The 127,169-nt window shown below is 36.7% G+C and overlaps 3 protein-coding genes, 1 long non-coding RNA gene, 1 other non-coding gene and 3 pseudogenes across 8 annotated transcripts; all 8 read left to right on the forward strand.

Annotated features, from left to right (window-relative positions):
* The first annotated feature begins 14,144 nt into the window (after positions 1 to 14,144).
* On the forward strand, positions 14,145 to 18,290 carry LOC104117911 (protein BASIC PENTACYSTEINE4-like). 3 transcript variants are annotated; one of them, XM_009629045.4, is made up of 4 exons: positions 14,145 to 14,294; positions 16,674 to 16,845; positions 17,064 to 17,364; positions 17,461 to 18,290. In XM_009629045.4, exons 2-4 carry the CDS (start codon positions 16,777 to 16,779, stop codon positions 17,913 to 17,915), a joined length of 825 nt encoding a protein of 274 aa, XP_009627340.1. In that variant the 5' UTR covers positions 14,145 to 14,294; positions 16,674 to 16,776; the 3' UTR covers positions 17,916 to 18,290. The 3 variants fall into 3 exon arrangements, with proteins under 3 accessions (XP_009627340.1, XP_009627338.1, XP_009627339.1); XM_009629043.4 differs by having other exon boundaries at positions 17,064 to 18,290; XM_009629044.4 differs by lacking the exon at positions 14,145 to 14,294 and adding an exon at positions 14,336 to 14,757 and having other exon boundaries at positions 17,064 to 18,290.
* Positions 18,291 to 29,694: 11,404 nt separating this feature from the next.
* On the forward strand, positions 29,695 to 33,492 carry LOC104117910 (bZIP transcription factor 29). Of its 2 annotated transcripts, none has more exons than XM_009629042.4 (5): positions 29,695 to 29,883; positions 30,099 to 31,486; positions 31,583 to 31,715; positions 31,795 to 31,879; positions 32,904 to 33,492. In XM_009629042.4, exons 2-5 carry the CDS (start codon positions 30,192 to 30,194, stop codon positions 33,149 to 33,151), a joined length of 1,761 nt encoding a protein of 586 aa, XP_009627337.1. In that variant the 5' UTR covers positions 29,695 to 29,883; positions 30,099 to 30,191; the 3' UTR covers positions 33,152 to 33,492. The 2 variants fall into 2 exon arrangements, with proteins under 2 accessions (XP_009627337.1, XP_009627336.1); XM_009629041.4 differs by having other exon boundaries at positions 29,745 to 29,883; positions 30,086 to 31,486.
* A 2,206-nt stretch (positions 33,493 to 35,698) lies between these two features.
* Positions 35,699 to 35,782, forward strand: TRNAL-CAA (transfer RNA leucine (anticodon CAA)). The gene has a single exon. It is a non-coding gene; the product is annotated as a tRNA-Leu (tRNA).
* Positions 35,783 to 58,070: 22,288 nt separating this feature from the next.
* On the forward strand, positions 58,071 to 59,567 carry LOC108948810 (uncharacterized). The gene is made up of 2 exons (XR_011415712.1): positions 58,071 to 58,324; positions 59,295 to 59,567. It is a non-coding gene; the product is annotated as an uncharacterized lncRNA (long non-coding RNA).
* Positions 59,568 to 68,429: 8,862 nt separating this feature from the next.
* On the forward strand, positions 68,430 to 88,467 carry LOC138906991 ((R)-linalool synthase TPS5, chloroplastic-like). Its single transcript, XM_070196788.1, has 6 exons — positions 68,430 to 68,585; positions 70,397 to 70,446; positions 70,591 to 70,727; positions 83,366 to 83,585; positions 87,846 to 88,044; positions 88,159 to 88,467. Exons 1-6 carry the CDS (start codon positions 68,430 to 68,432, stop codon positions 88,465 to 88,467), a joined length of 1,071 nt encoding a protein of 356 aa, XP_070052889.1.
* A 1,510-nt stretch (positions 88,468 to 89,977) lies between these two features.
* On the forward strand, positions 89,978 to 95,081 carry LOC138906992 ((R)-linalool synthase TPS5, chloroplastic-like; annotated as a pseudogene).
* A 1,510-nt stretch (positions 95,082 to 96,591) lies between these two features.
* LOC138906993 ((R)-linalool synthase TPS5, chloroplastic-like) lies at positions 96,592 to 106,693 on the forward strand (annotated as a pseudogene).
* An 8,756-nt stretch (positions 106,694 to 115,449) lies between these two features.
* LOC104104658 ((R)-linalool synthase TPS5, chloroplastic-like) lies at positions 115,450 to 117,179 on the forward strand (annotated as a pseudogene).
* Positions 117,180 to 127,169: the final 9,990 nt, after the last annotated feature.

Raw genomic sequence — 127,169 nt, forward strand, 5'->3', positions numbered from 1 at the left:
TTAAAGAATCACTATTTTTGGAGAATATACACCGTCAATTCCATTTCTCTTCTCTGATTTGGCAATCAAAACAGTGTCACCTAACTAATTATTCTTGAAACAATGGCTTTGAGTTTTCCTTTGAGTGGTTGAATTCTCAGCAGAAGTTAGGCATATGTTAGGCAATAGGCAATTAGGCATAGCATAATCTCGGGAGATTTGAAAGATTTTGGTATAATATCGAAATCGTACCAAACCAAATAAGAAAATATCGAACCGTACCGAACTACTTTGGTACGGTATTTGGTATGCACAATTAATATACCGAATACCGAAATACCAAACCACAATTATTAAATATCGTACCGAAATATCGAACGCCCACACCTACTTGCCACGGAAGACCCGCGTGGAATTTAATTTTGCTTCTTAAAAATCCCAAATCTAATTTAAAAAGCCACATGAATTTATAAAAAAATACCCCCACCCCTCTTGTAATGAACCCCACTATCTTCACTGTTATGTCAAAAAAAAACCAAAATTCTCTAGATTTTCGCCATTATTTTTTCATTTTAGCCATTATCACACATCAAATGGAATCTTCTCGAATCGACGATGAAGACGGCGAACTTTTAGCTTCTACTTCCAATACCTCTGCATACGGACGAAATCGAGCTCGTGGTGTATCCTAGCCTCCGACATGGTAAGTCAGGCTCGAAACATGACAATAAAGGACTCAAGATCGACTCCAACTCCCACCGGGCTAGAACCCAGAGACAGGACACCTGCGTTCGAGAATATCGAGGTCATGATCCCGGAATCGATCATAACCTAAAGCGACTTTGAATAAACATTGTCAGCATAGCCAACTAAAGACCAAAATATCTGTAACCGGCCGGATATTACGGCGGGAATCTCGGCACGTACCGATAAAGAACCGTCAATCAGTAAATCAAAAGATTTTTTTACCTTTTATAGAATTGTACCTAAAGTAGGACTCCTCTACTATATAAAGGGGGTCTGGTAATTCATAAATGACATTGTAACACGTATTCCAAGGCAATATATCATTATTTTTTCTGTTATTAGTTCTTCTGCTTTTGTTCGTCAGTGCTTGTTGTTACGAGCCCAAATCGAGGGCAAATATTTCACTAAGGCTTAAATCGTCTTCCTCGTGTGGTTTGAGCTTACTTCATCTTTATTTATTTAATTGGACTTTATTTACTGCTTTGTGTCAAATAAATCCGTGTATCCTTAAAACCACTTACAAATTTAATTGTTATCCGATTTTGAGGGTAAACTACCTCCACTGTTATAGTGACAAATTCACTTTCAAATCCGATTCTGATTCCGACGACGACGAAAATGTCAATACACTCGGTGGTTCCGACAGGAAATTTAGCTTAGACGAGACGGAGCGAACTCCAAAATTATTCGACCGGTTCTACGGCACTTCATCTTCCAATGACGAAGAGTTCAGCTCCAGTTCAGGTCAAAACAGCGTCGTTCGTAAATGACTTGGTTATATGATTCAATTCCTCGACCGTAAGGAGGGGCGGCCGAAAGGTAAAGCTACTAAAGCCATTGCCTTAGGCCCCCAAAATTAAAGGGCCCAATTATATTACTAGGAGTATACTATATTATTAAGCATAATATATACCTAATTTGATATGATGATTATTAATAAGATATTTCATGTTTTAACAACTTATTTATTTATTTGTGGCTATAAAGATGAGTTATAAAATAAGAATAATTTTTTTCTCTTAGAAGTTAGCGTATTTTGTCTTCCTCTTCGGTTTTAATTTTTCCTCCTCTAAGTTCATTCATTTCTTTTATATTTTTGATTATTTTATTTTCTGACTAATTTTGTGTGTTTCATTATTATATGAATTTTACCAAGTCTCGTAATATAGCTTGGCTTTAGGCCACTAAATCTATTGAGCCGCCTCTGACCGTAAGCTTTCTTCGAAAATAGTTGCTGCTTCTTACAATAATACTAACGGCAAGAGCCAGTCGCAAGGTTTACCTGAGTTTGTAGGTAAAGGTGGCAATACTGGCTATGGGCTGGGTCGGAGTGTGGAGTTCGGGGTGGGCCAGGGGGTGCGGTAGGGAAATAAGAGGGGTGAGGGTATTTTTTTAAATTAGATTTGGGATTTTTAAGAAGCAAAATTAAATTTCACGTGGCTTCATGGGTCTTCCGTTAGTGGAGGAGGACATATATGAGTCCATTTGTAGACGGCAAAGGCAGACAAGGGACCAACTTTTAACGGAGGGCTAGCATATCCTATTTCATATAATCGAGGGGCATTTTAGGACCTCTTCTGTTTTTAGTTTCCTTGTTCTTCCCTCCTCTTACCTTTCATGGTTACCTAATAATACCTAGTCATCTTTTGTTGATTGCTAGTATTACTTGTACTTAGGCACGCTAAGAACAATATATGCCAAATTAACAGAGAAATAGTATTTATAACAGGGAAATTACATGTAATTACAATTCACACGCATACATTGCAACTAAGTGACCTATATTTAAATTTCAAAGCTGTAGCCCAAAAATAATAGGTTAAGATTCAACATTCAACTCCAAATAGGTTCTCGAAATTACTATTCATTTTTTTTTTTAAATGTTGAAGCTTTTGGTCTAATTTTCGAATCAATAATTGTGATTCGGATATTAGTCCATCAAACCAAATATATTTGGATAGTGAAAAATTAAATTTTTAAGATAATCTACCATTGTTGAACACGCTTAAATAAGTGAGTTTAAATTTCGAATATGTTTTTGTTAGAAATTTGAAGTGGATGTTACTTAGACTTGTCATAAATATATAAAGAGATTGTATACAAAATTTAAAATTATTTAATAAAAATTTAGACTGGTCCACCATTGTTGAACAAGCTTAAATAAGTTTATTTAAATTTCGAATGTGTTTTTGTGAGAATTTTGGAGTGAGTGCCCGTTGGACTTGTTGGAAATAATATAAGGAATCAGATTGTATACAAAATTTGAAGTCATTTAATACAAAATTTGAAGTCATTTAATGGAGATTTGGAATGGTTTTGAACAAACATTGCAACTGAAAATCGTGGAAGAAGTTCATCTACATACGTTTGTATAAAGGTGTATAATAGTATATAAGAAGTATTTAATCACCCATATACACTATTATACAATATTATATATTATTATACAAAAATTGATTTCATCTTCTTCCCTGCGTCTTTTCTGAAATTTAACTCAAATCAACTCCAAAACACTTCAAATTTTAATTTTGAACTCCTCTTGATATTTTCAATTAATTAGAACAACACCCAATCGAGACAACTAACAAACTCAAAAAATCTTATTTTTGAAAGTGAATATTTGAATGGCCTTCACCGGTGTACTTCTATTCTTCAATTTTCTTACATCCACGTGCATACATTGCAACTAGGTGATACAATTATAATTTGCCAAAATATAATAAGCCAAGGTTTTAAACAAATTACTTTTTTTCACACAATCAACCATTATTTTCACACAAAGGTAGCAGAAAATGCAAAGCAGAAGCTCCAAATAACTAAATCGGATAGCTTCCCATAATTTCTTTTCAAATCATGTACACATTGGGCTAAGCCGGGTAAAGATTTGAAATATGGTCCAATTTGCGTTATTTGGTCAAGTAATTCTAAGTGTAATTGTTCCGCTTGCGTTATTTATTTGTTTTTAGTTCCTCTTCTATTGGCCAAGTACTATATTAGAGCTAGTTTAACTTAGCTAAACGAAAAGTAATTAATAAGCATTAAGTATTGACAAAATTATTTGACAAAGTGTACTACTAATATTTATCCTTAAACATCTTAACTATTAACAATCAATTCATTCATTTTTTGGTAAATTAAAGGTAAACTCATTTGGTGAATTGTCCAAACGTCCTTCACAGAGATGAAGGTTTGTTTTCTCATATCCTCTACCCCATTCTCCTCGTACCATTTCCTTATGTGTAATTAAAAGAAATTGAACAAAAACGAGTGAAGTAATAGCCCTATGTTATAAATAGTATTTTATCTATGGTGAATGTCTATATTTTAGAGAGATTTTATGATTGTTACTTGGTGGCTAAGTCACTTTTTTTCTATAAATAGAGGGGTTCTATTTCATTGTAATTCATCCCAAATCAATAAGAATTCCCTCTCCCTACTTTTCTCTGCAATACTCTTCTTCTTCTTTTATTATTTAATAACACGTTATCAGCACGAGACTCTAACCAATTGAGTAGAGACTAAAATGATGAATCATTGGGTTTTGGATTTTGAAGCTAAGTCGTTGGATCGAGAGACTAATTAACAGTTTAGATGTATTTGACTCATCATGTCGTGGAAATTCATTCCGCATGGAAATTAATTTGGTGTAATGAGTTGCATTCTGTGATGATAGCAACGAATTGACAAATCAAGATTTTTCAAATTCGACGGATGAGATATGTTTGATCAGTTGCTTTTGTGCTAATTGCACTAAGTTTGAAAACAAGATTAAATTCTGGATTTAAGGTAAGTATTTTACTTTATTTTTCTCTTTTAAATTTTTAAAATTTTATAATTTGATTTTTAATACAAGTAAAGACAATAAATTTTGATTATAACTCTATTGGAGTTTATAAAAAATTATAACCACCCGAAGTGATAAAATTTCTATGCCATGATCAAATCATATATGATTATGAGCACAAGAAGTGGAAACTTGTCACATTAAATTTGCTTCATTCTCATTCCCTTAAGAGAATATGATAGCAGTATGTGATAAGTTTGAAAGAAAATAAAATTATTTCCATAAAAATATCAATGGATGTGGACGTGGCAATAGACGAAATTATAATCGCCATCATTGTGATAACGAGAATATTAAGAATTCTCAAAATAACCATTCACTCTGTGAAAGTAATATTTGTCATCGATTTGACATGAGATTTTGTAAAGCACATATAGATAATTATGGTTCATTCATGATGTGAATGTGACAACATCTGATTTATGAATACATATTCATTATTAGAAGAATATGAATGTACTAGTGGTAGTGGATATACCACACTAATCTCTAGAAAGAGGTTTGAGATGAACTAAGAAAATAGTTTCATTATTATGGCATGAATGGTCATTGGTCACGTACCTATTGTAGAGCCAAAATATTTTAGCAATATGATTATTAAAAGACAACAATAATGCAAGAAACATATCTTGCATATAATTTTGACCATGACCATAATGGTATAACTTTCTCCTTAAAAGTTTATTCACCATATAAATGTTGATGAATACGTGGTAGTACATAATTAATTGAGAGTTTTGGAAGAGCTAATTATACTATTTTGTATCGTAGTATGTCACGACCCAAAATCTAACCATGGTCGTGATGGCGCCTATCGTGTTACAAAGCAAGCCTATTTCCCAAATATTACTATTAAATCGATTATAAGAATTTAATAAAACAATACCAACATTTAAATTTCTCATAAACTAAATCAATTCTAAATATAATATAGAAAATACGAAAACGAGCCCCCAAATAACGGGGTGTCACTAAGTCATGAGTGTCTAAAACTATAAACTAAGATATATAAACTGTCTAACTGTCCAAAAGAAGAAATGACAAATGAAGTAACAAGGTCCTGCGGACGCTAGCAGCTACCTTGCAATCTTCACATATAGCCGGCCTGAACTCAATGATCGCCGTCTTCTAACTCACCTGGATCTGCACATAAAGTGCAGAGTGTAGTATGAGTACAACCGACTCAGTAGTAACAGAAATAACTAAGGAACTGAGCAGTAGTAACGAGCTAAGCAGAATAATCCAATTATTATTTCCACAATTAAGTACAAACATGAGTAGACAGGTAATTTCATAAATCAATAAGACTACAAGGAAAATTAACAGGTAAATGCAGCAACAACAAAAGTAAATGCAACCTCACAGCAATGTCACTCTATCACTCAGAACTCGCACTCAGCACTCAACGCTCAACACTCTGCGCTCACTAGGGTGTGTACAGACTCCGGAAGGGCTCCCAAAACCCAAGCGCTAAGCACGGACAACTCACGTGCCATCATATCAATACCTGGATCCGTACGGACAACTCATGCGCTACGCGGACAACTCACGCGCTATGGTATCAATACCTGGACCCGCACAGTCAACTCACGCGCTACGCGGACAACTCATGCGCTATGGTATTAATATCCTCACAACCATGCCCTCGGCCTCACTCGGTCATGTACCTCACTAGCCTCACCATCATCGACAATTAAGGGAACACACCCCACATCAAGTATCACGACATATTAGCAAATAATAGAGACTGAGGTAAATATGTACAATAATTTCTATGACTGAGTACAAATAATGTGAGTATGAATAAAGCCTAAGCACGATCTCTAACATGAAGGCAGACAAATTCAACAACAAGTAACTATGTAAACACAGATGATGGCCATGAGGCCTCACGGGACAGACTAAGTCTCAATCTTTTGAGGTATACACCCACACGCCCGTCACCTAGCGTGGGTATCACCTCCAAACAGTCACACGATATCAAATTCTCCGGGTTTATACCCTCAAAGCCAGAGTTAAAACTGTTACTTACCTTAACAGTGTAAAATCCTACTCCGGGATACCCTCGTCTCTGGACCCGGTCTCCAAAAGCTCCAAATCTAACCATAATCAAATTAATACCATCAACATAGGCTAACGAAACGAATTCCACAATAAAAACTATAAAATATGCCAAAAATCCGAAACAGGCCAAAACCCGACCCCCGGGCCCACGTCTCTAAATTGAAATGACAGAATAATAAACCTCGTCCTCTCCCGAGTCTAAACATATATAATTCATCAAAATCGAACTCCGTTTGATCCCTCAAATCCTCACTTAAACTCTCCAAAACTCAAACTCCAACTCCCTTAATTTTCACTTTGAAATTATCAATCAAATCCCAAAATGAAGATGGATTCATGAAATATAACCAAAATTGAGTAGAGAACACTTACCCCAATCCTTATGGTAAAAATTGCCCCCAAAATCGCCCAAATCCGAGCTCCCCAACTCAAAATATGACCGAATGAACAAACCCTCATTTTATATATTTTTCGGCCAGCTATTCTGCCTCGTTTCTCACGCCAAACGATCCTGAAACTCGCTTTTTATGCTTCCAATGGATTCCTTGTGAAATATTTAGTCAAGTTAGGCTTTTGAATCACTCAATTTGACATTATAATGAAGGAGATATGTGGGTTTTAATATTTGCAAATAGTGCAAATTTTTAAATACATCGTCAGTGACAATTACGTAATTAATCTGAAAAATCTGGTAACCTAATTCTTAGTAAAATGACCATAAAATCCTCATACGATATCCAAATTTGATGATTCTTTTTGCTACGGGTCCGTAATTATGATACGGATCTAATGCTTCAATTAAAAAAGAAATCGGAGCTCATTTGTTCAATATGATATCATTTATGCTTGAAGAAACGGCGTCGAAACATAAGAAAAACGACGCAACACAACCCAAACCTATCTGAAACTCAGCCGAGGCCCTCGGGACCTCAACCAATAATTCCAACAAGTCGTATATCACTACCCGAACTTAGTCGAACCTTCGGAACACCCAAAACAACACCAAAACACCAAATCAACCTCTGATTCAAGTCTAAGAACTTCTAAACTTCCAACTTTCGCCAATTCAAACCTAATTCTACCACGGACCTCCAAATTATATTCCAGACACATTCCTAATTCTAAAATTACCCAACGAAGCTAATCGAATCATAAAAATTCACATCCAAATTCGTTTACTCATAAGTCAACTTCCGGTTGACTTTTATAACTTAACTTTCTAATTAAGAGACTAAGTGTTCATTTCACTCTCGGAACGACTGGCCGAGTCATTACATCCTCCCCCTCTTAAACAAACGTTCGTCCTCGAACGTGCCAAGAGTTGTTCTCAAAACCATCAAGAACTCTCTCTGAACCCCAATGGCACAAAACTAATCCATCAGGACTGAATCCTTCTAACTCAACCAAGCTACGCAGACCACCAAAAACCCAAGGACATTACCACAAAACACCTGCAGAACTCATTACCTCATACACACCTAAAGAACTAATTATACCCATTACCATGCCGATCTAACCTACTACCAAGATGTCCTATCTATCCGAGTTCCTTCTGAATTACCTTGAAATTGATACTTTGCCCCGCCATAACACCATAATCCTCAACCCAGACTCACCACACGAGACCCAAGCATAAAACCACACCGCCTTAAGGCTCATAAGCCGCTGAATACTCTCTTAAATATCCCCAAAAGTACCACAAGCACGCGCTCACACAATCAACACCTCAGTGCTCAAGCTATAGTAAAAACCCGACCTCATGTCCTCCAGACTGGCCCGACATCAACACACAGAAATCACATCTCGCACCTCATCCAGGGAACCACAAGTCGTCGATGCACAACTGATACCGAGCGCCCATGTGCGCATACGAATGCGTGGAAGGAATTCAAAGAGTTATACTTCAAGCTGAATCAATACCGCACGAAAAGAATTCAAGAATGTGAAATTTTCCTAAAGGTTCTGCAGCCTCTCGAAGATAAGTACAGACGTCTCCGTACTGATCCGCAAGACTCTACTAAACCCGCTAATGACTCGTGAGACCTATGTAACCTAGGCTCTAATACTAACTTGTCACGACCCAAAATCTAACCATGGTCGTATTACAAAGCAAGCCTATTTCCCTAAATATTACTACTAAATCGATTATAAGAATTTAATAAAATAATACAAACATTTAAATTTCTCATAAACTAAATCAAATCTAAATATAATATAGAAAATATGAAAACGAGCCCCAAACATCGGGGTGTCACTAAGTCATGAGCGTCTAAAACTATAAACTAAGATATATAAACTGTCTAACTGTCCAAAAAAAGAAATGACAAAAGGAGTAACAAGGTCCTACGAATGCTAGCAGCTACCTTGCAATCTCCATAGATAGCCGGCCTGAACTCAATGATCGCCACCTTCTAACTCACCTGGATCTGCATATAAAGTGCAGGGTATAGTATGAGTACATCTGACTCATTAGTAACAGAAATAACTAAGGAACTGAGGAGTAGTAACGAGCTAAGCAGAATAATCCAATTATTATTTACACAATTAAGTACAAACATGAATAAACAGGTAATTTCATAAATCAGTAAGACTATAAGGAAAATTAACAGGTAAATGCAGCAACAGCAAAACAAAATGCAACCTCACAGCAATGTCACTCCATCACTCAGCACTCGCACTCAGCACTCAACGCTCAACACTCAACACTCTGCGCTCACTAGGGGTGTGTACAGACTCTGGAGGGGCTCCCAAAGCCCAAGCTCTAAGCATGGATAACTCACGTGCCATCATATCAATACCTGGATCTGCACGGTCAACTCATGTGCTACGCGGACAACTCATGCGCTATGGTATCAATACCTGGACCTGTATGGTCAATTCACGTGCTACGCGGACAACTCACACGCTATGGTATTAATATCCTCATAACCAGGCCCTCGGCCTCACTCAATCATGTACCTCACTAGCCTCACCATCATCAACAAATAAGGAAATACATCCCATATCAAGTATCACAACATATTAGCAAATAATAGAGACTGAGGTAAACATGTACAATAATTTCTATGACTGAGTACAAATAATGTGAGCATGAATAAAGCCTAAGCATGCTCTCTAACATGAAGGCAGATAAGTTCAACAACAAGTAACTACGTAAACACATACGCCCGTTACCTAGCGTGGGTATCACCTCCAAACAGTCACACGATATCAAATTCTCCGGGTTTATACCCTCAAAGCCAGAGTTAAAACTGTTACTTACCTTAACAACGTAAAATCCTACTCCGGGATGCCCTCGTCTCTGGACCCGGTCTCCAAAAGCTCCAAATCTAACCATAATCAAATTAATACCATCAACATAGGCTAACGAAACGAATTCCACAATAAAAACTACAAAATATGCCAAAAATCCGAAACCGGCCAAAACCCGGCCCCCGGGCCCACGTCTCTAAATCAGTCAAAAATGATAGAATAATAAACCTCGTCCTATCCCGAGTCTAACCATATATAATTCATCAAAATCGGACTCCGCTTGGTCCCTCAAATCCTCACTTAAACTCTCCAAGACTCAAACCCTAACTCCCTCAATTTCACTTTGAAATCATCAATCAAATCCCAAAAACGAAGATGGATTCATAAAATATAACCAAAACTGAGTAGAGAACACTTACCCCAATCCTTGTGGTGAAAATCGCCCCTAAAATCGCCCAAATTCGAACTCCCCAACTCAAAATATGACCGAATGAACAAACCCTCGTTTTATATATTTTTCTGCCAACTATTCTGCCTCGTTTCTCATGCCAAACGATCCTGAAACTCGTTTTTTATGTCTCCAATGGATTCCTTGTGAAATATCTAGTCAAGTTAGGCTTTTGAATCACTCAATTTGACCTTATAATGAAGGAGATATGTAGGTTTTAATATTTACAAATAGTGCAGATTTTTAAATACACCGTCAGTGGCAATTTCGTAATTAATCTGAAAAATCTGGCAACCTAATTCTTAGTAAAATGACCATAAAATCCTCATACGATGTCCAAATTCGACGATTCTTTTTTACTACGGGTCCATAATTACGATACGGACCTAATGCTTCAATCAAAAAAGAAATCAGAGCTCATTTGTTCAATATGATATCATTTATGCTTGAAGAAACTGCGTCGAAACATAAGAAAAACGAGCGCAACACAACCCAAACCTATCCGAAACTCAGCCGAGGCCCTCGGGACCTCAACCAATAATTCCAACAAGTTATATATCACTACTCGAACTTAGTCGAACCTTCGGAACACCCAAAACAATACCAAAACACCAAATCAACTTCAGATTCAAACCTAAGAACTTCTAAACTTCCAACTTTCGTCAATTCAAGCCTAATTCTACCACGGACCTCCAAATTATATTCCGAACACACTCCTAAGTCTAAAATAACCCAACGAAACTAATCGAATCATAAAAATCCGCATCCGAATTCGTTTACTCATAAGTCAACTTACGGTTGACTTTTCTAACTTAACTTTCTAACTAAGAGACTAAGTGTTCATTTCACTCCAAAACTACTCCGGACCCAAACCTACCAACTTGATACAACTCAACACCGCTGAACAACACATAAAGAAGCAAGAATGGGGAAACAAGGCTATAACTCTCGGAACGAATGGTCGGGTCGTTACATTGTAAGTCTCAAAGAAACTTATTGAGTTTCTAAAGTATTCGCGAAAGCGGATGGTTATATTGAGACTATAAATAATAAAGATTTAATATCTTTATATTACTACAACTGTAGTGGGATAATATGTATATATGAATACTACCCGCTTTATTGCCTGATTTGTATTACACAAATAAACAATATGGCGAAATTACATGACATAGTAAACTAGATGTTTATTGATATAAAACTCATGTCACAGTAAACTGGAAGTTTAATTAACAATTGTGCATATCATGATGTAAACCTGAAGTTTACTAATACAGACAATTTTATCAAGCATGACCTATTGAGCAATCTTGATTTAGATGTGCAAAATAAATGAGAATTAACATGGGTAAGTGTTGAAGAAGTTTCTTTATGAATTCTCTTGTTTTGCTTGCTCTCGCGGTTATTATACCAACTAAAATTAGGATTGAATCCCTTGAATTTTTGAATTTATCAAAGGTGAATATGGGCCCATTCACCTGCCATGTATACCACATAAGATGCATGTATGAGATGGTTACATGTGCGATTATTATAAACCTGCAATCTGGTGTTTGCGAGGTAACTACTCAATAATTTAATTTAGAGCATAATTTTCAGATTTCAAGACAGTTCATCTTGATAAGTTGGTTTACATCACAGTTGGTTTAGCAAAATGATTTACTGAGTGCCTCCACTTAATAGCTAAACTGTTGTTTATGAGAACAAATTATCTATATCAGTTGATATACGTTATATACGAAAGTATATTACATTCTTCTCTCACAAGTGGTTCAGGCTCATGAACCAAATAGTTCCATCTTATTATTATTGATGTGCGGTGTATCTTTTGATTAAAACCACAACGCACAAAGGTGAATCCAAAGTTGTGGAAGCAAGTTAGTTTCTCTATCATGAGGGGGAGACAAGATAAATAATTGAGAAAAAAGTTACGTGGAATGAATTATCATTTGTACATCTAGATCCTCGAATAAGATAATATGAATTTGAAGATCATAAAAAGATAATTTATATGTAATATATTGCAAAGCATGCCAGGCGCATTTGCTGACCCCCAAAAAGTAACTATATTCTCACTACAAATGCTCCTATTAGAATAAGTCCTAAAAGGACAAAGACTATGGTACGCTTAAAGCGTATAGACAAATTTATTTCAAGTAAAATTCTTGATAAAGAAGATGAGCAAATGATCAAAATGATCATAATAAAGTGGCAAGTGATTTAGAAGATCACATGACATAACATTTCATAAAATTCAGGAGAGGTTTAGGTACCTGAAAATATGAATGAAGAGATATCTATGTCATGTCTTTATGAAGAAAAAAAAAGATTGTTGGAACCAATATAAAATGTTCGTCGATTACGTCTATGATAACGTTAAATATACATGAGGATCTTAAGTCTGAAAAATAATTCGAGTAGAATTAGTTTCATATGAAGGACACATAGTTTTGGACATGTAGTTCAAACACTTGAAAGTATACAGTCAACAGAGTGTGCAATCACTTTTATCTATCTTATATGTCTAGCATGACATGAAAACTTGATATGCATCTAGAACTCTATTTATATGGCTTATATGACAATATGTGAAAGATTTAAATCGCTTAAAGCATATACAATTCTTGGTCCTGAAGTATCACATCCTAAGTGCAATTTGTGCACAAATGTATATTGCTATAACTATAAGCATGATAATGTGATAGCGAATTTTTTTGCCACTATGGAGATATTAAAAAAGTCATTCCATGACATTATATGAAGATATTATATATCTATCAAGAATGATGATTTCAAGGTGCAATATATTCATTCAAGTTAATATGGCTGATTTGTTTATCAAATCTCTACCATTGATCTTTTGAAGATGGTGCACAAGATTGGAATGCGAAGCTCAAGGATGTAAATTGATAATCTCATCAGGGGAGTTAATACGCGTTGTACTCTTTTTTCCTTATAAGGTTTTATCCCACTGGGTTTTCCTTACAAGGTTTTTAACAAGGCAACCAAAAGACATATTGTTGGATATATGTACTCTTTTTCCTTCACTAAAATCTTTCCCCATTGAGTCTTATTTTAGTTAAGGTTTTAACGAGTCACATTATCTATTGAATAGACATTCAAGGGGGGAGGGGGTGTTATAAATAATATTTTATTTATGGTGAATGTCTATATTTTAGAGAAATTTTAGGGTTTTAAGTCACTTTTCTCCTATAAATAGAGGGGTTCTATTTCATTGTAATTCATCCCAACTCAATAAGAATTCTATCTTCCTACTTTTCTCTGCAATACTCTTTTTTCTTTTATTATTTCATAACACCCTCAAAGTTGATGATTTTAAATTTTTGTATATGCGGAATAACTTAAAGTTTAACGAGTGTTGTTCCTCGCTTGACTTACGGACAATACTTTTAACCTTTGACCTTAAAATTTAGCCGACCGGACAAACGACCGTCAAAAGTTAAAGACTTCCACAAAAAGTGTTATATTTCTTTATTTTTTCGAATAAAGACATTTTAATTAGGCCCACATTTAATAGTTGGCTCATGTCTGGTGCAAAAACAATTCAGTTGGCTTTGGAACCAACTTCAAAAGATCATACAATACTACTTTGTTTTACATAATAAACGTATTGATTTTTAGAAAATAAAGTGTTTTTTATTTTGGAATAAAACCCTATAAAATTACTATTGTTTCTCTATGTTACACGACAAATCTATTGAGAAGTTATATTTTTTAAATAAATAAAAAAGAAAAAATAGAGGACAATGGCATTTGATCTGAAAACATGTTTATCTTTCAAAAACTAAACCAATTTTTTTTTTAAATAAAAAAAAATGTAACTAAGTTATATTTAGAAAAAAGAATTAAACCCACTAGTTCCACTCCAGGTGTTGAGAAAAGGGTTTTCACTCACCGGCGATGCGCTATTGTTCATAAATTCTCTCGCCGATTCCCCCTGTAAGTTTCTTTCTACAATCTTCATCTTTCTCGCCTCATTTTCTGCATTCAGTTTCTCACTCTAATTAACTCCCTCTCTCTTTCATCACAGCATATTACTAGTTTTTTTTAATAACTGCGTCTGTTTGTTTTTCTGCGTGCGTGAAAGTTGAAACCCTAGTTTATCTGTTTTGCTCATATTTTGCCTCCCTATGCTCTCTCAATTGTCAGTTCATAGGTTTTTAATCTACAACACAGAGAAGGAAAAATATATTACCTTTCGTGTTTTGGTGTGCTGGGAAATTAATGGTATAGTGATCTTTGTTTAAGAAGGGTTTTATTTCATTATTTGTGCTGCACATTGATGTGCTAGAGAAGTATTTTAATTGGTTTTAGTTAGATGAATTCTCGCTAACTCATTGTGAATTACTAAATTGTGCACTGGAATTTATGGATTTCCTAGAGGCAAGGGGAAAAAAGACAGGTATTTTTTTGAGAAGAAAAAGTTGGATTTACTTCTCCTTTTTCTTATAGTTTGCTTGTTATGTAGTTCTGTGTTTTCATTGTGTTCCTTCTTCCTATTAAGTATGTATTCACGTACTTCCCCTAAACAGTATTTGACCTGAAAAAGAAAAAACAAATTGAATGTTATTTGAGATCGACGAATATTCTACTAGTACTATTGACAACTTGAGACGTGTGACTAGGAGGGAACTTCAGGCAGTTCTTTGCTGTTTTCTTAATATTAAACAGTTTAGATTTCTGTATCAATTTGAGCAGGAAAAGCAAGTCGGCTAAGAGCTAGAAAAGTTAAACAATGAAACATGATCCATTTTTTCTTAACTGACAAGGTATCTCCCGTGTCCAAAGGGTGTTGACAACCAACTAAGCATAGGATTGCAAGATTTCATATTTGAGGACTGTTTCATGTTGCTTCATCTCCTGGTCCTTCTTTTAGCCTACCGCCTATCGGTACTGAAGAAGGCAAAAGAAGAAAGCAAAAAAGTCGAGTTGTGAGCGTAGGTTGTGATGTATGGGTTAGGTGTACCGGAGAAGGGTAGAGGGACAGGCCTATGTATGCTAGATAGATACATACAGAGTTTCTTGTATACATACATGTCATGGCTTTCATATGTTTTCCTGTCATTGTCTCTGCTAGCACAAGCAACTTCGATTCATTGTCAACTCTAGTTCAGCAATTAGACGTTTATATTGGCAGCAACTAAGTTGGCAATAAAACATGAACCAACTGGCCAGGCAGAAGTACTTATGCAAATCAACATTTACAAATCTAAGCATTTCTTTAACATAGCCCTGTGGGCTTGAGTTTAGCAATAACATGTTCCAGAGAGATAGGGGAGAGAGACGGTGTAGATTTGCTGTATTTATGTTTCTGTTTATTTTCATGGACATATTGTCATATTGATATCATGACCAACATTATGTGCTCCATGTGATGTAAGGTTATGAAGATTTTATTTGAACAGATGATGAATATCATAAATGACTGCTCAATGACAACATGTTCCTGTTACTGTAAAGTGATCTCTCTTCATTTGTGCAATTTCGGAGAACAGAAATTTTTCTTTTTTTCCAGCAAGTCTTCTTCTTCTATATACCTTTCCTCCTGCATTATCGTGGAGGAGGAAAAACCTGGTAAATTGAGATACTTAGCAGGATAAGCCTATCACTTTGGCTTGGCATTATGATGTATGGAAAGATGCTTCTTTCTCAAGCACTAGAAGACAGCCCTTTCTCATGTCTACTTCTTAGATACACCTTCCCCTGCTATATTGTCAAATTATCTGTCTCAAAGGGAAGTAAGAGCTTTATTCACAAGTTGCTAAACCATTGTATGACCTCCTAGGCACCCTATTACAGTTGAGATTTTTGCTTCAAGAAGGTGGAACTACTCTGCTAGTTGCTGTTTTGGGGGATATTTGTCCAAATACCTGACATCCTATTAGTTGTCCCGTCTTTGCTATCTGGCGATGTTATAAAAGCATCATTAGCATGTAATTCATTAAGATTACTGGACATTTGACCTACTATTTTCTTGGAGGCGGGTCGTACCTTGAGGTTTGAGCACCGCTTGAGGTTCCTCTGTGTTTGGGGATAATTTGTTTTCAAAAGGCTTGATGCACTATTTATTTGGCCGTTGTTGCTACTGGATCGTATCCTTAACATCTCTCTCTCTGGCTCTATTACGTAGCCATAACTCCTCTTTAAAGAACATGACATTTGTGCTCTGTGTTATGCACTTATGCCATTTTTTTTTGTATATTTGGACAATTAATTGGAACTCTTATCTGCTTACTAATGGCTGATTTATTTTATCTTACCTGCATTGCAGTAGCTAGTCTGGACTTCTTATTTCCTTCCCTCTATTATTTACTGCAGGATGAGTGTTGAGTGAAGAGCCAGACAGCCAATTGATATTTGATCCAGAAAATACTGTATAGAGGGAGATACAAATCTGCTCCTCATCAAGCACGCATATAAGATGGACGATGGGGGTCGACGAGAAAGTAGGAGACACAGAATGGATTGCTCCAAAGGAGGTCATGCGCCGGTAAGAGAAGTGTTTTATTATGAAAGGAATCACAAGCTAGTTGGGAATTTACTCAATTAATCACAAAAATTTACTGACTAAAATGAATCGTCCAATAACAAGGATGCATTATCATAGTACCGAGCAGAATCTTGGAACTAATCTATTTTATTCTGTTCCGAATATCTCGACATATGATCAGTAGTAATGTAGTTCCACTACCATTACTTTCACTGCAGTGGAACGTGGTACCTCCTTACCAGATGAAGGACCAAGAGGCTTTCATCATGAATACGAAAATCAGAATGCTCTGCGCTGAACGAGACGCTGCTGTTGAAGAACGGGATAGAGCAGTGATTGAAAAGAATACAGTATTAGCAGAGCGAGATTTGGCAATCCAGCAGCGAGATACAGCAATTGCTGAGCGAGATACTGCCATAAAAGAAAGGGACAATGCAATTGCTGCCCTCCTCTTTCAGGAAAGTACCATGAATGGAACATTGGGTTGTAGGACACGTGGAACAAAGCGCCCTAATCAAAGTAAAAATCATTGCGACAATAGCACTGATTCTATTTGTATCAATAGGGATGTGCCCTTAACTGATGCTTTTCCTATATCTGCCATTTCATCTGAAGTTGCCAAGGCACTCCAAGTAAAACGAACAAAGGGAAACAAAGGCATGTCAAGGAAGACAAAGAAAGTGAATGAAGATTTGAATCGACATCTTACAACGGATGGATCTAAAGCTGAATGGGATGCTCAGGATCTTGGGTCAATAAACCAGATCAAGTTTGACGAATCTTCCATGCCAATACCTGTTTGCACGTGTACCGGAATACCAAGGCAGTGTTACAAATGGGGAAGTGGGGGCTGGCAGTCATCTTGCTGCACTACATATCTGTCAGAGTATCCACTACCGCAATTGCCAAACAAACGCCATGCCCGTATTGGTGGTAGGAAAATGAGTGGAAGCGTATTTAGCAGATTGCTTACAAGGCTTGCAGCAGTTGGCCATGATCTGTCTTTGCCCATTGATCTCAAGACTTATTGGGCCAAACATGGTACGAATCGCTACATTACCATCAAGTGATACATAAATGTTTGGTTGGGCGAGGAGTTGCCTTTTGTGGGGGGTACATATTAGGTCTGGACACTAAAGATGCTTGATTGGTATCGGAAGAAGGGAAAAAAAGCTTGACTATTATCAAAAGCCCTTTTGAGATGTTCTCGATGACCTTGTGCTGTGATAAAATACCATGCAATTTACTTTTGGATCAGTGATTAGCAGCACTATGTTTGGTATTTTGTTGGCAATCTAAGTTTTGCACTTAACCTTGTACAAAGGTGTTTCTAGGAATGGCAGATCTACTATTTTGAGCTTCCCTTTATCATAACCAATAAGGAGGCTTCTACATTGTTTCATGTTTATCATCTTAAATCGAAGCTTAGCGAGTTAGCGTGTTCATTAACTTATTGCAGCTTCTATTTCTCTACTCTAATCCAAGTACTTGCTAGTGTCACTGAAATTTCTCTTTGTAGCAACCTTGTCTTGCTGATTTTGTTTTTTCATCTTGAAAAAGATTGCTTACTAAGACAGATTAAGCTGTCGTGTTTCTTGCTAAGAAACGATTAATCTCTTAAAGACAACGTAGGAGGTCACTAATGAACTTGGTTTTATAACACAAAGGAGTCCGGGCATGATCCTGTGTAGATGATGCCCCATCTCACGAAACAGTCTTTTTGGCAAGGAGCTTTGGATGGGCCCAAGTAAGTGCTGGCAAAAACAGCCCAAACTCATATAACCCGCTCAACCCGTCCAATGTTTAACGGGTTGGGTATGAAACATTTTTCCTGGTGGGCTGATTTGGGCATAGCCCATCCTGTCCCATGACAAAAGTTAGCCCAAAGTCATCCCATGAGACAACTAAATAGCACAGGCTAGTCAGTTTTCGGACTGGTAATTGAAAAATAGTCAGCGTTTGCAAAGTCATTGAAAAATAACCACTATTTTGCTGCAACACGGAAAGTTTCAGTATAATATACCGGAGATTGGTGCACATGTGTATGAACTTCCAGCATATTATGTTGGAACTCTAGCACACGGAAAGTTCCAGCATAATATACTGGAGATTAGAGCACCTGTGTATAAACTTCAAGCATATTATGATGAACCAGTATATTATGCTGGAACTCCACTATATTATGATGGAAGTTCACATGTAAAAAACTTGAACTCTGGTATATTATGCTGGAATATTTTTCGGATTTGAACAGTGTTTTCGTTCAGATTTATCTTTATATGAAAAATGGCTAAATTTTGATTATTTTTAAAACTGTGACTATTTTTCAATTATCACTTGTTAATCCGGCTATTTTTGAATTTCACTTGAGAAAACCCAAACTCAACCCGTCGCCACTCAAACTTTATCAGTGATGGCTTACCCATTTCCTATTTGAAACAATCTATAGTACACGAAATATAGGTTGACCTTTTAGTATTTTAGATTTTCAGTCATAAATTAGCGATGCTCTCATTTGAATTTCGTTCAACTGATTCTGCTCATATTTATTTAGCAATAAATGCTATTTATTCTTTGTAGTTTCTGTTCTCACTCTTTCTTTATCTTATTTTCCTCTTAGTTTGTGGGGTCTATAAATCACCCTTACTTCATAAAATAAGATATGGATAGTTGTGATAAGACCTTCAATTAGTTTTATATTTTCAGATTTTTTAGCAAAGGTAGTTGTGAAATAAAATCTTTAATTAATTTAATAATTGTGGTGAAATATTATTTGTATTTAAATATTCACTTAATATGCATAATTAATTTACATAGAACTCGATAAGCTGTTTTTTTTAGAATACAAAACTTATAAACTTAAAATTCTAGTTCCATCTTTGATGATACGTTCAATATTTTAAGAGAATTTAATTTTTTACAGCAAAAAAAATTATATTTAACTTGTTATGACAATTTGTACAAATTAGGAATATTGTTTTTGGGTTGTTTGTTTATCTTCACACCAGTTATCATTTCTCAAAATTTATTATGAAAAGAGTAAAATAAGAGAGGTAATTATAATACGTGGAATTAGAACTTGTTTGCATAAATTTGTTAATTTTTTATAATATGCATGAAAACTTGTTTGTGAGTATTTGGTTGAAATGTTAATTGATATCTCCAAAAAGAAAGAAGAAGAGTTTTTTACATTGTTGGTCTCTTATAAAATAGTATTCAAATTAATACCACAATTTTTGGTTTATTATAATAACAACACATTTTATAACAAACGTAGCATATTTTAACTGTTAATTCCTTAACTCTTTCCCATAATTAGGGGTACCTTTAGATTCTTATTACGTATCTTATTTATCTTTCTCTCTCATCCATAAATCATATTTCTCTTTCCTATTCAAAATCCTAGGAAAAAATTCCAGCGCTTTTTCTATCTTATTTAATGATCTGGTAAAAAAATCTCAGCTTCTCCTATTTTCTTTCTCTCTCATAAAACTAATTAAAAAAATAAAAAAGTAACCCTTTCTAATTTCTAAATAGACCAGAAATATTTTCTAAATAAAATACGAAGATAAACATATAAGCATATACATTATACAATTATTATACATGTTATATAATTAAACATTTTCTAACTAAATTTACAATGTACTAGAATTATTTCATAAATATTTAACGTGTGTGTACATATATATATATATATATATATATATATATATATATATAATCTTACACATTTTGTTTACCTATTCTGTAAATATACTAGGATTTTTTTTTAAATAATGTGGATAAATATGCACATATACAATGTATAACCACATATTTTTTAAATTAAATTTTATGTTCTGTTACATTTGAATATAACAGTTGCAGATTCATGGTATCTTTCAAGAATAAGTTTAAAAATTTATGTTATAATTTAGTATAAATTTTTCATAATAAATTTAAAAATACTTTAAGCCATGATTTTCTCTTCCTTTTCACTATTTTCTCTCCCTTCCATAAAATTAACCCCTAAAGAAATGAAAGGCTTTATCGAAAGTGAAGCATTCATGAATCATTTCTATACTTTATATATAATAGTAATATTATATTGTAATATTTTACACAACTATAATGTGCCCTGAATATATAATATTTATGCAATAAATATATGGTATATTTTATATTATAAAATTTAATATCCCAAAAATACGTCGTGTATATTTATCATATTGAAAAAAATATTTATATTATAGAATATATATCCGAATAAATTTATTTTAATTTATAATTAATAATATACTTATTAAGTAATTTTTAATGTATTATATATATATATATATATATATATATATATATATATATATATATATATATATATATATATATATATATATATATATATATATATATATATATATATATATATATATATATATATATATATCCTTCATGTATGAGGCCAGTATTTTTGCTTTGCTCACAGTCTATTTCTTCATCTGAAACTGTCTAGTTATTTGTCTGAACGGACTCAAATCTTCTATAATATTAGCCTCATTTTGCTTATTATAATCATCAATCTTCTTTTGGATATTATCCAATATTTCTTGACTATATAATTTTCCTTGTTGATCTTTTTGGAGTAATTTACTCCAGAATTTGGTATGCAAGATTTTGTTTATATATATATATATATAGTCATTTGTATGAGGAACTCGAGAGTCGAGGTGGGGATAAGAGGTTTTTCAGGTTAGCCAAGGCGCGAGAAAGGAAGGCGCGTGACTTGGACCAAGTAAAGTGCATCAACGACGGAGAAGGTAAAGTTTTGTTAGATGAGGGGCTTATCCGTCAGAGATGGCAGACTTACTTCCATAGTCTCTTGAACGAGGAGGGGGACAAGAGGATTGTACTGGGTGATTTAGAACTATACAGGAGTCGTTGTGACTTTGGGTATTGTAGGCGTATTAGAGTTGATGAAGTTGAGGGGGCTATGCGTAAGTTGAGCAGGGGCAAAGCGACCGGGCCGGATGAAATTCCGATGGAGCTTTGGAAGAGTGCGGGTAAGGCAGGTTTGGAGTGGCTCATCGGGATATTTAATGTCATTTTAAGAACGAAGAAGATGCCCGAAGAGTGGAGGTGGAGCACGATGGTTCCTGTATACAAGAACAAGGGTGATATCCAAAATTTCAATAACTATCGGGGTACCAAGCTGCTTAGCCATACTATGAAAGTTTGGGAGAGAGTGGTAGAGCTAAGGATGAGGAGGAGTGTGTCTATTTTCGAGAATCAGTTTTGGTTTATGCGAGAGCGTTCGACTACAGAAGCCATCCACCTTGTTAGGAGATTGATGCAGCATTATAGAGAGAGAAAGAAGGACTTGCATATGGTGTTCATCGACTTAGAAAAGGCGTACGATAAAGTTCCGAGGGAGGTTTTGTGTAGATGTTTGTAAGCTAGAGGTGTTCCTATTGCCTACGTTAGGTTGATTAAGGACATGTATGATGGAGTAAAGACCCGAATGAGAATGGTGGGTGGGGACTCAGACCATTTTTCGGTTATGATGGGGTTGCATCAGGGGTCGGCACTCAGCCTTTTTTTGTTTGCTCTGGTGATGGATGTACTGGCGCGCCACATCTAAGGGGAGGTATCGTGGTGCATTTTATTTGTAGATGATATTGTATTGATTGACGAGACGCGAGACAGTGTGAACGCGTAATTAGAGGTTTGGAGGCAGACCTTGGAATCTAAAGATTTCAAGTGAGCAGGACCAAGACAAAATACTTGGAGTGTAAGTTCAGTGGTGAGACTCAAGGAGGGGAAGGAGAGGTGAGGCTGGACTCGCAGGTCATCCATAGGAGAGGGAGTTTTAAGTACTTTAGGTCTATTATTCAGGGGGATAGGGAGATTGATGAAGATGTCACACATCGTATTGGGGCGGGATGGATGAAATTGAGACTCGCTTCCGGTATTTTGTGTGACAAGAAGGTACCACCGAAACTTAAAGTTAAGTTCTACAGAGTGGTGGTCAGACCAACGATGTTATATGGGAATGAGTGTTGGCCAGTCAAGATCGCTCATGTCCGAAAGATGAAGGTAGCACAGATGAGGATGTTGAGATGGATGTGTGGGCACACCAGGTTAGATAGGATCAGAAATGAGGTTATTCGCGATAAAGTAGTTGTGGCCCTTATTGAGGAAGCGGGAAGCGCGACTTAGGTGGTTTGGTCATGTGAGGAGGAAGAGCACAGATACCCCGGTAAGGAGGTGTGAGAGGTTGACACTGGAGGGCCTACGGAGAGGTAGAGGTAGGCCAAAGAAGAGATGGGGAGAGGTGATTAGTCAAGACATGTCGCAACTTAAGCTGACCGAGGACACGACCCTTGATAGGAAGGTGTGAAAGTCGAGGATTAGGGTAGTAGAGTAGGTAGTCTAGAGTGTTCATAACAATAGTATGAGCATGCAGTCTCACTTTCTGTTGGTAGTAGGTTTCTGTTATTTTCTTTTATTGTTAACCACCTTACTATCTTGTTGTTTTATCCTGCTTTTATATGACTTTTTGGTACTGTCCCTTCTTGTATTTATTTCATTAATATGGTTCTTATACTTTCCGGAGCCGAGGGTCTATTGAAAATAATCTCTCTATCCTCACAAAGTAGGGCCTGCGTACACACTACCCTCCCCAGACCCCACGGTGTGGGATAATATTAGGTATGTTGTTGTTGTTGTTGTATATATATATATATATATATATATATATATATATATATATATATATATATATCATAAATATCACTTATTCATCGAAGCATACACTATTATACAAACATTCACATTTTACCAATAAAATATGGTTATACCACCAAATAATATGTTATCATAATTGAAAGAGCCAACAAAATCATAATTAACGACAAATTCCATTTTTAGAAGAGAGATAGAAGATAACAATCATTTGTTGGTTTTATTTTTAAGGAAATGAACATTGTGGATGCGTGATTTTAGGGACATCGTTTAAAATTTTCTGCTAAGAATATAATTATTTAGTTGCCTTGTCTGTAAAATATCTATTACTGCTAAGTTTGTGGAAAATTTTCTTAAATTTTGTCTATATATGTTTTTTGCTCAAAGAAGAAAAGTTGGGTCAAGTTGGGCTATGACCCCTTTTTAACCCATCTTGACCCAGTCCATCTTAACTCATGTAACATTTGGGCACGGTTGGGTATTGACCCATTTAGCGATTCCGCCCATCTTAATCCGCCCAGCTTCAACCCAAACCGCCTATTTACCACCCCTGAGTGTTTTAAATAAATCTACTAAAGTAGAAGTTTCGTAGAAGCTGAGTATAACATAGATGATTGTGAGTCAATTTACTGGTAAATATCACTTATAGCTTATTTGGCCAAGCTTTTAAAATCAATTTTTTTGAGAAATACTATTTCTCAAAAGCAATTTAGGTGAGAAGAAGTTTGTGTTTGACTAATTAATTTGAAAAGTACTTTTTAACAACAATTAGTATTTGGCCAAACTTTTAAAAAGTGTCTCTAAGTGTAATTTTCTTAAAAGTGTTTTTTAGAAAAATACTTTTGAGAAGAAGCTACTTTTTCTGCTTTTGAAAAACTGTTTATACTTTTACTCCTAGACGCTTTTTTTTCCCCTGAAAGTTTGGCCAAACACTTGACTCCGGTGGAAAAAAGTACATTTTGTTTTAAAAAAAATATATTTTTGGTATTGGATAAGCTTGGCCAATAAGAATCTATACTATATTAAAATCATGAATGCCTTAGCGAAATGTCGTTCGTCTTTTTTACCATTTTAGAATATAGTTCACACTAAACAAAATAGTCATTTGATTATTCTCCTAGCTAATATTTAAGAGTTTGAAATTGAATCAAATTTTATTTATTTAACCTTTCCTTATTTGAATTAAGTGAGAATATTATATTTAGAACTTTAAAATCATTAATATTTTACCTTATATAAATCCTAGAATTAAAGTAATAAAACTGGAATCTTTATGCCTATAATTGTCTCTAATTAAACGTTATTAAGCTCAAAAGAGATTGTTTAATTCTGTTAAATTTTAGGTGAGCAATTATCATGTAAACAAAATAAAATAAAGAAAAGACTAAAGAAAGAAGAAACATTTTGCTTGGTCGTTTATCCCAATTCGTAATTAAATTGTAAGTGCTCTAAGTAGTCTATGTGAGATTGGTCTACTGACTATTAATTTTATTCCTCGATTAATAATTTGCTTAGATATAAATATTATTGTATATTTTAAAACATAATTAAATATATAATTACAAAAATATTTAATAATAGCAAAGAAAAAGAGAAAAAAAAGTTATTGACAAAAGTTATTTACTTTAAACAAACATAAAGTACAAAAATTCGAATATTTATCATTTAAAAATAATTTTTTGTGTGGATAAAAGCTGTTATAAGTAAATATTTAATATATGGTTTTAAATATTTTTAAAGAATAATTAATTATTTAAATTAACTAATTATCAAAATAATCCAATTTTATTCTTCCCAAATTCATCATATAGGTAAAATAATTTTTCAAGTTTACACAATCCTAGAAGATAAAAATTATTTATCATAAAAAGATATTGGCGATAAAAGAAATCAGAAAATAAAATAAATTTAGTTATAGTTCTAAGAATTAAATTGGTTAAAATGCAAACTTAAAGAAATGAGGAATATTATAAGATATGTATAATTATAAAATAATGTACAATTAATTAAACTTCATCATCTTTGCATAGTTAGAAGATACTAAATTCAACTATTGTGTCAATGTGATAATCAATATTTACTTTCATTATTTATACAAATATTGTAGTTTATTTTAACGTCAATGTATATAGTTTTAATTGAATGACGCTACACACACGTGCCACGCACGTATACTAAAATTAGTATTAGTAAAAAAGGTCTATTAAAGGCAAATAGGGGACGGGTTGAGACTTGCATCTATGCTTTTCAACTCCAGAAGCTAGAAGCAAACACAATATTGTCCCCACGAAAGTATCAATTTCAATGAGAGATTTTATCCAACAATTATGCACAAAAAAGTTAGGTCTCCAAACTAACCAATCTTTCAGCATTTTCACGTATTTTCACGTTTTGGTCATGAACAGGAAATCCTTAGATATTGGTCAAATTAGGCCAAACATTTTCTACTTTCTATCAAAATCTCAGGAATTTCTGGAATTCATAGCCGGTAATGTTGACTAATGTTCCTCTCTCTATTTGGAATTTGTGCAAGGAAAAAAAGTGGGATCGAAGTTAGGGTGGTCGAAAATTAGGGTTGAAGGTTAGTAGATCGTCGAGTTTAGGACTTCGTATATGCTATGTTTGTTTTGGTTGTTTGTTTTTTTATTTTACATAGCAGAACTACTGAACTAGTATTATTATTTCTGGGCTGAAGGTTTATCGGGAATAACTTCTCTGCCTTCTTAAAAGTATGGGTAAAGACTGCGTACACTCTACCCTCTCCATACCCCACTTGTGATAATGCACTGGGTATGTTGTTGTTGTTGTTACACTAGTATTATCATTTTAGTGTTTTCTTATTCATGGTGTCCAGTAGTTTGCTTGGTTATATTAATGCTTTATTTTTTGTTATTAATGTTCTTATTTTCAGTATTTCCGACATGACCTTCTTATTACTGTTCTCCTGTTCAAATCCGTTGAAAATTATTTTCTTGAGCCGAGGGTCTTTCGGAAATAACATATCTATCTCCACAAGATAGAGTAAGATCTGCATATAATTTACCCTCCCCAAACCCCACAATGTGAGATTACACTGGGTATATTGTTATTGTTATTGTAAAAAAAAGTGGGATCGAATGTATGTACTTTTTATTTTATTTTATGTTTGTACTTTTTTCAAAAAGTTCTCCAATTTAGTTCTTAGAATGCAATTTTTCTTAGAAGAGCAGTGCATTAGGGTGGTTTTGCACACATATTGTTGAGAATCTTAAAAAGAAAAACCTTATGCAACATATATAATGATCAGTTGAAGTTCAAGGATTGTGATCTAGTGATGGGTACAAACTTTGGAGATCGGCGTTTAAATTCTAATAAAAAAGAAATACTAGACGATTTCTTTTTATCTGTTTAATCTCAGTAGGAGGCTTAAAATCCTTAAGATTATAATTGTACTAATCTAACTCTACATATGAGTTGTGGGTTACTTTGCAACCACTACTTCAAATTCTGAATCTATTTTTATTTAAAGGAGCTAATAAGAAAAATGAAATGGGTGTCAGTCAAAAGACTACATAATTTCTTACCAAACTAGAAAATTTCCTATCCATCAAATTATGAGTTGCATGAGATGTTGACATGAAAATCTAACACCATGTAAGTTGGTCCAGGATTGTTCATCCTATTGCCGACATGCATAGGCGGATCCAGTGCATTAGTTACGGGTTCTTGTCTAGATCTTATGTTTGTACAGAAAAATTTATTAAATGTATAAGAATATTGAACTTGGAACCCAGTCTGTTAATCCAGTTATTATTATATATTGACTTGAGATTTCTATAGAAACCCATAAACTTAAAATCTTAGATCCGCACAACACCTACATTTCTTCATGTTAACATGACATCAATTTCTGTTACAATACATACCTATTCATATAATTCATATTTTCCACACTATTTGTTTCTTAGTGTCATGCTCCTAATACAAGTTTGTTGATAAAGAATGAAGTCGACACTGATCAAAGGCGAATTCAGAATTATTAACTTGATTGGTTTCTATCAAATCGACGTAGAATCATATCCATTAACTTATATGTGGCCAATTTCAATTTTTTTTATTAAGTTCGATCAAATCGACTTAGAATCTTGATAGATGGATCAATCATCCAGAGAGCAAAGCTAAACGTTTGTGTCACTTAACATTTATCTAATCAAAATCATTATTGAACGAACCGAGACGGGTCCAATTCAACTAACATTAAGGAAAGAAAGCCTTAAATATGTGTTTAGTGCAGATTAAATTGTTAAACTGTCAATAATTTAAGCTATCGTTGGACATATATATATATATTTTCCTTTTCACAGAAAAAAAATTGACATTATTGTTTGTTAATGGAATTTGATAATTTTTTGACAAAAAAATTTGAAGAAAAAATTTCAAGTTCCAAAAAACTGGTTTGGGCCTGTTTTTAAAAGTAAATACGTGCCCAAATTCAACTTTCAAAAAAATTATATTTAATATAATTTTAATTTTTTTGTTTAAGCTTTAACTAAAATTATGTTCAACCGCTAGGTAAGTTATTTTTAGTTTAGACGGAATTCTAAAAATGGCTTTAGAATTCCAGATTAAAGGAAAGGAAAAGTCAAATCTTGCCGAAACTATGTGGCCCATCTCAACCTTTTTATAAATTTCTATATTATTCAATAGATCTAAGATTTAAACACGTGTGTATCCCACACAAGTGGGCCCATCAGTCCCCCAATATCAATGGTCAAAGTCAACTAAATGCCGTCACGATAATGCGTGCCAATAATTTAGGTATGATCACTCCTTTGTTGTTTATTTCGTTTTGCATGGACACATCAATAAGAATGGGTGAATCGCTAACTCTGGAATATTCCTATACACAACAATTATTTTACTGTTTGATTAATTAGTTTCTTGTTAGAATTATTATTTAGTATAATTATATTTTTGAACTCTGATTGACTCGACTTAATAATAATTCAGGTGAGACTAGTGGATAGTTAACACAAGTCTTTATGAGTTCGACACTCGATTTATTACTTTATTACTTGTATGATCACGTATACTTACATGTCGGTTTGAGAGTTAGTTTTTATCACTATTCATTTGAAGAAAACAATGAGAGGTTTCATCGTCACACATTAATTTATGGTATGCATCGTTGTCTTTTTGACGATATTGCGCACAATGTCAACTAACTTTTGACATTGAATTACTCAACTTAATTTTACTCTCACAACAATTCTCGGTTTATCTAATATTGACCCCCCTTGTTATTTTTCTTTACACAATATCAAAAACTTGGACCTAATATTACATATTAACGCTTCAAATATCCACTGCTAGGCGTGTTTGCACTTTTACACCGTCTTATATATGATTAGATAGTGAATTGGTATTTTCTTATATAATCTTAAATAATTCTTATATCATCAATAATAAGCTTTTAGGTATGAGTTAAATCTGCGATTCATTTTCTTAACCTAACAAGATATTGCTGAAAAACGGTATATAAGATAATCGGAAAAAAAATATAACACTTCAAAATTGTGTTTAATACATGAAAAAATAATAATCAAAATTGGGACATGTAAATAGTATGGAAATTCTTCAAAATGTAAATAGTTTATCTTTTCAGTATCTATATATTGTCAATCTAATAAAATCTCTAAAAAGGAGTAAAATTTCAATATAATTTTTCTCCTTGATTTTGTTTTATTTTCAGCTAAAGGACAAAGAAAATGATCATTTGAGTTTAAGCCACACTTTCAATAAGCAATTGCAAATCAATCTCCAAACAAAGAAATACTTTGAATATCGGACAAGGAGCGTACTCCACACGCTCTTGAAAAGAGATTGTAATAAATACTTCATTGGTCTATACACAAAAAAAGGCAAAAAATCCTTTCTTTTAGACCCAAAAAGGAAAATAAATAAATAAAAGAAGATAGGGAAGAGATTCATTGCTACATAATCTGCGGTGATAGAGGGCGAAAAAAAAAAAGATTCGATAAATGCAGTCGGAATGAAATGCAAATGCGCCCCAAATTCAAATGAAACTGAAATTCATATTAAATTCACGCGTCTGAAGTAGAAAGTATAGTAAGTCTTGTCATGAAATCCGTGTAATAATAGTAGTTGTAAGAAGTCATCGTCGTTGATACAGTGTGTAGAGAGAGAAAGAGAGAGAAACAAGAAAAGATAACCAAACAAATATAGAAAAAAAGGAGAAAACATAGAGAAATAGAGGAGCCTCTTCAACTTTAACTTGGGCTTTGTTCTATCCGTCTAAAATGGTGGATTCACACTTAGGTACTGTTCAAGACTCAATTTTTTTCACACCCAATTCATTTTCTTGATTTTTAGATGCACACCCATTTCTTTGTTTCTAATTATTTATCTATTTTTGTGTGTGTGTGTGTGTGTGTGTGTTTTTGTTTAAAGATTGGTCCATATTTTGGTTCTTGTTTTGTGGTTTTATGCCATTGATGAGCTTGTATTGAGAATTTTTTAGCTTTGAAATTCAGGTGTAACAAAATTGTAAAGCTAGGATTTGGTAAAGTTGAAGGCTTTTTAGTAGTAGTTGACTATTAGAGTTGAAATTTGGAGAAAAAAATCAAATGGGTGGTGACAATGAGGAAGGAAATAGTGATATGGTGCAAAGACTTCAATCATCATTTGGTACATCATCTTCTTCACTCCCTAAACAACACCAATCTTTATTATCAATGAACCAATTAGACATACCCCAATTGACTAGTACTTCCCAATTTCGTTGTCAAATGAGGCAGTTTCCCCCCAATTTTAGTGTTGAAAATAGTACTACTAAAAGAGTAGGCATACCGCCTTCTCACCCACAAATGCCCCCTATTTCACCTTACTCTCAGATCCCTGTGACAAGGCCTGTGAATCAGCAAATGGGAATGCAGAATTTTACTAGTCCAGGGCCATCGCATTCGCGATCTTTATCACAACCGTCGTTTTTCTCATTGGATTCTTTGCCACCCTTGAGCCCTTCACCGTATAGGGAATCCTCGTCGACGTCCATGTCTGACCCTATATCAGCTGATGTGTCAATGGGTGATCAGGATGGCAATTCACATTCTTTATTGTCCCCCTCGCCTTTCACGAGGTGTAATTCGTCGAGGGCGGGAGAGAGTCTTCCTCCTCGTAAGGCTCATAGACGGTCAAATAGTGATATCCCGTTTGGCTTTTCTGCAATGATGCAGTCCTCACCACCTCTTGTTCCGTTAAGGAGCCCTGGTTCTCTTGAAAGGTCAGTTCCTTCAAGGGAAAAACCAATTCAGTTGGTTAAACGGGAAGCTATGTGGGATAAAGGAAATGATAGCAATGCTGAAGGGATGGGTGAGAGGAAATCTGAAGGAGAAGTTGTGGATGACCTGTTTTCCGCGTATATGAACTTGGACAACATTGATGCATTAAACTCTTCCGGGACTGATGACAAGCTGGGCAATGAGAACCGTGAAGATTTAGATAGTAGAGCGAGTGGTACAAAGACGAATGGTGGTGATAGCAGTGATAATGAAGCTACAAGCAGTGTGAATGACAGTGGCAGCAGTATGCAGAGGTTAGGGATATCTTCTTCTGTTGAGAAGAAGGAAGGGATCAAAAGGAGTGCTGTGGGAGATATCGCTCCGACCACAAGGCACTACAGGAGTGTTTCGATGGATAGTTTTATGGGGAAGTTAAACTTCGTTGATGATTCACCAAAGTTGCCTCCGTCTCCTGGACCGCGCCCAGGCCAACTCTCACCGACCAGTTCGCTTGATGCAAATTCAAACAGCTTCAGTATGGAATTTGGAAATGGTGAATTTAGTGGAGCTGAATTGAAGAAAATTATGGCAAATGAGAAACTTGCAGAGATAGCCTTAGCAGATCCAAAGCGGGCCAAAAGGTTGTTTCCCCTATAAAGTGATGCAATGTATTTGCCTTTTCTTTCCTCTTCGTTATGCAGCTGACCTGCCCTATTTTTTGTTGTTTATTATTGTAGGATTTTAGCCAACCGTCAATCTGCTGCTCGTTCAAAAGAGCGAAAGATGAGATACATTGCGGAGTTAGAACACAAGGTGCAAACACTGCAGACTGAAGCCACCACATTGTCTGCTCAACTGACACTGTTGCAGGTGATAGCCTTTTATTGTCCTGTTAATGCTTCTACGTATCCTATTGCATTATTTAAACATATCCTGTACTTGCATTCAGAGAGATTCTGCTGGGCTAACGAGCCAAAACCACGAGCTGAAGTTTCGTTTGCAAGCCATGGAGCAGCAAGCTCAACTCCGTGATGGTATACACCTTTCTTCTGTGATCCAGGACTTCTTGTATTTTCTCAGATCGTGTTTCACTTGTTCAGTACCCATGTGTTAACTTTATCTGTCTTTTGCTTTGCATCTTGCATTACTTATGCATATGTGTTGCAAGTTTAGACTGCATTAACAGTATATGACATATTTAATTATGTTACGGACTGCCAGGGAGTTCTTTTTAGTTTATATTTACTATTCCCTAGTTGACCAAAATCCCAGTGTCGCGTCCCCAAGGCCTTGGTCTAGTGGTAAGAACGCAGCCTGTGATGTGTGGGTTAGGCGCACGTCATGGATTCAAACCCTGCCATATCCAAAAGTCATAGTTTTAAAGGAAGAATGGGAGAGAGGCAAGCCCATTATCCACCAAACTTCGAATCGTGCCCCACCGCCTCTAGAATTATCGATTATCCAAAAAAATCCCCAAGTTGCATATAATTTGTTACTAATATATCTTTTTGTAGAAATGAATTGCCTCACTCGGGAATTTTAAGAATGAGATGATCCTTAAATGTGAACTTTGCGCATAATATTTGCCATGTGACTATGTGATGGTCTTATAAATTGTATCTTAGAATTTGTGTATTTATCATAATAAATTCAATAGGTGCTAAAACACAATCTCCGAATCCTATGCCAATAGACTTATAAAAAAACTCATCTTAGAAATTTAAACTAGAGGAATCTCTGGTAACCAACGGTCTTGTTACGGTGGGTAGGAGCAGTTGCTACTTGCTAATGTAGGTGTAGCATCCAGTGTCTGCTTCAGTTTATTTTCCATTTTCTGCCACATCCTTTCTCTCTCTCTCTCTCTCCATATATATATATTTTTGTTTTTTTTTTCTTTTTGGTTGGGGGGGTTGGTGATGTTAAGCTTCAATTTTGTCTTCTGTTTCCGTCAATGCTACGAGTAAACAGGCGAATACTTTGTATATTTTAATGCCTGTTGAGGTTTTTTGGTGTTTTAGAAGTCAAATATGAAACCTTAAAAGCATTTTCGCATGACAGCTCTAAATGAAGCATTAACTGCTGAAGTACAACGGTTGAAGCTTGCAACCGCTGAGATAAGTGCAGACGCTGCCAAGTTTCAGCAGCTTTCTCTCAATCCTCAGATGTTCCAGTTGCAGCAACAGCAGTCAACTCAGCTAAACATGCATCACTTGCAGCAGCAACAACAACAACAATCGTCTCAGCCTCCACAACATGCACAGCAGCAACTTAACAGCTCTACACCTTCAAAGAACGAATCGAAGTAGCAGCTTTTGGGAATTTCTGGTCTTCGTAATATTTATATTAGTTTCTTGATAGATGTTGCAAGAGGTACTGTCATTCAATTGCATTCATTCATTAGTTCTGCATTACTAGAAAACACGCTAAAGACATCGTATTTATCTATAGGACATGCATGTTCGTTGGAGTAACTAAGTCACGGAGAATCTTTTGATGTATACAGTTCGTTTTTTGTTCAACAAGGATATTGAATTCAAGGTCATGATAACTCATTTTGTTGTTACGTAAGTTAAATGAAATTGAACTGGCCTGCTTTTTGTTCAACAAGGATATTGAATTGAAAATGAAATTGGCCTGCTTTTTGTTCCTTCGAGTTACAATGTTGACTAGTAATTCTTCTGTTTCTCTTTTTCTTCGAGTTACAATTGTAGCAGCGTGTATGTATCACTGGAGAGAACATTATCTTCAGTTTACAGTCAACATAATTCTTGTACAAGTATTGAAGTAAGTATAATTCATCTGGAGAAAGTTCGACGTTTGAAATGTATACACATAATGAGATTACATTCATTCTGAAATTAGTATACTTTAGATTCTTGACTCATGACCTACTTTTGGAAGGTGCTATGTTTAGTAACAACTAAAATGTTCTCTATCTTTTTGTCACATTATAACTTGAAATGTTATATTGTATTTAATAGCTCAGAATGAAGATAAAATGTAGAAAACATTAGGTAAGAAAATAAAAAATAATTGGTCGGATAGTCGATTTTAGCTATGTAAGTCAAAGCAGCCGAATGCCGTCCATGCTAACTAAGGACTTGAGCTAAAGGTTAAGCCTAAGAATATACATCGAACAAACTAGAGTTTTTGGCCAAAATTATCCCTTATCTTTAAGGGCAAGTTTAACTTTGTCCTTCAAATATAACCTTGAGCCCAAATTGTCCTCTAAGTTTGCAAAAGTTGAGCGCTTTTAGTCCAAGTAACAAATTGTGCTCATATATGGAAGCACTTCTTCTAGCTCTTAAAGAGTTGAGAAAAGAGCAAGCCTCGTGCCGTCGTCGTCGATCGCTCGGCTCGGCTTCGGCTTCGGTCAATTGATTGATTGATAATTTTTTGGACCAAGTTTATTTTCCTTTTTCGCCATTTAATATATTTTTTCCTAATATTTTTGCACGGAAAATATTAATTTCCAACAGTCAAATTCGCGACCGAATATTCCATTTTAAGCTTGGAAAGTTGTTGATTTCACTGGGTGGAGTGGTGGTTTATTGGTTGAGTGTAAGATGGGGAGGAATAGTTAAGAACGACATTGCTCTAAATGTCGAATTCAAGAAGTGCTTCTAACCATGTCGTCGGAGCTAAACGGAACAAGGTCCCTTGCCTCCGGCATCGACATTTTCTATGTTGCATTGGTAAATTTTTTCTATTATTTTTCTGACATTTGGTGTTTTCTTCTTCAAGTGAATATAGTAATGCTTTTCAAAATGCAAGCAGATGAGAGAAAATCAAAATCTAGGAAATTTATATAGTGATACTTAAATGTAGCAATCGCAGATATAAAATTTTTTTTAATGAGTTGACCCCCATTATACATACTCCTAATTGACCTTCCCAATTAGGGGTATAGCTGGGTGCGAGCACCATAGTTATCCGATCATGTTGTTTTGAGTTTGAATTTTAAGCATTGTTCTGTTGAAGCTATTATGCTATCTGGGTCTTGCCCGCGATCTGGGTCTTGTTTGAATACAACGGAACTGTGTAAATTGTAATTTTCAGCCGTACAATTTTGGAAAGAAAAGCGCGATGAAACTGATTTGGAGGTGAAAAGTATCACGTGCAGATCGCATGTTGCTGTTAGTTTTCTAACGAGTATTGTGTTTCTGTTACTTGGACTAAAGGCGCTCAACTTTTCCAAACTTAGAGGACAACTGGTGCTCAAGGTTATATTTGGAGGACAAAGCTAAACTTACCCTTAAAGATAAGGGATAATTTTGACCAAAAACTCGAACAAACTACAAAGAAAGATAAAAATAGAGCAATTCCCTTAAAAAATTAGAGCTGACTAATGCTAAGTCAAAGAGCGACACTTTTCATTTGTAAAATAAGTCAACGCATAATAGTCAACAACAACAACAAACTCAGTTAATTTTACAAGTGAGATTTAGGGAGGGTAGGATGTACGCAGCCTTACTCCTATGCTGGAAGGGAAAAGATGTTTCCGATAGATTCTCAGTTAAAGAAAAGATAGAAACATAACAATGGCAACAAGTAGTAACAATAACAACACGTAAAAGAAGTCAGATGTATAGTAGTGTTTTTTTGGGTTCAGTATGTAAATTTAAATTTTTATTTCCGATCATGTCCCGATTTTGTTCCTAGACAATACACCTATCAATATCTAGCAAGTTATTCGATATGATAGGAAATGAGAAAAGAATAGCTAGAATAAAGTATCCTGTACTGTTTTGCATCTTGTTGGCGCATATGTTCTTGTAATCACGTTTGAATATATATTACCATTCCAAATGAAAATGATGGTAAAATAATTTATCCCTTATTAATAACAAAATGTCAGGATGGCCGAGTGGTCTAAGGCGCCAGACTCAAGTTCTGGTCTTCGAAAGAGGGCGTGGGTTCAAATCCCACTTCTGACATAATAAATTTTATGCCTTGCATTTTGTCCGTCTTCCTTTAGTGCTTCATCTTCTTTTCCCCTTTCACTTAACATCAACTGATTAATGTAGATTGCAAAATGCCATTAACATATTAAAATGGCAAATAGAAAGAATGGAATTTAAGAAATCGTTATCTACTATGTCTAATAAATTTTATACTCAACATTATTTTACAAAAATTGCTAAGTTTTCATTTTATGATTGGGACTAATCAATTTGAACATATTTTTTCCTTCCTATACAATATTTGAAACTTGTTTACTAAAATTGTCCTAATTTTATATATTACCCGCTCTAAACAAGGATTACTTACAAATTATATACCTTCCACCTTAAAAGGCTCTCAATCCATTATTAATTCTTAAATTAGGTGATTCTTTGCATGGAAAAGGCATAACTAAAGGGAACAGTGGTATTAACCACGTTTGAGTATCTGATGGTGGCAATAGCAGCTCCCGTCATTGGAAAAGTGTAGGCCCGAAGTATACAATCCTAGATCGTGCTGAGTTGTTGGAATAGCTTGAGTGATTGGCAAAATTGGCTTTGAATATCAAGTGGGTTATGAGCCTCGGAACGATAAACTTTGGCTACAAAATGCCTAAACTAGTCACGAATTAAATTTGGTATTGAACTCTTTGAAGGTGATTGGCTTTTCCATTGAATGGCTATGTTGAAGCATTGTACTACTGTCCTAATTTTGTATATTACCCGCTCTAAATAAGGATTACTTATAAATTATATACATTCCACCTTAAAAGGCACTTAGTCCATTATTAATTCTTAAATTAGGTGATTCTTTGCTTGAAAAAGGCATAACTAAAGGGAACAGTGATGTTAACCACGTTTGAGTATCTGATGGTGGCAATAGCAGCTCCCGTCATCGGAAAAGTGTAGGCCCGAAGTATACAATCCTAGATCGTGCTGAGTTGTTGGAATAACTTGAGTGATTGGCAAAATTGGCTTTGAACATCAAGTGGGTTATGGGCCTCGGAACGATAAACTTTGGCTACAAAATGCCTAAACCAGTCACAAATTAAATTTGGTATTGAACTCTTTGAAGGTGATTGGTTTTTCCATTGAATGGCTATGTTGAAGCATTGTACTACTGTCCAATGTTGGAAGAAATGAGTTGGATGAAAATCCCTCTCGACGATGAGCAGTAAAGAGTTTTTTGTATTCAGGTGTTTGACTCTCCACCATTGACAACTATTAAAAAGCTTTGAATTCAAATTTGGGTTTTCAAAAACTATTATTTGTTTGGATTGGGTGTTGTTGCAAACAATTGGGAATATTGTTTGGAGTTTATATCTCAATTTTGAAGGTGTTTGGTAAAGATTAGACTTGATTTTGGCTGAATTTCAGATTGAAACTCGAAGAAGAACACATGACATACAATATACTTATGAAATTGTAGTAAAATTATAGTATAATTGTATGTAAATTGTATTCTGTTATAGTTATATATATTTTTTATTTGAATATTGTATGAAAGTTGAAAAATAGTTGTATAATGTATGAATCGTTGTATAAAATTTGTATTTAAGTTATCAATACTATCTTTTTACATAAAGTTGCTGATATGTATCAAAATTTGTCCAAAGATTTTACGAGGTTAATAACTATCGTGCGGGGCTAGTAAAATATTCTGCTTTACTTGATTGGTTAACTTACCCAATACACTAATCTATCACAAATTAACGAAGCCTATTTAAATCAGCACTAAAATTGATACATCGTACTTACAATTAATATTATACAATTTGATGGTACAACGACATACAAATTTAAAAATAAATTTCGTACAAATTTAATACAAATTGATATATCTACAATAGATCCGGGTATTTAGAAGTCAGTTGATCATTAGCTAGCTGTACGGATTGTTGCTGTGGAGACTCAAGGTAAATCTGCTGCTGCGTTCGCAGGCTTCAGAGTCACCTTCCTATTTTGTATTCACACTGTTTTACCTATTTCCAAACAGTTGTATTTAGAAATTTGTAGCAATCTCTGTAGATCTTATGACTTTTTCAGTAAAATCGAAGAGCCACTTTCCAGTTGCTAGGCAACTTGTCTTCATTCTGGTTCTCCAACTCGTATGAATCTTTCCCAGTGAAAGCTGAAATCCGGTAGGGACCTTCCCACGTTGGACCTAGCTTCCTCGCGTTGATCTCCCGGGTATTTTGGGTTACTTTTCTCAGAATCAAGTCTCCTACTTTGAAATAACGGAAGTTGGCTCTTCGATTATAATATCGCTCCATTCTTTGCTTTTTGAGCTACCATTCTTAGATGCGCCAAGTCTCTGCGTTCTTCGAGCAATTCTAAGTTTATTAACATCGCTTTGTTGTTCGATTCTTCATCTGCACGAAAATATCTTAAAGTGGGCTCACCTACTTCCATCGGGATTAGGGCTTCAACATCGTACACAAGGGAAAAAGGAGTTTCTCCTATACTCGATTTGGCCCTTGTTCAGTAGGCCCATAGAACTTCGGGCAATTCTTCGGGCTAATTGCCTTTTGCTGCTTCCAACCTTTTCTTGAGGTTTTGAATAATCACTTTGTTTGTTGACTCCGCTTGACCGTTTGCGCTTGGATGATAAGGAGAAGATATGATCCTCTTTATCCTCAAATCTTCGAGGAATATTGTAACTTTTGCACCGATAAATTGAGGTCCATTGTCACATGCTATCTCTTTTGGTATTCCGAACCTGCAAATTATATTTTCCCATAGAAAATCGACCACTTCGCGTTCTCCAATCTTCTGATAAGGACTTGCCTCCATCCATTTAGAAAAATAGTTAGTCAAAATTAAAAGAAATCTTACCTTTCCAGGAGCCGGTGGTAGCGGTCCGACGATGTCCATCTCTAATTTCATGATCGGTCATGGGGACAGAACCAAATATAAGGGTTCTGTTGGTTGATGTACTAGTGGTGCGTAGCGTTGGCACTTATCACATTTTCGTACGAAGTTTTTGGCGTCTTATTTCATGCGAGGCCAGTAATATCCTGCCCGTACCAACTTCAGCAGTAAATAATCTGTGCCCGAGTGATTGCCGCATATCCCTTCATGGACTTCTGTCATGATAGAATTAGCTTATGACACTCCTAAGCATCGGGCCAACGACCTTGGAAGGATTTTCTATACAATTGGCCTCTCTTGAAGTTATAACGTGCGGCTTTGGCGCGTAACGCCTGTGATGCTTTGGCGTCTTCGGGCAACTTCCCGTGCTCGAGATAGTTGATTATTTCATTTTTGCAGTCCCAGGCCAGACTAGTCGAATTTACCTCATAATAACCATCCGTATCCAGAACTGAGCTCATCAGTTGTACTACCGTCCCGAATTTCGATTCCTTTATTTCTGTCGATGATCCTAAGTTTGTTAATGCATCTGCTTTTGCGTTATCCTTCCTCAGGATGTTAGTAATTTACCACTCCCGGAATCGCGCCAAAAGAGTCTGGACCTTTACCACGCATTAACGCCCCGTTCATGCGCAAGTCCGCCAGTCACAGTTCTGTCAAGTCTAACCAGGCGACATACAAGTCAACTGGAAAAGTATCTAAAGTAATAATAAAAATAGAAAAAGGAAAGGAGAATAAGCTACATTGAAGAAATCTTAATCTCATGGAAGGTAAGTGTCACGACCCAATTTCACCTATAGGTCGTGATGACGCCCAACACTACAGCTAGGCAAGCCAACTAATAAATTAAACGTATATTGATTAAACTTTTAATCCAAGAAAATAATAAAATACCAAATTCTACCAATGTGTATGCTAAGACCTGGTGTCACAAGTGTATGAGCATCTAGTAGATTATACAAAACCTTAAATACTGTCTGAAATAAAAATAGACAGAATGAAAAAGAATACAAGGAGAGACACTGGTAGCTGCAGAACGACTCAGAAAGGTAGCTCACCACTATGCCCCTGGATAACGTGGGTGTAAGACGGTAGGTCCCCCACTAGTACTTGCCTTAGGTCCTGCACAAAAAGTGCAACAAGTGTAGTATGAGTACGTAAAAATATGTACCCAGTAAGTATCAAGCCTAATCTCGAAGTAGTAGAGACGAGATGACCGACTTTGATACTCACTACGGGTAAATAATAATAATTGAAATAAAACTAGAATATATAATTCAGCATGATTCACAGAATATAACAATAATTTATTTAACCAGCAGAAATAATTAAATTCCTTCAAATGCAACAATTCTCAGTATATTAACTAAATTCCTTCAATTCCAATAAGTTTTCAGTTTATCAATTAATCTCATTTATAGGAATAACTATAATTCCTTAGCTAACAGGGATAATAATCCTTAAATTTCAAAAAATTTCAAATTTATCAATTAGCTTCACAAGCTACAATAAACTATCAAAGTATCGTATAATTATTATTATTAAGCACGATTTCTGTCGAGGTCGTTCGGCTCGATCCAGAATATTGTGTACACTGCCGAGACGTGCGGCACGATCCATAGATGCATCTATCCTGCCGAGACATTCGTCCCGATCCACAAGAAAGGAGGATATTTTCTTATGTACCTCCGGAATAAGAGTATTTATTGTAAAATTTATTCGAGAGGATAACAATTTATTTCAACAATTAATTAATCTAAACAAAAATTAAGCATATGAAAATTTCATATTTTTCTACCTTTCATAACAATTCACAATGTATACATCAAATATTTTAATTAATAAAGAATATAATTTATACAAGTAATTCATGCTTTGAGTCCTAAACTACCCGGACTTTAGCATTAATAGTAGCTACATACGGACTCTCGTCATCTTGTGCATACGTAGTCCCCGCAATTAGCAATAATTATTTAATTTAATTACCTATGGGGTAAATTTTTTTCTCACAAGATTAGACAAGAGACTTACCTCAATTTGCTCCAATTTAATCCACTAGAAGGCCCTTTCCTCGATTATCCAACTTTGATTGGCTCGAATCTAACCATAAATAATTCGATACAATCACTAAAATTTATAAGAATCAATTCTATAAGAAATTCTATATTTTCAATAAAAATTTCGAAATTAATTAAACATTCATCTGTGGGGCCCACATCTCGAAATTCGGCGAAAGTTATGAAATCCGACAACCCATTCAATTACGAGTCCAACCATACTAGTTTCACTCAAATCCGACTCCGAATCGATACCGAAATCTCAAAAATTCGTTTCTATGAGATTTCTAAAATTTTTCAAATTTCAATCTCAAAACACTAATTAAATGGTGAAAACAATGATATATTTGTGTATATAGACCAAATTCGAGTTGGAATCACTTACCCCAAATATTTTTCCTTGAAAATCTATCAAAAGTCGCCTCTGCTCAAGCTCAAGTTTGTCAGAAATGGAAAATGGGTCGAATGCCTCTGTTTTTATAACTTACAGATTTGTCCAGTCCGATCAGGGAGCTCGATCTTGGGAGCTCGATCAGGGAGTTCGATCATAGGAGCTCGATCAGGGAGTTCGATCATGGGGGCTCGATCTTGGGAGCTCGATCAGGGAGTTCGATCATGGGAACTCGATCTTGGGAGCTCGATTTTGGGAGCTCGATTTTGGGACTCGATCTTGGGCTCAATCTTGGGCTCGATCACACCCCAGAGTTTCCAGCAGAAGAGAAAAATTGCAGCAACTATTTAAGTCCAATTTTTGATCCGTTAACCATCCGAAACTCACCCGAGGCCCTCGGGACCTCAACCAAATATACCAACAAGTCCTAAAACATCATACGAACTTAGTCGAACCTCTAAATCACATCAAACAATGCTAAAACCACGAATCATACCCCAATTCAAGCTTAATAAAACTAAGAATTTTCAACTTCTACATTCGATGCCGGAACCTATCAAATCAAGTCCGATTGACCTTAAATTTTGCACACAAGTCATAAATGATATAACAGAGCTGTGAAAATTTTTAGAACTGGATTTCGACCCGATATCAAAAAGTCAACCCCCCGGTCAAACTTTCAAACTTTAAATTCCTATTTTAGCCATTTCAAGCCTAATTTCACTACGGACTTCCAAATAAAATTTCGATCATGCTCCTAAGTCTAAAATCATCATACAGAGCTGTTGGAATCATCAAAATTCTATTCCAGGGTCGTTTGCATAGAATTCGACATCTGGTCACTATTTGAACTTAAACTTTAATTTTTTTTTTATCAAAATTCTATATCTCGGGCTAGGGACCTCGGAATTTGATTCCGGGCATACGCACAAGTCCCAAATCACGATACAGACTTACCGGAACTGTCAAAACACTGATTCGAGTCCGTTTGCTCAAAATATTGACCAAAGTCAACTCAATTGAGTTTTAAAGCTCTAATTCATATTTTAATCCATTTTTCACATAAAAACTTTTTCGGAAAATTTTACGAACTGCGCACGCAAGTCGAGGAATGATAAATAGTGCCTTTTGAGGTCTTAGAACATAAAATTAATTATTAAATTTAAAGAAGACATTTTGGGTCATCACAGTAAGATAAACTAAAAGCAACTAGATAAAATACCTATTAGCTAAAATGAAGGAAAATATTTTGTAGTTTTCATTTTACGAGAAAATAGAGCTAAAAGGTCAAAAATAGGCAAAGTAACAATATTAGAACTAAAAAAATATCTAACCACTAAAATGATGTAACATTTCGGGGAGGGTCAAAAGTTACATGTCTACAAGAGTATTATTGTCACGACCCAAAATCTCACCTGTCGTGATGGCGCCTATATCGATACTAGGAAAGCCGACAATCTCAATAAACCACCATATCTTTTAAGTTTGAAAACATAATAATTAAATTCAGCGGAAAATATCTCACAAATACATATATAAACAGTCCCAAAATCCGGTGTCACTGAGTACATGAGCATCTAAATGAATACAAAGTCTGACTGATAATCACTGTCTGAAAATATAGAATAATACAATAACTAAAAAGGAATGGAGTCAAAGTCTGCGGACGCCAAGCAGCTATCTTGATAGTCTCCAACAGAATAAACTCTGAAATCTAGCAGCCGCCGTATCCGGGAGCACCTGGATCTACATACGAGGTGCAGAGTGTAGTATGAGTACAACCAACTCAATAAGTAACCAGACTAACCTTTGGGCTGAAAGTAGTGACGAGCTCAGCAGGTACTGTCCAGTATAGAAATAACAATACAAAAATGTAGGCATGCTTTCAAGTTCAACAGTTACTCCCACTACAAATAAAATAGATCAATTATGAACAATATGAGGAATATGACATCTCTGTATCTACATGTCAATGTACATACTGTATGTGATGCACCTTAGTGAAAACTCTGTGTACTCATAATCTAAAATACTCAATCACTCAGTACTGTATATGTCCAATCCATCCCAGGGAAGATCTATCCCAAATATATATGTATATCCATCAGCTGACAGTCAGTCACTCAGTACTGTATAAGGCCAATCCAGCCCAGGGGAAGATCCATCCCCGAATATCAATGATTCGGACAAAATCCATGTCCAGGGAAAATCCATCCCTAAATATAAATGCTTCGGGCAAGATCCATGCCTAGGGAAGATCCATCCCTCAATATATATCTATGGCAAGATCCATGCCGAGGGAAGATCCATCCCAGATATATATATATCAACTACTCTCACTGTGGGGGTGCAGACTCCGGATGGGCACTTTCTTCCCAAACGCTATAATAGCTAAATCCAGGCATAAATAAATAAACATAACTATCACTCAGAATCTCCAGTCTCTCGGGCTCTCAATAACATGAAGAATCAATCTGACATGATGATATATCAATGAATGACAACAGAGACTGAGATATGGTATGCAAGTGATAGATGTGACTGAGTACAAAAATTATAATTTAAACAATGATTCAACAATAATACTACCCATGTGGGTCCCAAAATATATCGGTGTGTAGCCTAAACATGATCTTTAATATGAGTCTCAGCTCAATTTATCTAACACGTGGAGGATATGCGGATAATGTCATTTATTTAATTATGCAACTCCACGGAATCAATTTAAGTCACAATTTCCATGATGCACGCCTATACGCCCGTCACCTAGCATGTGCGTCATCTCCAAACAATTCATACAACACGAAATTCAGGGATTTATACCCTCAAAACCAAGTTTAGAAGTGTTACTTACCTCAAAACCGCATAATTTCTTACTTCGCTATGCCCTTGCCTCGTGAATTGGTCTCCAAACGTCCCGAATCTAGCCACAAGTAGTACAGTACAATCAATATAGGCTAAAGGAATCAATTCCACAAGAAAATACGAAATTATAGCCAAAAATCCGAAATCGGATCAAACCCCGCCCCCGGGCTCACGTCTCAAAATCCGACAAAAGTCACAAAATCCGAAAGCCCATTCACTCACGAGTATAACCATACTAAATATACTCAAATCCGATAACAAAATCCCATTCAAAACCTCAAAATTCTAGCCCAAGAACTCTTCCTCATTTTCTCTAAATTTTCATCTCAAAACACTAATTAAATGATGAAAACAAAGATATATTCGTGTATATTGACCAAATCCGGGTTAGAATCACTTACCCCGATATTTTTCAAGCTCCAATTTGTCAAAAATAGAAAATGGGATGAAGCCCCCTTTTTATAACTTAAAGTTTCTGTCCCCTCGATCGCTGCCCCCTCGCTGCCCTCAATCGCTGCCCCCGATTTCTGCCCTCGATTTCTGCTCCCGATTTCTGCAGAAAAATTCCAGCAGCTGTTTAAGTCCAAATTTTGATCCGTTAACCATCCGAAACTCATCCGAGGCCCTCGGGACCTCAACCAAATACACCAACAAGTCCTAAAACATCATACGAACTTAGTCGAAACCTCAAATCACATAAAACAATGCTAAAATCATGAATCATACCCCAATTCAAGCTTAAAGAACTTAAAAATTTCCAACTTTTACATTCGATGCCGAAACCTATAAAATCAATTCCAATTGACCTCAAATATTGCACACAATTCATAAATAACATAACAGAGCTATGAAAATATAACGACCCGACTGGTCATTTTGAGCATTTACGTTCCTTTCAACTATTTGAAATCTTGAATAACTTCCTACGAGATCTTATGACTTGTGTGAATTATCGGTTTTAGTTTTAAGGTATTTCAGAGTTAGCTTGGAAGAATGAATTTTAATGTTGGAAGCTTAAGTTGAAATAATTGATCGGATATTGACTTATGTGTAAACGACCTCGGAATTTAATTCTGATGATTCCAATAGCTCCGTATGGTGATTTTGGACTTAGGAGCATGTCCGAAAAATTATTTGGAGGTCTGTAGTGGAACTAGGCTTGAAATGCCGAAAGTTAAATTTTGAAAAGTTTGATCGGGGGGTTGACTTTTTGATATCGAGATCGGAATCCGATTCTGAAAATTTGAGTATCTCCGTTATATCATTTATGACTTGTGCGCAATATTTGAGGTAAATCGGACATGATTTGATAGGTTCCGGAGTCATTTGTAGAAATTAGCAATTTCAAAGTTCATTAGGTTTGAATTGAGGTGTAATTCATGGTTTTAGCATTGTTTGAGGTGATTTGAGGGTTCGACTAAGTCCGTATGATATTTTAGGACTTGTTGGTATATTTGGTTGAGGTCCCGAGGGGTTCGGAGTGAGTTTTAGATGGTTAACGGATCAAAAATTTGGACTTGAACAACTGTTGGAATTTTCTGATATCTTATGATGTTTTCCTTCTACGCGATCGCGTGAATGCGTCTGCGATCGCATAGGCTTAGTTAGTCAGTGGGGTTTTTTATTCTACGCGATCGCGTGGGGATATATACGATCGTGTAAGGTTAATGTGAGGCAGTGGCATTTTGTGCTTCGCGATCGCGTGAAGCAGGACGCGATCGCGTGAAGCAGGACGCGATCGCGTAGTTCTGGGATTTTGTGACTCGCGAACGCGTGAAGAAGGCCGCGTTCGCGTAGAGTAAGTGGAGCAGAAATAGAAGTCACGCATTTTGTGCTTCGCGATAGCGTGGACGAGTCCACGATCATGTAGGCCTGTGATGTTGTGCTTCACGATCGCATGGGAAAGTCCGCGATCGCGTAGTGTAAAATCTGGGCGATGGAAAATTGTTCTTCGCGATCGCGTAGAGAAATGTCTGGGCAGAGAGTTTAAGTTCTGAAAATTTCAGTTTTTGATGGATTTGAGCTCGGGAAGAGGCGATTTTCGGGAGTTTTTCAAGGAAAACAATGGGGTAAGTGTTCTTAACTTAATATTGGTTAAATTACCCGAATACATGATTGTTTTTATCATTTAATTGGTGAATTAAGTTGGAAATGTTTGAAAACCCTCTTAGTTTAAATTGAAGATTTGAGGGTCGAGTTGAGGTCAGATTTTGATAAAATTGGTATGGTTAGACTCGTAGTTGAATATGCTTCCGGATTTTCTAACTTTTGTCGAGTTCCGAGACGTGGGCCCCACATGCGAATTTTGAGCTAAAATTCGGATTTTTATGGGAAATTAGCATTTTCTTATGGAATTAATTCCAATAAATTTTATTGACTGAAACGAATTATTTGTAACTAGATTCGAGGCATTCGTAGGCCGATTTGCGAGGCAAAGGCATAACAGAGTAAAGAATTTCACGCTCTGAGGTAAGTAACAGTTTTAAATCTGGTCCTGAGGGTATGAAACCCCGGAATTTTGTGTCATGTGATTATTTTGGAGGTAACGCACATGCTAGATGACGAACGTGTGAGCGTGCACCGAGGGGATTGTGACTTGGTCCATCCCGTGAAACTGTAAAGTTGAATAATTTATTGTTAGCTATATGCTTTCTATATGTTGAAGAAATTTGACTATAAATCATGCTTAGGCTATGTGATAGTACTGTTGGGACCCACCGAGGTCGTGTACTTGTTGAATTATTTTCTAATTGATGTCTTGTACTCAGTCATGATTTTTCTTGCGTATTATACCTCAGGCTTTTCTGGATATTTGTTGATACACTATGTTATCTTTGTTTGGGCTGATCTTTGTGATTTCTGAGAGCCTGAGAGACTAGAGAGGTTGAGTACTGAGTAAGGCCGAGGGCTTCTCGGTGAGGTAAGGATATTATGGCACGTGAGTTATCCGTGCATGATATTATAGTACGTGAGTTGTCCGTGCAGCACGCGAGTTGTCCGTGCAGCACGTGAGTTGTCCGTGCAGATTATGGCGCTTGGGCTGTAGGAGCCCCTCCGGAGTCTGTACACCCCCAGTGAGCGCGGGTACCCATTGAGTATGAGTGCTGAGAGCTGAGAGCCGAGTGATGAGTTAAGTGACTGTTGCCTGAGAGGCTGTACTTGCTTTGCATTTGTTGTTGCACTTGGTTGCTATATGTCATTGTTGTGAAATCTCTAAAAGATTTTATATTCGGATTACATGAACTTGAACTGTATAAAATTGGTTTGACTTAAACTGCCAGATTTAAAAGCATGTCTATTCTTTGCGGGAATTACTGAAAGTGAACTATAACTGTGTAGCTCGTCATTATCTTCAATTCCTTAGTTATTATTATTACTTGCCGAGTTGGTTGTACTCATACTACACCCTGCACTTCGTGTGCAGATTCAGGTGTTCCCGGACATAGCGGGTGTTGATCCTTTCGTGCAGTTAATTTTCAGGAGATTTTGAGGTAGCTGCCATGTTTCGTAGACCTTGTCTCTCCTTCTCTATCTCCTTGTTTACTGTATTTAGTCTCAGATGATTATAGACCGTATTTTCCAGACTTGTATTATATTAGATGCTCATGTACTTAGAAACACCAGGTTTTGGGGAGTGTTCGTGTCAGTATTTATGGGATTTTGTACAACAACAACAACAAACCCAGTTTGATCCCAACAGGTGGGGTATGGGGAGGGTAGTCTGTAAGGAGACCTTACCCCTACCTAATGCAGGTAGAGAAGCTATTTCCAATAGACCCTTGGCTCAGGAAGGGCAAGAAGAAGAAGACGAAAGCAAGGAAGGAAGAAAGATGGAAGATAATAGAAAAGTGAGAGATAAAGGATAAGTAGTACCAAATAATAGCAACAGAGAATACAATATCTGAGGCGAACAAAACCACACAACGTAATAAAAATCTAAGAATTTGAAGGGACATGCATACTACTAAGACTATCGGTGAACAACTATAAACTACCTACTAACCTTCTACCTTAATCCTCGACCTCCACACCCTCCTATCAAGGGTCATGTCCTCAGTGAGCTGAAGCAGCGCCATGTCTTGCCTAATCACCTCTCCCCAGTACTTCTTATGCCTACCTCGACCTCTTCTCAAACTTTCCATGGCCAACCTCTCACACCTCCTGACAGGAGCATCAATGCTTCTTTTCTTAACATATCCGAACCATCTCAGCCTCGACTCCCGCATCTTGTCCTCCACGGAGGCTAGTACCACTCTGTACCATATAGTTTTATTCTTAATCCTATCTCTCCTGGTACACCCACACATCCATCTCAACATCCTCATCTATGCTACTTTCATCTCCTGCACGTGGGAGTTCTTGACTGGCCAACACTCAGCCCCATACATCATAGCCGGTCGAACCACCACTCGATAAAACTTACACTTAAGTCTTAACGGCACATTTCTATCACATAAAATACCGGAAGCAGGCCTCCACTTCATCCATCCTGCTCCGATGCGATGTGCGACATCTTCGTCAATCTCCCCGTTACCCTGAATAATAGACCTGAGATACTTAAAACTCGCTATCTTGGGGATAACTTGAGCATCAAGCTTAACCTCTACGTCTGCATCATGGGTCCCGTCACTGAATTTGCACTCCAAGTAATATGTCTTGGTTCTACTCAGTTTGAAACCTTTAGACTCTAAGGTCTGTCTCCAAACCTCTAACCTCGCGTTAACTCCGCTACGTATTTCGTCAATCAATACTATATCATCGGCAAATAGCATGTACCAAGGCACCTCCCCTTGGATGTGACGCGACAATACATCCATCGCCAAGGCAAATAAAAATGGGCTAAGAGCCGATCCCTGGTGCAACCCCATCACCACAGGGAAGTGCTCCGAGTCACCACCCACAGTCCTCACCTGAGTCATAGCATTATCATTCATATCCTTAATCACCCTAATGTATGCTATCGAAACGCCGCTAACCTCCAAACACCTCCATAGGACCTCCCTCAGAACTTTATCGTGTGTCTTCTCAAGGTCAATAAACACCATATGCAAATCCTTCTTCCTTTCCTTGTACTGCTCCACTAATCTCCTTACCAGATGAATCATTTCCGTAGTCGAACGCCCCGGCATGAGTCCAAATTGATTCTCGGAAATAGACACGCACCTCCTCACCCTGGCCTCCACCACCCTCTCCCAAACCTTCATAATATGACTCAACAACTTTATACCCCTATAATTGTTGCAATTTTGAATATCACCCTTATTCTTGTAAAGCGGAACCATCGTACTCCACCTCTATTCTTTGGGCATCTTTTTTGTCTTAAAAATAACATTAAACAACCCAGTGAGCCACTCCAAACTTGCCCGCCCCGCGCTCTTCCAGAATTCCACCGGGATTTCATCTGGCCCCGTCACTCTGCCCCTACACATCTTACGCGTTGCCCCTTCCAGAACTCCAATTTATAGGATTTTGTATTGTATTAAATTATTATATTTTCAAACTTAAGAGAAATTGTGGTTTATCGAGATTATCAGCTTGCCTAGTATCGAGATAGGCGCCATCACGACAGGTTGGGATTTTGGGTCGTGACAGTTGGTATTAGAGCTCTAGGTAACGTAGGTCTCACGAGTCATGAGCAGGTTTAGTAGAGTCTTGCGGATCGATACGGAGACGTCTGTACTTATCTTCGAGAGGCTGCCTAACCCTTAGGAAAATTTCACTTTCTTGTATTCTATCGTGTAGAATTGTTTCAGCTTGAAACATAACTCTTTGAATTCCTTCCACGCATTCGTATGCGTACATGAGCGCTCGGTATCAGCTGTGCATCGTCGGCTAGTGATTCTATGAACGAGGTTCAAGATATGTATTTTATGTTTTAGTGATGGGCTAGTCTGGAGGACTTGAGGCCAGGTTTAGACCGCAGCTTAGGCTCGATAGCTTCAGTTGTAACCTGTACATTTGGACTCATATGTCTGGTAATATCCCTACGAGTGGAATTTATGGCTCGATTAGCGGTGGAATGGTTTTATGATGAGTATGATGTAACTGCGGGATGTGTTAAGTCGATTTGAATGTGACGAGAAATGTTTCCTTAAAATGTAAAGGAAGGCCATTGGTTGCTTTATTTTCGTTTTGATGTGACATACAATCTCGAGTGTGAATGTTTTGAAAGATCTTTCACGTTGTTAAATTTTGGGGCAAATTAAATTCTTGTGTCTGCTTAATGAGTTTGGACTCAGAAAGATTAAGTGATTCCATAGTAATTGTGGCTGTGAAAGGGTATAACAAGATGCCAATTTGAGACTAAGCAGGTGGGTTATCTCCTGCACAGTAATCTATGTAGGTGTGTTCCTTATGATGTGAATAGAGAGTTTCTTTTCTACCAACGGGGCATATGTGTTGAGATTTAAATTTGAATCGAGTTGATAAAATTTGACTTGATTATCGCGAGAATAAATGCTAACTTAGCGGGTGATTGAGGTATTTTATGGTGGGTGTTGCATAAGCTTGAGAAGCATTTTCGTTGAACTAACTACATTATTATGGCAGTAATGAAGTATGGGTATTATGAGTTATCGAGTGTTTTGTTCTATGGCTTTGCGCCAAGTGGGGGAGTCTGCTATTGACAATTCAATTTCATAGATATATATTAAATTTTAGTTTTGGTTTGAGGCATACTTATGGGTTAGTTATGACTTACAGAGATAGAGATCGAGGATGACTATGGTAAGTAAATTCCTGGATACGAGTTACATTGAACTTTATGAAAATATGAAAATTATGGAATGATTAAGTTGTTAATTTGAAGGATGTAGTGCGCACGAAGTATGAATTCGATTGGTCGTGTTAAGGCATGGTTACTTCTTTGAGTGTTGATCGTGCTAAAGGAGCACATATCTTTTGGCCCGTTTGGGGCGGAGTAAATTAAATTTGAACAGAGTGGATGACTCTCGAGAGGGTTTTAATAGATTCAAAATGTATATGTGGAAATTAAAATTTTTTCGAATTTGTATATCACTAGAATCAGTTACTTACATTGAATGGTATCGGGACGTGCGGTAATTCTGTTTGACTATGGATTCTACATTTTAGTATAAGAAAGGAAAGAGGAACAATTTTAAATTTGCATAAGGTATTTTCAGAGTGAGTGTTACAATTGTGGTATTTATGGAGGTGCTTAAGAAGAATACATTGTCTTATGGGCCTTAGGGCGGTGTAGTTTTATGTTAGGATGTCTTGTAGTGAGCTTTGGGTAAAGTAGTGGTGTTCTGACAAGGAGAAATGGCAACTTGAGGATAATCCAGAAGAAACTCGGAGAAAATAGGATAAATGGGTAACATGCTGGATCAATATGGTAATGGTATGCTTGGTTCTTTTAGTTCTTATGATGAGGTGAGGCTTTACAGGTGTTTTGTGTCAATACTCTCGGATTTGGCAATTTGTGTGGCTTGGTGGAGTTATAGGGATTTAGTTCTGATAGCTTGGTTATGTGAATGGATTTCAAAGTGTTCTTAATGGTTTCTACCATGGGTTGAACCGGATATATTCTACCGGTGTAGGGAACGTGTTGTGTATTATGAATTCCTCCTGGAAGGAAGCAAGATGAAGGTTACTGAATGACCGGGTATGTAATTTGCTGGTTACCCAAAGTTGATAATGAGATTCTCGTGCTTGTCACATGATGACATAATAGATGTGATGTGTGGCGCGAGATTAAGATTTACATGTACAAGGTGGCAGTTCATTCTTGAAAGGAAGATCACGAATTTTTGACAGAATGGTCAATTTCAGATAATTAGATGAATGTTATAACTGCTCGGTAATCCCTGAGAAGGGTGCGCATTTCAAAAGGCGCATTATGTTTTAACTTACAGATGTTCATTGGTAATACAGTACTCACCTGGTTGATAGACTGCTGATATTCAAATTATTGCTATGTGGCACGGAAGAATTATGAAAGTATTCCTTATGGGAAGATCGTGAATGGAAGATGTGTTAGTCATTCTAGTGCTGGAGTTGAGATCAGTTACGGTGATTCATGTGTTTGATGAATTTGGAGACTGGGAGTTCTCAGAAGTATATTGTTTCGGGTTGCGGCCTGTTTGAGATGAGTATTTTCTTTAAACTCAATGGAGGCATTAGTTGCGTTAATTGTTTGTGATATCTACGCGCTATAAGTGTGCATATATGTGAGGTTTGAGCCAATGTGCGAGCATCAGGGCATGTATTCATACTTGAAAGAATGCTTAGACTATGATATGTCTAGAGTTGACTGTTAAGCGTAAAGTTATAACGTTTCTCATGTTCATACCTTTGTTGAAAACTATCTGGGCTACATTTGAGGTTATAAAGAGGCTAATTTCCTTGAACAAACGGGGTAGTTACTATTTCTGCGTTAAATTGCTGATTTGAAGTGTGATAGTAGAATTTGCACATGCTTATACTATGGCGTGTTATTTATACCAGTCCAAGAGCATGGGAATCTTATTTCATTATCATATACAAGTGTACTTGTTTAATTGCTCCTGTATGATATGCTGGGACTGGAGACCTGTGACCATGCCAGGCGATTCATATTATTGGCATGTGAGTCGTCCGTGCCGTGTGTGGGAATTTTATTTCGATGATACTTTATCTGATTCATTAATTTCCTTCCTCTACAATTGTGCACATGCTCCTACGACTTCACGAAATTTGAGGAGTTGGTTGTAACATTGCGGTTGTGGTAGTGCTTGTTGAACTTGCAATACGATTCTCTTCTTTGAGACATCTCCCATATTTGGGTACACGGATTGCGCAGTTGTGGCTTGAGTTATATTGATGTGGCGTGTCTGTGGGATTGTTGTGTTTAATTATATAATGTCATTGGACCTATAATGGCTACTATCAGGTTTGATTAGGGTATATTCGGGAGGATAATATTGAAAGTCGGCTTAGAAAGTGATTATGGTTCTGGTTGGGGCGAAAGAGCTCCATGACTTGTTGCTCTGATAAGGGGTCATGAGAGTTTTTCATGTTTCTTTTATTATCAGCAGTGTACGAAGGTTTTGGAACGAGGTTTGGCTTGATATGAGGTTTAATACTTGCACTTGGTTAGTTTGGAGTAATTACTGTAATCGGGAATAGTGCTGCGAGCATGTGAGTTGTGTAGTATGCAATGTGATTATATCTGGGGTTATAGCTATGGCTTGATACAGCTTGTTCAGGCTTATACAGTGTGTAGATGTGAGATTCGGGTCTTGAAAAAAATTCTGGATGTTAGAAATTTGGCACCAAGGTCTTTGGGCTAATGTTAAATTAATGATTTTCAGTTATGTTGTGTGGTTAGGCCTATATAGAATAGGGTGACATGAGATCACCCCCGGGTATGTGCGTGGTAAGGTGGAATAGAGATTTGAAGGTAAGAACAACTTTTGGCACGTTCGAGGACGAACATATGTTTAACTGGGGGAGATTGTAACGACCCGATCGGTCGTTTTGAGCATTTACGTTCTTTTCAACTATTTAAAGTCTTGAATAACTTTCTATGAGGTATTATGACTTGTGTGAATTGTCGGTTGTGGTTTTAAGGTATTTTGGAGTTAGCTTGGAAGAATGAATTTTCATGTTGGAAGCTTAAGTTGAAATAGTTGATCGGATATTGACTTATGTGTAAACGACCTTTGAATTTAATTCTGATGATTCAAATAGCTCCGTATGGTAATTTTGGACTTAGGAGCGTGTCCGAAAAATTATTTGGAGGTCGGTAGTGGAATTAGGCTTGAAATGCCGAAAGTTAAATTTTGGGAAGTTTGACCGGGGGGTTGACTTTTTGATATCAAGGTCGGAATCCGATTTTGAAAATTTGAGTATCTCTGTTATGTCATTTATGACTTGTCCGCCAAATTTGAGGTAAATCGGACATGATTTGATAGGTTTCGGAGTCGTTTGTAGAAATTAGAAATTTCAAAGTTCATTAGGCTTGAATTGAGGTGTAATTCATGGTTTAGCGTTGCTTGAGGTGATTTGAGGGTTCAACTAAGTCCGTATGATGATTTAGGACTTTTTGATATATTTGGTTGAGGTCCCGAGGGGCTCGGGTGAGTTTTGGATGGTTAACGGATAAAAAATTTGGACTTGAACAGCTGCTTGAATTTTCTGATATCTGATGATGTTTTCCTTCTACGCGATCACGTGAATGCGTCTGCGATCACGTACGCTTAGTTGGTCAATGGAGGTTTTTGTTCTACGCGATCGCGTGGGGATATATGCGATTGCGTAGGGTTAATGTGAGGCAGTGGCATTTTGTGCTTTGCGATCGCATGAAGCGGGACGCGATCACGTAGCTCTGGGATTTTGTGACTCGCGAACGCGTGAAGAAGGTCGCGTTCGCGTAGAGTAAGTGGAGAGGAAATAGAAGTCATGCGTTTTGCGCTTCGCTATCGCGTTGATGAGTCCGCGATCGCGTAGGTCTGTGATGTTGTGCTTCGCGATCGCGTGAAAAAGTCAGCGATCGCATAGAGTAAAATCTGGGTGATGGTAAATTGTTCTTCGCGATCGCGTGGGAATGTTCGCGATCGCGTAGAGCAAATGTCTGGGCAGAGAGTTTAAGTTCTGAAAATGGGACTTTGTCCCATTTTCAGTTTTTGACGGATTTGAGCTCGGGAAGAGGCGATTTTCGGGAGTGTTTCAAGGAAAACAACGGGGTAAGTATTCTTAACTCAATATTGGTTAAATTACCCGAATCCATGGTTGTTTTTATCATTTAATTGGTGATTTAATTTAGAAAAGTTTGAAAACCCTCTTAGTTTAAATTGAAGATTTGAGGGTCGAGTTGGGATCGGATTTTGATAAAATTGGTATGGTTAGACTCGTGGTTGAATGGGCTTCCGAATTTTGTAACTTTTGTCAAGTTCCGAGATGAGGGCCCCACATGCGATTTTTGAGCTAAAATTCTGAATTTTATGGAAAATTAGCATTTTCTTATGGTATTAATTCCAATAAATTTTATTGACTGAAACGAATTATTTGTGACTAGATTCGAGGCATTCCGAGGCCGAATTGCGAGGCAAAGTCATAGCAAAGTAAAGAATTTCACGCTCTGAGATAAGTAACAGTTTTAAATCTGGTCCTGAGGGTATGAAACCCCGAAATTTTGTATCATGTGATTATTTTGGAGGTGATGCATATGCTAGGTGACGGATGTGTGAGAGTGCACTGAGGGCATTGTGACTTGGTCCGTCCCGTGATAGTACTATTGGGACCCACCGATGTCGCGTACTTGTTGAATTATTTGCTAATTGCTGTCTTATACTCAGTCATAATTTTTCTTGCGTATTATACCTTAGTCTTTTCTGGATATTTGTTGATACACTATGTTATCTTTTTTTGGGCTGATCTTTGTGATTTTTGAGAGCCCGAGAGACTAGAGAGGTTGAGGACTGAGTAAGGCCGAGGGCCTGTCGGTGAGGTAAGGATATTATGGCACGTGAGTTATCCGTGCAGGATATTATAACATGTGAGTTGTTCATGCAGCACGTGAGTTCTCCGTGCAGATTATGGCGCTTGGGCTGTAGGAGCCCCTCCGGAGTCTGTGCACCCCAGTGAGTGCGGGTACCCATTGAGTGTGGGTGCTGAGGGCTGAGAGCTGAGTGATAAGTTGAGTGACTATAGCCTGAGAGGCTGTACTTGCTTTGCATTTGTTGTTGCACTTGGTTGCTATATGCCATTGTTGTGAAATATCTGAAAGATTTTATATTCAGATTACATGAACTTGAACTGTATAAAATTTATTTGACTTGAACTGTATAAATTATGTGTAGCTCGTCATTATCTTCAGTTCCTTATTTATTTTCTGTTACTTGCTGAGTTGGTTGTTTCCGATAGACCCTCGGCTAAGAAAAGATGGAAGAAGCACTGATAGCAAATAATAATCATACAAGATATATATTTAGAAAACTAAATCCAAGAATGCAAAAGAGAAGATGACAGGAGTACTGGTGGAAAATAATAACAGTACAAGATATGTCGTGATAACAAACTAAGGGAGTACTGATGGCAAGTAATAACAATACAAGATATGTGGTAATAAAAGACTAAGGGTAAAAGGGATGCCATACCAACAATAATACTATTGAACAAAGAAAGACAAAGGGAACGCTCGACTACCTACTAACCTTCTACCCATAATTCTCGACCTCCACATCTTCATATCAAGGGTCATATCCTCGGTTATCTCAAGTTGCGCCATGTCCCGCCCGTTCACCTCTCCCCAAGACTTATTTGGACTTTCTCTACCCTTCCTCGCACCCCCAAGGTCAACTTCTCACACCTCTTGACTGGGGCATCTGCGCTTCTCCTTTTAACATGCCCGAACCATCTTAGCCTCGCCTCTCTCATTTTTTCCTCCACAGGAACTACTCCCACCTTATCCCCAATAACTTTATTCCTAATTCTATCTAACCAAATATGCTCACACATCCATCTCAACATCCTCATTTCAACTACTTTCATGATCTGTTGGACATGGGAGTTCTTGACTGGCGAGCACTCTGCCCTATACAATATAGTCGGTCTAACCACTACCTTGTAGAACTTACCTTTAAGTCTCAATGGCACATTCTTATCGCACAAGATATCGAAAGCGAGCCTTCACTTCGTCCACCCTACTCCGATACGATGTGTGACATCCTCATCAATCTCTCCATCACTCTGAATAACAGACCCAAAATACTTGAAACTCTCCCTCTTAGGAATAAGTTGCATATCAAGCCTCACATCCCCGTCCCCTTCCTGGGTAACACCGCTGAACTTGCACTCCAAGTATTCTGTCTTGGTCCTGCTCAACTTGAAACTTTTAGACTCAAGGGTAAGCCTCCAGACCTCCAGCCCCTCGTTAATACCACCTCGCGTCTCATCAATCAGAACTATGTCGTTTGCAAATAACATAAACCAAGGCACCTCCCCTTGAATTATATTAAGTTCATCTGAAATAAAGGGAAGTCCTTTTTTGAATTTTTACAATACATTTTATTACTTATATTTTGATGTTATTACTCTTTCCATGGGCTAAGAATATGTTTTAATTATTATTTTCACAAATGCCTCTGATTAGTGTTTTATCCCTTAATGTGGGTGGGATGTTCCGGCACCAATCCAAATTTAGCCGGGCTAATGCGGATACTAGAAAGTGGATAGAAAAAAAAGGTATAATTTGGAGGAGTTGAGATACTCTCTAATACCTAGAATATTTATCTAAGAATATTTGAAATATATTTGGTCAAATAATTACTTTGGTAGTTAAAGATTTATTATACTATCAATATATAGATTTAAAACCGATTATTTAGAAATTAATATGCCTCATAATTTCTCTTATACAACATTAGTTTTCATGTAAAGATGATGGAAGAGCACACGCCTTGCAGAAAAGTTACCATTTTCAAGGGATAGACTGGTGGAGGCTTTATTTTTTGCAGTGGGGGTAATATTTGAGCCTCAGCACAGCTACTGCCGAAGAACGTTGACAAAAGTCATTGCTTTTGTTGCGGTCATAGATGATATTTATGATGTTTATGGCACACCTGATGAGTTGGAGGTCTTCACTAATGCTATTGAAAGGTAAACTTTAGGGAAGCAGTAAATTTGATATATTCATTAAATTGATTCGCTGTAACGGAAGACACGTGCCTTTAATTACGACTTTTATAAAGAAATTGGGGAAATTACTTTGTTACTAGTTTTCTAATTAAATATAAATTCAGATGGGAGACATAAGCAATGGAACAACTTCCAGATTATATGAAAGTATGTTATCTTGAGCTTTTCAATACTACCAATGAAATTGTTTATGAGGTTCTCAGTAAGCAAGGGATCAACGTTTTACCCTACCTTATAAAATCTGTAAGATTCATTCTACTTAAGAGTTTTTCCTTCTTTCAGTTCCTAATTTCTTCATTCTCTTTCTCGTTTCCTGAACCAATTGTATATTTTAAAATTATGGGTTAATCAGAATTTGTTGTTCGTTGAAAATTTCACATTTATGTTTACGTTTTATGTCAAAAATGATAGATTTAGTTGAACCTATTAATTAAACTCATGCTACATCTTTTATTTGAGACAAGCTATTAATTAGTAGGCAGATTTATGCAAATCTTACCTACAAGAAGCAAGGTGGTACTATACACCAACTCTGGAAGAATACATGGATAATGCATGGATCTCAGTTGCAGTTCTATGGTTTTAGTCCATGCTTTCCCCCTTGTTACCAATCCAATTCCCAAAGAGGCATTTGAATCCTTAAGCAAATATCCTGACATAATTCGTTGCTCTGCTATAATTTTTTGTTTCGCCGATGATTTGAGGACATCATTAGTATGCTTGTATATCTTTCTCTCAGATAAAACTTACGAGTACTTATATTTGACTCTTGAATTGACATTACTTTATGATATATTTGAATGGAGACATTGTGATTGAAGAGGAGATTTCTAATTTATAAACTTTATGTTTGAAGAATTAACCCAAATAGCCGCCCACCCAATTACTTAAACTAAAAATAGCAGGTGAAAGTATAATACAATATGCATAATTTATGAATTATATATGTATGAGTTTGTATAATCAATATATAATTGATATATATGTCTAGAAAACATAAAAAATGAATATGACCGGCTATTAGTGTAAAGACCCCCTTAATAATTTTCAAAATCGAGTGTACCTTTAGCAAAAGAGCCCTTATTTATCTTGTGGGGCAAAATGGGAAAAAAAAATCAGAAATAACCAGATTTATAACTGATAATTGAAAAATAGCCACAGTTTCAAAAGTAATAGAAATTTAGTCACTTTTTCATGTAAAGATAAAATCTGAACAAAAACACTCTTAAAAGTTCGGAAAAATTCCGGTATAATATGATGAAGTTCGAATTTTTTTACATATGAGATTCCAGCATAATGTGCTGGAGTTCCAACATAATATGTTAGAATACGCAGGAGCTCCATAATCCAGGATATTATGCTGGAACTTTTCGTATGCTGTAGTTCCAACATAATATACTAAAGTTTATACGCAGGAGATCCATAATACAGCATATTATGCTAGAGCTTTCTGTGTTTTCAGCAAAATAGTGACTAATTTTCAATGACTTTACAAACGCTGCTATTTTTCAATTACCAGTCCTAAAACTATCTAGCCCGTGCTATTTTCAAGGGCAAAAATATACATATGAATCTCGTACAACGCTGAAATTGTTTGGCCTTCAAAATAAATATAATAAATAGATGTAACAAATTCTATATGTCTCGATTCATTTAATTTATCTATTTCCTATAATTAATTCAGGAAGAATTGAGGAGGGGTGACGTTCCCAAGTCAATTCAGTGTTACATGAACGAAAAGGGAGCTTCAGAAGAAGAGGCAAGAAAACACATAAGACTTCGTATAAAGGAGACATGGAAACTCCTGATAAACACAGCTCAAAGGGAGAACTCATTATTTTCTGAGACATTCATTGGATGTGCAATAAATGTTGCAAGAACGGGTCAAATTATTTACCAGCATGGAGACGGGCATGGAATTCAAAATTTTGAGATTAAAAATCGCATTTCCAAATTATTTTTTGAGCCCATCAGAACTTCAATTCGATGAAGTCCTATCCTAATTTTGGTTTTTATATCTTTAAACAAAAAGTTAGTCATATTCATTGTTTACTTTTTTTTAAGTTATATACATAAATTTTACATTGATTATACACTATTATACACATATAATACATAATTTATGCATATATTATACTTTCACTGGCTACTTTTTGATTGGGTGGATGGTTATTTGGGTTAATTCTTTTATGCATTTCTTATCAAGAAAGATCACTGTGAAAAAAAAAAAGGAGGACAAAAAACACTACGTATCTAAATTATTATGAATGGAAGGGCCAAAACAGCTGTATTTTGGGTAGCTGGATGGCATTGACAAGTGTGTCTATGTTATGAGAAATGTGACTGCAAATAAAGCGCGGCTTAAAGAAATGAAGACGTGATTTATGTTAAGAGAAACGAAGACATGATTTAACATGACTTGATACGTAACACGTCCACTATAGAGAAAATCAGTAAGAAATATTGAAAGGAGTAAGTGTAACAAGCCCATTAATTCTTAACCTCAGTTTAATTCTTGATGAGACTGTTTCTACATGTCTCGCCTCTTAAATCTAAGTCTCTTCATCAGAAACAAATTCTATTTCAGTCATTAGGATCTAAGGGCCCTTGAGTACTTTAATTGAGCCAACTTTGTATCCACAAAATGGATTCAAGAATTCTCTAATTTTCTCTAGCTAGGCTAGCCGCTAGCTATTTGAGTACTTGAAAACGAAATGCAAAAGAAATTATAACAAAATTAGGAAAACTTCCTAGAGGAACATGATATGACGAACTAGTCCAATTTGATTTCGCCCTTTACCCGCATCGGGATTGACCAATTTAGACTCATGCCGGAAAGTCTTACATTGGGGATTAAATGCTCCTTAACAAATGCACTCGATATACGTAGGACTAGAACTTGAGACGAGGAAAAGTACTTACCACTCTAACACAAACCTAAAATCCTAAATTCATCACTGTTGAATGTACATTTATTCCTTTATTGAATTTTTTTGCCAAATTTATATGGCTCTCGGTGAATTTATATCTTTATGTATGTGGCTCACGAAAAATAAGACGTGCTATATGTCTACTATATTGAATTAAGATTTAGGGTCATGCATATATATACATGGTCATGAACTGTAACGATCTGACTTGTCGTTTTAAGAATTTAAGCCCCGCCTGGCGGCATAAGGCCCTGAGCAGCTTCTTATTATGTGTATTGACTTGCGTGCGTGATTGAATTCAGTTACCGGATGATTTGGAGTGATTTGGGACACTAGGTCCCCAAAACGGAAGCTTAAGCCTTAGGATTTTTACCGTAGTTGAAACTATGTGAAGACGACTCCGGAATGGAATTTTGATGATGTTAATAGCTCCGTATGGTGATTATGGACTTAGGAGCGTGTCCGGAAAATTATTTGGAGGTCCGTAGAGGAATTTGGCTTGAAATGGCGAAAGATGAATTTTTGAAAAGTTTGACCGGGGGTTGACTTTTTGATATCGGGGCCGAAATCCGATTCTGGAAATTGAAATAGCTTCGTTATGTCAATTATGATTTGTGTGCAAAATTTGAAGTCATTTCAGATTGATTTGATGTGTTTCGGCACAAGATATAAAATTTGAAATTTCAAAGTTCATTAGGCTTGAATCGGGGTATGATTCGTGGCTTTGATGTTGTTTGATGTGATTTGAGGCCTCGAGCAGGTTCGTGTTATGTATTGGGACTGGTTGGTACGATTGGACAGGGTCCCGGGGGCCTCAGGTTTGATTCGGGGTGGTTCCGGACGAAGTTTGGGTGTTTTGATGCTGCTGGTTGCTGGTTCTGGTGTTGTTCTTCGAGTTCGCGAGGAGCCTCTTGCATTCGCGAAGAAGGATTTTGCTGTCAGGACTTTGTTCTTCGCGTTTGCGAAGAGGTTCTCGCATTCGCAAAGAAGGAAATTTTGCTGTTCGTCATCTGACTTTAGAGGCTCATATCTCGCAATCTATAAGAAATTTGGAGATGATTTAAAAATAAAAGTTGTAGACCTTTGTGTCTAGTTTTCAGAAAGATAAACTATTTATTATTTAGAGTTGTGTACAAAAGGTTATGATAGATACACTATAGGCTATCCGGGAAGAGTTTGGAAATCTTTGTTGCATAGGGCTGATTTTGGAAGTTTATATCTCGTAATCTATAAGGAACCAAGAGATGAGCAACACATGCAAGTTATAGCCCTTGGAGTCTAGTTTTCAGAAAGTCAAACCATTTATCATTTGGAATTTTGTACAAAAAGTTATGACTATTATACTAAAGGCTGTCTGAGAAGAGTTTGAAAATGACTTTTGAAGAATTTGTTCATCGCGAACGCGAGGGGAGTCTCGCGAACGTGAAGAACAAATCCCTGGGCAGCAGAATAAAGTCCAAATTCATGTCATTCTTCCATTTTTGGACCAAGGAAGCTCGGGTGAGGCGATTTTTCGAGAGTTTTTCAAGGAAAACATTGGGGGTAAGAATTTCTAACTTGATTTTGGTTAAATTACATGAATCTATTATTATTTTTATCACTAAATTAGTGAATTGGGTTGAAAATTTTAGAAAACCCTCTTGGTTTAAATTTAAGATTTGGAGGTCGATTTGTTATTGGAATTCGATAAAATTGGTATGGTTGAACTCGTATCGGAATGGGTGTTCGAATTTCATGAAAATTATGCCGGGTTCCGAGAGGCGGGTCCTGCGTTGACTTTTGTTGAATATTTGGAATAGAATTTTAAGTCGACGTATTATTATCCAGAATTATTTTTGATGAATTTTAATGAAGTTATACAATTAATTTGGATAGATTTGAGCTATCCGGAGGTCAATTCAAGCAAGAAGGCTATTTTGGTATATCGGCCTAACTTCAAAAAGGTAAGTGTCTTGCTTAACCTTGAGTGGGAAAATTACCCCTTAGGCATCGAGTCTTATGTGCCATTTGTGAAATGTGAAAAGTCGTGTACGCGAGGTGACGAGTACGTACTCGGCTTATATGTGTAAATTTTATTGAGTTAAAGTCCTTAGCATATTGTGTGATAAATTGGATAATTGTTGGTATATATTTAATCATCTATTTGTTGTGCCTAAATCCTTGTTGTTGTTAAATCTGTTGTTATATGACAATTTGATGTGAATGTTACTTGACTATTTATGTAATTCCGTGAATTTGTTGGTTTGATAATTGTTGGAATTTAATTTTATTATGGATTTTTCCTCTGCAAATAATTAATTAAATGAGCTTAAGAAGAGGTGTTTATATAATTATTAAAAATTTAAATTTAATGAATACTTTTCTTTATGTTGAGTAATTTCTATCTCTATTGATTATTTTTGGGTGTTGTACACATTGTGTGGAGCTTTTGGCTATTTGTTGTGAAATTAATTGACTTGGTTGTAGCTTTGGAATTTGGTTGTGGCCATTGGGCAAATTGTGATATGAATTGATTTTGTTATGTTGCTGTGATAATTTTCCGTGTAAATTGTTGTGTTGTGTGAGTTGTTATTTTGGGGAGATAAGGGTAGCATTTCACCGTTGATATTATGTGGTTATAAGGGTGGCATTTCACTGTTGTGTTTGTTGGAATATTTTCTGGGCGGAGCGATAAGGGTGGATATAGGAGCGATAAGGGTGGCAATAAGCGATAAGAGTGGCTATTGGTATTGTCTGGGCAGAGCGATAAAGGTGGCTATAGGAGTGATAAGGGTGGCAATAGGAGCGATAATGGTGGCTATTGTCAGGAACGATATGTGATGATGTGGGGTTGTGGTGTTGATAATTTTCATGTGATGTTGTGATTTTCTTGTGTTTACTTTTATACCTTGTGCAATTTGTCTTGTTGTTGGAAAATTGATAACAATGTGATTTATGTTGAAATTGAGAGCTTGTGGCTATTGCCAGGCGGTTTATAAAATGAAATGTGGGCACGAGGTGCCGTGAGTAAATAATAAGGATATTTGGCACGTGAATTGTCCATGCAGTTGTGATATGAAATGTGGGCACGAGGTGCTGTGATGAAATGATAATGATAATTGGCACGTGAATTGTCCGTCCAGTTGTGATATGAAATGAGGGCACGAGGTGCCGGAGAAATATGAAAAAGGGCCGAGGCCCGTATTTTTATGATTATGAAATGAGGTGTCACATGGTGACTTTTTAATTGAAAGAATTATATTCACAATATTTATTTGGAAGGATTTTTACTTAGAAAGTATTATATGAAAGAATTGTATTTGAAAGATATTTATTTGAGGAAATTATATTTGAAAAGATTTATTGAAAGAATTATATTTGAAAAATAATTATTTGAGAAAATTATATTTGAAAGATAGTTATCTGGAAGAATTATATGTGAAAGACATTTATTTGAAGGACTTGATTTAATTGGGTGTAATTGTGTTTATTAATTGTTGAGTGATATTAATGGTATTCTTGTTGTCTGTTGTGCATATCACTGGTTGTTTTATCCTGCCCTTATTATTATTTATTTCCTATTATTTTGTATATTATATTGCACAGGTTATTAGACTAGTGAGTGTCTTGACTGTACCTCGTCTCTACTCCATTGAGGTTAGTCTTGATACTTACTGCGTACCGACCGTGGTGTACTCATACTACACTTCTGCACATTTTTGTGCAGAGCCAGGTATTGGAGACATCGGACTTGAGAAGAGTTAAGATCGTAAGGATTCAAGGTAGAGACGTTTGGTCGTCGCAGTCCCTTGGAGTCTTTTCATTTCATTCTACTGTTAATTTTAATCAAACAGTATTGTATATTCGGTCCTCGTAATCATTCCATGTATTTAGTTAGAGTTTGTGACTCATTACTACTAGTCTTGGGAGGTTGTACATTTATATTTGTTCCGCTGTTAGTTTTGGTTACTTATTTAATTAAAAAAAAATGGCTCCAAAAATATAATTGAAATCGGCTTACCTAGTTTTAGAGACTAGATACTATCACGACGCCTGTGGTGGGATTTTGGGTCGTGACATGAACTTAGAGAAATAGATATACTATATGCATATATAAATATCTACACAGTTGGAAATTGGGTCCAACCATCTAGGAAACCTCTGGACAATCAAAAGTTTTAATTGATCAATTAATGGAGGACAAATAATAATTTCACCAACTAAGAGCCTGTTTGGCCAAGTTTTTGGAAGATCAAAAATATTATTTTTTTTGGGTCAAAAATATACTTTTTGAAAATTTAAGGTGTTTGGCCATAAATGAAAAAGTGTAACGACCCGGCCGGTCGTTTTGAGAACTTAAGTCTCGTTCGGCGGCATAAGTCCTTGAGAAGCTTCATATTATGTATATTGACTTACGTACGTGGTTGAATTCAGTTACCGGATGATTCAGAGTGATTTGGGACACTTAGTCCCTAAAATGGAAGCTTAAGTCTTACGATTTTGATCGTAGTCAGAACTATGTGAAGACGACCCCGGAATGGAGTTTTGTCGGTTCCATTAGCTCCGTTGGGTGATTTTGGACTTAAGAGCATGTCCGGACTGTAAATCCGAGGTCTGTAGCTGATTTAGGCTTGAAATGGCGAAAGTCGAATTTTTGGAGATTTGGACCGGAAGTGGACTTTTTGATATCGGGGTCGGAATGCGATTCCGAGAGTTGGAACAACTCCGTTATGTTATTTGGGACTTTCCTGCAAAATTTGATGTCATTCCGGGTTGATTTGATAGGTTTCGGCACGGGTTTTAGAAGTTGAAAGATTTAAAATTTATAAGTTCGATTCATGGTGCGATTCGTAGTTTCGACGTTGTTTGATGAGATTTGAGACCTCAAGCGAGTCCGTATTAGGTTATGGGACTTGTTGGTATGATTAAACGGGGTCCCCGCCTTGGGTGAGTTTCGGATGGGCTACGGGTCTTTTCCCATTATTTTTGAACTGCTGTTATCTGTCATCTGGTTTCCTTCATCGCGTTCATGTCCTTGCCTTCGCGTTCGCGTAGTGTTATTTTGGAGGGTGAAATAATTCCTCTTTGCGTTCGCAGTCACCCTCTCACGTTCGCGAAGTTCTGCCACCCCCTTCTTCGCGTTCACATTCCCTATCTCGCGTTCGCGAAGTGCAAACCAGGCCCTGGGCACTGGTGATCATTTTCCTCTTCGCGTTCGCCTATCACTTACGCGCTCGCGTAGCTATTGAAGTAGTACGCGAACGCGAAGAGCAGTCGTTGGGCCATCATATTTTTTCTCTTCGCGTTCGCGAAAGTGTTGTCGCGTTCGCGAAGAACAACTGGGCAGCTTTGTTTCTCTTCTTCGCGAACGCGTCCCTTCCTCCGCGTTCGCGATGCACAAAACCCCTGGGCAGAATATAAAGTCCTCTATTTCAAGGGTTTGCCATTTTTACCATTTTTGGAGTTCTAGAGCTCGATTTTGAGCGTTTCCTTGTGAATTTTTCATGCAAATCGATTGGATAAGTATTCTTCAGCTAGAATTTATTTATTTCCATGATTCTATCTTTATTTTTATCATTTAATTTGTGTTTTGAGTTGAGGAAAATTGTGGTTTTTGAAAGAAAAATTCAAAATGAAAAATCACGATTTGAGGGATGAAATGGTATCGGAATTTGATGATTTTTGTATGGTTAGACTCGTGAGTGAATGAGTGTTCGTATTTTGTGACTCTTACCCGATTCCGAGACGTGGGCCAGGGTCGACCTTTAGGGCGGATTTCGGGATTTTTTATTAAAGTATTAATTTTATTAATTAGATGAGTTTATTATGGTTGTATTCATGTTATGTAATTGTGTTTGGCTAGATTTGGGCCATTCGGAGTCGGATAATTGAAAAAAGGCATTCTTACAGACTAGTTGAGCATGGTTTGAGGTAAGTATCTTGCCTAACCTTGTGTGGGGGATTTTTCCCTTAGGATTGAGTCTTCTATGTTGATAGTAGTCCATGCACGCGAGGTGACGAGTGCGTGCTCAGACTTATTTGTGAAAAGTTGGCCTTTTAGGATTCTCAGGTCCTTATATTCACTGAGTATGAAGTTGTTCTTGATATGATTAAGTTGGCCTTTTAAGAATTATTTGACTCGTGTTAGTTTCCCTGTTGTTGAAATGTATATTGTGGGATCGTTGATACACATTAGTTTTCCTTTGTTGAGCTGTTCCCTTTACGCCTAGCATTCTTTATTGTGGTTATTCCTTGTGAATTGGTTCTACCGTTTCTTTGTGAATTTAAGTTCTTGAGTTGATTTACTTGTCGTACTTTTTATTATTGTCATTGTTGCTGTGGTACTTGCTATGGTGATGCACGAGGTTTCTGCCGTGCGGTTGTTATTATTGTGATGCACGAGGTTTCTGCCGTGTGGTTGTTACTATGGGGTTGCACGAGGTTTCTGTCGTGCTATTGTTACCATTGATATTTGTACATGCGGCGTGACAATGCGGGATATGTATATATATTTATGAGTTGCGCATGTGGCGAGACAAGGTGGGAACATTATTATGCACGTGTGGCGAGACAAGGCGGGCATTTATGTTACTATTGCACACGTGGCGAGACAAGGTCGACTGTGTCAGGGATTGATTTGTGAAGATTTATGGCGTGGGGGCATTCTTCTTGTTGATATTTGTATAGTAGTATGCGTATCTGTGTGAGCTTTATCTTGTGAAAGCTGTGAGAAAATATTCTACGTGATGTCCGTTCTTCTTCTTCCTTATGCTTATTTGCTGGTATAGACTATGTTAGGACACTTGCACAAGCATACATGTAGTTAAGCACTCTTATCGGATAAGAGGTGTTCTTGATATTGTTGAGCATAGATGCTCACCCTTGTTTACTTGTCTTCTATGTGAGAATGGCTCTATTGGCAACTGAGTCGTCAATGTGGTTATGAGGTGTTATGAGGGCACAGGATGTCCAGTGTTAGGGTTCAGGTATTGAGAACCGTGAGCTGTGAATTGTCCGAGGTTCGGTACCTCGTGGAGTTGTTGACTAAAACCTGAGGTAAAAGCGGTTGTAATTACTGAGTTATTACTTGTCCTTGCTGTATTCGTGATTCCGGATTTAGGTTGTGGTCCATTCACTTTGTCTGCGTCATTTTCATGATATTCCGCTAATACTTGTGGTTTCTTGCTTTAATGCCATTACTGTATTGTGAGCCATATTGCATAGTCTTTATGTAGACATCATACTTTTGTTATTCATGTACTTATATCTGTTCGATTTATTAGACCAGTGGGTGTCTTGACTGTTCCTCGTCACTACTCCACTGAGGTTAGTCTTGATACTTACTGGGCACCGCTGTGGTGTACTCATGCTACTCTTCTGCACATTTTTGTGCAGATCCAGGTACTTGTTCGTTAGCTAACTGTGTGGACTGTTGCTGTGGAGACTCAAGGTAAACCTGCTGCTGCGTTCGCAGGCTTCAGAGTCACCTTCCAATTTTCATTTTGCACTGTTTATCCTCATTTCTGGACAGTTGTATTTAAAAGTTTTCTAGCAAACACTTTGCAAAGCTTATGACTTGTACTACCGGTTTTGGAAATTTTAAGAGATTCTATTTAAATAATGTTGTTGTTTTAATTATTGTTAGACTTACCTAGTCCCTAAGACTAGGTGCCATCACGATACCCAACAGAGGGAAAATTGGGTCGTGACAAGTTGGTATCAGAGCTCTAGGTTCATAGGTGCTACAAGTCATAAGCGAGTTCAGTAGAGTCTTGTGGATCGGTACAGAGACGTATGTACTTTTTTTCGAGGGGCTACAGAACTATTAGGACAATTTCACTTCTTTCATTCCTATCGTGTGAGCTTATTGATCTCGGAGTTTGAACGTTTATCATTCCATTCTCTCATAGATGGTGAGGACACGAGCTGCAGTTATCGACGACGCTGCTCCCGGAGCAGGTATCTCTAGGGGCAGAGGCAGAGGTCGACGAGGAGTACGTGCCGCAACTAGAGCACCTACCAGAGCAGCAATTGAGGAGCCGCCAGTAGTTCCAGTTAGGGAGCAGGTACCGATGGCGCCTGTTGTTACCCCGGGACTTCAGGAGACCTTAGCACAGTTCCTGAGCATGATTGGTACATTGGCTCAGGCGGGGGTTGATTCCGGTTGCACCAGCTATTTCACAGACCGGGGGAGGAGCCTAGACTCCCGCCGCCCACACCCCAAAGCAGTGAGTTCATGTTGGTCAGGTTTCAGTTGTCATGGCGACACAGCCTGTGGTCCCAGTTCAGCCCGTGGTCAGGGTAGAAGCATCTGAGGAAGAGCAGCTTAGACTTGCAAGGTTCAAGAAATATGACCCTCCTACATTTAGTGGTTTGGCTTCAGAGAGTGCACATGGTTTTCTGGAGGAGTGTCACCGCGTTCTCCGTACTATGGGTATTATGGAAATGAGCGGGGTTGCTTTTACTACGTTCCAACTCAGGGGAGCGGCTTACCAGTGGTGGCGGGCATATGAGTTGGGTAGCCCAGTCGAGTTAGCTTCACTTACATAGGTTCAATTTTCAGAGATGTTCCTAAGAGAGTTTGTACCTCAGTCCCTTCAAGAAGCATGGCGCGCAGAGTTTGAGCAGCTGCGCCAGGGCACTATGTCAGTGTCAGAGTATGCCGTGAGATTCAGTGATTTGGCCAGGCATGCACCTGCTTTGGTCGCCACAGTTAGAGAGTGTGTCCGTAGATTCATTGAGGGACTCAAGCATGATATTCGGTTCAGCATGGCTCTGGAGTTAGAGTCAGATATTTCATTTCAGCAGGTGGTAGGGATCGCTCGCCACTGGTCCTTATTTTGGAGGCAGGGTACGACATGGTATAGGTTTTGTGGGTCAGCCAGTTCAGTTTACACTTCAGGCTTCGCACAGTGCTTCAGGTGCTCATGGGTCTCAGAGTACCTGTACCGCACAGTTCCCACATCCACGTCAGCAGAAAGGTTGCTTCGAGTGTGGAGATACCAGCCACAGGGTGAGAGATTATCCTAGACTCCGGACATGCGTGTCACATCGGAGTATTCAGGCAAGTAGAGGGCCCCCAAGAGGGGAAGCCCCGGCCCGTTGATGTGTTTCATATAGTAGGCTTGAGGTCATTGCGCCAGATGATGTCATACAAGTATGCTTTTGATTTGTTACAAAGGGGCACTATTCGTATTTGATTCGGTTCTGCTTATCGGGGTGAGTTTCCCTATTTGTTGTTCCACCTATGGGTGAGTTCATGACTCAGTATTCTGTATATATGCTTGCCCTGTTGGGAGACTCTATGAGCGGTAGCCCGTGTCTATCGTTTGTTTCTATTTATTATTGAAAGTTACGAGACTATAAGTGAATTCACGTTGTCCATTATGGTAGGTTTGATGTGATTCCTGAGTAAATTGGTTATAATTTGTGATTTGATACTCTACCGGGGTGAGAATTTAACAAGTATTGAGATTTTATTGGCAGAATTGAGTTAGTGGAGGATTTCCATTGGTATGATATATATTCGACTTGTGATTCAGAGTTGAGGGCGAGACCCTCGCGATTCCATATGAATTGATATGTTTGAGCCGGGCGTGCCGCGGTGGAGGGTGATACCAGAATGAGATCCTTATGATTTGTTCATGTACTTTGATTTTTCCTTTTGAATTGATTCGTAGTAGGGTATTGTTAGAAAGTTGTGCCTGTCGGGCTTGTTTGATATTTATCTTATGTGTTTCCCTTTACATACTTAGTCAATTTCGTTATGTGCTTCTTGAGTTTTGGCTTGCGGGGTGAGTGCCTGATAGTGTTAGTTGTGACTTGTTGAATTGGGTGTATAGTTATGAGGTCTTCATGTGTCTTGCATCATTATCAGCATTGTGGAGGTTTGAAACGGGTTGCTAACGGATATGGGTCTAATTGCCGGTGCTGGTTTTGATTTCGGGCAGCTATTGTGATCAGAAATGTTATTATGGGCCTATATGTGGTGTTTTGTTGTGTGTTCGTACCTTGTGGGTATAGGCATGAGTTGTTATAGCTGGTTGAGACTGTTATCGGTTATGGATGTAGAATCGGGTCTTTTGAAGACAAATGGAAGGTGAGAATTTTGACTCTAAGGCTTATCGGTGTTGGCGGAAAGGATGAATTACAGTTGATATGGTGTCGTCAGGCTTATGTGGATTGGGGTGACGTGGAGTCGCTTGCAGGTGTGTGTTGGATATGTACCTTCAGTGATTTAAAGACTTCGAGGCGATTCTTAGCACGTTCGAGGACGAACGTTTGTTTAAGAGGGGAAGAATGTAACGACCCGACTGGTCGTTTTGAGAACTTAAGTCTCGTTCGGCGGCATAAGGCCCTGAGAAGCTTCATATTATGTGTATTGACTTGCGTGCGTGGTTGAATTCAGTTACTGGATGATTCAGAGTGATTTGGGATACTTAATCCCTTAAACGGAAGCTTAAGTATTAGGATTTTGACCGTAGTCGGAACTATGTGAATACGACCCCGGAATGGAGTTCCGTCGGTTCCATTAGCTCCGTTGGGTGATTTTGGACTTAGAAGCATGTACAGACTGTAAATTCGAGGTCTGTAGCTGATTTAGGCTTAAAATGGCGAAAGTCGAATTTTTGGAGATTTGGACTGGAAGTGGACTTTTTGATATCGGGGTCGGAATGCGATTCTGAGAGTTGGAACAACTCCGTTATGTTATTTGGGACTTGCCTGCAAATTTTGACGTCATTCCGGGTTGGTTTGATAGGTTTCGGCATGGGTTTTAGAAGTTGAAAGATTTGAAATTTATAAGTTCGATTCATGGTGCGATTCGTAGTTTCGACATTGTTTGATGAGATTTGAGACCTCGAGCGAGTCCGTATTAGGTTATGGGACTTGTTGGTATGTTTAGACGGGGTCCCGGGGGCCTTGGGTGAGTTTCAGATGGGCTACGGGTCTTTTCCCATTATTTTTGAACTGCTGTTATCTGTCATCTGGTTTCCTTTATCGCGTTCGTGTCCTTGCCTTCACGTTCGCGTAGTGTTATTTTGGAGGGTGAAATAATTCCTCTTCGCATTCGCAGTCTCTCTCTCGCGTTCGCGAAGTTCTGCCACCCCCTTCTTCGCGTTCGCATTCCCTATCTCGCGTTCGCGAAGTGCAAACCAGGCCCTGGGCACTGGTGATCATTTTCCTCTTCGCGTTCGCCTGTCACTTACGCGCTCGCGTAGCTATTGAAGTAGTACGCGAACGCGAAGAGCAGTCGTTGGGCCATCATATTTTTTCTCTTCGCATTCGCGAAAGTGTTGTCACGTTCGCGAAGAACAACTGGGCAGCTTTGTTTCTCTTCTTCGCGAATGCGTCCCTTCCTCCGCGTTCGCGATGCACAAAACCCCTGGGCAGAATATAAAGTCCTCTATTTCGAGGGTTTGCCATTTTTACCATTTTTGGAGTTCTAGAGCTCGATTTTGAGCGTTTCCTTGTGGATTTTTCATGCAAATCGATTGGGTAAGTGTTCTTCAGCTAGAATTTATTTATTTCCATGATTCTATCTTTATTTTTATCATTTAATTTGTGTTTTGAGTTGAGGAAAATTGTGGTTTTTGAAAGAAAAATTCAAAATAAAAAATCATGATTTGAGGGACGAAATGGTATCGGAATTTGATGATTTTTATATGGTTAGACTCGTGAGTGAATGAGTGTTCGTATTTTGTGACTCTTACCCGATTCCGAGACATGGGCCCGGGTCGACCTTTAGGGCGTATTTCAGAATTTTTATTAAAGTATTGATTTTATTAATTAGATGAGTCTATTATGGTTGTATTCATGTTATACAATTGTGTTTGGCTAGATTTGGGCCATTCGGAGTCGGATAATTGAAAAAAAGGCATTCTTACAGACTGGTTGAGCTTGGTTTGAGGTAAGTATCTTGCTTAACCTTGTGTGGGGGATTTTTCCCTTAGGATTGAGTCTTCTATGTTGATAGTAGTCCATGCACGCGAGGTGACGAGTGCGTACTCGGACTTATTTGTGAAAAGTTGGCCTTTTAGGATTCTTAGGTCCTTATATTTACTGAGTATGAAGTTGTTCTTGATATGATTAAGTTCCTATTTACTAGTTTCACCTCTACATGCTTTAATTAGAATTAATTGCTTTCAGGATTCACTCTTATTGCTTATTTGACTCTTATTTGAGTTAACTGAAGATTTTACCTCCTCTATTATCATGCTATCTTTTTATAACTACTTATCTTTATTTGAAATTATTATTATATTATCTTATAATTTGTTCAGTCTTAATTGAGGTTATGATTATCTTTCCGCTGCTTATCCTTAACTAAATTGTTGAAAATCCTTAGTAATTCCTCAACCTTAAAAGAAGTTTTAGATATCCTATATCTTAGACGACTTGTTTTATTTAGAATTATTTGACTCATGTTAGTTTTCCTGTTGTTGAAATGTATATTGTGGGATCGTTGATACATATTAGTTTCCCTTTGTTGAGTTGTTCCCTTTACGCCTAGCATTATTTATTATGGTTATTCCTTGTGAATTGGTTATATCGTTTTTTTGTGAATTAAAGTTCTTGAGTTGATTTACTTGTCGTACTTTATATTATTGTCATTGTTGCTGTGGTACTTGCTGTGGTGATGCACGAGGTTTCTGCCGTGCGGTTGTTATTATTATGATGCATGAGGTTTTTGCCGTACGGTTGTTACTATGGGGTTGCACGAGGTTTCTGTCGTGCTATTGTTACCATTGATGTTTGCACATGCGGCGTGACAATGCGGGATATGTATATATATTTATGGGTTGCGCATGTGGCGAGAGAAGGTGGAAACATTATTATGTACGTGTGGCGAGAAAAGGCGGGCATTTATGTTACTATTGCACACGTGGCGAGATAAGGTGGGCTGTGTCAGGGATTGATTTGTGATAATTTATGACCTGGGGGCATTCTTGTTGTTGATTTTTGTGTAGTAGTATGCGTACCTATATGAGCTTTATCTTGTGAAAGCTGTGAGAAAATATTCTACGTGATGTCCGTTCTTCTTCTTCCTTATGCTTATTTGCTGGTATGGACTATGTTAGGACACTTGCACAAGCATACACGTAGTTAAGCACTTTTATCGGATAAGAGGTGTTTTTGATATTGTTGAGCATAGATGCTCACCATTGTTTACTTGTCTTCTATGTGAGAATGGCTCAATTGGCACGTGAGTCGTCAGTGTGGTTATAAGGTGTTATGAGGGCACAAGATGCCCAGTGTTAGGGTTCAGGTATTGAGACCCGTGAGTTGTGAATTGTCCGAGGTTCGGTACCTCGTGGAGTTGTTGACTAAAAACTGAGGTAAAAGCGGTTGTAATTACTGAGTTATTACTTGTCCTTGCTGTATTCGTGATTCCGGATTTAGGTTGTGTTCCATTCACTTTGTCTGTGTCATTTTCATGATATTCCGCTAATACTTGTGGTTTCTTGCTTTAATGCCATTACTGTATTGTGAGCCATATTGCATAGTTTTTATGTAGACATCATACTTTTATTATTCATGTACTTATATCTGTTCGATTTATTAGACCAGTGGGTGTCTTGACTGCTTCTCGTCACTACTCCACCGAGGTTAGTCTTGATACTTACTGGGCACCGCTGTGGTGTGCTCATGCTACTCTTTTGCATATTTTTGTGCAGATCCAGGTACTTGTTCGTTAGCTAGCTGTATGGACTGTTGCTGTGGAGACTCAAGGTAAACCTGCTGCTGCGTTCGCAGGTTTCGGAGTCACCTTCCAGTTTTCGTTTTGCACTATTTATCCTCATTTCTGGATAGTTGTATTTAGAAGTTTTCTAGCAAACACTTTGCAGAGCTTATGACTTATACTACCGGTTTTGGAAATTTTAAGAGATTCTATTTAAATAATGTTGCTATTTTAATTATTGTTAGGCTTACCTAGTCCCTAAGACTAGGTGCCATCACGATACCCAACGGAGGGAAAATTGGGTCGTGACAAAAAGTACTTTTGAGCAGCAACAAAAGCAGTTTTCTGCTTTTGGGGAGAAGCTACAAATTCTAACTTCTTCCAAAAAGTAAAAGCAGAAGCAAAAAATTAATTTATTCAAGACAAAAATAACCTTACAATAAATTTATATTTCAATTTTTCTGCTTTTGGGGAGAAGTTACAAACTTTAGCTTGTTCCAAAGAGTAGAAGCAGAAGCAAAAAATTAATTTATTCAAGACAAAAATAACCTTACAATAAATTTATATTTTTCAAATTATCCCTCATTAATTAATCATTTTTCTTTTTCTTTTTCTTTTTCTTTTCCTTTTCCTTTTATTTATACTATACATTTCTTCTCTTTTTTATTTTAATCATAGTTTTATTCTCTATTTTAAATTATATTTAATGATGTATTTTGACACATTTAAATTATCATGTAAACATAAGTAATACCAAACACTCAATGTTATTGCTTTGGAATAACTATATTTTATGATTGAAAATTTTAATTTATATTTTTACTTAACGTTTTACATTTTAATTGAATTCTTTTATAATAAATATTTAAATTTATTTTTATTTTCTGAATGATACTAATGGTAAATTAAGCTCCCACCGTCCCTTTTCATAATTTGATACTTAAAAGTATTTTTTTAAAGATTGACCAAATATAATGAACTTATAAAAAGCATTACTCAAACGAATAAGCCAAACACAAACTACTATGCAAAAGTCCTTTTTCAATGAGTACTTTTAAACAAAAACACTTTTCAAAATAAGCAATTTTTGACAGCTTGGTCAAACGAGCTCTAAGATTGGTACCCATGCCAACCCTTAAACTACATGTTTTCCTCTTTCAACAGCAGAAAGCCATCACTTTCAATCAAAAGCCGACATCTTTACACTAGAGTCACATTTAGGATTTGAATATTATGAGTTCGAATTTAAGATTCTATTATAATACATTTGTACTTATCTAGTGGATTTTCAACAAATATACAAAATTTATGCAGAAAACTTCTAGATTTGGGGTGTGTTTGGTACGAAGGAAAATATTTTTAGGAAAATGTTATCCAATTTTTTTATGTTTGGTTGGCTTAAATATTTTGGAAAATATTTTTCCCATAAACTCATTTTGTTTTCCCTAACAAAAGAAGGAAAAATATTTTCCAAAACTCTTTTTCAACCTTCTCCACTCTATTCCTCATCCTCACCAACGTCCACCCACCCCACCCCCAACCCCTAACCCTCTACCCCCCACCACACCCACCCACCTCTTTCATTTCAACAAAACGATACTCTTTTTAATGATGTAAAATTAGTATTTTCTTTTATTTTAACAAAATGGGTATTTTCTTTTCATGATGTAGAAAAAATATTTTCTTTCATTTAAACAAAACAAGTACTTTCTTTTTATAATGTAAAAAAATTAATTTCATTTATTTCAACAAACTAAGTATTTTCTTTTCCTGTAATAGAAAAAGTATTTTTTTTCAACAAAATAAATACTTTCTTTCAAGATGTATAAAAAATATTTTCTTTTACTTCAACAAAACAAGTACTTTCTTTTTATGATTTAGAAAAATAGTCTCTTTCATTCAACAAACTAAGTATTTTCTTTTTCTAAAATAGAAGAATTTTTTTTCCAACAAAATAAGTACTTTCCTTCAGAATGTAGAAAAAATATTTTCTTTCATTTCAACAAAACGAGTACTTTCTTTTCATGATATAGAAAAAAAAATATATTTTTTCATTTCAACAAGCTAAGTATTTTCTTCCTGAAATAGAAACAATATTTTTTTTCCCGACAAATTGAGTGTTTTCTTTTCGTGATTTAGAAAAAATATTTTCATTCATTTAAATAAATGTACTTTCTTTTTATGATGTAGAAAAGTATTTTCTTTCATTTTAACAAACTGAGTATTTTGTTTTAGTTTTCATGACGTAGAAAAAGTATTTTTTTTTCATTCAACAAAATAAGTAATTTCTTTTCATGTTGTAGAAAGGATACTCTTTCAACAAAATAAAGTATTTTCTTTTTAGTTATCGAGCTCAAATTTCAACATTGTTCTTGTGCAAAAAAGTAAAGTAGCACATTAGTTTCGTTTGGTTTGTGTGAATTTTGAAAAAAATAATTAAATTATTGAAGCAAATAGAGTCTGGGGGGGGGGGGGGAGGGTTAAGGAAACATGAGAATTTTGGGGAAGGTGGGTTGAGGAGTGTAACATAAAAAATTATTTTTCTAAAAATATTTTATACTCTCTAATCAAACGCTAGAAACTATTTTCCGGAAAAAGTTTTTCCCAAACAAAGGAAAACAAGTGATAAAACCACTCATTTTTCATGAAAAATATTTTCTACCAAACACACCCTTGATGAACCCATAAGTTCTAGATTGTATCCCCATTGGCTGGCCGGTGGAAAAAAAAAAAAAAAACCTCGGGTTCACTCTACTATTTCCAGAAAGCTTTCATATATTTTTATGGCGATAGTGCACATCAATTTTAATGTACCACAACTACTTCACTGAGTATTTATTACCTCTTATCAACATATGTATCGAGAAACTGTATTCATTAATGCTACTATGTGTGATTTTGGTTTTATTTCGTCCATAAAAAAAAATGAATATATGGTAAATTTGTTTTGCAGACAATCTTTTATAATTGTTTCTGCAATTCAAAGATCTGAAGTTGAGAACAATATAGTTAGTGTTTGGATATAGATTTAGTTCAAATTTTTTAAAAAAAGAGTTTTTAAAAGTTGATCGAATTTGTGTGTTGGGCATACATTTTACTTGAAAAAATATTGAAATTTTAGGAATGGAAGACAAATTTTCACCCAATAACTCGCCCAAACCAGTTTTTGAAACTTTGAAAAATTTTCTCATAGTTTTTTTCAAATACCACAAACAAATAATATTTTCAAATTTGTTTTGAAAAAAATAGCCAAATTCTATATCCAAAAGGGAGATAATTTGACGATTCAGAATTGGGCTCAACAACTTGGTAATCTCACCGAGGTACCGGATCTATAACCACAAACGTCTTACCCATCGAACATCAACCATGATAGCTATTATCGTGTCGGGTCTAGCCATGATGCCTTAACACAATTTTTTTATTAGTTCATTCCAAAAAGAATAGTATATTTTATATTTAAAAATAATTTTATTTTAAACTTTCTATTTTATCTATTTTATGTTTAATGAGAAATTTATATTGCCATATAAATTGAAAAACTTACAAAAGTTCTTACCACTTAAACTTTTAATACCATACGTTTCAAAAGTATTTCTTTTATTTCTTAAACATTATGCCGCGTCAAACTATATCCTTTAAAGGATTATAAAAAGAAATAGTTTCAGAGACCTTCCCTCAAGTTTGACTTGATCACGTTATCCTTCTAATGATTTACGATATTACGCTTACTTTTCTTATTTTATTTTATTTTATTTTTATAATTCTTTTAACTTATTAATTCTAAAAAATTATAATATGACTACGTTGTTACCCTTCCTAATATTGCAAACAAACGTTCTGAAGAAAGAAAAAAAATAGAATAAAAGCCACGGTCTCTGTTCCTCTCTCTAAAAAGCTGGTTGGAAATTAACTGCCAGTATATTTGTCTCCAATCTCCATCTTGAGGATTCTGATGACCTGCTCCAAGGCTTTCTAAATGAAGCAACCACAATATCTTTTAGTCTAGGAACTGATGACTCGCACACAAAAGTTCTTTGCTCTAAAACTAAAGTTTAACTGAAAAGCACTGTTGATTTAACTACGGTGTAAAAACAAAAACAAAACGCAAGTATAATTAATTTATTAGACCGCCGTTTGTCCACTGTGGATATAGTTAGTAAAATAGGGATGACATTCTAGTAGAAGTCTTACTCATAGGAATGAATTGACCAGTCCATCGCCCATTTACCAATATTCAAAGTGAAATTATTTTAGTTGAATTCAAAGTCTACTGTAATAATTGCTAATGGCGGTGTTATGCTTAACATTCACAACCTTTTGCTGCCTAAGAAGACCGACGCCTCCTCAAAGCCCTCTGCTGATGAGGATTAATTAGATTGGAGCGATTTGGAATCGAGCTATATGCTTCCTATCATTAGTCTTGTATACGGTTAAAATCGAGTTTGCCCTTCGTATGACTAATCGAGATTGGAACATAATAGAACAAGGTTCGACCTCGTGTGGAATCGAGCCATAATGCGAAGTTGGGTCGCCGAGTTTGTGATCCAGAGACCAATCAAGATCGACATCGGCCAAAATAGAGACCGGTCACGATCGAGATCGAACAAGCTAAAGACCGATCAAAATCGAGATCGGCCAAAATTGAGGAGAGCTTATCGAGCCAAAAAAAAATAGAAAACCGGACTATCCGCAATTGGGCGAGAATCTCAGCGGAAATCCCGATGTATATCAAGGAGAGACCAATTAATTAATCTATCATGGGATTCCTTACTGTATTTAGAAATTATATTAAGAATATGACTTCCTTACTATATAAGGGGGAGGGGTCTGATTATTTGTAGGGGACATATTCAGATTCATAGAATATAAAGCAATATATTGCCTTTTCTTCTGGCTTTGATATTGAGTCACTTTGTTCTTGTATTCGTTACTTTCCATTCAGTTTGAGGGTGATCAAACTTGAGGGTATAGGCTAATTAATTTATTCGATTTGCATTTATCTCTTTTACAGTTAATTTCGATATTCATTTGTATATTTTCGCAATTTATACCAAGTTATACTACGTATCCTTAGAACCGCGTATAAATTCAATTGTTATCCGTTTTTCGAGTAAACAAGTCCATATAGAGTCAATTTTATCCGCTATGAATCTTTTAATAGTCAAAATTTAAGTTAGCTTAAAGTCTTAAGTGTGATGACCCAAAATATCATCTTTAAATTTAGTAAGTAATTATGTGTTCTAAGACCTCGAAAAGTACCATTTATCATTTCTCGACTTGCGTGCGCAGTCCGTACAATTTTTCAGAAAAGTTTTTATGTGAAAAATGGATTAAAATGGGAAATAGAGCTTTAAAACTCAACTAAGTTGACTTTGGTCAATATTTTGAGCAAACGGACCCGGATAAGTATTTTGAAAATTCTGGTAGGTCCGTATCGTGATTTGGGACTTGGGCGTATGCCCGAAATTGAATTCCGAGATCCCTAACCCGAGTTATGATAGTTTGATGAAAATTAAAAGCTTGAAAGCTTAATGATTTCTAAGAAATTACTGATGTTGGATTTATTGACCTCGGGTCCGTATTTTAGTTTCGGAGCCCGGTATAGGTCCACTATAATATTTATGACGTGTCTACCGAATTTGGTGAGAATCAGAGTTGATTTGACGTGATTCTAATGTCCGGTTGTAAAAATATAAGTTTTAAAGTTTTCTTGAAAACTTCCTTTGATTTGGTGTCTCATTAGTAGTTCTAGGTGTTATTTTGGTGATTCGATCGCGCGAGCAAGTTCGTATGATGTTTTAGGACTTGGGTGCATGTTTGGTTTGGAGCCCCGAGGGTTCGGGTTGATTTCGGGTGGTTAACGAACCATTTTTGGACTTGGAAAAAACTGCAGAAATCTGCTTCTGGTATCCTTCTTCGCGTTCGTGAGAGGTGGCTCGCGTTTGCGAAGAAGAAACTGGAGGCAGGTGAAATTTACTCTTCGCGTTCGCGAAGAGGGGGACGCGTTCGCGAAGGGAAGAGGGCAGTGTTCATCGCGAATGCGTGGAAGCGTTCGCGTTCGCGTAGAAGGCGAGGCCTGGCCGGGCACCAAACGTTAAAGCTTCGCGTTCGCGTAGGGTGTATCGCGTTCGCGAAGGCCAAATTTGGCAAGGCTTCGCGTTCGCGACATCGCCTTCGCGTTCGAGAAGAGCAAAGTTTTGGCAGCACAAAAATATGTTTCGCGAACGCGAGTCACTGACCGCGTTATCGAAGGGTAAAAATCCCAGAAACAGAACTTAAGTTCTGGAAATGGGGTTTCGACTCATTTTCAATTCTTTCTCATTTTTGAGCTCGGGTAAAGCGATTTTTGGGCTATTTTTACGGAAAAACATTGGAGTAAGTGTTCTTTATCCTATATTGATTATATTTCATGATTTCATACTCATTTATATCATGAATCCGTGAATTTATGGAAGAAAAATCAGATTTTTATAAAATCTTCCAAAAACGAAGATTTAAGATTTGAAGGTCCATTTGATATCGGAATTGGACAAATTTGGTATGGTTGAACTCGTATCAGAACAGGTGTTCGGATTTCGTGAGTTTTTCCGGGATTTGAGACGTGGGTCCCACTGCCGAATATTTTAATGAATTTCGGATTTTTATCCGAAAAATTTATAAATTCATATGGAATTAATTCCTATGATTCGTATTGAATATGTCGAATTGTTTGTGAATAGTTTTGAAGCTTTCGGAGGCAAATTTAAAAGGAAAAGCTGTGGTTGAATAATTGAATGGAATTCGTAAAGCGAGGTAAGTGTCAGGGTTAACCTTGACTTGAGGGAATAGAACCCTTAAATTATTTGTTATGTGAATTGCATGTGAACGACGTATAGGCGAGGTGACGAGTGTCTATACGTCGTCAACTTAATTATTTGCCTGCTTACTTGAAAAATCATAAATTATTTTTAATCATAAATTAATTATTCTAATAATTGTTTCTCTCTTATTCTTTGTCAAAATATTAATTCTTGAATTCCTGTATTAATTGTTACATGCTATTTGAATTATGTGTTTTAATTGTTATTTGACATTTAGCATATTAAATATTAAACTGCCTATTTCCTCCCTGATTTCTATAATAAATTGCTAATTGTCATTGTTTGTTTCATAATTAAATTATAATTATTGTATGCTTGTTGTCTTATGATTTTATATTAATTGTTGCGTTTATTGGGGAATTTCTTCTATAAGAATTGATTGAAATAAAAATATTAGAGGATCGGGTTACATGCCGCAACAGACTTATTAAAAGTTAACATTGGAGGATCGGGTTGCACGCCGCAACAGACTTATTAAAAGTTAACATTGGAGGATCGGGTTGCACGCCGCAACAGACTTGTTAAAAAGTTAATATTGGAGGATCGGGTAGCACGCCGCAATAGACTTGTTAAAAAGTTAATATTGGAGGATCGGGTTGCACGCCGCAACAGACTTATTAAAAGTCAATATTGGGGGATCGGATTGCACGCCGCAATAGACTTAATGAAAAGTCAATATTGGGGGATCGGATTACAGGCCGCAACAGACTTATTTAAAAGTCTATATATATATATTTGATCGAAATAAATATACAACAGAACTGAATGTGAATATATTGTGAGAGCGGGTTGCACGCTGCAACAGAATTGAATGTGAATATATTGTGAGAGCGGGTTGCACGCTGCAACAGAATTAATGGAAATGATAATTGGTTATGACTGCTGAGTTGCCTTCAATTATTATAAATGAATTAACTGGTTTATTTCTATTATTGTTGTTGATACTAATATTACGTACATGTTAATGTAAGTGAACCGCCTTAGCCTCGTCACTACTTCGTCGAGGTTAGGCTCAGCACTTACCAGTACATGGGGTCGGTTGTACTGATACTACACTCTGCACTTCTTGTGCAGATTTTGGAGTTGGTCCCAGCGGCGTACCATAGACTTGCTCGGATTTCAGCTACCAGAGGAGACTTGAGGTATAACTGCATGGCGTCCGCAGTTCTGAAGTCCCCGTCTATTTTACTTTAGCTGTGTATTTATTTCCAGACAGCTTTATTTTATTCAGACCTTATTTGTATTTATTCTAAAAGCTCGTGCACTTGTGACACTAATTTTGGGATGGTATTTAGACACCGTTATTTTTATGGATTATTCACTATATTTCAAACTTTGCTTCCGTTTTTGTTTTCTTGATTATTAATAATTTAAAAATTATTTAAAAATTGGTTAATATTATTCTAACGTTGGCTTGCCTAGCAAGTGAAATGTTAGGCGCTATCACGGTCCGAAGAAGGGAATTTTGGGTCGTGACATTAAGTTATTAAGAAAATAATTAAATGATAATTTTGTCTGATTTAAAATTTATTTTTAAAAGATAATCAATTACGATAGGAATATTCCAATCCTGAACCCTGCATGAACGGGAGATACTTTATGCACAGAGTTGTCATTTTTTCAATTCAAAATCTACTTTAATAATTACAAATTCATCCAATATAAATTACTAGTCATCAAAGTTCTAGTTGATTTCAAAGTCCATGAAAAAAATGATAGTACTACTAATGAATATAACACGTCCCATTCATAATAGACGAATCTGCGACCTCTCTCTCTATATATAGCATCATCTTTTAGTTGGGGGATCCAACCAACTAAAGAATCTTGTAAAACATAGAACTGAATATATCAATGGAGGCAGTATTCAACAACGTAGGGATACTGTCCATGGCCACCTTAATAGGGTTAAGAAGACCTTCAGCTACTCTTTTTTCCTCCTTGAGCCGTTTAGGACAGCCATCACTACTTGTATCAAAAGCCTGCCTCTCTAGTGGCACGATAGCTGAACAAAATCCCGTTATTATTAGGCGTTCAGGGAATTACAAACCTTCTATGTGGGATTTTGAATATATTCAGTCCATACACAATGATTACATGGTATTCTGTTTGTATTGTTTTTGTTTTACACACATTCTTTCATAATTGTTCTTGTTAATTATTTAAAAATCAGCATATATTATATCAAGGTGAGGAATTCTATCAAGGTGAGATATATTTTGATTAAGTGGATTAAAGTTAAATAAGATGATTTGGTTTTGTCATATATTGTTTCTCATACAACATTAATTTTCATGTAAAGGTGATGGAAGAGCACATGTCTTAGCAGAAAAGTTGTCATTTTCAAGGGATAGACTGGTGGAGAATTTGTTTTGGGCAGTGGGGATAGAATTTGAGCCTCAACACAGCTACTTCCGAAGAATGTTGACAAAAGTCATTGCTTTTGTTGGAATAATAGATGATATTTATGATGTTTATGGCACTCTTGATGAGTTGGAAGTCTTCACTGATGCTATTGAAAGGTCAGTTACTTTTGGGGAAAATAGCTATATATATCTCTAGTTAATCACCTTTCTCCTCGTGTTTGTCAAGTGAAATTAATTTTGTTATTATTCTGTATTGTTGTAATAAACAACTTATTTCCTGGAGGAAGATCTACCAATTCCCATGTATGGTTATCCAAAATTGATTGAATCTCACTATTGACTGCCTCTTTCCAAAACGCTGAATCAGAAGATGACATAGCTGCTTTAAAAGTTTGAGGCTCATTTTCAAGCAAGAATGTCACAAAATCTGGTCCAAAGGAAGTAGATGTTCTTTGACGTTTGCTACGCCTTGGATCTTCTATACTTGGAGTATTTTCCTTTGGTTCTTCCCGAGGTCGTTTAGGTCTTTCACTTAACGACTCACATTCAGTTTTATACGGATAGATGCTTTCAAAGAATTCAGCATTATCTGATTCCATTACCGTATTAATGTGAATTTCGGGATTATCGGATTTATGAACCAAAAACCGACATGCTTTACTGTTTGTAGCATATCCAATGAAAACGCAATCAATAGTTTTTGGTCCGATTTTAACCCCTTTAGGTAAAGGAACTTGTACCTTTGCTAGACATCCCCACACTTTGAAATATTTCAAGTTGGGTTTTCTTCCTTTCCATTTTTCATATGGAATAGATTGCGTTTTGCTGTGGGGTATTCTGTTGAGTATTCGGTTAGCTGTAAGGATAGCTTCGCCCCACAAACTCTACGGTAATCCGGAACTTATTAATAAAAAATTTATCATTTCCTTTAATGTCCGATTTTTCCTTTTCGCAATTCCATTGGATTGAGGTGTGCAAGGTGCAGTAGTTTGATGGATAATTCCATATTCCGAACATATTTCTGCAAATGGAAATTCATATTCTCCACCTCTATCACCTCTAATCATTTTGATCTTTTTATTCAATTGATTCTCCACTTCATTCTTGTATTGCTTAAATGCTTCAATTGCTTCATCCTTACTATTAAGCAAATAAACATAACAATATCGAGTGCAGTCGTCAATAAAAGTAATAAAATACTTTTTTCCACCTCGAGATGGTGTCGACTTCATATCACAAATGTCAGTATGAATTAAGTCTAAAGGATTTGAATTCCTTTCAATAGACTTATAAGGATGTTTTACAAACTTAGACTCAACACATATTTGATATTTTAATTTATTACACTCGAATTTAGGCAACACTTCTAAATTAATTAACTTTCGCAAGGTTTTGTAATTGACATGTCCTAAACGAATATGCCATAAATCATTTGACTCCAATAAATAAGAAGAAGCTGCAATTTTATTCATACTGTCAACAACCATTACATTTAGTTTGAAGAGGCCCTCTGTGAGGTAGCCCTTTCCAACATACATTTCATTCTTGCTTACAACAACTTTATCAGAAACAAATACACATTTGAATCCGTTCTTAACAAGCAAAGAAGTAGAAACTAAATTTTTCCTAATAGTAGGAATATGAAGAACGTTGTTGAGCGTTAACACCTTGCCGGAAGTCATCTTCAGGAATATCTTCCCATAACCTTCAATCTTGGCTGTTGCAGTATTTCCCATGGAAAGCTCTTCTTCGGGACCAGCAGTAGAGTAAGTCGCAAATGCTTCCTTGACAGCACAAACATGTCGAGTGGCTCCAGAGTCAATCCACCACTCCTTCGGATTTCCAACTAGGTTGCATTCCGAAAGCATTGCACACAGATCATCAATGTCATCATTCATCTCCACTATGTTGGCTTGTCCCTTTTTCTTATACTTTTTCGGGAGATGACAATCAGGGGCTTTGTGACCGGTATTTCCACAATTGTAGCAGCTGCCCTTGAATTTCTTTTTGTTCTGCTCCTTAGTCTATCCAGAAGACCTCTTTCTCTTCTTACTTTTTGGAGTAGTCTCTTCAACGATATTAGCTCCCATGATCGTTGAATTTCCACGAGACTTCTTCTCGGCTGTTTTGTTGTCTTCCTCAATCTTGAGACGAATCACAAGATCTTCCAACTTCATTTCTTTGCGCTTGTGCTTAAGATAGTTCTTGTTTTGCGAAGGAGGCAATTTTTCAATCATTGCAGCCACTTGAAATGCTTCATTCACGACCATACCTTCAGCAATAAGGTCATGAAAAATAAGTTGAAGCTCCTGAACTTGGGTTCCAACAGTTTTACTGTCTATCATTTTATAGTCTAGAAACTTGGCAACTACGAACTTCTTCAAGCATGCATCTTCAGTCTTGTACTTCTTCTCAAGTGCGTCCCATAATTATTTCGAAGTATTCATCGCACTGTACACATTGTACAAGTCATCCTCTAAAGCGCTTAAAATATAGCCTTTGCAAAGAAAATCTGCCTGCTTCCACGCCTCAACAATCATGAATTTCTCGTTGTCCGGCATGTCCGCAGCAGGTACTGGAGGTTCTTCACTAGTGAATTTCTGCATACCAAGTGTGGTAAGCCAGAAGAACACCCTTTGCTGCCATCCTTTTGAAGTTGGCTCCGAAATATTTTCCCGATTTCTCTGCCGGTGGAACAGCAGTCCGGCTTGACGAGGCTATCGTCGTTGCCGCAATAGCCGCAAAAGAATTTCCGTTATTAATTGCCATTTCTCACTGTAAACAACAAAAGAGTTCAATTAATGGTAAAATCAGAACAGTAAACAATATTGTTATTAACAAAAACAATATGTATAATAAATAAAATCGAAGTTTTTATATACTGTTTCACAGAAAAACGATGAAGTTTTTATGATCTTCAAATCGTTTTACGAATTTCAATACTCTGATGAAGTTTTTATATCTTCAAATCAGAATAGTAAAATTCAGAAGGAGTAGAAAACCACAGGTTTTAATCTCCATAAACAAAATACAGAATATTAAAAAAAAATTCCTTAAGATTGTGATTATTCTGTATTGCTGTAATAAACAATTTAACTTTCTGAAAAAATAAAATATAAACTTAGTAATACTTGTTTAACGAAATAGATTCTGGAAAATAAAAAACAGTATAGGAATAAATCGAGCCCACTGAATACACAGTGTGTCCTTAAGAAAATTATTCCCCTCAAGTACCCGAGGTGCTGGAATATATCCTCCCAGGATAGAACGATTTAACTCACCAGTGTATTGGTACCAAAAACTCTGATGAACTGCGAACCACTCAATGGTCGTAAAACACACTGGAAAATATTGTGCAGAAGAAGAAGCTCAGAAAATTTCGTAAGGAAAGATTCTGGGATTCAAACTCTATTTATAGAGTTGCTGGCATTATTTCTGAAAAGGTTTGCAACCTTTCAGAAACAGCCATGGCTGTTGGAAAAGGGCCTGACCGAACCGGTGATTTTCGTTAATTATTTAATTAATTAATTAAATAATTAAAAGAAATTTTGTCCAAAAAGATTAATCAATCAATCTTTGACCGAAGCCGAAGCCGAAGCCGAGCCGAGCGAGCGACGACGACGACGGCGCGAGGCTTGCCTTTTTCTTAACTCTTTAAGAGCTAGAAGAAGAGCAATTATATATATATACCCATCAAAAGCCTTTTCTTCCTCCGATATGGGACAATGTCCCTTTCCCAAGGAAAACTCAAATATTTTATTTTTCCTCCATTTCTCATTCACCTTTTTTAAGCTACACAAGCTTAAAATCCCAACAAATTTAATATCTGATAATATAAATTCAGATGGGAGATAAAAGCGATAGAGCAACTTCTAGACTATATGAAAGTATGTTACCTTACACTATTCAATATTACAAATGAAATGGCGTACGAGATTCTCAAAGAGCAAGGATCGACATCGTACCCTACCTTACAAAATGTGTATGATTCATTTTACTTAAGATTTTTCCTTCTTTTAGTATGTACCCTTAATTTCTTTTAGCTATTGTTCTCTCTTCCCAAACTGCCTCAAATTCTCTCGTGAGGCGTATCCAATATTTAAATTTGATGTGTTCAACCTTTAAGCTTTTCATCATAAGAACCAATTGTATTTTTGAAATTATGATTTCAGAATTTAATATTCATTGAAAACTTACTGAAATTTCACATATATAGCTATGCTCTAACCTATTAAACCCATGCGACATCTGTCAGCCTCCGCAATATCCCCCCACCCCACCCCCAAAACAACAACAAAAAAAATACTATAAATTTAAAAAATAATCAATTTATTTGCACTATTAATTATTTGAGACATGTTATTAGTGGGCAGATTTGTGCAAATCTTTCATACGAGAAGCAAGATGGTATTACAGTGGATATGTGCCAACTCTGAAAGAATACATGGACAATGCATGGATCTCAATTGCAGTTCCTATGGTATTAGTCCATGCATTTTTCCTCGTCACAAATTCAGTTCCCAAAGAGGCATTGGAATCATTTAGCAAATATCCTGACTTAATTCGCTGCTTTGCTACAATTTTTCGTCTTGTCGATGATTTAGCGACATCATCAGTATGCTTTTAAACCTTTATTCTCTCATATAAAATTAATTTATACGACTCCTGATTTATAATTATAAACAATACTTGTGTCTCATTTATTTATTTATTTTAATAATTAATTCAGGATGAATTGAAGAGGGGTGATGTTCCTAAGTCAATTCAGTGTTACATGAACGAAAAGGATGCTTCCGAAGAAGAGGCGAGAGAACACATACATTTCTGTATTAAGGAGACATGGGAACGGATGAACACAGCTCAAAGGGAAAACTCGTTATTTTCTAAAACATTCGTCGAAATTACAAAGAATATCGCAAGAACAGCACATTGCATGTATTTGCATGGACATGGGCATGGAATTCAAAATGGCGAAGTTAAAAATAGTATCTCCAAAATACTTTTTGAGCCTATCACAATTCCAAGTCCATTATATTAAGAGGTCCCAAATACTTCTGCCCCTAAACAGTCTTCTCATTACTTTTAAGTGTGTATGAAAATTATTATGTACTGCATCTATTATCAAAAAATAAGACTCTAAACCTATGCTTGCGCAAAATAAAATAAAAAACAGCATCTCAACATAAGGCACCTTTGTTGCCCAATTATTTTTATGACTGATGTGTTCTGTCTTGTGCGTCCAACTGCGATATAACTCATGTAACGTTAAAATTTGGATTTGTTCATGGGTTATTTTTGCTTTGCAAATCTCTATCAGCCCAATTCTCATGTGCCCGAACTCCACTCTTTATTCATTAGCTCATTAAAAGATTAACTTCTTTTGAAGTGGAAGAAGATGAAGTTATTCCCTTTTATCTCAATAGAAAAGAGTATGTCATTGGTTAAAAATATATGGCAGAATATCCCAATAGACACCTGTACTTATTCCTATTTGATATCCTGGTCCGCTTACTCTGTAAAGTTTTAAGTGGACACCTGAACTTGTTCAAATATGATATTCTAAACACTTCCACGGTTGTGTGTGGCTCACTTGCTTGACGTGGATGATACATCAGTATCCCCGTCGGATTTTTTATGATAAAATAACAATTTACTTTTTTTACATTATTTAAAAATTATCTAATTTCTTTTCAAGATTTACTCATTTATCTACTTCATTTTGGGTCGTGACATTAAGTCATTAAGAAAATAATTAAATAATAATTTTGTCTGATTTAAAATTTATTTTTAAAAGATAATCAATTACGATAGGAATATTCCAATCCTGAACCCTGCATGAACGGGAGATACTTTATGCACAGAGTTGTCATTTTTTCAATTCAAAATCTACTTTAATAATTACAAATTCATCCAATATAAATTACTAGTCATCAAAGTTCTAGTTGATTTCAAAGTCCATGAAAAAAATGATAGTACTACTAATGAATATAACACGTCCCATTTATAATAGACGAATCTGCGACCTCTCTCTCTATATATAGCATCATCTTTTAGTTGGGGGATCCAACCAACTAAAGAATCTTGTAAAACATAGAACTGAATATATCAATGGAGGCAGTATTCAACAACGTAGGGATACTGTCCATGGCCACCTTAATAGGGTTAAGAAGACCTTCAGCTACTCTTTTTTCCTCCTTGAGCCGTTTAGGACAGCCATCACTACTTGTATCAAAAGCCTGCCTCTCTAGTGGCACGATAGCTGAACAAAATCCCGTTATTATTAGGCGTTCAGGGAATTACAAACCTTCTATGTGGGATTTTGAATATATTCAGTCCATACACAATGATTACATGGTATTCTGTTTGTATTGTTTTTGTTTTACACACATTCTTTCATAATTGTTCTTGTTAATTATTTAAAAATCAGCATATATTATATCAAGGTGAGGAATTCTATCAAGGTGAGATATATTTTGATTAAGTGGATTAAAGTTAAATAAGATGATTTGGTTTTGTCATATATTGTTTCTCATACAACATTAATTTTCATGTAAAGGTGATGGAAGAGCACATGTCTTAGCAGAAAAGTTGTCATTTTCAAGGGATAGACTGGTGGAGAATTTGTTTTGGGCAGTGGGGATAGAATTTGAGCCTCAACACAGCTACTTCCGAAGAATGTTGACAAAAGTCATTGCTTTTGTTGGAATAATAGATGATATTTATGATGTTTATGGCACTCTTGATGAGTTGGAAGTCTTCACTGATGCTATTGAAAGGTCAGTTACTTTTGGGGAAAATAGCTATATATATCTCTAGTTAATCACCTTTCTCCTCGTGTTTGTCAAGTGAAATTAATTTTGTTATTATTCTGTATTGTTGTAATAAACAACTTATTTCCTGGAGGAAGATCTACCAATTCCCATGTATGGTTATCCAAAATTGATTGAATCTCACTATTGACTGCCTCTTTCCAAAACGCTGAATCAGAAGATGACATAGCTGCTTTAAAAGTTTGAGGCTCATTTTCAAGCAAGAATGTCACAAAATCTGGTCCAAAGGAAGTAGATGTTCTTTGACGTTTGCTACGCCTTGGATCTTCTATACTTGGAGTATTTTCCTTTGGTTCTTCCCGAGGTCGTTTAGGTCTTTCACTTAACGACTCACATTCAGTTTTATACGGATAGATGCTTTCAAAGAATTCAGCATTATCTGATTCCATTACCGTATTAATGTGAATTTCGGGATTATCGGATTTATGAACCAAAAACCGACATGCTTTACTGTTTGTAGCATATCCAATGAAAACGCAATCAATAGTTTTTGGTCCGATTTTAACCCCTTTAGGTAAAGGAACTTGTACCTTTGCTAGACACCCCCACACTTTGAAATATTTCAAGTTGGGTTTTCTTCCTTTCCATTTTTCATATGGAATAGATTGCGTTTTGCTGTGGGGTATTCTGTTGAGTATTCGGTTAGCTGTAAGGATAGCTTCGCCCCACAAACTCTACGGTAATCCGGAACTTATTAATAAAAAATTCATCATTTCCTTTAATGTCCGATTTTTCCTTTTCGCAATTCCATTGGATTGAGGTGTGCAAGGTGCAGTAGTTTGATGGATAATTCCATATTCCGAACATATTTCTGCAAATGGAAATTCATATTCTCCACCTCTATCACCTCTAATCATTTTGATCTTTTTATTCAATTGATTCTCCACTTCATTCTTGTATTGCTTAAATGCTTCAATTGCTTCATCCTTACTATTAAGCAAATAAACATAACAATATCGAGTGCAGTCGTCAATAAAAGTAATAAAATACTTTTTTTCACCTCGAGATGGTATCGACTTCATATCACAAATATCAGTATGAATTAAGTCTAAAGGATTTAAATTCCTTTCAATAGACTTATAAGGATGTTTTACAAACTTAGACTCAACACATATTTGATATTTTGATTTATTACACTCGAATTTAGGCAACACTTCTAAATTAATTAACTTCCGCAAGGTTTTGTAATTGACATGTCCTAAACGAATATGCCATAAATCATTTGACTCCAATAAATAAGAAGAAGCTGTAATTTTATTCATACTGTCAACAACCATTACATTTAGTTTGAAGAGGCCCTCTGTGAGGTAGCCCTTTCCAACATACATTTCATTCTTGCTTACAACCACTTTATCAGAAACAAATACACATTTGAATCCGTTCTTAACAAGCAAAGAAGTAGAAACTAAATTTTTCCTAATAGTAGGAATATGAAGAACGTTGTTGAGCGTTAACACCTTGCCGGAAGTCATCTTCAGGAATATCTTCCCATAACCTTCAATCTTGGCTGTTGCAGTATTTCCCATGGAAAGCTCTTCTTCGGGACCAGCAGTAGAGTAAGTCGCAAATGCTTCCTTGACAGCACAAACATGTCGAGTGGCTCCAGAGTCAATCCACCACTCCTTCGGATTTCCAACTAGGTTGCATTCCGAAAGCATTGCACACAGATCATCAATGTCATCATTCATCTCCACTATGTTGGCTTGTCCCTTCTTCTTATACTTTTTCGGGAGATGACAATCAGGGGCTTTGTGACCGGTATTTCCACAATTGTAGCAGCTGCCCTTGAATTTCTTTTTGTTCTGCTCCTTAGTCTATCCAGAAGACCTCTTTCTCTTCTTACTTTTTGGAGTAGTCTCCTCAACGATATTAGCTCCCATGATCGTTGAATTTCCACGAGACTTCTTCTCGGCTGTTTTGTTGTCTTCCTCAATCTTGAGACGAATCACAAGATCTTCCAACTTCATTTCTTTGCGCTTGTGCTTAAGATAGTTCTTGTTTTGCGAAGGAGGTAATTTTTCAATCATTGCAGCCACTTGAAATGCTTCATTCACGACCATACCTTCAGCAATAAGGTCATGAAAAATAAGTTGAAGCTCCTGAACTTGGGTTCCAACAGTTTTACTGTCTATCATTTTATAGTCTAGAAACTTGGCAACTACGAACTTCTTCAAGCATGCATCTTCAGTCTTGTACTTCTTCTCAAGTGCGTCCCATAATTATTTCGAAGTATTCATCGCACTGTACACATTGTACAAGTCATCCTCTAAAGCGCTTAAAATATAGCCTTTGCAAAGAAAATCTGCCTGCTTCCACGCCTCAACAATCATGAATTTCTCGTTGTCCGGCATGTCCGCAGCAAGTACTGGAGGTTCTTCACTAGTGAATTTCTGCATACCAAGTGTGGTAAGCCAGAAGAACACCCTTTGCTGCCATCCTTTTGAAGTTGGCTCCGAAATATTTTCCCGATTTCTCTGCCGGTGGAACAGCAGTCCGGCTTGACGAGGCTATCGTCGTTGCCGCAATAGCCGCAAAAGAATTTCCGTTATCAATTGCCATTTCTCACTGTAAACAACAAAAGAGTTCAATTAATGGTAAAATCAGAACAGTAAACAATATTGTTATTAACAAAAATAATATGTATAATAAATAAAATCGAAGTTTTTATATACTGTTTCACAGAAAAACGATGAAGTTTTTATGATCTTCAAATCGTTTTACGAATTTCAATACTCTGATGAAGTTTTTATATCTTCAAATCAGAATAGTAAAATTCAGAAGGAGTAGAAAACCACAGGTTTTAATCTCCATAAACAAAATACAGAATATAAAAAAAAAAAATTCCTTAAGATTGTGATTATTCTGTATTGCTGTAATAAACAATTTAATTTTCTGAAAAAATAAAATATAAACTTAGTAATACTTGTTTAACGAAATAGATTCTGGAAAATAAAAAACAGTATAGGAATAAATCGAGCCCACTGAATACACAGTGTGTCCTTAAGAAAATTATTCCCCTCAAGTACCCGAGGTGCTGGAATATATCCTCTCAGGATAGAACGATTTAACTCACCAGTGTATTGGTACCAAAAACTCTGATGAACTGCGAACCACTCAATGGTCGTAAAACATACTGGAAAATATTGTGCAGAAGAAGAAGCTCAGAAAATTTCGTAAGGAAAGATTCTGGGATTCAAACTCTATTTATAGAGTTGCTGGCATTATTTCTGAAAAGGTTTGCAACCTTTCAGAAACAGCCATGGCTGTTGGAAAAGGGCCTGACCGAACCGGTGATTTTCGTTAATTATTTAATTAATTAATTAAATAATTAAAAGAAATTTTGTCCAAAAAGATTAATCAATCAATCTTTGACCGAAGCCGAAGCCGAGCCGAGCGAGCGACGACGACGACTGCGCGAGGCTTGCCTTTTTCTTAACTCTTTAAGAGCTAGAAGAAGAGCAATTATATATATACCCATCAAAAGCCTTTTCTTCCTCCGATATGGGACAATGTCCCTTTCCCAAGGAAAACTCAAATATTTTATTTTTTCTCCATTTCTCATTCACCTTTTTTAAGCTACACAAGCTTAAAATCCCAACAAATTTGATATCTGATAATATAAATTCAGATGGGGGATAAAAGCGATAGAGCAACTTCTAGACTATATGAAAGTATGTTACCTTACACTATTCAATATTACAAATGAAATGGCGTACGAGATTCTCAAAGAGCAAGGATCGACGTCGTACCCTACCTTACAAAATCTGTATGATTCATTTTACTTAAGATTTTTCCTTCTTTTAGTAGGTACCCTTAATTTCTTTTAGCTATTGTTCTCTCTTCCCAAACTGCCTCTAATTCTCTCGTGAGGCGTATCCAATATTTAAATTTGATGTGTTCAACCTTTAAGCTTTTCATCATAAGAACCAATTGTATTTTTGAAATTACGGTTTCAGAATTTAATATTCATTGAAAACTTACTGAAATTTCACATATATAGCTATGCTCTAACCTATTAAACCCATGCGACATCTGTCAGCCTCCGCAATATCCCCCCACCCCACCCCCAAAACAACAACAAAAAAAATACTATAAATTTAAAAAATAATCAATTTATTTGCACTATTAATTATTTGAGACATGTTATTAGTGGGCAGATTTGTGCAAATCTTTCATACGAGAAGCAAGATGGTATTACAGTGGATATGTGCCAACTCTGAAAGAATACATGGACAATGCATGGATCTCAATTGCAGCTCCTATGGTATTAGTCCATGCATTTTTCCTCGTCACAAATTCAGTTCCCAAAGAGGCATTGGAATCATTTAGCAAATATCCTGACTTAATTCGCTGCTTTGCTACAATTTTTCGTCTTGCCGATGATTTAGCGACATCATCAGTATGCTTTTAAACCTTTATTCTCTCATATAAAATTCATTTATACGACTCCTGATTTATAATTATAAACAATACTTGTGTCTCATTTATTTATTTATTTTAATAATTAATTCAGGATGAATTGAAGAGGGGTGATGTTCCTAAGTCAATTCAGTGTTACATGAACAAAAAGGATGCTTCCGAAGAAGAGGCGAGAGAACACATACATTTCTGTATTAAGGAGACATGGGAACGGATGAACACAGCTCAAAGGGAAAACTCGTTATTTTCTAAAACATTCGTCGAAATTACAAAGAATATCGCAAGAACAGCACATTGCATGTATTTGCATGGACATGGGCATGGAATTCAAAATGGCGAAGTTAAAAATAGTATCTCCAAAATACTTTTTGAGCCTATCACAATTCCAAGTCCATTATATTAAGAGGTCCCAAATACTTCTGCCCCTAAACAGTCTTCTCATTACTTTTAAGTGTGTATGAAAATTATTATGTACTGCATCTATTATCAAAAAATAAGACTCTAAACCTATGCTTGCGCAAAATAAAATAAAAAACAGCATCTCAACATAAGGCACCTTTATTGCCCAATTATTTTTATGACTGATGTGTTCTGTCTTGTGCGTCCAACTGCGATATAACTCATGTAACGTTAAAATTTGGATTTGTTCATGGGTTATTTTTGCTTTGCAAATCTCTATCAGCCCAATTCTCATGTGCCCGAACTCCACTCTTTATTCATTAGCTCATTAAAAGATTAACTTCTTTTGAAGTGGAAGAAGATGAAGTTATTCCCTTTTATCTCAATAGAAAAGAGTATGTCATTGGTTAAAAATATATGGCAGAATATCCCAATAGACACCTGTACTTATTCCTATTTGATATCCTGGTCCGCTTACTCTGTAAAGTTTTAAGTGGACACCTGAACTTGTTCAAATATGATATTCTAAACACTTTCACGGTTGTGTGTGGCTCACTTGCTTGACGTGGATGATACATCAGTATCCCCGTCGGATTTTTTATGATAAAATAACAATTTACTTTTTTTACATTATTTAAAAATTATCTAATTTCTTTTCAAGATTTACTCATTTATCTACTTCATTTTGGGTCGTGACATTAAGTCATTAAGAAAATAATTAAATAATAATTTTGTCTGATTTAAAATTTATTTTTAAAAGATAATCAATTACGATAGGAATATTCCAATCCTGAACCCTGCATGAACGGGAGATACTTTATGCACAGAGTTGTCATTTTTTCAATTCAAAATCTACTTTAATAATTACAAATTCATCCAATATAAATTACTAGTCATCAAAGTTCTAGTTGATTTCAAAGTCCATGAAAAAAATGATAGTACTACTAATGAATATAACACGTCCCATTTATAATAGACGAATCTGCGACCTCTCTCTCTATATATAGCATCATCTTTTAGTTGGGGGATCCAACCAACTAAAGAATCTTGTAAAACATAGAACTGAATATATCAATGGAGGCAGTATTCAACAACGTAGGGATACTGTCCATGGCCACCTTAATAGGGTTAAGAAGACCTTCAGCTACTCTTTTTTCCTCCTTGAGCTGTTTAGGACAGCCATCACTACTTGTATCAAAAGCCTGCCTCTCTAGTGGCACGATAGCTGAACAAAATCCCGTTATTATTAGGCGTTCAGGGAATTACAAACCTTCTATGTGGGATTTTGAATATATTCAGTCCATACACAATGATTACATGGTATTCTGTTTGTATTGTTTTTGTTTTACACACATTCTTTCATAATTGTTCTTGTTAATTATTTAAAAATCAGCATATATTATATCAAGGTGAGGAATTCTATCAAGGTGAGATATATTTTGATTAAGTGGATTAAAGTTAAATAAGATGATTTGGTTTTGTCATATATTGTTTCTCATACAACATTAATTTTCATGTAAAGGTGATGGAAGAGCACATGTCTTAGCAGAAAAGTTGTCATTTTCAAGGGATAGACTGGTGGAGAATTTGTTTTGGGCAGTGGGGATAGAATTTGAGCCTCAACACAGCTACTTCCGAAGAATGTTGACAAAAGTCATTGCTTTTGTTGGAATAATAGATGATATTTATGATGTTTATGGCACTCTTGATGAGTTGGAAGTCTTCACTGATGCTATTGAAAGGTCAGTTACTTTTGGGAAAAACAGCTATATATATCTCTAGTTAATCACCTTTCTCCTCGTGTTTGTCAAGTGAAATTAATTTTGTTATTATTCTGTATTGTTGTAATAAACAATTTAACTTTTTGAAAAAACAAAACAGAAAGTTAGTAATACTTGTTTAACGAAATAGATTCTGGAAAACAAAAAACAGTATAGGAATAAATCGAGTCCACTGAATACACAGTGTGTCCTTAAGGAAATTATTCCCCTCAAGTACCCGAGGTGCTGGAATATATCCTCCCAGGATAGAACGATTTAACTCACCAGTGTATTGGTACCAAAAACTCTGATGAACTGCGAACCACTCAATGGTCGTAAAACACACTGGAAAATATTGTGCAGAAGAAGAAGAAGAAGAAGAAGCTCAGAAAATTTTGTAAGGAAAGATTCTGGGATTCAAACTCTATTTATAGAGTTGCTGGCATTATTTCTGAAAAGGTTTGCAAACCTTTCAGGAAAAGGGGTGTTTGAAATATTGGTTAATTATTTAATTAATTAAATAAATAATTGAAAGAAATTTTGTCCAAAAAGATTAATCAATCAATCGTTGACCGAATCCGAATCCGAATCCGAATCCGAAATTGAAGCCGAAGCCGAAGCCGAGCCGAGCGAGCGACGACGACGACGGCGCGAGGCTTGCCTTTTTCTTAACTCTTTAAGAGCTAGAAGAAGAGCAATTATATATATACCCATCAAAAGCCTTTTCTTCCTCCGATATGAGACAATGTTTCTTTCCCAAGGGAAACTCAAATATTTTATTTCCCCTCCATTTCTCATTCACCTTCTTTAAGCTACACAAGCTTAAAATCCCAACAATCCCCCACATGAATGGGGAATGGTTATAAAATAAAGGAATGCATGGACGCGTGTGTGTTTTACATGCAAGAATTAATTGCATCTGGATAAGTAGGTTTTCCTTTGAACTTTTCGTTGTGAACTTATATCGGATATACTCGGTCAATCGGTAGATTTGATATCTTTGAACCGTCGAGCTTTGTTGTATACCTAGACAACATAAGTCACACAATCAATCCTTAACCATCTATGGTTCTCACGGTTGTGTTCGTTTCAGCCATGAACACCGCCTGGTTTCATGAGTGCTTAGAGAATGGGCCTTTACTTTCATTCCCCTTGAAGCGACTTACACTTCACACTCACATAGGTGATTTCTAAACGTGTAATCATATAGACATACTATCTGGTCAAATCTGCCAGACTTAGCAAATCATTAAAAAACCTTTAAGCTTTGTTGACTCATCAAAAAGCCTTAATGCTTTACCTCGATTTCTGAACATTGTCTTCATCACGAGAATGGGTTGAGTTATTTGACAACGTTGAACCGTCATTCATAACTTTGTTTGATCTCTTTGAACCTAGCTCGTGGGATCTCCAGTCTGCTAGGTAGAGTTACCGTCATGATGACTTGTCCTAGACCTTAACCCCATTCCCTTTGATGATCTTTCAACTGCCTCTCTAGATAGGCCTTTTGTAAGTGAATCCGACACGTTATCTCTTGACTTTATGTAGTCAATTGTGATAACACCACTAGAGAGTAGTTGTCTAACGGTATTGTGTCTCCGTCGTATATGACGAGATTTTTCGTTATACATAACGCTCCTTGCCCTGCCTATTGCCGCTTGACTATCACAATGTATACAAATAGGTGCCAAAGATTTGGGCCAAAATGGAATATCTTCCAAGAAATTTCGGAGCCATTCAGCTTCTTCACCGGCCTTATCTAAAGCTATGAATTCAGATTCCATTGTAGAACGGGCGATTCACCTTTGTTTGGATGATTTCCAAGACACTGCTCCACCCCCAATTGTGAAAACATATCCACTCGTGGATTTAACTTTAGATGATCTAGTGATCCAATTTGCATCACTATATCCCTCGATCACGGAGGGATATTTGTTATAATGCAAAGCGTAATTTTGGGTATGTTTGAGATACCCCAGAACTCGTTTCATTGCCATCCAATATATGTGATTGGGATTACTTGTAAACCGACTCAGTTTACTAATAGCACATGCTATATCTGGCCGTGTACAATTCATGATATACATCAAACTTCCCAATACTCTTGCATAATCCAATTGTGAGTTACTTTCACCTTCATTCTTTTGAAGTGCATAACTCACGTCAATTGGAGTCTTGGCAATTTTGAAATCCAAATACTTGAACTTGTCAAGTACCTTTTCAATGTAGTGAGACTGTGATAATTCTAGACCTTGTGGAGTCTTGTGAATTCTGATTCCTAAGATCACATCAGCAACTCCTAAGTCTTTCATATCGAATTAGCTAGCCAACATGCGCTTAGTAGCATTTATATCTGCCATGTTTTTGCTCATTATCAACATGTCATCAACATATAAACAAATAATGACTTCATGACCTGGAGTGTTTTTAATGTAAACACATTTGTCGCACTCGTTGATTTTAAACCCACTTGCCAACATTGTTTGGTCAAATTTGGCATGCCATTGTTTGGGTGCTTGTTTAAGTCCATAAAGTGACTTAACAAGTTTGCACACTTTCTTTTTCTTTACCAGTTACCACAAAACCCTCAGGTTGTTCCATGTAAATCTCTTCCTCTAATTCTCCATTTAAAAAAGCTGTTTTAACATCCATTTGATGGATTTCAAGACCATACACGGTCGCTAGTGCCACTAATACCCTAATAGATGTTATCCTCGTTACTGGCGAGTAAGTGTCAAAGTAATCAAGGCCTTCCTTTTGTCTATAACCTTTGACAACAAGTCTTGCCTTATATTTGTCAATAGTGCCATCAGCTTTCACTTTCCGTTTAAAGATCCATTTCGAACCTAAAGGCTTATTTCCTGGAGGAAGATCTACCAATTCCCATGTATGGTTATCCAAAATTGATTGAATCTCACTATTGACTGCCTCTTTCCAAAACGCTGAATCAGAAGATGACATAGCTGCTTTAAAAGTTTGAGGCTCATTTTCAAGCAAGAATGTCACAAAATCTGGTCCAAAGGAAGTAGATGTTCTTTGACGTTTGCTACGCCTTGGATCTTCTATACTTGGAGTATTTTCCTTTGGTTCTTCCCGAGGTCGTTTAGGTCTTTCACTTAACGACTCACATTCAGTTTTATACGGATAGATGCTTTCAAAGAATTCAGCATTATCTGATTCCATTACCGTATTAATGTGAATTTCGGGATTATCGGATTTATGAACCAAAAACCGACATGCTTTACTGTTTGTAGCATATCCAATGAAAACGCAATCAATAGTTTTTGGTCCGATTTTAACCCCTTTAGGTAAAGGAACTTGTACCTTTGCTAGACACCCCCACACTTTGAAATATTTCAAGTTGGGTTTTCTTCCTTTCCATTTTTCATATGGAATAGATTGCGTTTTGCTGTGGGGTATTCTGTTGAGTATTCGGTTAGCTGTAAGGATAGCTTCGTCCCACAAACTCTACGGTAATCCGGAACTTATTAATAAAAAATTCATCATTTCCTTTAATGTCCGATTTTTCCTTTTCGCAATTCCATTGGATTGAGGTGTGCAAGGTGCAGTAGTTTGATGGATAATTCCATATTCCGAACATATTTCTGCAAATGGAAATTCATATTCTCCACCTCTATCACCTCTAATCATTTTGATCTTTTTATTCAATTGATTCTCCACTTCATTCTTGTATTGCTTAAATGCTTCAATTGCTTCATCCTTACTATTAAGCAAATAAACATAACAATATCGAGTGCAGTCGTCAATAAAAGTAATAAAATACTTTTTTCCACCTCGAGATGGTGTCGACTTCATATCACAAATGTCAGTATGAATTAAGTCTAAAGGATTTAAATTCCTTTCAATAGACTTATAAGGATGTTTTACAAACTTAGACTCAACACATATTTGATATTTTGATTTATTACACTCGAATTTAGGCAACACTTCTAAATTAATTAACTTCCGCAAGGTTTTGTAATTGACATGTCCTAAACGAATATGCCATAAATCATTTGACTCCAATAAATAAGAAGAAGCTGCAATTTTATTCATACTGTCAACAACCATTACATTTAGTTTGAAGAGGCCCTCTGTGAGGTAGCCCTTTCCAACATACATTTCATTCTTGCTTACAACCACTTTATCAGAAACAAATACACATTTGAATCCGTTCTTAACAAGCAAAGAAGTATTTTTCCTAATAGTAGGAATATGAAGAACGTTGTTGAGCGTTAACACCTTGCCGGAAGTCATCTTCAGGAATATCTTCCCATAACCTTCAATCTTGGCTGTTGCAGTATTTCCCATGGAAAGCTCTTCTTCGGGACCAGCAGTAGAGTAAGTCGCAAATGCTTCCTTGACAGCACAAACATGTCGAGTGGCTCCAGAGTCAATCCACCACTCCTTCAGATTTTCAACTAGGTTGCATTCCAAAAGCATTGCACACAGATCATCAATGTCATCATTCATCTCCACTATGTTGGCTTGTCCCTTCTTCTTATACTTTTTCGGGAGACGACAATCAGGGGCTTTGTGACCGGTTTTTCCACAATTGTAGCAGCTGCCCTTGAATTTCTTTTTGTTCTGCTCCTTAGTCTGTCCAGAAGACCTCTTTCTCTTCTTACTTTTTGGAGTAGTCTCCTCAACGATATTAGCTCCCATGGTCGTTGAATTTCCACGAGACTTCTTCTCGGCTGTTTTGTTGTCTTCCTCAATCTTGAGACGAATCACAAGATCTTCCAACTTCATTTCTTTGCGCTTGTACTTAAGATAGTTCTTGTTTTGCGAAGGAGGCAATTTTTCAATCATTGCAGCCACTTGAAATGCTTCATTCACGACCATACCTTCAGCAATAAGGTCATGAAAAATAAGTTGAAGCTCCTGAACTTGGGTTCCAACAGTTTTACTGTCTATCATTTTATAGTCTAGAAACTTGGCAACTACGAACTTCTTCAAGCATGCATCTTCAGTCTTGTACTTCTTCTCAAGTGCGTCCCATAATTATTTCGAAGTATTCATCGCACTGTACACATTGTACAAGTCATCCTCTAAAGCGCTTAAAATATAGCCTTTGCAAAGAAAATCTGCCTGCTTCCACGCCTCAACAATCATGAATTTCTCGTTGTCCGGCATGTCCGCAGCAGGTACTGGAGGTTCTTCACTAGTGAATTTCTGCATACCAAGTGTGGTAAGCCAGAAGAACACCCTTTGCTGCCATCCTTTTGAAGTTGGCTCCGAAATATTTTCCCGATTTCTCTGTCGGTGGAACAGCAGTCCGGCTTGACGAGGCTATCGTCGTTGCCGCAATAGCCGCAAAAGAATTTCCGTTATCAATTGCCATTTCTCACTGTAAACAACAAAAGAGTTCAATTAATGGTAAAATCAGAACAGTAAACAATATTGTTATTAAAAAAAACAATATGTATAATAAATAAAATCGGAGTTTTTATATACTGTTTCACAGAAAAACGATGAAGTTTTTATGATCTTCAAATCGTTTTACGAATTTCAATACTCTGATGAATTTTTTATATCTTCAAATCAGAATAGTAAAATTCAGAAGGAGTAGAAAACCACAGGTTTTAATCTCCATAAACAAAATACAGAATATTAAAAAAAAATTCCTTAAGATTGTGATTATTCTGTATTGCTGTAATAAACAATTTAACTTTCTGAAAAAATAAAATATAAACTTAGTAATACTTGTTTAACGAAATAGATTCTGGAAAATAAAAAACAGTATAGGAATAAATCGAGCCCACTGAATACACAGTGTGTCCTTAAGAAAATTATTCCCCTCAAGTACCCGAGGTGCTGGAATATATCCTCTCAGGATAGAACGATTTAACTCACCAGTGTATTGGTACCAAAAACTCTGATGAACTGCGAACCACTCAATGGTCGTAAAACATACTGGAAAATATTGTGCAGAAGAAGAAGCTCAGAAAATTTCGTAAGGAAAGATTCTGGGATTCAAACTCTATTTATAGAGTTGCTGGCATTATTTCTGAAAAGGTTTGCAACCTTTCAGAAACAGCCATGGCTGTTGGAAAAGGGCCTGACCGAACCGGTGATTTTCGTTAATTATTTAATTAATTAATTAAATAATTAAAAGAAATTTTGTCCAAAAAGATTAATCAATCAATCTTTGACCGAAGCCGAAGCCGAAGCCGAGCCGAGCGAGCGACGACGACGACGGCGCGAGGCTTGCCTTTTTCTTAACTCTTTAAGAGCTAGAAGAAGAGCAATTATATATATACCCATCAAAAGCCTTTTCTTCCTCCGATATGGGACAATGTCCCTTTCCCAAGGAAAACTCAAATATTTTATTTTTTCTCCATTTCTCATTCACCTTTTTTAAGCTACACAAGCTTAAAATCCCAACAAATTTGATATCTGATAATATAAATTCAGATGGGGGATAAAAGCGATAGAGCAACTTCTAGACTATATGAAAGTATGTTACCTTACACTATTCAATATTACAAATGAAATGGCGTACGAGATTCTCAAAGAGCAAGGATCGACGTCGTACCCTACCTTACAAAATCTGTATGATTCATTTTACTTAAGATTTTTCCTTCTTTTAGTAGGTACCCTTAATTTCTTTTAGCTATTGTTCTCTCTTCCCAAACTGCCTCTAATTCTCTCGTGAGGCGTATCCAATATTTAAATTTGATGTGTTCAACCTTTAAGCTTTTCATCATAAGAACCAATTGTATTTTTGAAATTACGGTTTCAGAATTTAATATTCATTGAAAACTTACTGAAATTTCACATATATAGCTATGCTCTAACCTATTAAACCCATGCGACATCTGTCAGCCTCCGCAATATCCCCCCACCCCACCCCCAAAACAACAACAAAAAAAATACTATAAATTTAAAAAATAATCAATTTATTTGCACTATTAATTATTTGAGACATGTTATTAGTGGGCAGATTTGTGCAAATCTTTCATACGAGAAGCAAGATGGTATTACAGTGGATATGTGCCAACTCTGAAAGAATACATGGACAATGCATGGATCTCAATTGCAGCTCCTATGGTATTAGTCCATGCATTTTTCCTCGTCACAAATTCAGTTCCCAAAGAGGCATTGGAATCATTAAGCAAATATCCTGACTTAATTCGCTGCTTTGCTACAATTTTTCGTCTTGCCGATGATTTAGCGACATCATCAGTATGCTTTTAAACCTTTATTCTCTCATATAAAATTAATTTATACGACTCCTGATTTATAATTATAAACAATACTTGTGTCTCATTTATTTATTTATTTTAATAATTAATTCAGGATGAATTGAAGAGGGGTGATGTTCCTAAGTCAATTCAGTGTTACATGAACAAAAAGGATGCTTCCGAAGAAGAGGCGAGAGAACACATACATTTCTGTATTAAGGAGACATGGGAACGGATGAACACAGCTCAAAGGGAAAACTCGTTATTTTCTAAAACATTCGTCGAAATTACAAAGAATATCGCAAGAACAGCACATTGCATGTATTTGCATGGACATGGGCATGGAATTCAAAATGGCGAAGTTAAAAATAGTATCTCCAAAATACTTTTTGAGCCTATCACAATTCCAAGTCCATTATATTAAGAGGTCCCAAATACTTCTGCCCCTAAACAGTCTTCTCATTACTTTTAAGTGTGTATGAAAATTATTATGTACTGCATCTATTATCAAAAAATAAGACTCTAAACCTATGCTTGCGCAAAATAAAATAAAAAACAGCATCTCAACATAAGGCACCTTTATTGCCCAATTATTTTTATGACTGATGTGTTCTGTCTTGTGCGTCCAACTGCGATATAACTCATGTAACGTTAAAATTTGGATTTGTTCATGGGTTATTTTTGCTTTGCAAATCTCTATCAGCCCAATTCTCATGTGCCCGAACTCCACTCTTTATTCATTAGCTCATTAAAAGATTAACTTCTTTTGAAGTGGAAGAAGATGAAGTTATTCCCTTTTATCTCAATAGAAAAGAGTATGTCATTGGTTAAAAATATATGGCAGAATATCCCAATAGACACCTGTACTTATTCCTATTTGATATCCTGGTCCGCTTACTCTGTAAAGTTTTAAGTGGACACCTGAACTTGTTCAAATATGATATTCTAAACACTTCCACGGTTGTGTGTGGCTCACTTGCTTAACGTGGATGATACATCAGTATCCCCGTCGGATTTTTTATGATAAAATAACAATTTACTTTTTTTACATTATTTAAAAATTATCTAATTTCTTTTCAAGATTTACTCATTTATCTACTTCATTTTGGGTCGTGACATTAAGTCATTAAGAAAATAATTAAATAATAATTTTGTCTGATTTAAAATTTATTTTTAAAAGATAATCAATTACGATAGGAATATTCCAATCCTGAACCCTGCATGAACGGGAGATACTTTATGCACAGAGTTGTCATTTTTTCAATTCAAAATCTACTTTAATAATTACAAATTCATCCAATATAAATTACTAGTCATCAAAGTTCTAGTTGATTTCAAAGTCCATGAAAAAAATGATAGTACTACTAATGAATATAACACGTCCCATTTATAATAGACGAATCTGCGACCTCTCTCTCTATATATAGCATCATCTTTTAGTTGGGGGATCCAACCAACTAAAGAATCTTGTAAAACATAGAACTGAATATATCAATGGAGGCAGTATTCAACAACGTAGGGATACTGTCCATGGCCACCTTAATAGGGTTAAGAAGACCTTCAGCTACTCTTTTTTCCTCCTTGAGCTGTTTAGGACAGCCATCACTACTTGTATCAAAAGCCTGCCTCTCTAGTGGCACGATAGCTGAACAAAATCCCGTTATTATTAGGCGTTCAGGGAATTACAAACCTTCTATGTGGGATTTTGAATATATTCAGTCCATACACAATGATTACATGGTATTCTGTTTGTATTGTTTTTGTTTTACACACATTCTTTCATAATTGTTCTTGTTAATTATTTAAAAATCAGCATATATTATATCAAGGTGAGGAATTCTATCAAGGTGAGATATATTTTGATTAAGTGGATTAAAGTTAAATCAGATGATTTGGTTTTGTCATATATTGTTTCTCATACAACATTAATTTTCATGTAAAGGTGATGGAAGAGCACATGTCTTAGCAGAAAAGTTGTCATTTTCAAGGGATAGACTGGTGGAGAATTTGTTTTGGGCAGTGGGGATAGAATTTGAGCCTCAACACAGCTACTTCCGAAGAATGTTGACAAAAGTCATTGCTTTTGTTGGAATAATAGATGATATTTATGATGTTTATGGCACTCTTGATGAGTTGGAAGTCTTCACTGATGCTATTGAAAGGTCAGTTACTTTTGGGAAAAACAGCTATATATATCTCTAGTTAATCACCTTTCTCCTCGTGTTTGTCAAGTGAAATTAATTTTGTTATTATTCTGTATTGTTGTAATAAACAATTTAACTTTTTGAAAAAACAAAACAGAAAGTTAGTAATACTTGTTTAACGAAATAGATTCTGGAAAACAAAAAACAGTATAGGAATAAATCGAGTCCACTGAATACACAGTGTGTCCTTAAGGAAATTATTCCCCTCAAGTACCCGAGGTGCTGGAATATATCCTCCCAGGATAGAACGATTTAACTCACCAGTGTATTGGTACCAAAAACTCTGATGAACTGCGAACCACTCAATGGTCGTAAAACACACTGGAAAATATTGTGCAGAAGAAGAAGAAGAAGAAGCTCAGAAAATTTCGTAAGGAAAGATTCTGGGATTCAAACTCTATTTATAGAGTTGCTGGCATTATTTCTGAAAAGGTTTGCAAACCTTTCAGGAAAAGGGGTGTTTGAAATATTGGTTAATTATTTAATTAATTAATTAAATAATTGAAAGAAATTTTGTCCAAAAAGATTAATCAATCAATCGTTGACCGAATCCGAATCCGAATCCGAATCCGAAGCCGAAGCCGAGATGTATCGATGAATATTAATCGATTATTCATCAAAACGTCTCGACCTATATATCGTTTAATCTATGTCATGCATTATTAGTGATGAACGAATGGAAAAAGAAATTATTAGCATCAATTACAATATAGTGTATATGTGTGTGTGAGAAATTACTCACATACTTAATTATAACTTAGAAAATTTACTTAGATAGATGCTATTATAATTTATTAAAATTAAATAGTTAATATAATTATTTATAAAGATTATTCTTATAGTTTATAATTATTTATAATAATTGTATAGTTAAATAAAATAAATGCTAGTAGTTTATAATATTTTTTTTATAGTTTATAATATTTTAAGAAAAAACACAAAAAAAAAAGAATTTAATATAAAAAAACGACCAATTTGGTCGGTTTTTGGTCAAATGGTCAACACTTAATGTACCGACCAAAAATTACCGACCAACTTTGGTCGGTAATTCTGAAATTAGAATTGAAAAATGGGGGAACCCCCATTTCTCTCTTATCTTCCCCTCTCCTTCTCTATTTCCCTCACTCAAAACCTTCCCCTCCCCTTCTCTATTTCCCTCACATAAATCCCATTCCCCACCCCGCGTCGCCACCTCTCAGCCCTCGCCGTCGCCGCTGCCACTGCCACTGCCGCCCCTCTCCTTCTCCATCTCCTAAAAATTCTAGGTTTGAATTACAACCCATTTATTTATTATTTCTAGGTTTTGTTAATTAGTTATGAATTAGTTTCAATTGATTAGTGTTTCAATTATTTGAACATTATATTTTATTGAGGATTAGGGTTTAGGTCTTGTTTTAATTAGTTTTGTTAATTAGTTTTATTAACTAATTAGTTTTATTAATTAGTCAATTAGTTATAAATTAGTTTTAATTGATGAGTGTTTCAATTTTGAGTTTGTATTGTCTTGAATAGTTTAGTTAGAATTGAATTATTAACTTTGTATTGTCTTGAATAGTTTAGTTAGAATCTAGGATTTACGATTTGTTCTTGTGAATCGAACTTTTAGGGTATAGATTGAATTTCTTTAGTTTAGTTAGTTTATGTTTAAACTCGTAGGATATGAATTGAAATTTTAGTTTTTAGGATTTGTTCTTGTGAATTGAACTTTTAAAATATGAATTGGACCTTTTGGATATGAATTGAACTTTTAGGATATAAATTGGTATAATTAGGAAAAAATAATTATCTTGAATTAACTAAAAAAATATAGTTAATTTATAATTGTAGAATAAATTAATTTATTCTTGTGAATCGAACTTTTAGGGTATGGGTTGAATTTCTTTAGTTTAGTTCATTTATGTTTAAACTCGTAGGATATGAATTGAAATTTTAATTTTTAGGATTTGTTCTTGTGAATTGAACTTTTAGGATATGAATTGAACTTTTAAGATATGAATTGGACCTTTTGGATATAAATTGAACTTTTAGGATATAAATTGATGTAATTAGGAAAAAATAATTATCTTGAATTAACTAAAAAAGATATAATTAATTTATAATTGTAGAATAAATTAATTTGTTCTTGTGAATTGAACTTTTAGGATATGGGTTGAATTTCTTTAGTTTAGTTCGTTTATGTTTAAACTCGTAGGATATGAATTGAAATTTTAGTTTTTAGGATTTGTTCTTATGAATTGAACTTTTAGGATATGAATTGAACTTTTAAGATATGAATTGAACTTTTAGGATATGAATTGGTGTAATTAGGAAAAAATAACTATCTTGAATTAACTAAAAATGATATAATTAATTTATAATTGTAGAATAAATTAATTTATTCTTGTGAATCGAACTTTTAGGGTATGGGTTGAATTTCTTTAGTTTAGTTAGTTTATGTTTAAACTCGTAGGATATGAATTGAAATTTTAGTTTTTAAGATTTGTTCTTGTGAATTGAACTTTTAGGATATGAATTGAACTTTTAAGATATCAATTGGATCTTTTGGATATGAATTGAACTTTTAGGATATAAATTGGTGTAATTAGGAAAAAATAATTATCTTGAATTAACTAAAAAAGATATAATTAATTTATAATTGTAGAATAAATTAATTTGTTCTTATTTTATTTGTATAGATGTAACATCGTACTTGGATGTACAATAGGAATTATCCTAATCGGCGGGGATTACAGGAGAATTTTGTAGAAGGGGTTGATGACTTTATTAGACATGCAATGTCACTTCCACCATACCAAAGTGAAGGAGTAATTAGGTGCCCTTGTGTCAGGTGCGATTGTATGAAGTTTAAAAAATCGGAGGAAGTTAAGCTTCATCTTTATAGGAAGGGGTTTATAGAGAATTACTTTGTGTGGACTAATCATGGAGAGATCGATGGTAGCCGTGGGATATTTCATAACATGGTTGTTGGTGAAAGTAGTAGGTCGGTGGAGAATACAAATCTTGATTCTAGAATTCAGGATGTGGTTGCGGATGCTTTTGGGATGCACTTCGGGGGTGAGCCCAATGAAAATGTTGAACAAACTCCTAATGATGACGCAAAATATTTTTATGAACAGTTAGAGGAAGCTAATCATCCACTACGTGAAGGAAGTCCGCACTCTGAGCTGTCTGTTGCAGTTAGATTACTAAGTATCAAATCTGATTGGAATATTTCTCAAGCAGTCATGAACTCTTTCATTGACCTTATGAGTGAACTAGTTGACCCTAATATCAACTTACCTGGTGATTTCTATAAGGCAAAGAGATTGGTTTCTAAGTTAGGACTTTCGTCAATGAGAATTGATTGTTGTGAAGATGGTTGCATGTTATATTATAAAGATGATGCAACTTTAGACAGTTGTAAATTTTGCGAAAAGCCTCGTTTCAAAAGGCTTTCCAGCGGGAATATGGTCGCTGTCAAGGCGATGCATTATTTACCTCTTATACCTAGGTTAAAGAGGTTATATGCGTCGATGAGTTTTGCTCCTCATATGAGATGACACTTTGAAAATAGAAGACCACCTGGTGTTATGTGTCATCCTTCAGATGGAGAAGCTTGGAAGCACTTTGATAGGACATATCCATATTTTGCTAGTGAACCAAGGAACATTCGGTTAGGTCTGTGTGCGGATGGCTTCACGCCTTTTTCTATATCTGTGACACCATATTCATGTTGGCATGTCTTTCTTATACCTTATAATCTACCATCTGAGTTGTGTATGACTAGTCCATATATATTTTTAAATTGTATTATCCCCGGTCCACGTAATCCGAAAAGTTTGATTGATGTATATTTGCAACCTTTGATTGATGAGCTAAAACAATTGTGATATGATGGTGTTGAAACATATGACATATTAACCAAGCAGAATTTCAATTTGCGTGCTAATTTAATGTGGACTATTAATGATTTTCCTGCGTATGGAATGTTGTCTGGGTAGATGACTGCTGGGAAGCTAGCTTGTCCTTACTGCATGGAAAATAGTAAAGCGTTCACTTTGAAACATGGCCGAAAGCAATCATGGTTTGATTGTCACCGTCAATTCTTGCCTGATGATCATGAGTTTAGAAGGATGAAAAATGCATTAAAAAGGAATAAAGTGGAATATGATTCTCCACCTCCGATACTTTCAGGTGAGGAAATTTGGGAGAGGGTCCAGAACTTCAGTAAAGTTACTGAGGCTCCACCTTATATATTCCCCGGATATGGTGTTAATCATAATTGGACGAAACAGAGTATATTTTGGGAGTTGCCTTATTGGAAGGATAATCTTCTCCGACACAACCTTGATGTCATGCATATTGAGAAGAATTATTTTGACAATTTGTTCAACACAGTGATGGATGTTAAAGGTAAGACAAAAGATAACTCGAAGGCTAGAATGGACTTACAAGAATATTGCAGGCAGCCTAAATTATATTTGCAGACAACAAACAATGGTAAGGTGTTCAAGCCCAAAGCAAGTTACACATTCACTTTGGAGGAAAGACGATAAATTTGTGATTGGGTTACGAAATTGAAGATGCCTGAGGGTTATGCGTCGAATCTTGGAAAAAAGTAGATATGGAGGTAGGGAAGTTGAGCCATTTGAAAAGTCATGACTGCCATGTTTTCATGGAGACCTTAGTACCTATTGCATTTTGTGGTTTGCCTGAAAGAATATGGAAACCCATCACAGAGATTAGTTTATTTTTCAAAGACTTGTGTTCTACCACATTAAGGGAAGAAAACCTACTTCGGATGAACCAAAACATTCGTGTAATTTCTAGTAAGATGGAAAAAATATTCCCATGTGGTTTCTTTGATGTGATGGAACACCTTCTAATACACCTTGTACACAAGGCACGACTTGGAGGGCCTGTTCAATGCAGATGGATGTATCCCTTTGAGAGGTAATATTATAAGTTTGATGTAATATTCTATTTTATTTGAATGTTCTTGGCTAACATGACATTATGTAGGACAATTGGCAAATGCAAACAATTTGTTAAGCAGAGGAATAGGATTGAAGGATCTATATGTGAAGCCTATCTTGCAAAGGAAACTGCACATTTTTGTTCTTATTATTTTGAGAGTAACGTACCATGTTCTAGGAATAGGCCCAATAGGCACACGGTCGAATGTGTGAATGATCCATTATATCCACCAATGTCCATATTCAATCAATCAGGCCGATGTTCTAAGGATGTTAGAAAGAGAAGTTTGAGTGATATGGAGTACAAGTCAGCTACACTTCATGTGTTGCTAAATTGTCCTGAAGTTGTACCATTTCTCAAGTAAGTATTGATTTATTAGTTATCAAAATGTAAAATTTACTGTGACTACATATTGATGCAACTACTAAAAATATTTGATGTGTCACAGTCACTTCGTGGGTCAATTTGGCCATGATGTTGTATATACGAGATTTGATACGTGGTTCAAACAGTTTGTAAAAATATATATATATATTTGTAAGTATATATATATATATATACACGTAGTGAATGTATAAAAATTGATTCATAAGTTGTGCTAACTTATGAATTTTTTTAATACTATATATATATATATATATATATATATATATATATATATATATATATATATATATATATATATATATATACGTAGTGAATGTATAAAAATTGATTCATAAGTTGTGCTAACTTATGAATTTTTTTAATACTATGTAGGTAAATAATCCAAATAATAGTGTAAATCAATTTTTGAAAGATATATCTTGGGGACCTGAGCTTCAGGTCACAACAATGTCTAAGTACGTAGTGAATGGTTATAAGTTTCATACAGATGATTGCTCTAAAAATAAAAATAGAAACAACAGCGGGGTGTGGGTTCAAGGTAGTGATGGCAACCAAGTTGGAGATATTGATTATTATGGTGTGGTCAAAGAAATATTACAACTAGAATATACAGGTTGGTCATATAAGAAATTGATACTCTTTATATGCAAGTGGTTTGACCCAAATCCAACAAGAGGTACAAGAGTACACCACCAATACAACATAATTGAGGTTAATCATACGAAGGAGTATGATCGCTATGATCCTTTCATAATTGCACATAACGTTAGGCAAGTGTATTATGCTCCTTATCCATTGCGGCGGAATAAATCCGATTGGTGGGTTGTAATAAAAACTAAGCCTATAGGTAGAGTGAAAGTCGAGAATGTGTTAGATGTTGCATATCAAAACGATATCTCCAATGTTCACCAAATAGTGGACGATCAGTTAGAAAATGATTTGGAACATCCTGAACGCATATTGGAAGAAGTTGATATAAATGAAGTAACAATTATAGAAAATGAGGATGAAGAATCAACTGATGAAGCTCAAACAAGTGAGGACGAAGAATTCTCGGACGAGGAACAATACGTCGATGAGGATTAAAAAGTTGATTTTTTAAAGCACTCTCGTTTTATAGCTAGTTTCTTATATGTTTCAATCTAAATGTGTATTATATTATGCAGATGGCAGGCAAGGGTCAAGATAACAATGACCCTACTAGTTCTCGGGGTCGAGAAAAGGGTAGGAAGGGAAAGAGGAGGGTAGAAAATAATAGTCCCTCTTGTCCACCCTTTTCAGAGATGCCTATGTCTTATCCTCCACCACACGGCTATACTGAGCTGCCACAGCATCACGAGCCGTACACCTTCATTCAGACACCAGGTCTTCCATCATAGGGCCATAGGACTATACGTCCGACATACAGTTCAGCTGCCTTACAGCCATCTGCATCGCAGCCATCTACATCACATCCACATGGATCATATCCCTACATATCACAGCCACATGGATCGCATCCATCCTTGTCACAGCCACTCGGGTCACAGCCACTCGGGTCACAGCCATCAGTATCACATCCACTTGGGTCGCATCCAGCTATGGAGCAGTCACAGGGATCGCAACCATCTTCATCATCGACTCTATCTATTGCAGGCCTTCGCCTGCGAGGCAGTAGCTCTGACCCGCCTACACCATATTCACATGCCTCTGATACACATGCTTCGGATGGTGATGACGAGGTAGTGCATTATGATCGATATGGCAGGATCATCATAGTCCCTGAGGGTGATGGGTAAGTGTTATTCATTATTTTTGCATCTATTGATTTGTAACATTTTTACTAAGATATTAATGTATTTTTATTGTTAAATTGCAGGTTCAGGCCGGGTAATAAGACTACGAAGATAATCATCAATGCCATCAGAAAGCTTTATGATGGCCCTTATGCGACTTGGGACTGATTGCCCATTCTCACTGAATGAGCAAATTTTTAATCAATTTAAGGTATAAATGTTCTTTTAAACAGTTTAATAATTTATATTTATGATGTTTCCATCTAATATTTAACTTTTGAAATACAGAGCAAGTGTGTATGGGAAGACCGCTATAGCGCGGAAGTGGCTGCAAATTTTCATCATAAAGCTCGCAAGAGATTGGCGGATGCTTTCTCGGATGCTAGAAAGAAGAACAAGAGGCCTGGCTGGTTACTTGAGAATTTGTGGAATGATATGCAAAGGCAATGGCTTACCGCAGAGTTCTTAGAGAGGAGCGAAAAAGGAAAGAAAGCTCGCGCATCCGAGAAGGGAGGCTCCTTGCACACTGGAGGTGCGATCAGCCTAAGGACAATAAAAAGAAGATTGGTACGTAATTGCTTAAATTATTTTACTTTTCTAAGTATATTTATTCAGTTTATTAACTAAATTAATTTATTTTCAGGAAAAAAAGTATGGGCGTCCAATGAGTCATGATGAGCTATTCAAGGAGACGCATATTGTGAAGAAGAAGAAGAAGAAAGAGGGGGATCAAGATAGGTGGGCCGAGGACCGGGCCTCGACTGCATATGTAAGCTTTCAATTTTCTTTAAGTATTATAATTTACTTTTATAAAAATTTTGAAATACTGATTTAATTTAAAATAATATAGGGTCGCTACCAAAGTAACGTAGAGGAATTCATCCGTAGTCATTCAGCTGGTGAATCGGGTGAGCCAACCCAACCTTCGGACGAGGATGCTGAAAGAATATGGTTGGAGTCTATTGGCGGTCCAAAATGGGGGAAGGTATACGGGCTTCCTACTAAAAACTTCCATCGCTATAAGTGTGGAATACGAGGAATAGGGACTTCCTCACAAGGCGAGCAACTTAATAGGGAGAGCCTCTCCACTATGCGGGAGACAGTGACAAAGCTCACATCCGAGCTAGAAGCGGCTAAAGAAAGAGAAAGGCTTAGAGATGCTCAATTCCTTGGCATGCAAGCTCAGATCAGAACTCTCCTATCTAGTGGAGCTTTTCCGTTGCCCCGATCTCATGAGTCATCTCCAGAGGGTTGACCTCCACTTGATCGTTCCTCTCGTCCTGCTCGTTATCGTTCCTCCCGTGCTCCCCGTGATCGTTCTTCCCGTCCTCCACAAGACAGTTCTCTATACCGTCTTGTAAATGAAAGTTTATCAGACGGTGATGATGATGTTGTAGAAAACACCCCTTGACTTTTATATACTTTGAACTAGACAAATAGAACCAGTTTTGAACTAGTTATAATTAGTTTTAACTTGGTTTTGGATTTTTATGTTCAATTGAACTTTAATTTGTTAGTTTTAAAGTATTTATTGAATGTTTTGATTGTTGTTGTGTTGTTGTTGTTGTGTTGTTGTTGTATTGGTATGTTGGCAGATGGTGTAGCTGCCAAAACAGGCATTTTATGCCAAAATTAAACCCAGAAAAACCGACCAAAGTTGGTCGATTTTTAATAAAAAAAAGAAATTATTCCAAAATACCGACCAAAGTTGGTCGGTTAATGAACATTGAATTCCCAGAATTCAACATTACCGACCAACTTTGGTCGGTATTTTGCCTGCACTGTTGAGGTTACCGATCATAGTTGGTCGGTAATGTTTAATTTTAATTATTTTAAAAAAATATATATATTTTCAATTACCGACCAAAGTTGGTCGGTTTTTTTAAATTTTAATAATTAATAAAAAAAATATAATTTAGTTAAATCGACCAACTTTGGTTGGTAAAATTAAATTAATAAAATATGTTTCCGACCAAAGTTGGTCGGTAAGTACTTAAACTTGTCAGATGGTCGTTTTAAGCTACCGACCAAAGTTGGTCGGTAATTTCCGACCAACTTTGGTCGGTAAGCCATTCCGACCATCAAAACACCGTCCACACCCTAATGGTCGCGTTTTGGTCGGTAATTGGCCATAACCGACCAACTTTGATCGGTTTTTACCGAATTTCTAGTAGTCAAGCAGCACACCAACAAGATTTGAGAATTCTATCAAGGTGAGATATATTTTAATTAAGTGGATTAAAGTTAAATAAGATGATTTAGTTTTATCATATAATGTTTCTCATATAACATTAATTTTCATGTAAAGGTGGTGGAAGAGCACATGTCTTGCAGAAAAGTTGTCATTTTCAAAGGATAGACTGGTGAAGAATTTGTTTTGGGCAGTGGGGATAGAATTTGAGCCTCAACACAGCTCCTTCCGAAGAATGTTGACAAAAGTCATTGCTTATGTTGGAATAATAGATGATATTTATGATGTTTATGGCACTCTTGATGAGTTGGAAGTCTTCACTGATGCTATTGAAAGGTCAGTTACTTTTGGGAAAAGCAACTATATATATCTCTAGTTAATCACCTTTCTTCTTGTGTTTGTCAAGTGAAATTAATTTAATATCTAATAATATAAATTCAGATGGGAGATAAAAGCGATAGAGCAACTTCCAAACTATATGAAAGTATGTTACCTTGCACTCTTCAATATTACAAATGAAATGGCGTACGAGATTCTCAAAGAGCAAGGGATTAACGTCGTACCCTACCTTACAAAATCTGTATGATTCATTTTACTTAAGATTTTTCCTTCTTTTAGTACGTACCCTTAATATCTTCTAGCTATTGTTCTCTCTTCCCAAACCGCCTCTAATTCTCTCGTGAGGCGTATCCAATATTTAAATTTGATGTGTTCAACCTTTAAGCTTTTCATCATAAGAACCAATTATATTCTTGAAATTACGGTTTCAGAATTTAATATACATTGAAAACTTACTGAAATTTCACATACATGGCTATGCTCTAACCTATTAAACCCAAGCGACATCTGTCAGCCTCCGCAATATCCCCCCACCCCACCCCCAAAACAACAACAACAAAAAATACTATAAATTTAAAAAATAATCAATTTATTTGCACTATTAATTATTTGATACATGTTATTAGTGGGCAGATTTGTGCAAATCTTTCATACGAGAAGCAAGATGGTATTACAGTGGATATGTGCCAACTCTGAAAGAATACATGGACAATGCATGGATCTCAATTGCAGTTCCTATGGTATTAGTCCATGCATTTTTCCTCATCACAAATCCAGTTCCCGAAGAGGCATTGGAATCATTAGCAAATATCCTGACTTAATTCGTTGCTCTGCTACAATTTTTCGTCTTGCCGATGATTTAGCGACTTCATCGGTATGCTTTTAAACCTTTATTCTCTCATATAAAATTAATTTATACGACTCCTGATTTATAATTATAAACAATATCTGCGTCTCATTTATTTATTTATTTTAATAATTAATTCAGGATGAATTGAAGAGGGGTGATGTTCCTAAGTCAATTCAGTATTACATGAACGAAAAGGGTGCTTCCGAAGAAGAGGCGAGAGAACACATACGTTTCTGTATTAAGGAGACATGGGAACGGATGAACACAGCTCAAAGGGAAAACTCGTTATTTTCTGAAACATTCGTCGAAATTACAAAGAATATCGCAAGAACATCACATTGCATGTATTTGCATGGAGATGGGCATGGAATCCAAAACAAAAATGGCGAAGTAAAAAATAGTATCTCCAAAATACTTTTTGAGCCAATCACAATTCCAAGTCCATTATATTAAGAGGTCCCAAGTACTTCTGCCCCTAAACAGTCTTCTCATTACTTTTAAGTGTGTATAAAAACTATTATGTACTGCATCTATTATCAAAAAATAAGATTCTAAACCTATGCTTGCGCAAAATAAAATAAAAAACAGCATCTCAACATAAGGCACCTCTGTTGCCCAATTATTTTTATGACTGATGTGTTCTGTCTTGTGCGTCCAACTGCGATATAGCTCCTGTAACGTTAAAAATTGGATTTGTTCATGGGTTATTTTTGCTTTGCAAATCTCTATCAGCCCAATTCTCATGTGCCCGAACTCCACTCTTTATTCATTAGCTCATTAAAAGATTAACTTCTTTTGAAGTGGAAGAAGATGAAGTTATTCCCTTTTATCTTAATAGAAAAGAGTCTGTCATTGGTTAAAAATATATGGCAGAATATCCCAATAAACACCCGTACTTGTTCCTATTTGAAATCCCGGTCCACTTACTCTATAAAGTTTTAAGTGGACACCTGAACTTGTTCAAACATGATATTCTAAACACTTCCACGGTTGTGTGTGGCTCACATGTTTGACGTGGATGACACATCAGTGTCCCCGTCAGTTTTTTTTGATAAAATAACAATTTACTTTTTTCACATTATTTAAAAATTATCTTATTTCTTTTCATGATTTACTCCTTTATCTACTTCATTTTTCTTCACGAAAAGCACACTTCTACGGTCACACCATTGACGGAAATTTCCATTACATATTTACTTCAAAATTATAGATAAATAAACAAGACCCGTCAAATATCTTTACTCAATTTGAAGAAAATTTGAATATTTATTCAATGAATATTACCAATAAGACCATGACGATACCCTTTTTCAGTCACTATCCCATAGAAGTTCCAATGCAAATTTGAAAATTACAGCAAAAGTAAACGAGATTCATCAAGAATCTTTACCCAATTTGAAGAAAGTTGGATTCTTTATTTACAAAGCACGGTTCTTACAACTTTAAGGAAATTGTGACGTACCCTGTGATTGAGTGTAAAGGGGAATAAGGAGAAGAAAGTCAGAATCACATTTGCATGTAAATTAGACTCTAACTTTTTTGTAAAGTTCTTTTTTTTTCTTTTTAAGAAAGTCAAGCAATCGAATAGAAAGTTTGAGGAACACCCTAATTATAATACTACATAGGAATAATTGAAAAGGCGACCAAGCTCGAAATACCCGCAGAAAACACCAGCAAAAAAGTTCCAAATCGGAGATTGAAAATACTTGACCGAAAAAATCTATTTCTTCCGGTACAAAAGTGATCAAATCCCACAATCTAAGTAGCTAAAACAGAGAATCAATAAATCTTCATAAGTTTCATTTGAAACTCACTGGAAGAATGGCGAGGGAAATAAGAAGATGAAGAGAAGAATGGAGGGAAGAAGAAGAGAAATGAGGGATGGGGGAATAGACGACACTAACAAGGTGGAGGAAGAAGGACACTCTTCATCCCTTTTTTTTCTTTTTCTTCTCTTTTTTCAACTTTAATTTCTACTTTTTATTTTTATTTTTTCCTTATCTTAATCTTTTAAATCAAAATTACCAATGTTCACTCTCTTCATTCGCGTGCATTACACGCATATTGTCCAGCTCAATTTAGTCAATGCCACATAGTTTGGTCAACGGTCGAAGGGTGTATGGGACAAAATCTACCCTAGAATATTTAGAGAAATATAGCATTAAGGGAAGAGTCGGCCGAGGTCGGCCAGGGAGCAGCAAAATTCGTGGTCGATATGTCAATAATGACTGAGGTCGAGCACCGCTGACAGAACAGTAACGACTAATTTTTGAAATAGGATATTAAAGAGAATATTCTAGTGAATATTCTCAGCACTTGTACTATTAGGGTTTGTTAGAAATATATCTCAAATAAATAAGAAAATAGTGAAGAAAAAAGGCATGTAATATTCACTCGATAAGAACACTTTTCAGGAGAAGATTCTCTCTCTCTCTTGTAAAGATACAAAGATTACCTTTTTATCAAGATTCTGGCCCATATTATTCCACACTTTTCCACCAGATCTGAAAATAGTTCGAACAAATCTCGAATTTATCTGTCATTCATCGTTGTCAGGAGGAACATTCGTCCAATCCATCTTTTATTGGGTGAATCATTCCTCATATTTAAATAAATATTATTTATTGTTATTTATTGCTAGTTACACCTCCATGATTGCTCATTCTTTATGAACGTCTTATGCCTATCATTGTCAACATTTCACTGGATCTCTCCCATCTCACACACATTTTTAAGATTCGCATCTAGAGTTATTATCTTTAACTAGATTTAACCCATTGTTACATAAATTTAATAGTTTAGCCGAAAGTCATACTTTTTGGTCAAACAATTTGGCGTCGTCTGTGAAAATTATCTAGTTAACTCTTTTAGTTTCTTCTAGATCTACAATTGACACTGGTCACTAACAAAAAAAAACAAGAACAGGAACTTTTTTCCCTCTGCATACATAGATCTAACATGGCAGGTAAAAGAGAAGAAAGAACGAGAATAATGAGTGACCTCCCAACCAACCTCATGAACATCATCCATGAGAGCTCTGAAGCAGTGGACGAGGATACAACGCCCAATACCTCCCCCCGGGCGAGGTGGGTCACCCCCTCCCCACTGCAGCATCACAAAATCTCTTGGTAAGACAGCCTCCACATCCATGGTAAAGGAGACGCCGCCAAGAATAAAGAAGCTCCTTGAGGCCTGGCTAACTGATACACTGACCAGCGTCCTCCGTAAGCCCGCTCGGGATACGGCCACAGAATATGCAAGAATTTGTGTTATACCACCACTGGACAAGCAACATAATCAACCTCCTCCTCCCACAACGACGTGTATTACTCACAATGTTGTTAGCAATGCAGTTGACGACGCCCTCACGGCCATTTTGAAAAGGATGAAGGAAATGAAAAATGAGAACAAGGTACTTCGGGACCAAATGAGAGAACACCAAGAAAGGGTCGATAAAATACTGGGCGCTCCTAAGCTCTTGCCGAAGAGGGATGCTGGTCAGTTCTTGAGCAGCCATACAGTGATAGTGCTGCCCCACATGCCATACCAAAGACCTTTAAGTGCCGCCCTATCTGAAAATATACGATGGTACAACCGACCCCGAAGATCATGTGACTCACTACGTCACCGTCGTGAAAGGCAATGACCTTGCTAAAGAACAAGTATCCTCCATTCTGCTAAAGAAATTCGGCGAGACCCTCATGGGAGACGCGTTGATCTAGTATTCACAACTGTCTGCATGTTCCATTGAAACCTTCGAGGAAATGGCCGATAAGTTTGTAACGGCCCATGCCGGGGCCAAGAAGGCCGAGGCAAGAGTAAACGGCATCTTTGCTATTAAACAGTCTCTGGGAGAAGGGCTGAGGGACTTCCTTGCCCGTTTTAACTAAGTAAGAATGACCTTGCCAAACGTATCGAAAGGAATGGCGGTAGCAGCTTTTCAAAATGGGTTGAGCAGAAATGGTTCAAGGGCGATAAGAAAGTTATTAAGTCGGCTTATGAAGTATCCCCCAATGACTTGGGACAAAATACATAACGCATATTGTGCCGAAGTTCGAGCAGATGAGGATGACCTCAATGGGCCGACCCATCGACTGACATCGGTGCAAGCAAAATCCAGGAAAGATCGAAGAAATGATATCAGAAGAGATCCCGCTGCCTCACGACCAAACCGGGAACGACAACTCCCATATGTCAGAACCACCACTACATCCTCATCTCGTCATGAAGAAGTCCTACCCTGATCAAGAACAGGGACTCACCGGAATGAGAGAGGTATGCCCCCTTTACTATCCGCTCACAATTTTTGTGTGTCACCTACAGAGATAGTCTACGCCTTGGAGAAGCTCGCACCAAAGGTGAAATGGCCACAAAAGATAAGGTCAGACCCGAACACCAGAAAATCAGATGCCTTCTGCGAGTTCTATCAAGAGCGAGGACACAAAACCGAAGATTGCATCGCCCTAAGACAGGAGGTCGTAAATATGCTATGACAAGGGCACCTCAAAGAATTGCTGAGCGATCGGGGAAGGACCAGCTTTGCCAGAGGACGTGAAGAACATCAAGGGCCGCCGAAACCACCCTCGCCAGCCCGCACCATCCATATGATCATTGGTGGTGGGGATGACACTTCCATTAATAGTGTGAAGTTCTCCACAACCCACAAGCTCAAACGGTCGATCACCCACGAACGGTATGATGAACTCGAAGAAAGTATCATCTTCAATCAATCAGATACCAACGGTTTGGCTTTCCCTCACTATGATGCTCTTGTTATCATTTTACAAATTTTAGATACTGGCATGAGACAAATTATGGTAGACGATAGGAGTGGCGCGTGTATTATCCATCCTCGAGTACTTGCACAAATGAAACTCGAGGATAAGATAGTACCACGCTTCATCACACTAACAGGTTTTAACAATGTAGTTGAGTGAACATCCGGCGAGATCACACTCCCTGTCCTATCAGGTAGCGTCACTCTAGCAACCACATTCCATATCATGGACCACGACACAACATACAACGCCATAATAGGGTGACCGTGGATACACACCATGAGAGTTATCCTCTCTAGCTTGTACCAAGTCATCAAATTCCTAACCCCATGGGGAATATTCAGTATACGAGGGGAGCAACGCATGTCCCAGGAATGCTACCGCATCGCCTTAGAATGTACGGCCGCCCAACAAACAAAGGATAAAGAAAAAAAGGCATAGCAATTAACAAGGTCGAGGTCAGCAAGCGATGACAGCGAGGACGTCATCAGTAGACTCCGATATGGTCGAGGCCGCAGGATCGACCATAGAGGACCTCGACCCCATTCAGTTAGACAACAACGACCACAACAAGAAAGCTTACATCGGCTGCAAACTTTAGGAATCGGGTAAGTTTCGTGAATTTTTAACTGCTAACGCGGACTTGTTTGCTTTTAGCCATGCAGGTATGCCAGGTATTCCAAAGGAGATCGCCACGCACAAATTGAACGTCGATCCACTCTACCCCCCGGTGAGGCAGGTTAGGCATAAGTTCAACTCTACAATTAATGACGCAGTACGTGAAGAAGTGGAAAAATTATTGGAAAATGGCTCCGTCAGGGAGTCGAAGTATCCCCAATGGGTCGTCAACGTAATCATGGTGAAAAAGAAGAACGGCAAATGGCGGATGTGTGTAGATTTCACTGACCTAAACAAAGCTTGCCCCAAGGATTCATTTCCACTACCCCATATCGACCAACTCATTGATGCAACAGCCGGGCATGAGCTACGAAGCTTCTTGGATTCCCACTCGGGCTATAATCAGATCCTCATGGAGAAAGAGGACCAGGAAAAAACCACCTTCATCACCCCCTAGGGGACATACTGCTACAGGGTCATGCCCTTCTGACTGAAAAATGCGGGGGCAACTTATCAAAGGTTGGTGACGAAGATGTTAAAAGACCAACTCGGCAAAACGATGGAAGTCTACATAGACGACATGTTGGTCAAATCCAAAAGGAAAGAAGATCACATCGACCACTTGAGAGAAGCCTTCGGTATACTCAGGCAATACGGCATGAAACTGGACCCCAAAAGATGTGCATTCGGCATGGCCTTAGGAAAATTCTTGGGTTTCCTAGTGTCGCAACGAGGTATCGAGGTCAATCCCGATCAAATCAAGGCCATCTAAGGGATACCAGAGCACTTGACCACCAAAAAATAGGTCTAGAGGTTGACTGTCCGTATCGCCACCCTTTCGAGGTTCATTTCACGATCCTCCGATAGGTGCCATAAGTTCTTCGACGTACTAAAAAGGAATAACGGCCTCCAATGGATCCCTGAATGCATCCAAGCCCTGAAGGAGTTAAAGGTGTACTTGTCATCACCACCGTTGCTTTCAAAACAAGAGCCGGGACAGCCCATCCTCGCCGTGTCCGAAGTAGCCATAAGCGCGGTCCTGGTCCGAGAAAACAAAGGTATGCAATCCCCCATCTATTACTTTACCAAAGCACTAGTCGACGCCGAGATAAGATACCCACATCTCGAAATACTGGCTCTGGCCTTAGTCATAGCTTCACGGAAGCTTAGACCATATTTCCAATGCCACCCCATCTCAGTCGTCACGACTTTCCCCTTAAGAAGCATTTTGCATAAACAAGAGCTATCGGACAGGTTGGCCAAATGGGCCATCAAACTGAGCGAGCACGATATTACATATCGACCGCGAACGGCGATAAAGTCATAGGTCCTCGCATACTTCGTCGCCTACTTTATTGCAAGAATAATGCCCGAAGTCGAAAAGAAAGTCGTCCACTAAGACCTCTGGGTCCTGCACACTAATGGCGTGTCTAACGCGTCAGGGTCTGGGCTGGGACTCGTACTCGAAGTGCCAACAGGCAAAGTGATTCGCCAGTCCATAAGATGCCCGGACATGACTAACAAAGAGGCGAGTGACAGAGACCATTTCACAAGAGCTTCAAGAAGAGTGAATTGAATTAGCCGCGGGTGACTGAACTGCAGGGATTTCTATTGTTGAGCCGGGTGAGCTACCTTAACGGCAGCCTGGTATTCCTTATTATTGATAGCAGAGGAAAGAGAACTCCGCCTTCTCCTTCGGTGGATTAGATGTATGAGGCCGTAATTGCAGGACTAAGACTAGCACTCAAATACGGGGCTAAGCGGCTAAAACTGCGTTGCGATTCTCAACTCGTGGTCAACCAAGTCACAGGGACTTTTCAAATCAAGGAGCAAAGGTTACAAAAGTACCAGACCGAAATCTGCAAGCTGCTACCCGAGTTCGACGAATGTCAACTCGACTAGATCCCCCAAGCACAAAATACCGAGGTGGACGGCCTTACCAAATAAGCTGCAGCCACCAAATACATTACAACCGAAGAAAGAAATGTGGTCCACCTCGTCAACTCATCGATAGATCAAATCGAGGTAATAACCATAAGCCTAACTTAGGACTGGCGCAATCGTGTTGTTACATATTTCTAGGATGGCGTACTCCCCGACAATAAAAAAAGAGGCCAAGAAACTGTGAATACAAGCAGGAAGATACAACATCATTCACAACGACCTGTACAAGAGGACATATAGCGATCCTCTAGTGAAATGCTTAGGCCTAAATCAGACGCGGCACATCCTTGAAGAAGTACACGAAGGCCACTGTGGAGCTCACTCTGGCAATCGAGCTTTGGTCAGATGCCTCATACGGGCAGGGTATTACTAGTCCACCATGAAAAAGGAGGCCGCAGATTTCGTGAAAAAATGCAAGCAATGCCAGAAGTATGCCCCAATGATCCACCAAGCAGGCGAACACCTACACTCAGTAACTTACCCTTGGCCGTTCATCAAATAGGGGAATGGACATCGTGGGCCCCCTCCCGGTAGGACGAGGTAACGTACGATTTCTTTTAGTTTTAACTAACTATTTCTCTAAATGGGTAGAAGCAGGAGCATTCGACCAAATACGCGAACAGGAAGTGATCGCCTTCATATGGAAAAACATCATATGTCATTTGGGTCTCACCAAAGAGATCAGCTGCGACAACGGACCCCAGTTTGCGAGAAAAAGGTCGCTAAGTTTTTTGAAAAATGGCACATCAAAAGAATACTCTCAATGCCATACCACCCCGCGGCCAACGGGAAAGCAAAATCCTCCAATAAGTCGATACTAAACATCATGAAGAAGAAACTCGAAGACGCCAAAGGATTGTGGCCGGAAATATTACCAGAAGTACTCTGGGCCTACCGAAAAATTCCAAAGACGAGCACATTAGTCTATGGGACTGATGCAGTAATACCAGTCGAGGTCGGGGAGCCTAGCCTAAGATACTCCCACAAAAGCGGACCCCGGAACGACGACAACAGAAGGGAGGAGCTCGACGAAGTCGAGGACGAAGAGATATGGCCTACGTAAGAATGGTCGCCGAAAAGCAACAAGCAGAACACTATTATAACAAAATGGAAAAGATCAGGCCACTCAAAGTCAGGGACTATGTTCTTAAAGCTAAAACACTATTACACACCTCAAGTACTTCAACTTCTAAAGACGAAGCGCCCCCAAAGTCGTACTCTTTTTTTCCTCACTTGAGTTTTATCCTAATTGGGTTTTCTCGAGGATGTTTTTAACGAGGCGATGAAGGGAACACTTTAGGATTGAAGTGCACACAAGACGGCTAGTTCATTGCTCGACCTCTCAATACTTCTCCAGCTCAACCAATGAAGGGACTAGATAGACTGGGACTGAAATGCTAGCCAACGCCTAGAAAATGTGTAAATTTCTCCAAGTGTATGAATAAAGCACAATTGCATGAAGTTTATTTCTATTTCCTCCAAATGTACAACCAAAGCAACGTCGCCTTAAAATCACACCGCCGACAAGTGTAACATCTAATCAGCCCTCGGCCATAATCAAGCATATGTGATATTCGACCTCGTTCAAATCAATACCTAATCGGCCTTTGGCCATAATCAAGCATAAGTGATATTCGACATCATTCGAATCAACACCTAATCGGCCCTCGGCCATAATCAAGCATAGGTGATAATCGATCTCGTTTGAATCAACACCTAATAGGTCGTCGACCATAATCAAGCATAGGTGATATTCGACCTTGTTCGAATTAACACCTAATCGTCCCTTGGCCATAATCAAGCATAGGTGATATTCGACCTCGTTCGAATCAATACCTAATCGTCCCTTGGCCATAATCAAGCACAGGTTATACACGACCTCGTTCGAATCAACACCTAATCGGCCCGCGGCCATAAATAGACACGATATGTTTGATCTCGCTCGAATTAACATCTACTGGTCGTCGGCCATGATCAAACTTAAGAAACCAAGCAACAAAATCAAAAGGCATACAAACTTGAATAGAAGAAAATCGAATCAGGTACAAATAACCAAACTGGTATTTTATACTTAGAATATTTTTCTTACAAAGGCTCGGAAAGACGCCGACAAAAAACAAACACGCAGAAGTCTGCAACAAAACAAAAAGGAAGAAAAGAAAAGCTACTAATTGGCCTAATCGCCTGGGTCATCCCCATCTTCCCCTTCATCATTAGTATCGCCATCAGGGTACTCTTCTTTATACCATGAGTTCTCTTCGATCCGATCCACGCCTACATCCTCCTCGATATCACGGCCTCTGGTGTAGCAGGATCATAGCCGCAAGCGAACCGAGCTCTACGCGCCTTAACACGAGCATCCTCGAAGGCGGCTTCTGAAACTGTTACCGCCCTTATCAGATCTCTGAATATATCCAGCTGAGCCTCGGCGTGAATCCACTCCTCGTATAAGTATCGAGCAACATCAGGGAAATCAGAAACACGGGAAGAGGATGGTCGAGCCAATAATTGTGCCTTCTCGGCCTCCAGAGTGGCGACTCGATCACAAAGGCCAGAAGCCTCTTTCTCTTGTTCTCCAATCCGTTCATCGAGCCGCTCTTCTTTGAGCTTGGTCGTCTCCAAGGCCTTCTCTCGCTCAGAATGAAGGACACAGATTATGATCTCCAAGACCTTCACATTCCTTATAGCCCCCGGCCAAGCTGAATCAGCCTTCTCGAGATTTGCTGCCTTCCCGGCGACCTCACCACTTAAAGCTTCCACTTTGAATTCACAATCCTCGGGCTCGGCACGCAGCAAGACCACCTGGTCTTGGAGATCGATGTACTGGGCTTCGACCCCTCTACTAACCTTCAACTCCTTTGTCCCTTAGCGGCCCCTCAAGAACGCTGCATTTCTCGATAACCTTCACCAACTCATCATCCTTTTCTTTTATCTCATCTTGGAAGATTGGAAATTACCGCCCTCGCCAAACCGCCTGTAAATCTCGCGATACTTACCGCAGTACTAGCGGTATTTTCTCTCCATCTTTAGAAAAATAGCCTTACGCCTCTTCTCTCTTCGGTCGCTTTCAATTTCCAAAATCAGAGTCTGAAAGAAAGAGAAA

This window comes from Nicotiana tomentosiformis, chromosome 1 (genome assembly GCF_000390325.3).
Source record: "Nicotiana tomentosiformis chromosome 1, ASM39032v3, whole genome shotgun sequence".
Taxonomy (NCBI): domain Eukaryota; kingdom Viridiplantae; phylum Streptophyta; class Magnoliopsida; order Solanales; family Solanaceae; genus Nicotiana; species Nicotiana tomentosiformis.

Bases quoted from the DNA above. Each gene is read 5' to 3' on its own strand.
- LOC138906991 (XM_070196788.1), top strand. From the start codon at position 68,430: ATGGTGAGGACACGAGCTGCAGTTATCGACGACGCTGCTCCCGGAGCA. The intron at 70,728-83,365 runs GTGTGTGTTGGA...TTTCATGTAAAG, and splicing joins TGACGTGGAGTCGCTTGCAG to GTGATGGAAGAGCACATGTC. The intron at 88,045-88,158 runs GTATGCTTTTAA...TAATTAATTCAG, and splicing joins ATGATTTAGCGACATCATCA to GATGAATTGAAGAGGGGTGA.
- LOC104117910 (XM_009629042.4), top strand. From the start codon at position 30,192: ATGGGTGGTGACAATGAGGAAGGAAATAGTGATATGGTGCAAAGACTT. The intron at 31,487-31,582 runs GTTGTTTCCCCT...TTATTATTGTAG, and splicing joins GATCCAAAGCGGGCCAAAAG to GATTTTAGCCAACCGTCAAT. The intron at 31,880-32,903 runs GTATACACCTTT...TTCGCATGACAG, and splicing joins GCAAGCTCAACTCCGTGATG to CTCTAAATGAAGCATTAACT.
- LOC104117911 (XM_009629043.4), top strand. From the start codon at position 16,777: ATGGACGATGGGGGTCGACGAGAAAGTAGGAGACACAGAATGGATTGC. The intron at 16,846-17,063 runs GTAAGAGAAGTG...CTTTCACTGCAG, and splicing joins CCAAAGGAGGTCATGCGCCG to TGGAACGTGGTACCTCCTTA.